Source organism: Eptesicus fuscus, chromosome 10 (assembly GCF_027574615.1).
Source record: "Eptesicus fuscus isolate TK198812 chromosome 10, DD_ASM_mEF_20220401, whole genome shotgun sequence".
NCBI lineage: Eukaryota > Metazoa > Chordata > Mammalia > Chiroptera > Vespertilionidae > Eptesicus > Eptesicus fuscus.
This window is the reverse complement of record NC_072482.1, coordinates 23,038,903-23,163,098: the sequence shown is the minus strand read 5'-3', so window position 1 is coordinate 23,163,098 and position 124,196 is coordinate 23,038,903. Positions and strand designations below refer to the sequence as shown.

Here is a 124,196-nt window from a genome sequence, read left to right as displayed (position 1 = left end):
TGAAATTTTGTAGCCTTAAGCGGAGGCCTGGGCTGGCCAGGGTGTGCGGAAAGCTTGGCTTCCTCCATCACCGGGGAAACCCAAGCCTTCCTCCTACTCTCTCCATGGCCGCAGCCATCTTAGTTTGGAAATTTGCATACTCGCTCCTGATTGGCTTTGTGGGCGTGGCTTGTGGGTGTAGCAGAGTGATGGTTAATTTGCATATTACTCTTTTATTAGATAGGATTACTCTCCTAATTTCACTTCCTTGCCTCCCATCCTGAAGCCTATGGTAAGGAATTTCTTAACATTCTTTATTATCCTAGGATGTCTTCTACTTGTGATCCCTAAATACATTAAATATGCAAATCCAAAAATCAAATGATCTCTGCCTCTGCACTGATGAATCATAATTAAAAAAAATATTTCATTACTGTTTTTTGGCATTATTATTGTTAATTTCTATCCTCAACCAGAGTATTTGACCCTACCAAGCAGTACTCTTTGCTAACTAGTTAAAAATATTCCCATTCTCTGCATTTTTATACTCCAATAATGAACTATCAGAAAGAGAAACTAAGAAAACAATGTCATTTACAATTGCATAAAAAAATACCTAAGAATAAATTCAACCAAGGAGATAAAAGACCTTTACTCAGACAATTATATGACCTTGCAAAAAGTAATTGAATAAAATAAAAATAAAATAGATGCTTATACTGTGCCCATGTATATAAAGAATCAACATCATTAAAATAATGTCCATACTACCCAAAACTATCTATAGATTCAATGCAATTTATATCAAAACTAGGGGCCCAGTGCACGAAGATTCGTGCACAAGGGGTGAGTCCCTCAACCCAACCTGCACCCTTTCCAAACTGGGGGCCGTTAGGGGAGCCCTCCCCAATCCGGGAGTTTCTGTCTGTCTTTGCAATCATATGAGCGAATTGTCTGAGACCCCAACCCAGTTTGGTTTGGTGCTCACAGAATAATAGAGGTCTTTTTTTTTTTTTTTCTTTGCTCCATTGGTGGAGATTTCCTAGAAGTTTCAGGATATCTTCCCTTCAATTTTTCCTCGACACTGTGACTTTACTTATTTCTCTCACCTTTGCTTTCCCTCCATCCCACACGGCAACAGTAACTTGCTCCAGGCTCACTTTGCTCTAGTGTCTAGGACAGTGATGGGCAACCTTTTGAGCTTGGTGTGTCAAACTTCACCAAAAAACTGAGCATAACTTGGGTAGTGTGTCACTTTGAGGAAAAAACATTATTTTGCAAATGTTTCATCCTCAGGAGCAGCAAATGTTTCATCCTCAGCATGCGGCCACCTCAGCGGCCGCGTGTCATCAGAAATGGCTACACGTGTCAGTGCTGACACGTGTGTCATAGGTTCGCCATCACTGGTCTAGGAGATCCTGCAACACGTCTCCCACCAGAACTACAATTCCCAGAATTCCTGGTGCTCCCTGCACTCTAGGCTTCTGCTTCCAGTCCAGGGGCTGCACAAACCAAAAGGACTGTGAACTCCAGCCATCCCTAAGCCGGGCTGACAGGAATAGACACTCCAGTGGTGTCCCTGGGACCCCAGTTGCTCAGTGCCGGCGCGTGCGCGCTGGCCACAGGATCGAAGAGGGCAGGGTCCCAGGGACACCTGCCACATCACCCTGGCTACACAGAGGGCGGGTGGGCATCCCACTCCGCCCCTGGCGGCTCGGCGCCTGCACGGGTGTGCGCTGCCCACAGGCCCGCCATCTTTGTTGGGTTAATTTGCATACTCACTCCTGATTGGCTGTGGGCATCGTGGAAGTATGGTCAATTTACATATTTGTCTATTATTAGTATACTGTAGATACCAATGGCATTTTTACAAAAATTAGAATAATCCAAAAATTCATATGAAACCAAAAAGGTCCTGAGTACCCACCATAATCTTGAGAAAGATGAACATAGTTCATCTCAAAGCCATAGTAAAAACACACACACACACACACAAAAAACAAAACAAAAAAAAACAAAAAAAAAACCATAGCATTGTACTGGCATAAAAATAGACAAATGGAAAAGTAGAGAGCCAAGAAATAAATCCATGCCTTTGTGGTGAATTAATATCTAACAAAGAAGGGAAGAATATACAATGGGGTAAAGACAGTCTGTTCAATAGTGTTGAAAAAATTAGACAGATACTTGCAAAAAAAAAAAAAAAGTAGAGCAGCTTCTTACACCATACACAAGAATAAACTCAAAATGGATTATAGACTTAAATGTGAGACTCAAAACTATAAAATTCCTAAAAGAAAACACATGTAGTAAACTCTGATATTTCTCATAGCAATATTTTTTTCTGATATTATCTTCTCAGGCAAGAAAAGCAAAAGAAAATATAAATAAATAGGACTATATCAAACTAAAATGTTTTTGCACAGCAAAGAAAATCATCAACAACATGAAAGACAGCCTACGGAATGGGGGAAGATATGTGTCAATAATGCATCCCATGACGAGTTAATATCCAAAATTTACAAAGAACTCATGCCCTTCAACACCAAAAAAATAAATAAACAATTCAATTAAAAATTAAAAATGGAACTCCCATTTGACCCAGTGATCCCACTTATAGGAATATATCCTAAGAAATCAGAAACACCAATCAGAAAGAATATATGCGCCCCTATGTTCATAGCAGCGGAATTTACAATAGCTAAGGTTTAGAAACAGCCAAGTGCCCATTAGCAGATGAGTGGATAAAACAGCTGTGGTACATCTACACAATGGAATACTATGCAGCTGTAAAAAAGAAAGTACTCTTACCATTTGCAACAGCATAGATGGGACTGGAGAGCATTATGCTAAGTGAAATAAGCCAGTCAGAGAAAGATAAGCACCACATGATCTCATTCATATGTGGAATCTAATGAACAAAATAAATTGATGAATAAATCGAACCAGAGACATAGAAGCATGTAACAGACTGCTGAATTTCAGAGGAAAGGCAGGGGTGGGTGGGGAGACCAAATAATATAGACAAACAGCTTTGCCAAAAAGTTGCATTTAACATTCTCCAAGCTTATTCCCCACTGATTAATGAGGGAAGGACCTAGACAAAGGCAGTAAGGGTCTGAGTGATGATGTGGGAAAATGTTTACCCATCAATCACACCTGGAAATAGGTAATTGTCCAGGATGGGCATGGCCACTTCAAGCATGCATGCACAATCTAAATATCTAAACTTCTAGACAAAGGAGCCACTCTCTCTTGGCTCCAGGATACCAGCTCCTGGGACTTCTGTGTCAGGGGCATGCTTCCGTGTGGCCGCATGGCTCCTGGCCATGTTGGACTCCACACATGGACTAATGGACTTTAATCTGATCTGAATACTGAACTACACCCAACTGCAGCATGGAAGGGAAAGTCTGGACACTGGCCCTGTTTCTGGCTTTGCTAAACTCCCAACTGCCCCTCTTTCAGGACTGGCTTGGGGAAAATGGGACATTGGAATCCAAGAACTGTAACTCTACGCCAAAAAAAATCTTCCACCTCTAATCCTCCCATGGGGCTTCTGAAAATATTTCTTTGAGAGGTGCCCCAAAGACCCCATTTTAACTCGTGTCTGGGAAATCTGTCTCATTAATTTCTCCAGCATCACTGTGAAAAATAATGAGAACTGGGATGTCCATCAGGATTTGAAACCCATCAAAAATTGGGAAAGCATTTAAATGGATTTGACATTTCAAGAAATCCTTTCTGGGAGATATTTTTTAAATAAAAATGATTCTAAAGTCCTCATGGTATAGAGGATTACCAAATTCCACTGTGGGAGGCCTGAAATATATAAAGCAGAGAAGTTCACTCTTCAGTTGTGACATGGGCAGGATCAACTTATCCAATCAGCTGTGGAATTTTGAGCCAGCACAATCACTTCCACAGAAGCTGCAACCAGGGAGACTGGGACCCAAAATCTGCATTTGTACCTTATTTATATATTGTATAAGTTCAAGTCCTCCCTCTCTGTTACAGATTATTAATTTTTGGTAAAGAAATAGTTTGGTAAAATATATGAAATTATATGTAGTTTTATAGCTAATTTTAGGTTTGCTTAACATTAATATCTTAAAATTTTCTAGGTATGTTTATCTTTTGTGTTCTCAAACACATTTATTTGTTTCAAAAATAATTTAAGTACAGTATAAAAATTAAAATTCCAGGGAATGGAGGCAAACAGGAAGGGAAGTAAAGTGAAGCTACTTGAGGATTAGTCCGTACAATGTTGGCCACACTTGTTAAGGTGTGAGTGGACACGGGACAGATTTGCCTCTAATCCTTCTAGCAGGCAATTTGAAGGTTGTGCAATGATCTTAAGATGAAAGCAAGTATTTCTGGACTAAATATGTATATTTTTATATGTTCCTTGATAAGATACCTTGGAATGCCATGGACAATGTCCTCAACACTGATAACATAGTGACATGTCATTAGTGCTCTATCTTGCAATGCTTCTCAATGAAGGATGTCATCATCATATCAAAATACAATAAGACATGCAATGGCTGTATTATTCTGTGTGTATATGTTTACTGTACTATCCTATATAATAAGAGCCTAATATGCTAAGTGTCCGGTCAACCAATCAAAGCATAATATGCTAATGATATGCTAAGGCCACTAAACTGCTCGCTATGATGTAAACTGACCACCTAGGGGCAGACAGTTGACTGGTCGACCAGTTGCTATGACATGCACTGACCACCAGGGGGAAGATGCTTCAACAGGTAGGTGAGCTTGCTGCTGGGGTCATGCCCATCGGGACTGAGCGAGATGGGCGGGACATGCCCTGGAGCCCTCCTGCGGTCTCTTCCTGGCTGGCTAACCTCCTGTGTCCCTCCTGGGCCCCAGTCGTGCAATGGTGGGGTCCCTTGGCCTGGCCTGTGCCCTCTCACAATCTGGCACCCCTCGGGGGATGTCAGAGAGATGGTTTTGGCCTGATCCCGCAGGCCAGGCAGAGGGAATTCATGCACTGGGCCTCTAGTAAAAGAAATAAAAGGACTTGAGGATATGATGATGAATTTTAAAGTAACTGGAGGGGGGAAAGCTTGCATACCCTACAGAAATTCTCCAAAGGTATAGTTTCCTAGATTAGATTTGGATATGCAAATAACAATAGTGTGTTCTATAAGTTCTAATTATCTCCAGTTAGTTTCTGAAAAGCCATTTGAAAGTCTATTTATAGGTAAGTCCAAAGTGCTACTATCTGGTAGTGGTAAAGTTTTGCTTTGGCTTACACCTTTTTTGGTTATCAAATATTGTTAGTTGAAAATTTGTAACTGGGAGGATACCCATGAATCTTGACAAGAGCCTGGAATACAATTTATATTAACCAGAAAAAAGCAGAGCCATATAATTTAGCTCTCATGAAACTAGTATTTGGTTGAAATTTTCTGAAAATAAGAAACCAACAAGGACAATGTCTTAAATGAAATGCTGCTTATACTGCTCAGAAGTGGGCTGAGAGGTCCATAGACTATAAATATTTTCCTAAAGATATGGTGGAGTTGGCTTTAAAATAGAAAACTGGCTAATTGAAGCCCTAGAGTCCATGGAATATATCAGTAGTCAAGCCCAGACTGGCTAAATCAGAATCCCTGAATTTCACCCTAGACTAACTAAAGTGGGCATTGGAGGTGGTGTCCAGGGGGATCTGCATTTTTAACAAGAATCTCAAGGGGATTCTGAGACAGTGATGGGTTAGTAGTCCCTGTTATGAAAACCTGGCCACAATAATTTGAGTTTGGATATAGAGTATAGTCAAACACTCTGGCCATTTTTAAATGTCCTAGTAAATCACTCACACAATATCAGCTTTAAGCTTCCCTATGCTGACATACCCTCCAAGTTCATCTAATTGAAAATAAATCTATATATATAAAGAGGTAATATGCTAATTGGTCCTAATGGTGTCCCAGTCACAACCAGTCAACAGGTTGTTCGCACACAGGAGCTGGTGGGCGGGGACGGGGGGAGGGACTTCTGCCCCCAGCGGAGGCGCATGCAGGCCTGCCCAGCGCTAACTTCACGCTGCCTCAGAGGCGGAGGCCACTCCCAACAGAGGCACATGCAGGTAGGAGCTGGTGGGCGGGGACACAGACAGGGGACCTGGCCGAGCTGCCACCACATGGCTTGAACAGGTCCAGAGCAGACACAGACAGGGGGACATGCCTGAGCTGCTGCGGTGCAGCTTGAGCAGGCCTGGAGTAGACACATACATTTTTTTGTGGTGAAGGGACTGGAGTCCATGTTCACGAAAACACCTTGGTGACTGTGGCGGCCGACAGTGGCAGCAGCAGCGGGATGATGAGGGTGGCGCCTTTCCCTGATCAGCTCAGTCGCCTCCCGCAGAGGGAGGTAAGCTGTCAATAGGACATCCTCTGAGGACTCTCGCACTGTGAGAGGGGGCAGGCTGGGCTGAGAGACCCCCACCACACCCCAGTGCACAAATTTTGTGCACCGGGCTCCTTGTACAAACATAATTGGATGAGGTGTTTTATTTGGGTGACCATGATTTACACTAGAATTTTAGGTCAAGAGCATCAAATTGTACAACTCTTGGTTGGTGGTGTTATTGGGGCATACATATAAAAAATAATGTTTATTTCAAATATTTTATTTAAGGCTCTTTTATGGTAATAATTAGAAAGCTGTTTCAGTGGTTTGTTTGGGATTCTTCTATAAGCAATGTGATTTTGTCATATATATATATAAAATATTGACTATCATTCTGTACTATGTAACAGAGAGAGGGATCGTGTATCTATGTAGTATTTCTTTCTGCAAATATTTAAAAATTCTATTAAACCAAATTTTTCAAATATCTTAATGTGTAATCCCATTAGAAAACCTTGCAAATCTTGTCAGGGGGACATCTCAATAGCTCCTGACTCTTGAGAAAATACTGTGCTTCAGAACCAGTATGAGCATCACTCTCAGGGCTTACCTGCACTCTTTGAAAAGGCGATAGGGCCTGAACAAGTTGCATTCAGGACTGGCTTTCACCTGCATGTAACTTGTTGATGAGTAATAAGCATGAAAGAATCTCCCACCAAGAATATGTAGAGTGTTATCTACTTTTGAACCATGGATTTCTGCTAATAGAATAAGGGAAATATGTTTGTCTTTCTCAATCTTCTGAACTCCATGATCATACTCCATTCCAGCTATGTGCAAAATAAATCATTATAAGAGCACAATTTAGGGCCAAGAAGATAAAGAGAAGGCCCCTTTCAACATCAGGAGTGTAAAAACCATGGAAAATCATTTAAAGTTAACTATTCAGATTCTATTGATAAAACAAAACAAATGAACAAAAACATGGTTTATAAATGCTTCTTTAAAATAATACATCCTTAAGGTCTAGACTAGGTTTTCATGTTAGGAAAGTGGGCGTTTAAATTGGTAGAATATAGATGCAAGGAGGGATACATACTTTGTGAAGAGAAATATACAATTTTCTAATATTTTAATTAAGTCGATTGTTAAAAGCCAAAATGTTTGTCAAATCACATGGAGACTTCTCCTTTTAGAGTAGGGAAAATGCATTGGTATTAGCTTTATAATCAAATGAACAGAGTTCTACCATTTTTTTGTGATGGCAGAGGACAGGAAGGTCTACTATTACAACAGCTCTCAACAGAAGGAATTAAGGCCACAGGGTGTACAAAGTAAACGAGTACCAGCTGCAGATGGATTTGAAATGGATACTTTACTATTTTAAAAAGATGAATACATAAGAAAATTACTAATAGCTAGTCAAGAAAAAAATGAGATGACTTTCTCCTGCTCCCAAACACACACAGTTAAAAGCCAAGATTCGACAATAAGAAGAGCTGTAGCAGATTTGCAAAATCTAATTAGGCAATTTTTTTTATCTGGTTTTAAAGAGAATTAGCAAATAATGAAATTATTTTCAGACCAGCTTCTGAAGTAGGAGGAAGAATAAGAAGGGCTGATAATAGCGGCAATATAGTAAAGGAAAGGCTGTAATTAATGCCACAGCAGACTTTCCACCTAGAGATGTGAGTCTCTGGAGTGCAATCCCATATAAAAGAAGAGTGGCTGGCCTCGCATCCAACTCAGTAAGGCCTTTACGGCTTGCTCAAAGCATTGATTTTCAACACTATAGGACAGCAGGCTCTTGGTTGTATAAGAACTGCCATGATCTCTTCATCAGGGCAAAAATAAATTTTTTAAGTAAATAATGTATGGGAATGAGTGTAATACTACCTGATGGTCTTATTTTTCTCTGACTGGGGAAGAAGGCAAACCCAGGATGGGACTAGTGAACTGGAATAAAATAAAAGGGGTTAACAGTAATCACATTGGGGATTAGAAGTAAAGTTGTGGGAACATAAGCATGATATTAAGGGATGGGTAAGTGATTGTTGGCTCACAATAGACTAAGAGTTTGCATGTCAGAGGAGGATCTATTGTCATAAGAGATAAAGTATAAGGTGCAGCCTATGAGCTGCTTTATGTAAAACTGCCTTATGAGAGTGGTTTCATGAAGAACAGTGAGTCAAAGTCTTTCACATTAAGAAGAAGGAAATGTAAGGCTGGATTCTGGGTGCATAATCCGCATGGTCCCAGGGCTGGAGAGTCTGCCTTCTAGCCAGGCGTATGTGCGTGAAAGGAAGAGAGATCATAAGGTTGGCAATGCCAGCAACAGAGAGAGGTCAATAATGGTAAAGCCCCATGAAGAGGCCAACTTTCACTTATGAATGGAAGAGTAGTCATCTGGGTTTAGGATTGATGAGAAGGAGAACACTGGTGCAATATCCCAGTTTGATGGTGGTTGGAGAATGGGAATTAGTGTTCTCAACATACAGCTTAATTTTGGTAAAGAAAAATATATGAGTGTTATAGACTCTCAGAATATAGGATGTTTTGCTCTCGGTGGAAAGGAAGTTACAGAGGGGACATGGGAAGAATTTGGGGGGAAAAAGTAACAAAAGAATGATTATTAATTCATTAATTCAAGAAATATGTATCAAGTGACTTCCATCTGCCAGGCACCATTTTAGAAACCAGTGATATAGCAGTAAACAACACACAAAAGGTATGTGGCATCAAGAAAGATTCTTATTGACTGCTTACATGAAATTTTGGAGGACATAGGCAGTTTATAGATTTCTCCTTTTCATTTGTTCCAGATTGTTATAACTATAGGATTGCTAGATAAATAAATAAATAAAATATAAAGGAAGGGAGAAAATTGTTTTCGAGAAAAGGCTGTCCAAAATAGCAGAAATATGGAACCTAGATATTTGGAAACCAAACTAAAATACATAATTTAAGAGAGGAGTAAAGTAGATGAAGAAGGGAAATCTTTAAAAGGTTGGGATATTAACTTAAAATACACTATGGGATATTCTCAGACTAAATAACTGAGTGATATCTATCATCTATCTATCTACCTACCATCTATCATCTCTCTATCTAATCTATCAACCTACCTACAGCAATCACTCAGTTACACACACAAATGTATACACATGTATATGACTTGGTATTTTTCCCATTCTTTAGTGGATTTTTCTGTATGATCTAGACACACCTTTATAAACAAGTTCTCCACTTCATTTACCTAGACCCGTTGTCAGCAAACTCATTAGTCAACAGAGCCAAATATCAACAGTAGAACAATTGAAATTTCTTTTGAGAGCCAAATTTTTTAAACTTAAACTTCTTCTAACGCCACTTCTTCAAAATAGACTCGCCCAGGCCGTGGTATTTTGTGGAAGAGCCACACTCAAGGGGCCAAAGAGCCGCATGTGGGTTGCGAGCCACAGTTTGCTGACCACGACACTAACTAAAATGGAGAATATACTAATATACTACAAGGTATCAAAGTAGATGAAGCCAAGAATCAAATCAGTGATTTGGAAGGTAAGGAAGCAAAAAACACTCAATCAGCTGAGCAAAAGGAAAAAATAATCCAGAAATATGAAGAGCCTCTGGGACAACTTCAGGCATACCAACATTTGTCACATGGGGGTGCTGGAAGGGGAAGAGAAAGCAAGATACTGAAAATTGATTTGAACAAGTAATGACAGAAAACTTCCCTAATCTGGTGAAAGAAATAGACATAGTCCAGGAAGTGCAGAGAGTCCCAAACAAGATGAACCCAAAGAGGCCCACACCAAAACACATCATAATTACAACGCCAAAGGTTAAAGACAAAGAGAATCTTAAAAGCAGAAAGAGAAAAGCAGTTACCTACAAGAGAGCTCCCATAAGACTATCAGCTGGTTTCTCAACAGAAACTGTGCAGGCCAGAAGGGAGTGGCAAGAAATATTCAAAGTGATAAAAAGCAAGGACCTACCACCAATATTACTCTACCCAGCAAAGCTATCATTTAGATCAGCAGTCACCAGCCAGTGGTCCACTGGTGGTCCGTGAGGTCCAAAAGGTTGGCGACCGCTGATTTAGATGAAGCTCAGATAAAGAGCTTCACAGATAAGAAAAAGCTGAAAGAGTTCATCACCACCAAACCAGTATTATATGAAATGTTCAAAGGATTTCTTTAAGAAAAAGGAAAAAACAGATAAAAATATGAACAATAAACTGGCAAGCCGCAGTTTGCCGACAACGGACCTAGACTACCTAAGAAGAGCTTTTATATCAGTGCACCTATGGAAAGGAACATCATTTCTTTCTGGAGACGCACTTGTTAATACATCTGCAATAAATTAAGCTTCATGTTGCCATGCAATGTTAAGGAAACATTTCGCAGTCCCACAAACATGATGTTTGCACCAGTCTCCCTTTGGGAATTATATTAACTCAAATGTTGTGAAATTAATTAGAAATTGCATAATAGCAACACTTTGTATATTTTAAATATTGAGTATTATCTTTCTGTTATTGCCTAGAGGCTGGGTCTCTGGATGGAATAGATGTTTGTTTCCTAAAGTGGCACAAACAGTACTTCTTTAGGCATATGTCCCTAGTGACCTGCTGTGACCTTGGCCTAAGAATCCCAAAATTCAGATCCCTTCCAAGTGGAGGCAACAAACTTAGCTGGAGCTTGGAAAGGGAGCTGACAGATCCAGAGGCCAATGATAAACACAGATATTCTGGGAAGAAAATAAACTGCTTGTGTTTGGATGTAAAATTGTAAACTTTTGAATTTTAAAATGTAGTTTTTTTTTTTCCTTGAGCTCTGCCTCATTTGTTTTCAAATTAGCCACTTGCTATTAGTTTACCACAGGAGATTAACAACTACCTGAGGCAATGACTCATGCCTATTGTCTGGGTTTGGGCCAAGGAAGGTCCAGGAACTGCATAGGGCAAGGCAAGCTGTGGAGGGAGGTTAGACCATGCTTAGCTTGGGGGTAGGACTAGGGGTAACAACTGCAGCTGGAGGGGGAGAAACACTGCCAAGCAGGGCAGGGCCTGAGAGATGCTACAAGAAAGTTTCCTTTAATAGCCTGCTTCCCATTCATGGCACTGGTCTAGATGAAAGTGAAGATGGCTGTCCTCTCTTCAGGGCTGACTAGAAGGCCCAGAGGCAAGTATCTAATCTGTGCTAATGGATTCCTCAAATCAAATATCCTCAACCAGCTGGTGTTGCTCAATGGTTGAACATAGACCCATGAACCAAGAGATCACCGGTTCCATTCCCGGTCAGGGCACATGACTCGGGTGCCAGCTTGATCCCCAGTAGGGGGCGTGCATGAGGCAGTCTATAGATGATGTTTCTCTCTCATGGATGTTTGGATGTTTCTGTCTCTCTATCCCTCTCACTTCCTCTCTCTCTAAAGAGCAATAAAAACATGTTAACAAAACAAAACAACAACAACAACATCCTCACCACTGAGATAGTTAGTCCTTCTTGGGATTTTACTGAGAGCTTCACTTCGTCTTTAGAAACCACCCCACCCTCAAATCATAGTCCCTGTAAGGAGTCAAGTGTTTACCTTGCCGAGTTATTTTAGTTCCATTTTTGATACCAGTTAAAATAAACGTTGCGGAGTAAAAATGAATTTAAATCTAATTCCTTGGTAGTTGATTCTGTCATGTGTCAGAAGCATTTAGGTAAACGAAAAGAAGAAAATATACATGTTTAAACTTTATCATTAAACTTAAAATAATGCTAAAAGGTTTTTATATAATGACCAAGAAAAATAAATTGCTTAATTATGTAAATGCTATACTTACTATTCTAATAATAAATTTAAAATCACAAGGTCATCAGTTTCTCTAAGTCTCTTGACTCAGATAAAAGGTCCAAAATTTAATGTTCTATATACATATGTGGTTTTACATAATTTTTGAAGTATTTATATATTAATCTTAACCATCTTTATTACAGTTCCTGTTCTTAAAATAACATTAAAAACCTTTTATATCATGATTATCCCTGGTTATATAACCTTATTGAGAAAAATATTTGGTTATTAAGTACTGTACCAGAGGGCTTAATTTAATCCTTAACTGCAAAGATTTGACACTAGTTATGATTGAATATCCAACTTATCGAATCAACAACAAGATTTTCATATAATACAGAGGACAGTGTGAATGTGATTATTGAATTCTCAATATGGTTTTTACTTAAAAATTACATAACAAGCATCCTTCACAGTAGTTGGTGTGCTATCACATTGGATTTGATACAAAATTCTTCATGAAGACACAGTAAATCAGGCATAAAGAACTTTAAGTGTATAAGATAATTATTAAACAATGATGTTACACACATGGGATACAACAATTAGAGAATTACATTTCATGAAAAACTTAAAGACACTCTAACTCCAAAGCTTATAAAGAAAATGTAAGATAATAGAAATACGTGGCTTTTTGCCCCCTCTTTAATTGCCGTAGTCTCTAGAAAATAACCCCCTTTGAATTTTGGGAGATGACAGTGTTTTTCATGCCATGGCAGTTCATTTTCTGTAGTACGTAAGGTAATAGAAGAGACTTACTAGTATATAACTAGTATTTCTTTTGTTTACATACTGTCTTTTTAAAAAATCTATTATTTTGCTTCATGCCATTTGAAAACTAATTTTGTGCATGACCTAATTGAATGTACTCTTGACTTGTAACTTATAGGAAGTAGAAAAGTCATCTGTTATAAAATTAACTAGAATTGAAAAGCTTTCTAAATTGTAATGACTATTCAGATTTTTTGAAATGCAAGTGATTACTATTATGATTTATATCAAGTGAAAATTTCTATTATTACACTAGTATGAAAATAATAATAGCCCTCCTCATGATTTGTGACCAATAAGTGTCTTCAGATTTTGTCATTCTGATATTTCAGGTTTATGTATATCCAAATTATGTTTATAGGCATATTTACCTGTATCTTTATTAAAACAATGTACACTGGGAATGAAATTCAATATCATTGTGCGTAACATGTTTACGATTAACCCATCAATGATTTCTAACAGTTATTTAATATGCAAGAAATGCCTCAAGTCCTATTTTGCCAAGAATAAATAAATTCATGTATTAAACTTTTCATGGGTTTGCAGAAATTCAGAAACAATAAAAATCAAATGAATTCATATTAGATAAAATTATTGATAATAAATTTCAGTAACATTAATGACATTTTACATTATATCTTTGAAATATAAAAAAAGATACTTATTTTATGTATACCATAAAACAGTCACAACACATTCTTTTTATAAGACATCTTCTCATTTGTGTTATTAGCACATAATGAGGTAAGGAGTTTACCCTTTGTTCCATAGATTGGCTGGTTTGGGGAACACCAATTTCTTTACTTTGTTCCATTAAGGTAACCATTAAGATAAGAGGATTTAGATCCAGACCTCTTAGAAGGATTCCTATATGAATGTATTGAGAGCAATGTGCACAGTCTATTATTCCACTCCCTCAGTTTCTCATAAAAGTTGGTGTTTGCTTGCTTTTCTTCCCAGGTAATATTTATTCTTAGAAACTACTTCCACAAAAGTAGCCTTAGTAACTTAGTGGGAAAAAAGTTGGAAATTGGACTTTTTTTATTAGAAACTCGCCATCCAGGTAGCCACAAAGCACACATGGGCTGTAAAATCAGTCTTTTTTCACACTGCACTTGTAGCTCAGGGACAATTATTTCATAAACCGTAATCTCTTGAACTGAGATGAAATTGGGTGACATTCAACACTGATACTCAGCCTCTTCTTTCAGACCTCCCCGCAGGCTGACAGTGGGAATGACAGTGGTCCCTATTGTAGACAGCTGTGCAGTAAACACTTTAGATCACATGGATGATAAATAGGTGCCACGTAGTAATATTTGGAGCAGTGATTTGGTTCTCAATTTTGGGATGCTTCAGAATCACCTGTAGGGCTTGTTAACGCACAGATTTCTGATACCACCCTCAAAAGTTTCTGATTCAGCAGATCTAGGATAGGGTGGAAATTTGCATGTCTAATAAAATCTCAGGTGATGCTGATGCTGATGGTTCAGGAACCACACATGGAGAATCACTGATTTAGAACAAAGGAATTCTGACCTCTGAGAATGTCCTTGGCACACATCCACAGAACTGTGAACTAGCTCTCTTCTCTCTCTCTCTCTCTCTCTCTCTCTCTCTCTCTCTCTCTCTCTCTCCTCTCATTCTTAAATGATAAAACACAACAACAAAAAACTTGATATATTAGGGTCTAAAGATTTACCTCTTACTCTGAGATTTTACTTAGCTATTAAGGCATGTTATCAATAGTATCTGAAGTTATCTTCAAACTATTTAAAGTGCTAGCTTCTTTCACAATCTGAACATTACAATTCTCCTTTCATGCAGCATAAATAAGAAAAAAGATCTCAGATGTACAAAGGGGAGAAAGAAGAGTTATGCTACTTTGATTTTATTGATATTGTTTTGATAGCTAGTAATATCATTTCAATAAACCTCATGTGAGAGTTTTGCTTTAAGTAGTAAAAAAAAAAACACAAAGTATTCCCCAATTCTAAAATTTGAAAGTGCCTCTTGTATAATTTGGTTGTATTACTTCTTTCGAAAAGTGATGAGTTGGGTAAAAGCAAGAAAAGAAAAGGATAACTTTTATCTTCTATGGAAATCTTTCTTAAATATGTTTTTGTTTCACTAAATAAGAACACCTGCTCTTATATGAGAAGAGCAAGTTTTTACGAAAAGGTTTTTTACTTTCAATTTAATTTTGAAGTGAACATTTGAATCAGAAAAATTCTGCAGAAAAACAAATTTGAACTATCCAGTGCTTTGAACCCCAGAGCATACATTTGTACAAAACATACTGCTCCTATTCATCTGTGTGTAGGTTAAGAGCAAGCTCCTCCATTAGTCTAATCACCTGGCTTTCAGCCACAGGCCTAGAGGCATTCACTGATATCAACAATGTCGCTGTAATTAAGTAGAAACAAAAAAAGTGCCAACCTTGGTAGGAACCGCATCCTGGGTGTCGCTGCTCTGTCGGTGTGGGAACCTGCCCCCCAGAATGCTTTGCTGCCCTGCGGACCGGATCAGCCTGCTCCCTCAGTAGACCTGAGCTCTTTTAAAGGCACATTTATATCCACCCCCACCTCATTTCCTAGCACACAGCGCAGCTGGTGCTTTCTGGTAGGTGTTTGGTCAATGTTTACGGTATTTAAACAAAGGCAAATGTTTACCATCAAATCTTCATGGTATTAACCTGTGCGATAGGGAAGCCAGCTGGGATTTAGTGGTCCACTACTTTTCTTTGTAAATTGCATTCTTCATGGAATCCACCAAGGCCGACTACATCATTTTCACTGGCTAGAAGAGTACAATGATGTGATTTTACTTAAATTATTCTTAAATGTTGAAGTCTTAGAGATGGAAATTATTATGTATTCATAGTTACTCCGAAATCTTTATGCTAACACTGTGTCTTACTGGCCGTATGTTGAGATGAGAAATGTTAGCAATGGTAAAGTCACAAACCTGAGAAAATTGTGTTACTGAGTGATAGAATTCATGAAAAATAAAGTTTAATAGTGGTTATTTTTATGTGGTTTTGGAAGGTAGCTTTTGAGTTATCTAATATAATATGCTATTCTGTAAATAAATATTCTCTCAGATGTCACATCAGAATGACAGTCCCTTGTGATTTTTTTTTTTTAAACAATGAAGTCAACTAACATGTCTTTAATTCAGCTAGTAATTGCTACTTCTTTTAGTTGCCGAAAGAAAACTACAGGAGAACTTTGGGTAATTTTTAGCAACCAGTTTGAATGTGAAATGGAAATAATTCGAATTGGAAATACTTAAGCATTTAATTCACACAAAGCATAATACAGGAAACTGAAATAGCCTGAAATCAATTCAGTTGAAAGTTAAACGTCTAACATATTTAAATCAATAGTTGAGAAATTAGTTTAAACTGACTTTTATTTCCAAAGAGCAATAGGTTTTTTCTTTTGCAAAAAAAAAAAAAAAATGGGTCCACAAAGTAATTTTAGCTTCAGATGGGTCAGATCATAAGATTTCCGTGAACAGAGATTAAAAAAAAAAAAAAAAAAGAAATAAAAAGAATCATTTTACTCAGGTATCCTTGTAATGTAAATCAATATTCTACCAGTTTTGAAGCAGCCCCGCCCCATTGGCTGCTGGGAGTGTGCTTATACTGGTGAGCACGACTTGCTCTGAGAGTTTTGATATGTTATCAAAGTTGCTGATCTGGGTGGTCAGAGACTTTCTGCTCTCTGTGCTGGTCCGCCCCCTGGCGAGCCGATCCTCCTGGCGATGGTGAACGCCCAGGCAACAGCAGGAAAATGCAGCTTTAAATTCCTCTCGAAATTTTCCTGGCAAACAGGGGAGAATGGAAGGAAAAAGAATTGTGCGTGAATATGTCTTAACAAATCACGAGTAGGGTACAACTGAGTGGCTCCCTTGAGCCAAACTAACAATGAGGTGCCACATTTTGCAAAGATGGGGAAAATAGGAAAAGGAAATTGCGTTATGGGAAGCTTGGTAGACTCTTGAAACAATGAGGTATTTTCATAAAATAATGAGACTGCTTTTCATGCTTGTATTTGGAGTCTGTCTCATTTCTTTTGAGTCAAACCTTATATATTTGTGAGTGTGGGTTACTTTTAAGTAGTTAACTATTATAAAAGTGATCAGTAGAAGAATGTCCAGAAATACTTAATAATTTCAAAAATGATAAAACTTACGTTGCACACAGCCGAAACTATACAGACTTACCCCTTTTACTCAGAAGAAACTTTTCTACTGAAACAATCAATTGAACAAAATATCTAGAAAAATATCTTAAAAGATCTACAAAGCCTAAAGTTTTATAATCTGCATAGGCAGAACAACACTTAAAAACACACACACACCAATTTTGGAAGTTATTCCTTGTCTTTAAAATTACTGACATGGAATTGGAGAGGTAGGAAAATGAAACAATAACCTTTTTAAGGGTAAATGGCAGGGTTGGGAATTATAATTTATTTTTTTCTGAGCCTCAATTACCAAATTGGGTTATTGAGTGATTAAATGTGAAGATGAAGGTTAAGGGATAATACAAGAGCAGGAACATAAGTCCCCAGTGATTATCAGCTCACTCTTAAACACATAATTGCATTTTGACTTGTTCTGTGGCTTCTGTTTCAAACATTTCCCCTTACAACCTCCTAATAGGTTTTACCTGCTTAGTACAAAGCTCAGCGCTTTAGTCATCCCTAACCCCTTGCCAACTGCTTCCTCACTGCTTTCTAAGTCACAGTTCCACATGCCCCTCTCCCTTCAAACAGCACTGCTTTCTAAGTCACAGTTCCACATGCCCCTCTCCCTTCAAGACTGCAGTCCGTTGTCTCCGACGTAATGCAGTCTTTGTTTTGGAAACTGGAATTGGGTGTGGCAGGGAAGGCAATGAAAAGGGGCACCTGGACACAAAACAAGCCTCACACACATACCACCTGATTTTCTGAAAGCTGAACTAAAGCAGATAATACATATAGGGTATGTGCAATGTTTGAATAAAAAGTTATTTTTAAAAAATCAATTATTGACTAATTTTTATAACCCAGAAGGCCAAATATGAAGTTACAAAATGCACATACTTTATTAAGTGTGCAATGAAGTAAATTGCTTATCACTCCATATATAATTATCAGATATTTGGAAGTAGAAATGAAAAAGAAAGAGCCAACCAGTTATAGAATAAGACAATGTAAAGACATAGCTAATTAAAACACAGTTTTAAAAGTCAATCAGACAAAAATGTTTGTAAATAAAACAATAATTAGCTAAATAATTTTAATCATGGTATGGATTCATAAACAGGTTAAATAATTTACAGATGTGTGTGTGGTGTGCCACTTAGCTTAGGTGTTATTTAGGAGGAATATCATTTTTTGTGGTCAGTGAGGAATCTTGAGGAAAAACCCAAGAGATGTTACACACAAGATTAATGTGAATAGAAAAGTTCCTAAAAGTAGAAGGGTTCCAGTTCAATCTCAATTAGACTACAAATGTTGGCCAAGAAAATAATGTAGCATGGCTGTTTTATTTCAGACAAACTTATTTTACATTTTTAGAAATTAATCTTTAATGTAGGACAAGCAAGATTATGTGGTATTCAGTTCTCACAATTTTCACTTTCTTCCTATTGCAACATTTCTTCTAAATTTTATGGGTTGGGGGGAGGGGGGATCCCTTAGATAATTTTCTCTGTTAACCTAGGTAGTGTGTTCCTGCTCATAAGGGGAAAACCTCAAGACAAATCACATCAGTAAAAAAAAAAATTCTCACTGTATAGCACCTAAGCTCTTCATCTAGTTCAAGAGTGATCAACACCTCTGGTCATTGGTCCCTCACCCTTGGTTAGAACTATGGCTTATATAGAAGAAACAGTTGCAAACTTACCACTGAGAAAATTATAAATAATTGGGTTTGCAGCACTATTGGCATATACAAGCCAGTGTGAAAATGTAAACCAGGCATATACAGTCTCTCTGTCTTCTGTGTGGTTAAACATCCCAAATACTCTGTAAGCAAAGAAAGGACAACAGGAAATCTAGTGTGATTCCGGTGAATGAATATCTTTTCAATAATTATATTATGCAAGAGCAAACCAAGAGATACACATTTGAAGAAAATGTTTTGTGTGGTAAAGAGAAAATGATTTTTGAGGTTATTTATTTTGTGGAAAAGAGCAGAATGCTCAAAAAATTGAAAATATTCTAAATTAAACATGGACTTTCTCCTTAGAAAGCAATTTCCTTTCCTTGAAAAGGAAGGTATTTAAGTTGGAAGAATAAGAGAAATATTGTGGACGTGTAGGTATTTGGAAGTAGCTTAAGGAAAGTACAAGTGCTGAGATGCAGGAAATCCAAATGAGCATTCCAGAGAGCAGTAAATCTAATTTTCATTGAATTTAGACTGACTAAAAGAAAAGAACAAAAAGAAAGAAAGAAGAAAGGAAAAAAGCGAGGAGAAAACCCATCCATTTTCACAGCATATTTACAAAGTTCTTAGGGGCAGAAAACGTCATTTGGCAAAAGATCACAATAACTGTGTATAGGATTGCCATGGGCAAGAAAAAGTAAGAAGGAAATTATGGAAAGATATGGAGAGTCAAGTCGCTCATTTATTTGTGAGCCAGTATATGTCTCAAGGACCCTGGCTGGTGAAATCTTTTACATTTAAAACTGTGCCTGCAGTAAATAATGTTACTAAACAAAAGTGCATTTCCCACTTTTTCGCCATTGAAAAAGCCATGAAGCAATCAATAAAAGGGCCGAAGAGAATGAGAAATCTTTGCAGCTGATTCTACCACCTTTTGTCTGCGAGACTCCAGCCAAAGCTCTCTCCAGAGTCCCCAGCTGCGAGGAACATGATATTGACCCTGAATCAGGGAAAAGTGAGAGCAGCAAAACCTAGTTGTAGTTCTAAGTCTATTATAAACAGAATTAGAATTACTTTGGGACCAGTCGACGTGCAACAGTTCTGATGATTCCCAATAAAGTTGGCTGGCCATGAAGTTCAAGTGTACCCTTCATTGCTCTTGCATCGGCTGTGTTTGCGTTGATCAATTGTGTTAACAGTGTGTCTGCAATGTAACACATGACAGGCTTTCTCTGGCTGAAAAATTTTGAACTGATTTTTTTTTTAATTAATATTCACCCTGAGTTTGATTCAATGACTTTAGGAAATAGATTTTCTTTCTCTCTGTTTAAACATTCAAACACAGTATGTGTCATGAATTCATTTTTGTGTGCATGTGCTCAAAAATATACATTTAAGCATAATCAGAATGCTAACAAAATATTCTTATCTCTTTTTTAGCCTTTAGATGGAATTCTGTCACAGTTCCCCATGTCTTTGAAAACTTTGGAAAACCCATTTGTTCTGATCAAAAGAGAACTCCAAGCTGTAAATGAGTGTGTTTTTTTTTTTTGCATTAGAACTTTTTTTTTTCCTGCAATTAGATTGAAGAGATCAGGGAACATCTGCTTTGTGTCTGCCATTCAACAGCGAATTTGCATGGACAAGAGCATTTACAGTCTGAGCACTCCAAAAGGATGTTTGCCTTACCTGCTGGTAACAACACCGTTATCAAGCCTGCCAAGCTATCTAGACAGAGGGCTTCAGTTTTTCTCTGGCTTAAAAACGTTCTTAAGAAGCAAGAAATGGCAGGTCACTTCATTTTCAAATAATAGGTAAACTGTACCTCTTTAGCACGTTGAGGATGCTAATTGGTAGATAGCAAATTGCAAACACCAAAAGCACCACCATCAGCATCCGGGCTGTTTTTCGTCTGGCTCGGATCTGCTTTATTTCAGCAGCCACGGCGCTAATCCTGGACTTGGTCTGCTGTCCTGACCCTCGAGGCTGTGAAACAGGCTGCAGGGGCTTCCATTTCCTCTGAACCACAGATGATGTTCCAGGGATCTGAAAGAAGCGGAGACCCTCTATTGCTATCTGACTTTGGAAAGTTCCACTTTGGAGAAGTAATTATACGACACAGTAAGGAGCGTGTCCCAGACACCCACGGTCTGAGAGGTTCAAGAGCCTGTTTCCCTAGAATGTTTGAATGGAGCATGTTCTTGAATAATGCATTCAAGTGCCAAATAGGAGTTTGAATGGAAAAAAAAAAGTGGAAACACTACACATTTGTCAAAGTCTAAAGAGAGCTACAAATGGAAAAGATATCTCTTTATTAAAAGAGAAGTCATATATCCAGACAATGGAATATTATTCAGTGCTATAAAGAAATCAGCTATCGCCCTAGCTGGTTTGGCTCAGTGGATAGAGCGTCTGCCTGCAGACTGAAGGATCCCAGGTTCAATTCAGGCCAGGGGCACATGCTCAGGTTGCAGGCTTGATCCGCCCCCCTGCCCCAAGTAGGGGGCATGCAGGAGGCTGTGGATCAGTGATTCTCTCTCATCATTGATGTTTCTATCTCTCCCTTCCTCTCTGAAATCAATAAAAATATATTTTTTAAAAAGGAAATTTGCTATCAAGCTATAAAAAAAGAGAAACTTTAAATGCATATTACTGAAAGGAGCTAATCTAAAAATGCTACATATTATATAATTCAATTATGATACACCTTGGAAAAGATAAAACTATGAATACACTAAAAAGGTCAGTGATTGGCTAAAGGGAAGAGGGATGAATAGGCAAGTACAGAGGATTTTTAAGACAGTGAAAATATTCTGTATGTTGTCATAATAATGGATACATGACATGATATATTACACAATGTATTTGGATACAGTGTCCAAACCCATAGAATGTACTGCATCAAGAGAAAACCCTAAGGTAAATTATAGACTTCGGGTGGTTATGATGTGCCAGTGCAGGTTCATCAGTTGTAACCATTCCTCTGGGGGATGTTGATAATGGGGAAGCTGTGCCTAAGTGGAACTGGGACAAGTAGGAATTCCCAGTACCTTCTAGTCAACTTTGCGGTGAGCCAAAATTGCTCTAAACAAAACAAAAACAAAATAAAAACAAGCAGTTAATTTTTTAAAAAAAGAGGAAAATGAAAACTGGGTAAAACAGTAAAGGGATGACAACCCCATTATCTTCTTAGGAATCCTGGTTCAGCTCAGATACCTAAGTGTAAAGAGAAGGAAAAACGCAGGTAACTGCATTCAAGCCACCTGAATGGATTTTCCATGTATCACTACTGCCATCTGCTGCCAGCTGGAGAGATAGGACTTAACTACCTTTTGCTTTTCATGAGGTTTTTCAGCTTCTCAAGTTTGGCCAATGCAAACCTTTGAATGAAGGGAATAAAAAAAAAAATTCTTTGTTGCTTACTATGTATTGTTAACCAGTTTTATGGTCTGGCACTTTAACATGCACACAAAAACACTGAGAATCCCTTGTGGTCTTACATTAACATTTCAAATACCTGGGATTTGTAAAGACAGTTATACAACTTGTACTTTTCCATTTCTTTTCAAAGTTACTTGATAAAAGCAGGGAGTCCCTCCAAGTATAATATTTTCTTAATTATAAGCTCATGGAGATTGATAGGGTTTAGTGAGCAAAACAATAAAATTCAGCATGTGTAATTTTTTAAAAAGGAAAATGTGCCAGCAAGCACACCATACGGCCATCTTAGTTCTATTAAGATCACTCAGCTGTTGCTTTTATGTCTGTGCTGCAAACCCTGACAGATCAATGTGTCCCTGTGGCCTCTGCGAATGGATGTTGGATGGGTTTTGTTGCTTTATACATCACAAGATCCAAGCATGTTAGATAATTTCTAATTTGAGAAGAGACTTTTACTTTGAGGCTCACACAGATGAATGAACATGATGCTCCTTTTGGCCATAACTATTCTCTCTCAAAAGGAAGCAAAAGAAGTTAATAGAAACCTGCCCTCAATTAGAAAGAAAAAAAAAAAAGATAGTGATTTATCTTCTGATTCTACCTATCCTGTCATGAAGACTGACCTTTTCATATAGGCCCCCTCAAAATTCTTACCAGTGGCTGGCAGGAGGCAGGAGCTGAGACTCTTTCCTAGTCTGTGAGTCTCTTTTTAAATAGGCATTTAAAAAATATAATTGAGGAGAAGCTGCAATGGAAAGTTCCAGAAGACTTTTAGTATGAATAACTCTATAAATGTCTGCTAAATGGCCTTGCACTGTTTTCCAAATGATCTCTGAGAGATCATTTGAACCTTAGCAGTTGTATTATTGAGTGCTCCCCTGAAGGAGAGGTTCAACAGTCTGCATCTGATGACTTCTGCAACCATCAGAAACAGTCCCCGTGAAGGGGATCTGTCCCTTTAAGCATGGCTCTGGTCCCTGTCACCAGGAAAAACTACAAAAAGATGTGATAACATCTTCTCTTGTTTCTTGGCTAATTTAGTTAAAGGTTTGTCATTATCTCTGATCTTTTAAAAGAACTTCCAGTTTTATTGAATTTTTTGTTTTTCTTTTTAATAAAGTACACTTATTTATTTAGGTGCAGTTGTTATACAATATTGTATCAGTTTCAGATGCACAGCATAGTGATTGAACATTTATAGACCTTACCATGTGATCACCACAATAAGTCTTGTAACCAGCTGTTACCATATAGTTATCACAGTATTGCTGACTATATTCACCCCCACCTTTTTTCACCCATCCCTCCGTACCACTCTCCTCTGGCAACCATCAGTTTTATTTTTTTTTAAATGTTCATTTTCTTTCTGTTGACTTTATTGTGGCGACATTGGTTAATAAAATTATGTAGGTTTCAGATGTACAATTCTATAATACATCATCTGTATATTGTATGCTCATTACCCCAAGTCAAGTCTCCTTCCATCACAATTTATCCCTATAACCCTCCACCACCTCCCCGCCCCCTCAACAATCACCACTAATCTTCTGACTAGTGTTTCTACCTACTGCTGAAAAGGGGGAATTAAAATTTTTAACTATTACTGTTGTCTGTGCCACTTTGAAAGTTTTATTGCTTTTATTATACTTTATTTGCACTTAATCTTTATCATTTACTTCCTACTATTGGCTTTCGTTTTTAATATATTTTTCTATTTATAATTTCTGAAGGTAGAATGTTATGTTCCTGATTTGAGATTTTTTTTTTTTAATACAGCAAATTACAGCTGTAAATTTCCTTCCAAACACTTCTTTGGCTGCATTACATAAATTTTGGTGTATTGTGCTTTCATTTTCGTTCATTTCAAAATATTTTCTAATTTCTCTTGTGATTTCTTCTTTTACTGATTTAAAAGTGTAATGTTTAATTTCTATATATTTGTGAATTTCCTAATTTTATTTATATGGTTTATTTTTTGTATAAATCCATGGTAGTAGAATAATGTACTTATTACTTTACTCATTTCATTAATGTACATTTTTATTATTTCAATCACTTTAAGTGACTTCAGGCTTCCTTTATGGCCTATCATAGTCTGACCTGGAGAGGATTCTATGTGCTCTTGGAATTCCATGTGCTACTGGGATGAATGTGTATTCTGATTTTTGAACAATTTGTTGCAGGTATTTCTAGGTCCATTAGGTTGGTAGTTTTAAGTCTTCTGTTTCCTTATTGTTCTTCTGACTAGTGTTTGTACCTACTGCTGAAAAAGGGGGATTAACATTGTTAACTATTATTGTTGAATTGTCAATTTCTCCCTCCAGTTCTGTAGTGCTTGCTTCATGTGCTGTGGGTTTCAGTTGTTATGTGCAGAGAAGTTTAAAATTTTTATATTTTCCTGATGGACTGATTTGTCATTATGAAATGTCCCTGTTTATCACAATAATTTTTGTTAAAGTCTCTTTTGTCTCATTAATATTATGGCTACTCCAGCTTTCTTTTTGGTTACAATATTTTACATATAACCTATTTGCCTTTGAACATGAGCTGTGTCTCTTATAGATAGCATAGAGTTGATCATGGTTTTTTGCTTGTTTCACATATCCTGCCAATCTCTGGAGTGTTTGATTCATTTATATTTAATGTAATTATTAAGAAGATATACTTTACATCTGCCATTTTGCTATTTGTTCTCTCTATATAGTATGTCTATTTTGGTCCTCTATTTTCCCATTGCTGCTTTATTTGTGTTAAGTAGACATTTTCTAGTATAGCAATTTAATATCTTACTGATTCTTTCTGTTTAGATTAATGCCAACATTTTTTCATCTACTTTTCTTATTGTGGTTAAGCCTACATAACAAAACTTAAAATTTTACCATTTTAAAAATAAGACTTAAAATATTATTCTTCAATTACAGTTGAAATACAACATTATTTTATTTTCAGTGATTGATGTTTATATACCTTTACCAAATGATCATTGCAATAAATAGTTATTATAAGATTACTGACTATATTTCCTGTGCTGTATATCCTCATTTACATTTTTATAACTGGAGATCTGTACTTCCTAATCACTTTCACCATTTTCACTCATCCCCAAAATCGTCCTCCCATCTGGAGACCATCAATTTGTTCTCTGTGTCTATGAGTTTGCTTTTGTTTTATTTATTTTGTTTTTTAGATTCTAGTTAACATTGATCTTAGTAATATTTTGTTGGATATGTCTCCTAGGGCAAACTCAACAGTAGCAAAAATAAACAAGTGGGACTACATCAAACTAAAAAGTGTTTGCACCAAAAAAGAAACTAACAATAAAACACAAAAGCAACCCACTAAATGGGAAAATATATATGTAAATGATATATCTGATAAGGGATTAATATCCAAAATATATAAATAACTCAGACAGCTCAACTTCAAAAAACAAACAAGTGATTTAAAAATGGTCAGAGGACATGAATAGACATATCTCGAGACAGCCAACAGACATGTAAAAAGATGCTCAACATCACTAATCATCAGGAAAATGCAAATAAAAACCACAGTGATATATCACCTCATACCTGTCTGAATGGCTATCACTAATAAATCAGTAAACAAGTGTTAGGGAGGATGTGGTAGAATAAGAACCCTAGTACATTGTTTGTGAGATGGTAAATTGGTGCAGCCACTATGGAAAACAGTATGGAGGTTCCTCAAAAAATTAAAAATGAAACTATCATATGACCCAGAAATTCCACTTTGGTTATTTACCTGAAGAAATCCAAAACACTAATTCAAAAAGATACATTCACCCCTATGTTCATTGAAATATTATTTACAATAGCTAAGATATGGAAGCAATCTAGGTGTTCATCTACAGACAAATGGATAAAGAAGATTGGGTGCATATGGACAATAGAATATTATTTAGTCATAAAAAAGAATGAAATCTTGCCATTTGCAGCAACATAGATGGACCTAGAGTATATAATGCTAAGTGAATTAAGGCAAGGACAAAGATAAATAGCACAGATTAATTCTAACTTTCAATAATTTGCAAAAACTTTTCTCAAATATAGTTTCATTCTCTTTTTTCTTTGAATTACAACTTTTTAAAATACATTTTTATTGATTTCTGAGAAGAAGGGAGAGGGAGGGAGGGAGGGAGGGAGGGAGGGAGGGAGGGAATGAGATATCAATGATGAGAGAGAATCATTGATTGGCTGCCTCCTGCTCCCCCCCAGGCATGTGCCCTGACCTAGAATTGAACCCTGACCTCCTCATAGGTCAAACCACTGAGCAACACCAGCCGGGCTGAATTACATCTTTATATATTGTAAGCTGAATCTTCAGAGTTTTATAATTATTGCTTCATGCTATTGTCTTTTAAAGACAAATAGGAGAAAATAATTACAAAGAAAAATAAATTTATACTTTCTTCTATATTTACACACATAATTACCTTTACTGATGCTCTTTATTTCTATGTGTGGACTTGTATTACTGTCTTTTCATTCTGCCTCTGCAATTAAAATTTTCTGTCTATTTATTCACACTAGATTGACTTGTCATCACCTAATATTAATTATTGGTAAGTTATCTTAGAAGAGTGTTGAAGAATAAAGGGAAGTAGAAGAGACTGATAAAAGTTGAGAAGGAAAGGTCTTTCAAAATTGGAAAGAACTTTAAATGTTGAAATTTAGTGTCAGACTCAGATATTTATCATATTTCATCTCCATTTCCATACAGAGTACCAGACACATAGTAGGTGCTTTTTAAATATTTGCAGAATAAATGAACATGAGTCCACATGTTGATTAAGATCAAAGTATTATAATATGTAAGGGCTAGAACTGGAAAGAATTCTTATATGCACACAGGACCAAGTAAACTAAGATTAAGCAGGTCTTTAAAAAGAGGAATTTTAAAAAAGAGTCTATAGAATTTCAAGACTGAGTGGTTCAACACTGTCAAAGAGAGAATTGAAGTCATTGATTGTAGCAAAGCATTGGATAATTCTTTTAATGATGCTTAAAGGTCTTGAAAAAGTCAGACAAGGGCACACACTTTGGGCGCTAATAATCTTACACTTATTAATTCCAATGTACGTAACGGATTCCATGCATCTTTGTACTATGAGTAAATAGGATAGGCATTCATTAATGTCCCACTTTAGCCTATGGCACTCCATGCCTTGCAACGTTGTTTATAGACATTAACAGTTGGACTTTGAGAGCTGCTCAAGCAGAATTCTATATAATTACTCACTTGGGGTTAATTTACTTTATTTTAGCTGCTAAAGTGAACTCAGCTGGACTTGCCATATTCTATTCCGATATGTTTTGTAAATGTCTTTATTTTCACAACCCAGGAGTTTTACTGTGAATCTTCTGAATCATGTGGCTTGTACTAACCAGGACAAGCCATCAAAAGAGTGTAAGTAGATTACTTCTAAACTTGTAATCCAATTTTGAACTTACTTTTAGAGCTTGAGAAATGGAGAACTATAAACTTAAACAACCAAGAAGTAAATTGGCTGGATTTGGTAGTTATCTAATTATTCAACAGACATTTTTTTAATACTTTCTTTAGGCAAGGTACCATGTTAATTGTTGGGGTTGCAGCTATGAACAACATAGATTCAGGTATCCCCAAGTAGTTTTAAAGTTAGGTCAATCTGTAAGTAAATGAATAAAACATAAGCACCTATTATATGTAATGCACACTAACCAGTAAAAAGATAGAACTAGGAAATGCTCTTAACACTGAATAGCTAAATCTAAGTCTAAATCTAAAATATTTTTATTCTTACATGCTCAATAAAATTTTTCTTCTTTAAGAATATTTTCAAATTCTAATTTTCCTCTGAACCTTTTTTTTTAATGAATAACTGGGCAATGGATTCCCCTTGTTTTCCTGTATCTAACCATTTTTTTTTAGCATTTATTCTTTAACTCACTTTTTTTTCTCACAAACTATTTATTGAGCAACTGATATGGGCTAAGCATGTACTAATGGAAGGATATAAGATGAAGGTGAGAGTGTACTTCACCTTCATCTTGTCTTCAACGTAGTAGAGTAAGGAAGGTTGACAAATAAAAAAGTCATTATAATGTTAGTTAAAAGTGCTACAAAAAGAAATCTAGTGAAGAAAGTAGTCATATAGTACATTAATTCAACCTATGCTTGTTATTTTAGAAATACATACAACATTAGTTAAAAGTCTGTATATACTATTCAATTATTTTATTTATTGAACACTTTCCATATAGTAGGCACTTGAATTAATTAATCTATTAAATGTAACAACACTGTGATGTAGATGCTATATAACCACACTTTAAAGATGGAGAGAGAGAGGCACAGAAGTGGAAGTATGTAATTAACAAAATGCATCTATCGATTAAGTTGTAGAGTCAGGATTGAAACTCATATAGTCTGAACCTTGAGTCCATGTTTATGACTTGTTGATCATTTCCAGTTATTCACTCCCCAGCTTCTAAGAAGATCCCTATTGCCCTTTGTGAGTAAAGGGTACTTCCCCTCTTCATGGTCATGCTTAACCACATGCCTTGTTTTGACTACTGAAAACTGGGGAGACATAACTTATGCCAGTTCAAAGCAGAATTTTAAGAGACATTACATATTTCTTCCAGCTTTCTAGCCCTTTCCCTCAGTCCCAGAATGGCATGTTCCAGGAAGTGATGGTCCTTCAGCTCGTGTGGACAAGTGGAGCATAGTTTCTGCCCATTGGCATGGAACACGAGTGAGACAAACTACTATTACAAGCCACATACTTGGAGTTGTTTTTTTACAGCTGAATAACCTAGCAAACACCAACTAATATACCCTGGCTGGGCTGCTCACTTGGTTAGAGCATCATCTCATATGCCAGGAAGGTTTCGGGTTTGATTCCTGGTCAGGGCACATAGCTAGGTTGTAAGTTCCATACTGGTTGGGGCACACATGGGAGGCAATCAACTGATGTTTCTCACATTGATGCTTCTTTCTCTCTCTTTCTCTTCTCCCCCTCCCACCCCCTCCTTTATCTCTAAAGTCAATGAAAAAATATCGTTGGGTGAGGATTTAAAAAAAAAAAAGAATCCTTATGCTTTGTGGTGATGGATCTCTTAAAAAAATAAATAAAAACTGACTAGTATGATAATAGTTATCAAGAAGTGGGGAATAACAGTAACAAACAGCCTAAAATATGTGGCATTGGCTTTGTGGTCAGTGGAGAGTGTTGAGGAAATCATCATTAGGATTTGGAAAATCACCATCTATGTTTTACAGTGACATGCATTTGTTACTTTAGTTAAAAAGGTCAGGGAACAGAATGATAAAAAGTGTTGGTACTGGTTGCATTTATGAGATCATAAAAGAAAGGACTTCTTTGCAAAAATAGAGGAATATAAAATTTGAAATTATGAGACATACAGGGCTGAAAAATGCAGCTGTTGCTTGTATTCAACCACTAAAAGATGAACTTGAAAATTGCTTTGAATAACAGGGGATGAAGACGATTCAAATTAAGACTCATCCTCAGCCAAAAACCAAATAAAAGGTTTGTGAAATTATTTTAATGAATTGAAGTGGCCCAACAAATTCTTTCAGTTTGGTAAAATGTGTCAGAGCAAACAGACTAAAGGAATGGTTTTTCACAAGCCAGGTAAGCTCAAAGTACTGGCCATAAATTTAGAGACAGAGATATTGTAAGTAATGTCATTTAAATATGCAATTTACAAATAGAAGAGACTGATCTTTATCCTTTGTCTATACTTTTATAAACTACTACATGTGTTATTTGGTGATATTTTACAAATCAAGGTTTAGCTTAAATGCTACCTGCTTTGATTTAGATTCCCCTCCACTAAGCCTTCCTCTGATTCCCTGTGCTTATATTTATTTACGTAATTTTCATTCTGTACCTGACTGTCTCCCTTCTGTAGGCTATGAATTCATCAATGACATAGACATTTAGCTTTTAATCAGATATGCTTACAAAAAAATACAATAAATGTTTGATGAATGAACCACTGAGTGATTTACTACATAAACTGGAAAAAGCAACATTACCTAACAAATTTTAGTATTCCCAAATCAGCACTATCAACAGTTTCTAAAACATTGAATTCTGCTGGAATCTTCTATTGTTCTAAAAAATATATATATTTGAAGTTGGAGATTTAACCCACATAATAAAAATGCATCAGGAAAGTTTAATGGAATTTTAATTTGTTATTTCTCATAAAAAGTAAAATTTATAGTATCAGTCCTAGACAAAAATCAAGTCAATTAATCACAGAGGTTTAAATTTAAAGTCATGAAGGCAGTTCATAAAATACATTCCATAACAATCACTCTAAAGAAATGCCTGGACACATTGCCAGGGCCAGAGAGCCTTAGTGTTTTAGAAAAATGCACAATCCTTTGCTAAGCATCCTCTCTTAAGTTTCATTTTTAAGCACATCCTGAAGAAAGCACAAGGACATTGTTTGAAATACATACCTGTCGGCACCAGAGTTTACGAAATATCTGCAGATAGGCCAACACCATGAGACAAAGAGGTGCCATGTATGTCACCAGAAAGAAACAGATGTGATACATCTTGGGGTAAATTTTCCCTGGAATGAAAGTCAAAATAATAAAATCATATAATTCATAGATATTTTTAAAGGTAACTTTGTTATTGTTGAGATTTACCTTCTATATAATTTCACTGGCACATCTATATACAAAGGGGAAAAATAATTTACATTAACTACTTACATTCATTCAGTGTCTGTATGTACAAAATGTGAAGTCTTAATTTCATTTAATGACCCAGAGAGGAATAACAATTAGCTATTTCTTAATTTGTGCTGTCAGAGTCTATCCAGTCAAGTGTTCATTTATTGAAAGCCCTTATTTGTTTTGATTACATGGGGTTAATTAATAAAAGTTAAATTGGATTTTCCTACACTCACATTTACAAGAGGGGACATGACTCAATCAAAACCTAATTACCAATGCTTTTGTTAAAATAGCAAGAGAATGTAAATTCAGTTGATTTCTTCTTATTAAAATATAAACTGTACCTTCAAATGTGGAAAAAAATGGAAAAAAATACAACAAACATTTGATAAATAGAACACATACAAAATTAATTGTTAAGTATGTTGTGTGTATATGTATGTATGTATGCATCTACTTTTAATAAAAATGAGATTTTTAAGGGATTTTTAAAGTTAGTATTTTTTAGAAGTGTTTTTAAAATATATTTTATTGATTTCAGACAGGAAGGGAGAGGGAGAGACATTGATGATGAGAGAGAATCATCCATAGGCTGCCTCCTGCATGCCCCCCACCAAGTACCCTGGCCATAAATCGAACCATGACCTCCTGGTTCATAGGTCGACACTCAACCCCTGAGCCATGCTGGCCAGGCAAAGTTAGTTTTTAAAATGACATGGGTATTGTCTTTTTTACATCCATCTCACTTATTAGTCACTAGAGGCCAGATGCACGAAATTCGTGCAAGAGTAGGCCTTCCTTCCTATGGCTGCCAGCACCAGCTTAGCCTCTGGCACCCGGGACCCAGGCTTCCCTGTGGTCACCAGCAGGCACCTGGGACCTGGGCTTCCCTTGCAGCTCTGGCTTCATCTGGAAGGTTGTCCGGAAGGACATCTGGTCTAATTAGCATATTATGCTTTTATTATTATAGATTATTATAGATAAGCATCTATAGAAGTATAACTATTTCTTACTTATCATTAATTCTATGAACACAAGTAAATCTTATCGCACATTAGGCATTTATTAAACAGTTAATAAATTAATGAATGGCATTGTGGCTTAACATTATTACTATTACTATTACTATTATTATTATTATTATTATTATTATTATTATTATTACTAGAGGCCCAGTGAATGAAATTCGTGCATGGTTAGGGTCCCTAGCAGCTGCTAGCTGCCAGCTGGGGCCTCCCTTCCGTGACTGCTGGCTGCCGGCTGCTGGCTGGGGCCTTCCTGTTTAACACTGCCCCCTGGTGGTCAGTGCACATTATAGTGAGCGATCAAACTCCTGGTTGGTTAAACTCCTGAGGGGACACTTTGCATATTAGGCTTTTATATATATACTAGAGGCCCAATACACGAAGATTCGTGAAAGAATGGGCCTTCCTTCCCCTGGCTGCCAGCACCGCCTTGGCTCTGGCAGGAGCCGCCTTCCTGCCTTCCCACACTGCCCAGAGGCCCAGAGTGGCTGGGGTGGTGCGGAATGCCTTCATCGTCGCCATGATGACAACGCAAGTGTCCTGCCCTGTCACTGCTGCTTGGAGTCTGCGTATGCAAATTAACCCGCCATCTTTGTTGGGTTAATTTGCATGCTCATTCCTGATTGGCTGGTGGGCATTGTGAAGGTACGGTCAATTAGCATGTTACTCTTTTATTAGTGTAGATTATTTTGCTTTCCTAAAATAAATATATTACTGATTTTTTAAATGCTTTAAAGGATATTTTTCTTACACTAGTACTTGAATATATTACTTTTACTTAAAAGTAAAACAAAAACCAGAAAAATATTCTGCATGGATTCCATAGATATTAAATGCAAAAATTAGAAATAATTCTAACTAAAAGCTAACAAAACAAAGGGTTTTTTAAATTAATTTCTAAAAATTACACAAGTCATTTTAATTTTGATATTTACAATGGGGTTGGTTCCATACTATCATTGAGGGATAACTCTATCACCACCGTGCATTTTATTATTTTCTTACTTCAAAAAGGGCATATTGTATAGAAGCATGAAGACTCAGGTATGCCATCAAATGTGTTAAGGGCAATATATAGTTAGGATCAATGAATAATAATTGTCATGATCACCATCCTAATGATAACATTTAATGAACAATCTTTCAATTCTTACTGAATATATTTTAGACATATCTTTAAGTTGAATACCCTCCATTTGATTTCATAGCCTTATCTTCTAGAGTTGGTTGAGTTTAATATTCGCCTTATTCTTCCTTCTAAAACTCGGTCTTTTTTCTCTGATAGAAATATTTTCCTATCATAATCTTCAGAGGAGACAGCAGGGGGTATGTGCAGTTAAGGGGTCTAAGAGCACAATGAGTCATTTTTAGCTTCTCTGTGTCCCAAGTAGCTTACACCTAGCTCATCAGTTTCCAACTCCCTTTCAAGCTTATCCTGTAAAACAGGCCAGTTACATAAAAAGTGATGGAACCCAAGCAGCCCGACTAGAGGAATAACAAACAGCCATTCCCTTTGAAGTGCCACAGCCCCAGCAGCATTTGGTGAGCCAATTTCCAAGAAGAGTGACTTCAGTGCTTTCCAGGCACCTAAGTGGCTTTGAACTTTTGTTTGTTTTAAAGAAGGTGTCACATGAGCTCCCCACATAAAGATATAGCTTTGAAGCTTGCATACCTGGGAGGCCTTGATGTCTGCATCAGACTAACTGAATTGAGTGAGTGGAGGAAGGTAGATTTTAATAGGCTTTTATTTATTTTTTAACTGTAGCTGTGGTTCCCATCACTGTGATAACAGTCTGAAGTTTTAAACAGATGGGAGAGAAAGCTCATTCAGAGGTCGCTATATTTATATAAATACTTGGGAAAATATGTAATTGGCTGGTAAACACTTATTATGATAATGAACACCCACACAGAAAAGCTGATCAAGCAAAATTATACTTTCAGGCTGGGATAGTAGTTTGTTTTAATAAAGATATTATTATACATAATTGGGGTAACATGATAATCTTAAATTCCTCATTTCATGCTTAGAGTCTAAGCTGATCGGAAACCCAGAAATACCATGGAAATGTTAAATTGTCTGTGTTGAAGTTGTCTTTGTAGCCTCTCTGCACTTGATGAGCAATGTCTTAAATATATTTTAAAACATTTATATACAACCTAGAATGTAGCTACATGAAACTTGTCCCACTAAAGGATAATCTAAGTTAGAAAACAGCATTTTGAAGATTGATAACCATTAAAAATTGGTGTTTCTACTCAACTGATGAATAGGCATATCTGAATAAATCCTTGCATACATATTAAAGCAACAAAAAGGAGCAAATGTGGATATTTATTTCAGCTTTGAAATCAGAGATTAAAGAATAATATCATATATTAGATAAAACTTAATTTTTTTTATAGAGAGAGTAGAAGGGAGGGGGAGAGACAGAAACATCTATTGGTTGCAATCAAGAATTTAACCTGAGACCCTGCAGTCTGGGGGCGGACACTCTATCCACTGAGCCAGACTGGCTAAGGAAAACTTAATTTCCCTCAGATGAGTTAATTTCCATTTGTGAGCCAACATGTTAATCTAATTATCTAAAAACTACAAACATTTTCTACTTCATGGTACTCCTATCAGGGATTTAATGGCAACTAAATTAAAAATAATTTCCCAAATATTTAATTTGAGCCACCTTATCAAAGTTTATGGATCGATTAAAGCTTACCTAAATCTTTAATATATTTTAGTATCTTCCCCTAATAAATATTTTAATAAATGTTCTTATTAACATATATATATGTATATATGTATATGTATATACATATATACATATACATATACATTTATATATGTATATTTATATATACATATATAAATATGTATATATACATATAAATATGTATATATATACATATTTCTAGATTTTCAAAATCTCATAAAGACCAGATGCCATAATGAATTTGACCGTAAAAAAGAGATCCATTATTATGTTTTTTTCAGACCATTAAAGAACAATTTGGCAATAAAATCCAAAAGGAGAGAATTATATATTCCCAGTGTCCAGAACTATGTTTGACAAATAGTGCCTGCTCATTAAACATTGGATGATAGAATAATGAGAAAATTATTTCACTGTTTGAGTGCAAAAAGAAAGTTGCTTTCCTCCCAATAGAATCATCCTGTGAAACGATGCATTTATAAACCAATCAATCAAAAACGTATGGGTATAATTCTGGAAGAATTTTTAAGTTTTAGAAATGTGAATTGATGTGACTGAAGCAAACAATGAACATATACAAATACATATTTTAAGATCATTAAAATAAATATTAACACATTTTGTTTGTTTTTGAGTGTCAAGTGTGCCTACCAAAAGTTCCGGTTTGTGGTCATTTTTTCTTCTTCTCATCAAGCCATAGGCAGTAATGAATATAATGACTTACATAAAATATCACATCTTTCTGGTAATATTTTCAGTATGACAGAGTTCTCAGTTATTTTGCACAATGAATGAGACAGCATTTTCCAAAGGTTATTTGATAGATATGAATCAAGAGACCACATTGTTTATTGTCTCTTTTCACACTGAATATTGGTTGTAAGACAATTATGATATCACTGTCTGCTTTTATAACTACATTACTGATATAACTTAGGATAAAGAGAAAAAAACACAGTTCAAAACACATTTTTAAAAATTGTGCAAAATGGTATTCAGATTTTAAGAATGTTTAAACTTTAGAGAGCTGACAATGTAAACTATAATTCCTATGATGTTTTTAAGGTTGTAAGTATCATACATGTATCTAAGTTATAACATTTTTTAAGTTGAATATGGACTTATAAATAGCCTAAGTTAGCAAAGCTCATGCTATGTAAAAATTATTATAAACTAAATGTCTAATGAGCAAAATAAAAACCTACTTTGGATTCTTTCAGATTCTTCTTGAAAAATTGTGATTAACAATTTCATTTAATATTGTCTCATTCATTGTGCAAAATAACTGAGAACTCTGTCATACTGAAAATATTAATGAATTTGTGGACCAGTCCCTCAGCCTAGCCTGCGGGATTGGGCCGAAACCGGCTCTTCGACATCCCCTGAGGGGTCCTGGATTGTGAGAGGGACCAGGCCAGGCTGAGGGACCCCACTGGTGTATGATCAGGGCCGGAGAGGGACACGGGAGGTTAGCCAGCCAGGGAGGGACTGCAGGAGGGCTCCAGGGTGTGTCTGGCCCATCTCGCTCAGTTCCAATCAGCTGGACCCCAGCAGCTAGCTAACCTACTGGTTGGAAAATCTGCCCCTGGTGGTCAGTGCATGTCATAGCAACTGGTCAACCGGTTGACTGTCTGCCCCCTGGTGGTCAGTGCACATCATACCAAGAGGTTGAGCGACCTTAGCATATCATTAGTGTATTACGCTTTGATTGGTTGAATGGCCAACCAGACAACCAGACAACCAGACACTTAGCATATTAGGATTTTATTATATAGAATTTGAAAAAGACAATTTTTTAGATTTTATTGTTTGATTTTGAGGATGATCAAATTCAATTTGGAGCCACTTAATTTTAGCCTTTATAATAATTTTAAGTAATTATGGGCTAATATAAAATCACTTTTAAGTAATTTTCCTAAATGACTTCTGAAAGCTTAGTTTAGATTTTTAGGTACTCAACAATAATTGCTTTTAAAAAAAATATTTTTGAAAATGTCCCTGCTAGAGCTAAATAATAAAAATTATATACATATATATATTGCTCAAACATAATTAGAAGATGATGTGGCTATTAATTGTAACCACTGTCAAAATTCACTACCTTTTCATACTGTTTGCTAATGGGAATTAACATTACCTGATTATTCATGACAATATAAAAAAGGAAAAGTTTATAAAAACTGCCTATAAACTTACTTATAAATGAAACTCCTAAAATACTTTAGTAAAAATATTATTAAATATTTGAATAGTAAGTGGGTGTTTTATCTAGTTGACATAATGAATAGTAAGTGGGTGTTTTATCTAATTACCATTTCTATAAAATTTTAAAAATCTCAACTTTGAACTGAAAGCTTAGATTTACATTTATCTATTTGCTTCATAATATTGACCAAAGAATTTATGGTTCAATTTCATCATGAATTAATTAAAGAATTCTGACCAAGAGATTTTTAGAATGTTTTCAAATATAACTCATTATAAAGCAATTGCATAAGAGACATATCACAATGGGCCCCAACCCACTTTCTACCCAAATACAATTCATTCATAAATCTACATAGTCCTACATTCCCAAAACTGTCAGTTGGGACCCTCTTCCTTTCTTCTGCCCATTGTGTAGATTTTCTTGCTTCCTGGGACATCCTTTTTCCTCTTCCCTGTCTGAAGAAACCCTGCTCATCTTAAACACATTGTGGAAATGTTAGCCCCTCTGCAAACTTTTTTCCAAATGTTAGAAGAGTAAATCTCAGCAACAAAAATGATATTTAATATTTGGGATAATAAAAAAAGTGAATTGTGAAATATAGCTATCATAGGACTTTAGAAAATGTACATTATCCTTTTAAACTTTATCTTGCTATAGTGAAAGCATATGCCTAATGTCTCAGTTGTTGACTTTTTCTCTTTCCAGTATTCTAATAAAGTACCAAGGTAGGAATTAACATAAATTAATTCAAATACTTGAAAATGTCATATGCATAAGGTATCCCATTGGTGCCCTGCTTGTTTTGGGGTACCTCTTTCTTTCTTTCTTTCTTTCTTTTTTTAAAAATATATCTTATTGATTTTTTACACAGAGGAAGGGAGAGGAATAGATAGTTAGAAACATCGATGGGAGAGAAACATCGATCAGCTGCTGGAGATGTGCCCGCAACCAAGGTACATGCCCTTGACCGGAATCAAACCTGGGACCCTTGAGTCCAAAGGCTGACGCTCTATCCACTGAGCCAAACCAGTCAGGGTGGGGTACATCTTTCTAATAGGCATACATGTATAGCTTTCTAATAAACCAATGTTTTCATAATGTTTAAATTCCGTAATTATGAGCCATTGTTATACACTTATTCAGAAGAGGACAGATTTTTTTTTTCTTCAAATTTTATGCAATAATTTTGGAACTAGTGCATGCTATGCTAAAATGCAGGATTTTAAAAATTTCCAGTCATTCTTTGCTGGGTTCAGATTTGTGTCACCACCCGGCACTGATTGAAGTGTTTCCACTGTTACAGAAAAACCTTAGACTGTCCCTGAGAGTTTGGGACCAAAGGAGCATAAACCTCTAAGCTTCTGCTTATTTAAAATGAACTACCTTACATATCATACAGGAGCGAAAAGGATTCACAATTCATATAATTCCTAAGTTATGTCATAATTATGCCAGACATAAACTTTATTAATTTAACTAGAGGCCTGGTGCACAAAAGTTCGTGCACATAGAGGGGTCCCTCAGCCCGGCCTGCACCCTCTCACAATCCAGGACCCCTCAGGTAGGGTCCCTAGGCCTGGCCTGAGATCAGGGCCTATCAGGGCTTTCCTTCCCCGGGCTGCAGGCAGCTGGCCCCACCCCCGCCGCTGTCACTGCTTGGCATCTGTGCCGCATTGCCCCCTCTCCCCTGCCACTGGTGGCCCCTCTCTGCAGGCGACAGGCTGGGGAGCAATGGCTTGGCTGGCCTGGGCCTCCCTCTTTCTTTGCTGGGGGGCGGGGCCAGCCCTGCGAGGAGCTGTCTGCCTACCTGATCTCCCCTAACCACTTGCTGGCCTACCTGACCACCCCTAACCACTGATCTGCCTACCTGATCCCCTCTAATCACTCTGCCTGCCTGCCTGATTGCCCCTAACTGCTTGCTTGGGGGCGGGGACAGCCCTGAAAGGGGCTGTCTGCCTACCTGATCTCCCCTAACCATTTGCCTGCATATCTGACCACCCCTAACAGCTGGTCTGCCTACCTGATGACCCCTAACCTCTGGTCTGCCTACCTGATCACCCCTAATCACTCTGCCTGCCTGCCTGATTGCCCCTAAGCACTTGCTTAAGGGTACGACCTGATCTCCCCTAACCACTTGCCTGCCTAACTGATCACCCCTAACCGCTGGTCTACCTACCTGATCACCCCTAATGCCTCTTCCTGCCTGCCTGATTGCCCCTTTCCACTTGCTTGGGGGCGGAGCCAGCACTGACTTCTGGTTGGAAAGCCTCCAGTTATTACTGGTCCATACGACCCAGGGTTTTATATATTAGGATATGTTATGAACTGAGAAAGCAAACTTAGATATTTTGACACAGAGAACAGCATTGGTCCACGTACTCAACTCCAGTCGAGTGTCCAGTTAGCACATGGTTTTCAAATGAAAAATTCAGTCATATTTGAAGCCCATTGGGGAACTTGACCCTTGAGCCATCTTATAAAATGTGAATCATTCCAGAATTCATGTTTGAATTCATATAAATGAGTCCTTTTCATTTTAGAGAATTTAAGAAAAGGTAACATAACCAGATCTGAATTGCGGAATAAACTCCTTCCATTTCCTATCTGAAAACTAGATCATAATATATAGCATTTCTAAAGGACCAGGACAGGTGGAGTTATTCTGTGAAACTATTTTAGGTTTCCACTTGGTTTTCATGCTTTTACAAAACTATGAACAAATGGCAATAAAACACACAAGGCCAGCTTTACAGTGGCTATGCAACTGACATTTTCAGTGTGCAGCTGTAACAGAAATGCCAGCTTGTGGGCCATGATGCACTTACCTCCCCATTGCTCGTCGCACACTGTGAAGAGGGTGGTTTTATTGGCCAATCCGGGGATCATGGTGGAGCACTCCATGACGATGGCCTGAGGGATCATTATAATGCAGGAGACAATCCAGATGATGATGATGCTGTTCCGGGCCCGCTTGGCTGTGCTCTTAAACATCAAAGGATGACAGATCGCATACCATCGATCCAGGGCAATGCAGCTCAGTGTGAGGACAGACACAGACACTGATACGGTCTAGAGAAAGAAGGACAGAGTACAAGAGAGGCACCTGGTATTACATGGATCACTCTTAATATTTTTACCTTATTAGAAAGGCAGTCACAACAAATAACCATATTTAAAATTGCCAAAAAAAATGTTCCATGCAGTGCTTTCCAATTAAAAAAAAATCTCTGCCAAAAATAATATTAAACATGTTTTAGGAAAAAAATCATATTTCTTATTGAACATGCAAAAGGTACGATGAAAGCATTGCAAACTTTTTTAATGCAAAATGTTTTAATTTATAATCTGGCAGTCTTTGAGTGATTCCTATCCTTATATTGTCTTGAAACTTTTCCATTGATAGAGAAAATCATATCCTCAACTGGAAGAAATAAAACACATATGATTAATTTGAACTGGAAAACTCTCTAATTTCACTTTATAAGTATAATCTTAAAGGGCTAAGCTCTATCAGTGTAGGCTTAGATTAGTTGATTACGCCTGGGAATTTCTTGGTGTTACTTAGAGTGCATTCAGACCTCTTTCCCAAACCAATCCCTTTCTCTTAACCAACTTCCATTACTTCCCTGCCAATATGTCTAGCACCCAAGGCCCCTCAATACTATTACTAAATTGGGGGTAGAATTGTTATGGTATTGATCTGCACACTTGACCTTTCATAGCTGCTGTGCCATATTTAGCCAATCAAGAAATTAGAAGTGTAAAATGTTCAACAAGGTTTAGTGATTTATTATTCATGAATTCTAATCAATGTGGGTGAAAGAGCTAGACATAGTATGGTTCAAATTACAAAGTCATTTCTAGTGTTTCTCTCTACTTTTAAACAGTAAGAATCTATTCAGAACAGTTCACTGAAAGACTGCCACCCAGTGCCTACAGTTAGCCAAAGCGCAGGGCCTTCTCTGTTAGGGGGCATTGTGTGAGAGACTATGCTGCATGTCTGATCCATCAGTAGAATCCCCTGAATGGACCCTTGACAATCAGTGATTAAATATGTACTGTTTGACGACTATATTTATTGGTGTGTTATACACACTAGCATTCAATTTACTTGATTTTCTTGAGGGGATATAAAATTCCTTCATATCATAAGTGATTATAAATGAAGAGTTTTGTTACTGCTTTTCACTTCAAGGAGTGCTCTTCTGAGTGCCTTTTTCATTTAGATTTTGATATTAGATTAAATCAACCAGACTGTTAATCATTTCAAATATGAACCTAGTGGGGGTTATGGATGTTGAGAATGAAGTGAAGTGAGATTATGTGAATTTCTTCTGTTGTCAGGTGCTTGGTCATTCACTCTTGCTGTGGGCATCCTGTGGTCAGGGTGATGCTGGAGGCTTTCTTTGGTAGAGAATGAGTCTGTTTTATATTTGCACATAGAAATGACAAAAAGACCTCAGAGACACATGCCAGTTAGAAGTGGAAATGTTGCCACATCACAGGTTTGGATGACAGGCACTAATAGATTGGAAGGTGGGAATGTGTGACTGTGAGTGAAGAAGCCTGTCTGACCATCAGGCAACCACAACCCACATCTCTATTGGCTTCTGTTCTTTTCCTGGCATTTCCTGTGCAGAACCATTTCTGTGCTCATAAAAAATAGTCACTTGGACTTGGGGGGATGGAGGGGGAATGAGAGATATCTGTAATACTATCAACAATAAAAAAATATATTAGAAAAATAGTCACTTGGAAAAAAAAGCCAACTACTGCTGTAAGTGAAAGAAAAAAATTAAAAATTAAATTATATATGTATATATAAAATTAAAAAAATTCATAGTAATTATTCAGCAACTAGCCTAATAAATGTTAATGGTCTTATCCTACCTAATAAAAGGGTAATATGCAAATTGACTGCACCTTTGCGATGCCCAAGCCAAGCCCAACAGCCAAGCCATGCCCACCAGCCAATCAGAGGGAGTATGCAAATAAACCCAACCAAGATGGCGGTTAATTTTCATACATAGTTGCCCTGAGCAGACTCCCTGTAATGGATCGCAGGGAGCTGGGTGTCTGCCGGAGGCTTTTGGCCTGGTGCACGAGCAGACCCCCCTGCGATTGATGACAGGGAGCTGGGAGTCTGCTCCAGCCCCAGGCCGAAAGCCTCCAGCGGAGGCTTTTGGCCTGGTGTTGGAGCAGACCCCCCTGCAATCGATAGCAGGGAGCTGGGTGTCTGCTGTGGCACCAGGCCGAAAGCCTCCCCTGAGGGGTCCTGGAATGAAGATGGTGCAGGCTGGGCTGATGGACCCTCCCCCCACCCCGTGCACGAATTTTGTGCACCGGGCCTCTAGTATTTGTATAATTATTAAAGACTAGAGGTCCAGTGCATGAAATTTGTGCACTTGGGGGGTGTCCCTCAGCCCAGCCTGCACCCTCTCCAATCTGGGATCCCTCGGTGAATGTTCGACTGCTGGTTTAGGCCCGATCCCACATCAGGCCCACAGGGATCGGGCCTAAACTGGCAGTCGGACATCCCTCTCACCATCTGGGACTGCTGGCTTCCAACCACTCACCTGCCTGCCAGCCTGATCACCCCCTAACCACTACCCTGCCAGCCTGATCAATACCTAATTGCTCCCCTGCTGGCCCGGTTGCCCCCAACTGCCCTCCCCTTCTTGCTTGGTCACCCCTAACTGCCCTCACCTGCCAGCCTGGTTGCCCCTAACTGCCCTCCCCTGCAAGCCTGGTCCCCCCACAACTGCCCTCCCCTGCTTGCCTGATTACCCACAACTACCCTCCCCTGCTGGCCATCTTGTGGTGGCCATTTTTGACCACATGGGGGCAGCCATCTTGTGCAATGGCATGAGGGTCAATTTGCATATTACCTCTTTATAATATAGGATATTAAAATGTCATTTTAATTATTCAGCTAAGACTTGTTATATTTATAAGATTTTAAAGATTTTTGAGCATTTGCCAAAGTGTTATAGTACAACATTCATAAATCTAAAGGTTGCATAGTATTATATTTAGAAGAAAAAGAACCTATAATTTATAGAGAATTAGCAAATGTCCAAAGAATCTTAAACATAACCAAATAACTGGCTGGGTATTCTGTAATATGTTTTAAAATATTCAGTAGGACAAAAGTATCCTCTTAGGTGCAAAAGCCATCAGTTTCAGAATATTATAATTAAGGAAAAGAAATACTTAAATTTAACCTTTTGCACTCGGATGTCGAGTGTGACTCGACACGGTTAGCATCGGTAGCAGCTCAATGAAAAATGCAAGCGAGTGCAAAGGGTTCAGTTATTGGCTTATTGACCATTGACACTGTTTATTCCACTTGGGAAAATGCTATGGAAAATGAGCAATTAATAATGCGAGAATTTGGAGATACTAGTTTTACCAGTGTGTCAATATTTTTTTTGCATTTGCAACTTTCCATCAACAAGTAATATTGAATGAGGTAATGAATAGATCTGGTCTTTTCCATCTGACTCAGATCTTGTGGATACTCTATAGTTGTCTCCTCGGCCTATGGAGAAGAGGATCAACTGAGGAGTTGATAAGATTGGACATTGTTTAAAGAGAAGCAGAATCTATTAGGAGGTGACTGTTCCTTCAACTGTAGGACTTGGAAAGTTATGCTGTGCAGATGATTATTGTCCCTGACTTTCAGAGAGATGGATATCCTGCATCATTCACTGTTTCCCACTGCTTCCAGTCAGTCCTCGAGTGTTAGCAGTAGAATCTGAAATACCTGGTCTATAACAAAGGGTCATTGTGCATTAGAGCAGACTGCACTATCACCGCATGATCCACACCTCACGCATCACCTCACTCTTAACAAGGGACTATTCTGTTTCATAAAGACAGCTTAAAATCATCTCTCCCAGCAAAGAGAAGATTCTGGGCAACTAAAGCCATCTTGAAACTTAATAGGATTCCCCCAATTTCCCCCCGGATAGTTACTGGAACCAAGAGAAATACAAAGCTTGCTGGAAGTAGCACAGCAATGGTGACATATTAGAATTCTCTGCTAGTATGATTTCCCCTGTGTTTCTATGAAAACACCAAAAGACCCCTTTCTTATGGAATTTTTTTATGTTGTTCAATGTAGTATTTCTCTGGAAGAATTTTGCTGCAGTGTATTTTTGTAACCCATTCATGGTTTTCAGCCAACTGACTCAAACTAATCCTGTTAAACTTAATGCCTGCCATGAAGCTTATAATTTCCACTTACTATTTCCCACTTACTATTCTATCAAGAATCTGACCTAAAAAAATGATCACTTCTCTGTATAAGAGGTCATTGTAAAACTACTGGGCTACAAATATTTTTATAACATTTCAGATCCAAATTAGTATAATTTCTACTAATGAGCTATTTGTAGTCTCCCCCAACTTGTGTTTTTATCAAGACTTTGTGTTTTTGGAATACTTTTAAGATCACATCAAAATTTTGGAGAAGGTACAGAGATTTCCAATATACCTTGGCCACCGCCCCCCCCCATATCCATAGCCTGTCCTGTTATTAACACCCCCACCAGAATGGTACACTTGTTATAATTGATGAAACAACATTGCACATCCTAATCATCCAAAGTTCATAGTTTACGTTATGATTCACTCTTGATGTTGTACAGTCCATGGTTTTAAATAAAGGTATAACAACATGTATCCACCATTATATATTATCATTGCACTGCCTTAAAAATCCTCTGTGTTCTGCCTATTCAACCTTTCCCATTCTGATAACTTCAGATCTTTTGTACTTTCTCCATAATTTTGCCTTTTTTCAGAATGCCATCGTACTGAATATACTTAGTCTCCTTAGACTGTCTTTTTTCATTTAGTAATAAGGACTATCTTTATAATGTCATGGCCTGAAGGGAAGGGCAGTTGGTAGGGGGGACCCAGGCCTGCAGGGGACGGCAGTTAGGGGCATACAGGTTGGCAGGGGAGCAGTTAGGAATCAATCAGGCTGGCAGGGGAGTGGTTAGGGGGTGATCAGGCTGGCAGGCAGAAGTGGTTAGGGGCAGTCAGGAAGGCAGGCAGGCAAGCAGTTGGGAGCCAGCAGTCCTGAATTGTTAGAGGGATGTCCTACTGCCCATTTAAATGGGTCCCAGATTGGAGAGGGTGCAGGCTGGGCTGAGGGACACCCCTCCCCACCCCTGCACAACTTTCATGCACCAGGCCTCTAGTCATAAATAAAGCTGCTATACAAATTTGTGTGCAAGTTTTTGTGTGGGCATACATTTTCAATTCCTTTGGGAAATACCAAGAAATTCAAATGCTGGATGATATAGTGAGACTATATTTAATTGTGCAACAAACCACCAAACCATCTTCCGAAGTGGTTGTACCATTTTGCATTCCCAGCAGTAGCAATGGATAAGGATTAGTATTACTCCACATTGTCACCAGCATTTGGTGTTGCTAGTGTTCCAGAATTTGTCCATTCTAACAGTTGTGTAGTGATATTTCGTTGCTGTTTTAATTTGCATTTTGCTGGTGACATATGAAGATGAGCATCTTTATAGATGCTTCTTTGCCATCTGTATAACTTCTTTGGTGTGGTGTTCATTAAGGTCTTTGGCCTATTTTTAATTGGGGTGTTTATTTCCTTATTAATTAGTTTTAAAAGTTCCCTTAATTTTACATAGCAGTACTTTATTATGTTTATCTTTTTACAAATATTTTCTCTATCTGTAGTTTGTCTTTTCATTGTCTTGATATTGTCTTTTACAGAACAGAATTTTTTAATTGAAAAAGTCAGCTCATCAGTTATTTCTTTCATATATAATGGTTTTGGTGTTGTATCTAAAAAATCATTAACATACTGAAGGTCATCTAAGTTTTATACTATCTTCTAGGAGTTTTATGGTTTTGTATTTTACATTCAGATCTATGATACATCTTGAGCTACTTTTTTCTGAAGAGTGTAAGGTCTGTGTCTAGATCAATATTTTTGCTTGTTCTGCTTATAAGAATTTTTTTTTATAATTAGGAGCACATTTTTGTTTCCTCCAAATACTATGATTAATCTCTGGGAGACTGGATGGAGTAGGAACTGAGATGGTGGAAGATGGATATGGGTATAGAATTTGGGAACACAAACAGGGAATGGCCAGCATTTTATTCACTTAAATTGAAATCATTTTATTTCAGTTGCTAAAGGGCATCCATGTCTTTGAGTATTATGGCTGGGGCCCCTAACTTAGGAATTTTTTTTTTGTTCAAAGATTTTAGAGCTATCAGAATATCATTTAAAAAGTACTCTCTGAAAGTATTTGTTCTTATCTTCTTGTAGGGCAATTAATCATAGGAAAGCTGTTTTTATTACTGAACAATAAATAATCTAATGATGATGATGATGACTGATAGTTACTGAGAACATACTAAGTTTTTATTTATTTTTATTATATATATATATAGTTATTGATTTCTGAGAAGAAAGGAGAAGGAAAGAGAGATAGAAACATCAACGATGAGAGAGAATCATTGATAGGCTGCCTCCTGCTCGCCCCCTTCTGGGGATCGAGCCCACAACCTAGGCATGTGCCCTTGACCAGAATCGAACCTGGGACCCTTCAGTCTGCAGGCTGATGCTCTATCCACTGAGCCAAACCAGCCAAGGCCTAAGTTTTTATAATATCCACCAGAGGGTAATCACTATGCCAAGTGATTTATATAAATTATATAAGTAGACTAACAACAACCATAGACTATAGCTATAATTAAAATTATTATCCTTTTTAAATAGGTGAATCACAAAGAGCTTATGTATTTGGCTTGATAGCATACAGTTGGTGAATGGCAGGACAGATATTCCAAACCTGGTGGTTTTATTCAGAAACTACACTAAAACCTGTGTACTGTACTGCTTTGATCACATGGTTCCTAATTTTTCAGCATGAGATGCAACCACTTGTAAAAACAGATAGCTGTCTATTATTTGGCCTGGGAGAATTTCAATCATTACTTTGTTCATATTCCTTATTTTGTCATCAGAAAATTAGAGGTGAAAGAAGTAAAAAGTTTACGCAGCATCTAATAATGACTTGAGGATTCTGTTGCTTTCTGTTAACCCAGAACTTAACTTGTTTACATAGAAAGTCTCAAGTATTTCTTTCCTTAAGATTTCTGATTCCTGTGTTATCCTTATTTGTCAATTCCTTGGGCAAGTATATTTCTTTCTTAGCTAACTAGTCATTAGAGCACTATGACTACAATTGAAAGTAATTTTTCAGTAGCTCTGTGTTTGAACCAAAATGTATCAAAAACAATTACCTGTAAGTAAGGAATCACTTTGCAGAGGGACTGTCCAAAGAACCAGGTCTCAGTGATGTCCACAACCAGTGTGGCTGGAAGGCAGGTGATGGTCACGAGCACGTCAGCCAGAGAAAGGTTGACTATGAAGTAGTTGGTCACCGTCCTCATGTGGTGGTTCTTCCACACTGCCACACACACTGATATGGAAAGAAAAAGGAATAGTAACTATTATGGACTGAATGATTGTATCCTCCCAGAATTCATGTGTGATGTTATTAGGAGGTGGGCCTTTGGGTGGTGATTACATCATAATCGTGGAGCCCTCGTGAATGGGATTAGTGTCCTTATCTCTGACTACTTGTAAGGACACAGCAAAAAGTCTATTGTCTATAAATTAAGAAGTGGTCATTCACCAGTCTATTGTCTATAAATTAGGAAGTGGTCATTCACCATGCCAACACTTTGATCTTGGACTTTCTGGCCTCCAGAACTGTGAGAAATAAATTTCTATCATTTGTCATTTGTAAACCACCCAGATGATGGTATTCTGTTGTAGTAGCCCAGAGAGACTAAGACAGTAAACTAAACAAAGAAACAAAATAGATACTCATGAGGAAACACTGTCAAGCTAATTAATATTCTTATAAAGTCCAAAATAAATATTGAAAAGGAAAGATAATTTAAGGTTGTGGTGAATTTTCATTGAATTCATCAATCTGTGTGAATGCTGAATATATACTTAAAAATCAGTTCACTTGCCTTGCAAGACATTTCTCAATGGGTCATAAGATTGTGTTAACTTTTACTTCATGTTGAATTGTGATTCCCAGAGGTTATAGAATAACCTTTGACTTTTCTTGATGTTCCCTCAGTGCTCAACATGTAGTAGATATTCAAGAAATATTTCCTGAATTGAGTTGAATTAGGAGCTAATTATTTCCAGTGAAGTGTAATTTGCCTCATCCATGACTTTTACCCTTATCTGATCTCAAACGCTGCATCAGAACCTCAATAGATGAAGAGGCTTCAAAGACAAAAGTCAATAATTATTCAGCTCCTGTTATTGCCAAACACTGAGCGAAATGGTTTGTATGCTGAGGTCATTTAATTTTGATAACAAACCCAAAGGGAGGACATCATGACCAACATGAGGTAATTGAGACACAGGGAATTCATGGAACTTGTCTAAGGACAAATGGCTCATAAAGCAGAAGAACTGGGATTAAACACCAAGCAAAGAGCTAACCTTTCACCACGCTGGTCGCCTTCTTTTGGGAAATGAAGAAGTTATAACAAAGCCCATATAAATTCTAAAAATTCCATCCTTCTTTCTCTTACTCTTCATGGCCTCTAAACATCACCTTAACACAAACATACTTTTCAGTCTTTCACAGCTGAGCCTGCCTCATTGCCTTTCAGTATACACTTATGTTTAAGAGCTGCACTATCTCACCGACTTGCTCTTTATGGAAGAACAACCAGTCCTTGATCCTCTGCCCTCCCTCTGTCTGGTGTATCCAAGAGTTACATAATCATTGACTTCAGAATTATATAGTTGCAAGCACCGCTACCACATTTATTGATGGTTTGCTTCACAGAAAGTAACTGTGAATTTGCCTGGGATGTCATTAACCTGCCAGAGCTGTCTCCCATGCACCCAAATGATGCAGTGATTAGTGACCTTATATAGTGAAGAAACAAAAGCACATTTTGTTAAATTTAAGTCACTGAATGATGATTTTTTTTTGGCAATTATGTATAATTTATTAAGAGTTTCATATACTGAAAAATGCTTTCACTAGCTCCTGAAGCTGAAATTACCCTTCAGTCACCAACAGATGCTAATTGAATGGGGTTAAAATTCCCAGGGTTTAATTTTGCAAAAAAACTTCACATCTTTATCTAACTCCATCAACCTAGGACCCACAAACTCAGGTGAACTTTGTTAGGGTGAACTGTAGTTTGTTAGTATCTGAAAATGATACTGCAGAATTATTTGTTTCTCAGAAACACTTGAATCTCTCTCTCTCTCTCTCTCTCTCTCTCTCTCTCTCTCTCTCTCTCTCTCTCTCTCTCTCTCTCTCTCTCTCTCTCTCTCTTTTCCCCCGGCCCCCATGCACAAACCCATCCTAGCAGGGACTAACACATTATCAAGCCTTGTTATAAGGAAATTGTCAAAAGCATCATACCACTGATACTTGGTCAATAAGTGGTCCAAATAGTATAATTTTGAATCGACAAAAAAAACACACACAAACAAACAAACAAAAAAACATACAAAAAACAAACAAAACTCCACAATATTTAAAAAAAACAGTTCTGGTTTTCTCTTTTTAAATTTTTTTATTGTTTAAAGTATTTCATGTGTCTCCTTTTTCCCCAATTGACCCCCCTCCTCCCCCCCAGTTCTCTTAATTCTGCATATTTTGGAGGTGAGAAATAGCAGTGATGGAAAGAAAGACAATGTTAATGCATTCTGTTTAACCAATATGAAAGCAAGTTTTTTTTCCCAAGCAACACTTTTATACTACTTTCTATTGCCATGCACTCTCCTAATCAGTTTAAGTTACTAACTAGTTTAAACCTCATAGTAACACTATGAAGTGATGAATATTAATATTCATATTTAACAGTTGGGAAACTGAAGCTAGAGAAGTTATGAAACCTACCTAAGGACATATAGCTATAAGTGCCAGAGCTTAGGTTTAACTCGTATCTACCATGCTATGCCATTATGTTATGCCCTCTATTGAAGCAGAAGATGAAAAGGAAGTGGCCAACATCTATCTGACAAGACTTCAACAGAGATCATTCAGTCTCACCTGCCATTTGATGCATAAGTCACCTCAGTTATCTGCCTGATCCATCCAGCTTGAACATTTTTAATAGTAGGAAACTCATGACTTGCTAAAGACCTGGAGTTCATTTTGTGGTGGCTTTAACTACTAGCAATTATGTTGAGTTGATAACTGCTTCCCTTTCCTTTCTGTTCATGGGTTTCAAATTCTTTCCAGGTATGGAAGGACTAAACCTTATCTGTTTTTTCTACATCATAACTCTATTAGTTTCCTAGGGCTGCTACAACAGAGTACAATAAATGGGGTCTCTTAAAACAACAGAAATGTATTGTCTCACAGCTCTGGAGGTTAGAAGTCCAAAATCAAGGAGTCAACGGGGCCTTGCTCCCTCTGAAACTTGTAGGGAAATGCTTTGACTGTCTCCTAGCCTCTGGTTGTTTGCTGGCAATCTTTGGCATTGCTTGGCATGTGGCTGCATAACCCCGATCTCTACCTTCATCATCACATGGCATTCTTCTGTGTCTCCACCTTCACATGGCTGTCTTCTTATCAGGACACCAGCCCTATTGGATTAGGGACCCACTCCACTCCAGTAGGACTTCATCTGAACTAATTTCATCTGCAGGGACTCTGTTTCCAAATAAGGGGTCACTGCTCTAGAGTAAGTTTGCAACTCATCAGGACAGGGCCACTGCCCTGCTGGGCTAGGAGAACAGAGCACCAGGCCTCAGAGAATTATTCCTAAACCTTAAAACTAATGAGTGCATTTACCCATTTCTCTGCTTTAAAGGGAGAGAAAAGCCCACTAGCTGAAGAAAGCATTTATCTTCTTCATTCCTCTTTGAGTAAACTCTGACAGCTGCCATAACGTAGTTGCATGGCAATTATTCTCCTGGCTCACAACTCTCCATACACTACATTCTGATGAGCTTTGGTAGGTCCCAAGACATGAACTTGGCATTACTTTTAAAACCAGTTTTCTGAATGATCATGATCCATCAATATTCAAGTCCATTTGTAGTGAGTTTGAACTGAAAAGCCTGCCCTCATTAACCACAAACAAGGGAGGAATAGTTGAGAACACAGGGATGAAAGGCCATCACTGAAGGCAAGAATGCAGTCAATGACACTCCAGCTCTAGCACAGACTTTATTAAAGTAGAGGTTTTTTGAGATGCAGAGGTGCCGAGAAGATAAAAATCTGTTTATTCCCTCCTCTCTTGCCCTTCTGTAAGGTAACCTTCTCTCCATCTGTAAGAATCTGATTGTATATATATCACCCATCTTTTCTCCACAGGACTGACAGAGGGAAAGGTGGCTCAAGATGTATGGGAACATCCGCAGCTTGTGATGCAAAGATGGATTTTAAAAATAATATATAGATGCAGTCATTAGATACAACCTTAATCAGTGTATGGGTCAAAGGTTTAACTGACTTGCAAATAGTAAAAGGAAATATTAGTTTAAAAACACCTTTGCCATTTTATTCTGCACTTATAATAAACTGTTTCCTTTTAGTTTAATATCTATCAGGCCCAGATATGGAAAATGTTTCTCTCTCAAATTGACACTTGTACTTGGAAAAATTTAAACTAACACTACATAAGGTGACATACTGTCAATCTGTTGGTGATACGACAATTAAAAACATGTAAACTTCAGAGGTGAGATTGCAACTCTTATTAAACATACACTTATGTCTTCAAATGTCAAGTAATAATCAATTTTGTGATATCAAGAGGTAATTAAGCATGATATAGTGTGTGTTACTGCGCATCTTGAAAATATTTGTATTAAGTATATCAATTTTATTTTACGCATTTTCAAATTATTTAATTTTGTAACATTAAAACAAGGTTTAGATGTTATACTAAGCGAAATAAGCCAGACACAAAAGGATAATGATTGTATAGTTCTACTTATGTTATGTACTGAGTCAAATTCATTACTATAGAAAGAAGAATGGTGGTTGCCAGGGGCTGGGAGGAGGAGAGGTTAAGGTATTATTGTTTAAGGTGACCAAAGGTTCAGTTTTACAAGATGAAAAAAGTTCTGGAAATGTATAGTGAGGATGGTTGACCAACAATGTCAATGTACTTAGTGTCATGGAACTGTACCATTAGAAATAAAATGGCAAATTTTCAGTTATGTATATCTTACCAAAATTTAAAAATAAACTTCAATTAAAAAGGATGCTATAAAATTGAAAATAAAATTTTGAACTATAATGATGTCTCTCAATAATCCTAAACACAGAATGGAATTGCCAAGGAGCAATCTTAATTACTCATTTTATGAATTTTTAAAATTCACAAACAGCTAAAAGAGTTCATGAAAACACAATGTTTCAAAAATACTGTAGTTCCACAATATTAATGGCAGTGTTAAAAAGAAGTAACTGCAAAAAAAGTAACTGCATGATTTTTATATATAATTTTAATTATTTGTACGTTATGATATAATTTAGATATGCTAATAAAAGATTGTCCAGTTTCTAGGGTTTTTAAAATTTAACCTATAAATACATGCACATAGATATGTAAGATAATTCCTTGATGGTTATTTGTTGTATTACATACATATAAAATGATCAATAGACATGTCAGGAAATATCTTTAGAAACATACTGTAGTTCCACCCTTTGCCACATCGTGTCAGTGAAAGCCTTTGAAACTGCTTACTTTGTCACTTCAGGGATGAATTCTAAACATCAAGTAAATTGTAATATTCTTTATAATGAGGAAATGAATACATTTTTCCAAGTGAGATTTTTTAGACCAAAAATAACTTTTACAAAGGATAAAATAGGCACCATCTTCTCAATTAAATACAAATGAATGAAGTAAGGTGAAATGAAACCGTTTTTCTTACTGAAAAACAACAAATAAAGCAATTGAATACACATGGAAAATACTAGTAGCCTAAACTTAACTCCCATAAGAAAGCAAATAGACATAAAGTCATCCAGAAACACTACAGAATGTAGACTTTGGAAACAGGGAAGTTGACTTGGAGTCCTAAAAAGGTATTACGAACTCTGCATGAAATCCTAAGACACCCGCCTCCCCTTTTCTCACTCTCTTTGCACCCCACACTCTGGCATTGGCCCTCCTTCCTAATTTTAGTATTGTGTCCTTCTCTTCCTGGGCCAATATGCCAAGCTCAATCTCCCATTCTCCACCTCCACACCTTGGCAAGGCTGTCTATAAATCTCTCTGTCTGCACCCAGAAGAACAGCAGGCAAATGTGCCACTTTTTTTTTGTTTTGTTTTTTACAAGTCTGACAGATGGGCTACTGCCAAGAATCACATCTGTAGTGTGAAATATGCCACCCAAAAGGTTATCTAATAGCAACAGAAAGCAAACTTTTGAAAAAGTGATTACATATGCATACACAATAATATGTCTAAAATACATTTCAGTTTTTGTTTCCCCGAGAAAATATAAAAGTCTATCATTTGACAAATATGTTTTCATCGGCACCTGCTCATTATGTTAATGTGGGCGGGAAATCGCATGGAGACTAGCTGATGTCACTGTGGTGTTGATATCAGCGAGGCAGTGTGGGGAATAATTAAGACACCACAATTAACAATTCATCTGGAAAGGGATTTAGGAAAACAGTCTCTTCACACACACAGATGGGCAGGGAGACACTGTGCATAGAAGAATGTTATAAAACGGAAACAGAGAGAAGATAATTTATGGAAATCAAATCCAAAATAAAAATCTTCAGAGAGGAAAAACACAGTGGGGAAAGTGGAAAACTAGGGGTGACTCTTCACCTGTCTGTGAGTGGCATGATTCCTCTCAGGGAGGGGCTCAGCCTCCTTGGTACCGAGGCTTCTGTACAGGAAGGAGCTGTCAAAGACCAAAACGGTGCTGTTATTAATAGGTATTCCTAGTTAAGGCTGCTCTGCGGAGAAGTTTAGGGGAGCGGAAGGCCCTGGGGTCTTAGAATCTGCAGTTCTATTGATGGCTACATCTAGTAGCTGTAATTTCACTTCAGTAGGATTTGTTTACAGAGGAATTTCCTGTTGCCCTTGACTTTTTCTTCTTTACAGGTAAGTCACTGCAAGTACTCATTCCCAGTGCAGCCTCTCAGAGTTGCATCTGCGTCTCTCCCTGTCCTCAGAGCCGCTGAGAGGCATATGGTCCGTCCTCATCCTTGGCCCTTTTGTACCAATTAACAAAATGCAGCCTATCCTATGACATTTGACTTCTGTTTTTCTTCCTGTTTGATTGCTGCCTGCACACATCCTGACCTGGGCTGAGGATCAAACCTCCTTGGTACGTGCCCTTGACTAGGAATCGAACCTGCGACCCTTCGGTGTGTGGGGCCCACATTCTAACCACTGAGCAACACTGGTCAGGACACAATGAACTTATTTTTGTTCTTCCTTAAGGAAATGCATTACCTCTCTCACCTCTTACCTTTTTTCTTCTATGTTCTCTTTTCTTTATTATTCACTCTCACAACTTCAATTCTCATCTCTAGGAGACTAATTTCCAAAATGATAAGTCTGTATTGTGTTCTCTTTTTCTTTCCATACCAAAATTTCTAACTACATTTTTTTTTTTTTTACCTTATAGAGGTTCAATCTTTATTTCACATTCAACTCATGAATAATCAACTGAATTTATACCACGTTAAACCACTTGGGTATTGTCCTACAGGTTATGAAGAATCACTGAAGGCTTTTATTAGTAAGCAAGGGAGTCGCAAGATACTAATTTTAATTTTCAAAGATGACTTAGGGGGAATGTGTATATTATATATACTCCTGAACTGGAAACGGGGTGGAGGGGGGCAATTTTTAGAGTGTTTTCTAATTCCAAGGAAACAAAGTACTGACAAAAGAAGTGGGAAAATAAATGAATTCAAGAAATAATAATGAGGTTGAAATATGAGGCCTCAGTGAGGAATTACATATGAGGGTAAGGGGACATGAAGAACTGAGGGTGGTTACTAGGTATATTGCTTGGCATTATGGGAGAAGATCGTGTTGCTCACCCACCTATGGAGCAAAGGAGAATGAGGTGGCTTCATTTGTAAATAGGAGTAGATGATGAGGAACTCCATTTTGTATATACTAGAGGCCCGGTGCTCGAAATTCGTGCATGGAGGGGGGTTGTCCCTCAGCCCAGCCTGTACCCTCTCCAATCTGGGACTCCTCAAGGGATGTCCGACTGCCCTCTCACAATCCAGGACTGCTGACTCCCAACTGCTTGCCTGCCTGCCTTCCTGATTGCCCCTAACCGCTTCTGCCTGCCAGCCTGATTGTCCCCAACTTCCCTCCTCTGCCGGCCTGGTCACTCCTAACTGCCCTCTCCTTCAGGGTTGATCACCTCCAACTGCCCCCCCTTGCAGGCCTGGTCCCTCTCAACTGCCCTCCCTTGCAGGCCTGGTCCCTCTCAACTGCCCTCCCTTGCAAGCCGGGTGCCTCCCAACTGCCCTCTCCTGCTGGCCATCTGTGGTGGCCATCTTGTGTCCACATGGGGGCAGGATCTTTGACCACATGGGGGCAGCTATATTGTGTGTTGCAGTGATGATCAATCTGCATATTACTCTTATTAGATAGGATAGAGGCCTGGTACAGGGGTGGGGGCCAGCTGGTTTGCCCTGAAGGGCGTCCCGGATCAGGTGGGGGTTCCCTTGGGGTGTGGGGCGGCCTGTGCGAGGGGCCTGTGGTGGTTTGCAGGTGGGCCACGGCCCCTGGCAACGAAAGCGGAGGCCCTGGTATCTGGAATTTATTTTCCTTCTATAATTGAAACTTTGTAGCCTGGGGCTCCCTCCGAGGCCGGCAGCCATTTCTGTTGGTGTTATAATTGAAACTTTGTTGCCTTAAGCGGGTGAGCCTGGCCAGGGTGTGCAGAAAGCTTTGCTTCCCCTGTTGCCGGCGGCAACCCTGGCCTGCTCTCTCAAGCTCCATTCTGCCGCCATTTGTTTGAATTTGTTTACCTTCTATAATTGAAACTTTGTAGCTTGAGTGGAGGCTTAGGCCTGGCAAGGGCAGGCGGAAAGCTTGGCTTCCTCTGTTACCTAGGAAACCTTGCTCTCTGTGGCTGTAGCCATCTTGGTTTGGGTTAATTTGCATACTTGCTCTGATTGGATGGTGGGCGTGGCTTGTGGGTGTGTCAGAGGTATGGTCAATTTGCATATTTGTCTATTATTAGATAGGATGAGTTTGAAACACTTGTGAGTTATCCTACTGTCAGTATCAATTTGGCATTTGGATTTATGGATCTATATTTCAGATATAGATAAATATTGGGGGTTCATCAGAATAGAGATAGTAATTAAAGCCAGTTTAGTGGATAAGATCAACCAGGGTAGAGTTTCAGTAAGAAGAGAAAAACTTATCTATAGAACTCTGCAATTTTAGGCACATATATTCTTACTTGGTAAATATTCAAGAAGGGCTAATTTTTCTATGAAGTACTAAATATTATAGTACTGAAGGGTACATTGGTTTTATGATTACAAAGTGTTTGTATTTTTTGTAATGGCAGATAAGCTTGCTGCAGAGCAAATCTCCCACCTAAAACAACCAGAAGTGTCACACATCTCTTCAGGACATTGGAAAGCTGCCAAGGCAGTGAGGACTTAAGGGTCAATATCCTGGAGAAAATGACAGCCAGCACCCTTTCTCTTCTCAAAGCTGTTGGCAATTTGCAAGCACCAGCTAAGAACTGAGAAGGAAAAGCAACAGGAACGGAGAAGCTGAGTAGGAACTTGAGTAGTCTTGTTGAACAGAGGTAACACTGGAGATAAGTCAGCAACCTTGGCCTTCTGCTAACTAGTAGGAATAAACCTGAAGGAGACAAGGTGTCCTAAAGAATGAAACCTGGATTCAAATGCCTTCATTTACTGACTGGATTGAGGGTTTTTTTTTTGTCCCAAAACTGTCTGCCAAAGCAAAGGCAAATTGTCTATGGAAGAAGATAACTATCAAGAGCATGAAATGATTTCTACAAATTTTCATACAAAATGTCACTCATTCAATAAAAAATCATCAGGCATACAAGATGGCAATAGCACATGACAAAAAGTCTCTATAAAAAAAAAGAATAAAGCTTTCTGAAATTTTTTAAATAATTGGACTAAGTTCAAGTATTTGCATAATATTATGTAAAATATTAATAAAGAATTGGAAAAATGTTCAAAGGGAAATTATAGAACCTAAAAATATTTTAACTAGAAACACAGCAGACAGATTTAATAGGCGGTAAAGCTGCCTAATAAAATTAACCAATCAAAAATATTTAAAATAAAAATACATGCCACAGAGTGAGAGAAGCTATTTCCAATGTATTTATTTTAAAAAGGTCAATTTGTATAATTGTCTCTTGTAGTTAATTGACTCTTGCTACTACTGTTCTTGTTTCTTTTAATATACTTTTTATTAAAGTATCACATGTAGAAAAGTATACTAGTAAAAACCATAAATATATCACTAGACAAATTATACAGACACTTGTTTGTAGACCAAGAAATAAAATATTATTAGAATACTCACCATTATGTTTGTGAGATCATCCATGTTGTATGTGTAGATATAGTTCTACTAGAGGCACGGTGCACGGAATTCATGAACTGGGGAGGGTGTCCCTCAGCCCAGCCTGCACCCTCTCCAATCTGGGGCCCCTCAGGGGATGTCCGACTGCAGGTTTAGGCCCAATCCATAGGATTGCTGCACCCTCTCACAATCCGGGACTGCTGGCTCCCAACCGCTCAATCACCTGCCTGCCAGCCTGATCACCCCCTAACCACTCCCCTGACAGCCTGATTGAAGCCTAACAGCTCCCCTACCGACCCAATTGCCCTCAACTGCCTTCCCCTGCTGGCCCAGTAACCCCCAACTGCCTTCCCCTGCTGGCCTGGTTGCCCCCAACTGCCCTCCCCTGCAGGTCTAGTCCCCCCCAACTGCCCTTCCCTGCCAGCCTGGTTGTCCCTAACTGCTCTCCCCTGCAGGCCTGATCCCCCCCAACTGCCCTCCCCTGCTGGCCTGATTGCCCACAACTACCATCTTCTGCTGGCCATCTTGTGGCAGCCATCTTTGACCACAAGGGGGCGGCCATCTTGTGCAAGGGTTTGAGGGTCAATTTGCATATTACCTCTTTATTATATAGGATAATTTTCATTGCTGTACAGTATTTCAATATGAATTAGATTACCATTTATGTACTATTGATGGACATTTTGGTTGGTTCTAATTCATGACTAAGCAAGGCTGTTATTCTTCTATATGCCTTTGACAGATATATGTGTAGGTCTCTGTTAGTTATATATCTTAGACTGAAATTGCTATCATAGACTGTGTATATGACCACCATTATGACATAATTGCCAAAGAGTTCCAAAACACTGTTGCAGTGCCAGTTTGTACTCTCACAAACAAAGGTGAGTGTCTCAGTCACTCTATATCAGTGATGGCGAACCTCTGACACGCGTCAGTGCCATTTCTGATGACACATGGCCGCTGAGGTGGCCGCATGCCGAGGATGAAACATTTATGTTATTTAAACTATAAATATAGTGAAATAATGTTTTTTCCTCAAAGTGACACACTACCCGAGTTATGCTCAGTTTTTTGGCGAAGTTTGACATACCAAGCTCAACAGGTTGCCCATCACTGCTCTATATGTTTGCCAACACTGGGTACTGCCAGTCTCTTTTCATGTTAGATTCAAGTTTAACATTCTTATTTTTATTGGCTATTTGGAAATGGAAGAGCCCGTTACTCTCCAGGGCTTTGTTGTTTTAAAGAATTTTTATTCAAATTTTTATAGGGCAATTTGATGGCTACAGTAGATACAATTTATTTTAAAATTAACATGATGGATCCTTGATTTAAATCTGGACTTGTTTTAAAACTTGGTATTAAATCTAGACTTGTTTTAAAACTTTATATCCCTCAAATTGTTCTAGCCATTTCTCTCCCTTCTTACTCTAGTAGTTTGTCAACTTTTATATTTTTACCATCTAATATAGTTTATCTTTCCTAAAATTGTGTCATCTTAAAGAACCTATATTTTACTTTTTATTTTCTAAAGGCAGGGCCTCTATTCTGAATATAGTAAGTGTCCAATAAATGGTTGCTGAGTGATTTCTTGATTGCATAAAATTTGCATGATTCAGATTTTGTTTTTTACTTTAGAGAATTTATCATGACTATTTAATCCTGGAGAGGAAAAAATAATTCAATATATGTAAATCAGAGTATTTCCTTTCACTGTGGTACTTCATGTCATTCTGCTCATCCCTGATAGAGTTAGTGTCTGAGAGTGTCTTGAATGAAGACTGAAAACAACCAAATGACCTTTTAGATAATAGAATGGACCACATTAAATGTGTCTGCACCTCAGTTAGAGACTGAAGGAAAACCTTTCTGCTGGGGCATAAGTACATTATAATTAGGAAAACTCCAATCTCTGCTACAAACCATATTGATTTTTATTTTATAGCAATTTATATTTAACTAGAGGCCTGGTGCATGAATTTGTGCATGAGTGGGGTCTGGCCACTGACACCTGCCCCAATGGGGGGGGGGCTGATCGGGTTAGGGTCAGCAGGGGTGGGTCATGGAAGGTTGGCCAGCAGGCCCCACCCCCGATTGGGGGCGGGGCTGATCAGGGTGGGCTGGCTGGGAGCGAAGGGCCACAGGAGGTTGGAGGGGCCAACTGGGGCCCCGATCAGGCCAGTTGGCCACCGCAGTGCATGTCATAGCGACCGGTTGTTCCAGTCACTTGGCTTTTATATCTATAGATGAACATAAGTGAATCTGCTACATGCTTAACTTTACTAAAAAATGTTAAATCATATTTCACTTATTAGCTCTGACTATAATTGCAATAACTGAATAAGTGGAAAGGAAGACTATTTGTATTTTCCCCCACTGTTACTAATTTTAGGCTTGTCCAGGATTATGACTTTCAAATAAATTTTGATAATACTGTTTAATAACCCTTTATTTAAAAACTAGCTAATTAATTTTTTAAAATGCACCTTTGTCTATAAAATGTATCTCACTTTTCTTAGAACACAAAACATTAAATTCTTTAACTCACTGCTAAAAGTATGGAATGGTATAAAATATTGTTTCCTGAAAGGAATATAAAAGAAAGCCTGGTTCTTAAATGATCAAGCTATTTGTATTATAAATTTCTCTTCAAACAAAAATAGATTTTATGGAGGTAAAAATCATATATTTTGGAGTTTAAAAACCTAACTGAAATTCCAGCTTCAATATCGTTTAACCTTGGGAAAGTTACTTAACCTCTCTCTGCTTCAGATTTGACATGTATCAGATTGAGATACCTGTCTGTACCTATCTCATAGAACTGTCTTAATGACCATAATAGTACTTGGTATAGAGTTTACAACATGAATCAGCTAAAAAAAAATTATACTTTTAACAGTAAAACTTAATAAAATTCTCTATCATCCAACAACAAAACTATAACACTGGCTATTTTAAAAATTTCACTGAAGATTCTGATCTTTATTCCATACTTACAATTTGACTCACAATCAGTGATGGATAAACATACAGTTTTTGAGCCCCCATTGAGTAAGGTAAGATAACATCCTTTTAGACAGCATATCAGAGAAAGTGAGATTTTTTAAATTTCAACTCAAGGCTAAGAGAGAAAACAAAAAATGAACGTCCACCTGGCTCTTCTGTGCAACAAGAGCAAAGGCATAAATGGCTGCAGCTGTTCAAAATCCACATCCCACGGCTTCAGTGAGAACTCCCAAGGAAATAGGAATTGCGCAGTGCATTTTAATAAGTGAATATGTAAAGATTGTATTAATTAATTGCCCAGTTGACTAAGTAATATTCATACCCCAGTGAATGGGTATGAAAGTGAATTGCATGCAAATGAATGTAAATAGCTGCACATTGACAAAGAGGGGATGTTTTTTGAAGCAACTATTAGTGTTGTTAAGCTTTTAATTATATGCTGAGGCCAAATGTTTCTGTTAGAATAGATCTTGGAAATGAAAAAGGAATAATTTGATATACCAAATTGTGTTCAGGAAAATGGGCTGGGACACATCTGTTCTGTGGAAGATGTTGGACAATTAACAGAGATGAAGAAATGAATCACAGCAGGAGGGGCAGGGTGGAGGTGAGACGATTATGAGTTTCATTGTGGACATTTAAATTTGATGTGCCTAAGCAACTTATATCAGGAAATGTTCTGTGGTGTACTGAAATGTAGAGCAACAACAAAATGTATGATTAAAGATAGATACATGCCTAGAATGATGGAGCATTTATTAAAGGGATGGCTTGTCAATATAGACTATGTTGGCTCGTTTTTAGGTTGGCATTTCACCAGCTAATAATTTTGCAAGACTTGACAATCTTTTTCCTTTAAATAGCCAAGTTCCTTGCTTTTTCTTCTTTTCCTTTCATATTTTTTGGTTAAATAATACTTTTTAATAACTGAGCCTGCCATACTAGAGTCATGCATTTCTACTTTGAAAATACACAAAATAGACTATTGTTTTTACAAATCTTTGCTTCTTTTCCTTAAAAAAATGCAAATATCATAGTTTAAATTAGAAATCAACAACCCTGGCACTTTTAGTTGTTAAAGTGGGTGTTTCCTTTTTATTCTGTTCTCCATTATAACACAAAATATGATCCATTGTATAATGTTATATAGATATTTCATTTTTGGTTCTCTTCTTTAAAGAGAGTATGTTGAACATGTCCATGCATGTCTAACTTTGCTCCACCAACTTAAAAATTAATATAAATGAATATTAAAATTTTTGCTGGTCAAAGATTAAAAAGTATCCCTAATGGAATATCCAAGTCTATGTCTATTATTAAAAAACTAGAGGCCCAGTGCACAGACGCATGCGCTGGTGGGGTCCCTCAGCCTGGCCTGCACCCTCTCACAATCTGGGGCTCCTTGGGAGATGTTTGACTGCCAGTTTCAGCCCTATCCCCTCAGGCCAGGCTGAGGGATCCCACTGGTGCACAAATCCATGCACTGGGCCTCTAGTATGCATATAAGATCTTTGGTTAATCTCTTCCCATCCTCCCCTATCCCCCCCATCCCTCTGAGGTTAATCAGTCTGTTCCATGTTTCCATGCCTGTGCATTGAGCGTCTGCCTCCTGGTGGTCAGTGCACGTCATAGCTACCAGTTGAGGGTGGAATAGTTGAAAGGTCACTTAGGCTTATATAGATCTATTCTAGAGGCCCAGTGCACGAAATTCATGCACGGGGGTGGATCCCCTCAGCCCAGCCTGCAACCTCTCCAATCTGGGACACCTCAGGGAATGTCCAACTGCTGGTTTAGGCCCGATCCTAGGGATCGGGCCTAAACCGGCAGTCAGACATCCCTCTCACAATCCGGGACCGCTGGCTCCTAACCACTCACCTGCCTGCCTGCCTGATTGCCCCTAACTGCCCCCTCTGCCAGCCTGGCCACCCCTTACTGCCCCCCCACCAGCCTGGTCACCCCCAACTGCTCCTCCCTACCAGCCTGGTTGCCCCTCACTGCCCCCCCCCTGCTGGCCTGGTAGCCCCCAACTGCCCCCCTGCCAGCCTGGTCACCCCCAACTGCTCCCCCCCTCCGCCAGCCTTGTCACTCCACACAGCCTGCTGTTCAGTCATTTGGTCGTCCCCTAATAACCCCCCTGCTGACCCTGTCACCCCATCTTGCTGATTGGTTGTTACTGTTACTGTGACGGTGTCCTGGACAATTTGCATATTCCTCTATTATTAGATAGATAAGAAATTGTTATCTATAAATTTTATGCACTTTTGCTTAGTTACTGATATGTGTGTAAATGAGTAGTATAATTAGGATGTTGATTGGAATATGATTTTTAGGGGGAAATAAGTGTCTTTTTCCTGGAGCTTACTCATACATCTCTGAATGACACTTTAGTCTGAGAGTGGTATGGGAAAGAGCCTAGGAACACAGAGGTTATGGGAAGCAGTGATTACCTGGGCTAATTCTGGAAAACATTAAATGACCTAATTTTTCTCACAGCTCTCAATAAGGGATTTTATACAGAGGTGAAGTAAATTCTCTGTCACTCCAGGCATATGTGCAGAATTTAGAGAAAAGGGTGAATGGATGGTTCTGAAGACAGGAAAGTACTATACATGTTTCAACATATGAGTGTTCATTTTGTGCAAAACAAAACTATATACTGTGGTTTGGATTTAAAAAATCTGCTTTCAAGTATTCATGTATTCATTCATATAAAGTTGGAATTTATATAGTAACTAAAATATGCTATTATGCTGTGCACCACCATGCTAGGTGATGGTGAAAATGTGCTGATGCTATCTTTTCAATAATTCTGCCTCCACATCATTGGATATATATTCAGGAAAAAAAAATAATGTCATTTCTATAACTCACTATTTTGTTAATTCATATCATACATTTTAAAATTTACTTTCATTCATTTAAATTCATGCATAAATTCAACTTTTCTTTAACCCGTATTATACATTTTGAAAAAATTCTCAAAGTTTCTGGATCAGGGAATTACTGTTATTGATCTATAAACTATATATTCTGAATAAGGTGGCTCTCAGGACCCTGTCATCTCAAACTCTTTCTTGTTGCTTTATTAGTATTACTAGAGATATTAGTGTAAATAGCACCCATAAAAACAAACCATTTATTAAATTTATGGACACTGGTCAAATAATTATAGTTTATTATATCTAGACTAGAGGTACACAAAATTCGTGCACAGGTAGGGTCCCTAGGCCTGGCCTGCTATCAGGGCCGATTTTTACTGGCTGCCGGCAGCTGGACCTGCTCCCCACCCCCACTATCACCAGTCACCCTCTGTGTGTGGGATGACTGGCAGGGTGATCAGGGCTATCAGGGCCCTGGCACCGCTCATGTCAGCGACCACCCACCCCCAGTTCCCAGTTCCCCACTGGGCTATAGAGCCTGCCAGCAGGGGGAAACGGACTAAGAAGTTGGCTGGCAGGCCCCAATTGGGCGATTTGCATATTACACTTTAATATAGAGAGATGTATACTACAGAATTTATAAAGGAAATGGAGAGCCCTTAGAAATGTTTCAGTTGTTATGATATTAAAGAAAGTCATTTTAGAAAAACGATAAAGACATTGAATTAAACAATCTACAAAGGTTTAAGAATATAAATAAACTTATTGTTTTAGAAAGTTGCTTCCACTTGATCCAGCAAGTTGAATGAGACCTCAACAGACAAATGGAATGTAGACGAGATTTCAGGAGTTATCTGTTTGATTGCTGCAAATGATTGGGACCTGTTATTGGGAAAAAATTTTGATACACTTAGAATGTCTATCAACATTACAACTAGTAGTTTCCTGAAGAAATTATGTGGTTCCAAAGAGAAAAAATGAATATTTTGGCCCTTACTTCTCAATAGTCACAAGCTGTAAGATACAGAAAGCCTTATATTTCAATGTACATTTCAAGTAAAGATGCTATGAAACAGTGTCATAAACTGTTGCAGGCCAGGCCTAGGGACCCTACCCATGCACGAATTTTGTGTACCTCTAGTCTAGATATAATAAACTACATAAATTCATGTGCTCAGGGTGTCCAAATCCTACAATGTCACATATCAAACTTTTACATTTTGATTTTGCTTACTAAACTTTCTTCTTTCCAAATTGGAAGTTAACATTATTTGTTCTCCAGGTTTTAACTTTCTTTTTTGAATTTCTACATACAAGTTGCAAACCTTTTCCTTTCCATTCTGCTTGACTTATTTTCCCCTGGTCCTATCATTATTCATGTTATGATATAAGTCCACATATTCTTTCTGCTGTGATTCTGTTATTCATCACTGTCCTGGTAATCCTCTTACTACTTCATCCATGACTTCTGCATTTGTTCTGAGTCTTAACTGTCTCCTCCCTTACTGTCTGTTTTCACCAAAGTGCCTTCGGCCCAAACAAACTCACCTACCAAATCATCTTTCAGACTCTAACCAGTGCCTAAGTAATATCCTGTCTGCCAACTGTCAAGTTACTACTTATTTGGATTAATAATAATTGTTATGATCACCTTTATATATCTTCTTTGTACTCTCTGACCAGGATTTTGATATCTTCATTATATAGATTTATCTATACTTCTAAATCACAATTTTACTTTTAGTTCATTTCCATTTATCTTTCCTTTTTCTCCTTTTGTTGTTTACAATGGAAATTGACTCATTTTTTATACCACCACCACCATTTTCCTCACCAAGTGTAAACAAGACCATCTACTTTAAAAAAAAAATGAATTTATTGGGGTGACATCGGTTAATAAAATCTTATACATTTCAGGTCTACAAGTCTATAACATATCATCTGTATATTATATTGTGTGTTCACTGCACCAAGTCAAGTCTCTTATATCACCATTTATCCCCCCTTTTATCCTCTGGTAATCAATATATGGTTGTGTGTGTCTATGAGGGGTTTTTTTGTTTTGTTTTGTTTGTTTGTATTGCTTAATCCCTTCACATTTTTTTTTTTTTACCCAGTCCTGCAACCTCCTCCCCTAAGAGCATCTACTTAGAATCATGTACTGTGCACCATGGGGAAACTAGAGATGATGACATACCTGTCCTCAGAATAGTGTGGTTTTCATGGGAATAGGAAAGTACTGTAGAAACACAGGGATAGTCAATAGTCAAATAATAGTTCCGTGTGATTGGCTAGGTATATTGTTCAAGATAGCTTTTTACACGGTACCAAATTCCCCACTCAAACACATATCTGAAAACATTAATGCTTTTTGTGTTGGAATGGTTTTTTTATGTTGTATGCACACACACACACACACACACACACACACACACACACACAAACACATGCACACACACGCGCACACACATTTAAGAAATGGGGGAGAGAAAATGCAGTCAGACAGAACTGGATTCTAATTCAGGTTCCAATATGTAATAGCTCTGTGACTTTAGCAAACCTATTTTAATGGCCTAAAACCAATGGAGACACTACTTTCTACCCCCACGGAATTAATGTAAAAATTAATTGAAATAACACATGTTGATATCTCCATGCCTGACTCCCAGTAAACAATCAATAAATACTTGCCAACTGGGTGGGTATCAAGGACATTATTAGAGTGTCATCACCTTGGCTAGTCACTTAAACCTCTCTATGCCCGATCTGTAACACCTGGATAAAAATAGTACTGACCTCATAGAATGCTCTAAGGGCTAAGTAATGAAATCCAAGTATCAGAACAATCCCTGGCATCTAATGAAATACTCAGTAAACATCAATTATAATTATTACTGGATTTTTTTGTTTTTCCCTTGTTTTATATTACCCAAATTTTAACATTTAAATTCTATCCCCTTTGTAAAATAGACACATTAAATTCGAACTAGAAAAAATTACATTTTTAATGTGAAAAAAGTTTCAATAATCTACATCCTGTTTTTATGAGCTCTTTATATTGCACAAAATCCTCTGGGATTTGATATCAGTCCACAACTCATATAGCTCAGACATTGAACATAACTACAGTGAGTTTAGGTATCCTTATACTTTAATAATGCCATAAGACTTATTGTTGTTTTTTTTTTTTGAGTCCATCCTGAACAAATAGAAAGTACTTTAGGGTACTTGAATTCATCTTACATTGTAATATGGATTTAATGAGGCCCATAAAGCCACAGAGGGAAAAAGAAGAAGGAGGAGAATCAGAAATGAGGAAATCAAGAAATTAGCCAAAGAACATATATGTACAACCCATAGACACAGACAGTAATGTGGTGATGACCAGAGCCTGGGACGGGGAGCACAGAGCAGGGATTGGATGGAGGTGGACAAGGAGGGGGAAATGAAGACATCTGTAATGGTGCCAATAATAAAAATAAAGTTTAAAAATAAAATAAATGGGTGTTTAAAAAAAGAATAATGGAGAAGGCATGAGGATCAGCACATTCTATATATGCATTGGTAACATTTGATAACTATTGCTCTTATAAATCTCCCAAGGATTCCATAACCCAATGTCCCTGACCCTAAAACCATCTTATTTACCCTCTCCCATTACGCATTGATGCTCAATTAGGGAAGAAGCACAAAACAGCCTAGCGAGACTCTCTCTCAGTGTCATCATGGGGACCATATAAAACTAATTTTTTTTCAATGATAAGCATATGAAATAGGACTTACCAAACATTTCAAGTACATAGACCCTTCTATAAGGCAAAGAATGTCAAAGGAATTTAATAAAAGCTATACTTAAAAGAAGTTATACTTAACAGACATTATACTTTTAGTTATTTCTGTTGATAAAAGACTATTATAATTTGATTATAGTGAAACCTTTAAATACATTTACAACATCATTCTTTGTACATCTAAAAAATATAAGTATATTATATGGAATTAAAATACACCTCACTGGCATTTCCAGGTACTGGAACATGGTGAATGAAGAAATAGGAGTGACTGTTCACATTTTTATTCTCTGTGCTTGTGCAGCTTTTGGAACATATCATAGTAGAATCTTTCAAGAAGCATTTGCTGAGTTATTTATTTTGCCTACAGAGACCATGCTTACAACAACTCATGCCTTTGGCTCACCATTTATAGTGGAGCACTATACCACTACTCTGGATTATGGTCAATAATTCATCTCATAGGAGGTTGGAAGCGAAAATCAGAACATGTTTTATTTAAGTTAAAAAAAAAAAGGATTCAAGATAAAAAATAATAACTGTGGTGATAAGTGACCAAAGGCCCCATTTTATAAAGTTATGTTTCTGTTTGCATCCTATTCTGTACAATAAAAGGCTAATATGCAAATTGTCCCCTTGGGAGTTCGACCAACCGGGAGTTCAACCGTTCATTATGGCATGCGCTGACCATCAGGGGGCGGCGTGGAACGAAGGAAGGCCCCAGCCAGGAGCCAGAAGGCTGTAGAGACACTTATGTGAACATAGACTAATAGCATACAATACATAATTTTCACATTCTAATTTCTAACTTTTTCATTTATCAATTTTAGTGTTTAGAAATCAAAATTATGTAAGAAAAATAGAACATTACAAATTAACTTTAAATTAAGACTAAAGAATACGAGATAACATGAAATCTGAATAAAAACCTCATCATCTAAATAGATAAGATTATACATCTGAAAAGGTGTCAACAACTGTCTCTAAAATGTGAGTTACAGAAAATGCATCCACTTATATTTGTTCAACTATTACTTATGCTCAGCAGGTAGAGATCTGGCTTACAAGCTTTATTGCTTATTGATGAAGCTAAATGAGCAATTTCTTCCTTATTCATAATGAACAAAATTATTCTAAAATGATCAATTAAGTAAAAGTGAATGGGTGATGTATATGAATTAAGTATGATTACATTTTATGCAAGGTGAACTGTCAGATTTTTTTCTTCAACTCTCTTAATGAGAAGTAGAATTTTAATTGAATCTGCAGTTTACCTAAATCTGAAGAAGTTGCACACCATATAGAAATTTGACAAACTATAGCATGAAAAGTATATTGAAGTGATAAAAGATCAATAGCTAACAAACCTAAGCTAAGTATAAAACTCATTGTTAACATAAATAACAAAAGTAATGACAAATACATAGTCAGAAAAAGAACCCTCCTGAACCCAGTCAGCTAATAGTGATTTTGCAAACATACTTTGGTTCTAAAAGTTAATTTGGATCAAAGAACACCAGACTGAGGGGATTTATCTCATTTGCTGATGTAAAAGTCCCTTCAGGAGGTTTCATAATGATGCTGTATTTTTAACTCATGCTCACAGGATAATCAGGATTCTGGGAAGGCACAAAAGAGAATTGAGTAAGGACCTATTCACCAAAGTAACCAGATGGACTGTCACAAATTAACCAAATCTACTAGCTGCTTGGCATCACATAGATGTAGCTGAAAGGGTTCCAGCTGCTAACCGAGAATTTAACAAAATGTTAAATATGGTGTCAATAATTTAGGAAAATTAGCCGTTCAAAAAAAAAAAAAAAAAGAGAGAGAGAAATAAACTAGAAAAAAATGAGTCATTTCAATGAAAAGATACTTTATATATTCTGCTTCACTAAAAATCCCTTAAAATAACAATATATATATTGATAAAGTAAGTAGACTCTACTATTTACTTTTCCTTTTGTTTTTTAGCAGCATCTTATGTAAACTCAAATTAGTGCAAGTACATTTAGCAACTTCTTTAGCAACTGGTTCTTTTTTAAATTATAGTAAAAACACACACAGCATAAAATCCATCATCTTAATAAAAATTTAATGTAGAGTCTGAGACATTGGACGCACACTCTAACTCATTCCTTTCTCAGGAAGAAACTGGGTGTTGGGGTTTTTCTCAAGTTCCCTGGGGAGGGACTACAGTGAGTGACAAAGGGATACTCCAAACACTGCCACTGTTCTCAGAGGCCTCCACCCGTGCCCTTCCCCATCAGTGCTTACATTCAGGCCAGACAGAAACAATTCCCGTACACAGCCCCCTGAAATGTGAATGCCATGTGCATGTTTCAGCCTTCTCTTTTTTTTTCCCAGAGAGCAATCAAAATTGGGGAATTTCCTTCCAATTGCTCTGTGGTGTACCAACAGGGTGAACTATGGTGAGTAAATACCACAAACGTTCCCACCAGTTCCAATATGGCTCACTTCATGTTTGCCTGGGATGCAGGAGCCTCTTAATTGGTTTCTAAAGTTCTCTCAAAAGGGATTGGTCCGCCAAAACCGGTTTGGCTCAGTGGATAGAGCTTCGGTCTGCGGACTGGGAGGTCCCAGGTTTGATACCGGTCAAGGGCATGTACATTACTTGCCGGCACATCCCCAGGAGGGGGTGTGCAAGAGGCAGCTGGCTGGTCGATGTTTCTAGCTCTCTATCCCTCTCCCTTCCTCTCTGTAAAAAAATCAATAAAATATATTAAAAAAAGGGATTGGTCCATGTACTGTGGTTGAGTTGGTGCAGAAGAGTCTGAGGCTTCCTTCCTATTCTGCTTCCTAGCTGATGGCACCATCTGGTTGCTGGTTCATTTTTAATTCTTCCCCCAAATTTCACTAGGTGGCAAGACCCACTAAAACTCATGTAAATAATTGTTGTTTGCTTTACATGTTGAGAACTTTAAGATGTCACAAGATTGATCGTCACCTTATTGAAACCTGGCATTTACTAAACCGCCCACCGCCTTCTGCACTGCACAGGGCTCCACTTGCTGCTGTTTCACGCTCTTTTCTCTCATCCCAAGTCCCCCAACACCCCAGGCCTTTACAGTCCACACTGGCTTTTGTCTTCCCTCTCTCCTCCTGCCTCTCTTCCCTTTCATGTATTTTAATTTTCTACCCTCCCCCACTCCCGAAAGTAATGTAGCCACAATCTGATTCACACCGAATGGAAACTAAGACTTATGGTCACAACACCAGTGACATTTCGTAGGAAGATATCCCCTAGAACACATGAGCACCTTGGTAGTATCTTTTCTGAGGTTTTAAAACAAGGTGGCACCTTGTCAGGTACATTTTGGTTGGACCAAAGGATTGCATCACTTATGATGTGTTGAATTGTAGAGAACAACTTAAACTACATGGACACATTATTCAATAAGAATCGCAATAAATTCTGTCTCAGGTTCAGGTCAGCAGTTCATGAAGTAAAAAGAACCCAATTTCTTGCTTTTCTTCACTCTGACATTTCAGCATATGATTCTTTTTTTCAAGTTAGTCATCAGATAATTTAAATATATCTGCCTCAAATCTCGGTATCAGATTTGCTTCACACATGGACGCCAGGAAGAGGAAAATGGTCTTAAGAAAGGATCTTTTCCTGATGCTGCTTTTGTTTTTCATTAAAGAGCAAAGTATTTTATTTATTGATTGGTTTTAGAGAATGAAGGAGGGAGAGAGAGAAACATTGATTTATTCTTACACATATTGATACATTCATTGGTTGATTGTGCCCTGACCAGAGATCAAACCTGCAAGCTTAGCATATCAGGATGACCTCTAACCATAGAGCTATCTGGCCAGAATGAGGAGAGCAAATTCTTTATCCAAATGTCCAAAACTGAACTCCTGTTAAATGCCATTGGCTAGAAGTTATTGGTATACCCAACTCCATACCATTCTTTGGGAAAAGGAAAGAGGACTCATATGGTTGCTTTGGAAAAATCATGATTCATCCCTGAAGCTGCTCACATTGCCACTTGAACAAAGTTGAGATGCCTATGATAAGGAAAAAGATGAGATGACATGGGAAGGTATCGAACCATGTCCACCTCAGTGTCATTTCCAAATATGTGTAGTCTTGAGGGATCAAAATTCCTCCAATTGCACTAGAAGCAAACCTCAGACTCAGGATAGAACTTCAGCCATGATGAGGTTCCAGGGAGATGTCATTTTCATCTTTCATCCTCAGTACTGGCCTAGGGATATATGAACAAATGCAGGGCATTCAGCATATTCATGGGATGTCACTAAAGACAGGTGTTTATTCTGTCCGTTAATGTTAATTAATTTAGCATGTGTTGTTTTGTTGTTGAGCACTTCCTTATAGAGAGACCTTGTGCTAAACAGGGCACAGGACAGTGTCATTCTGCTCTAACAGTACTCATGGCCTAGCTGGAAGACATCATTGAGTCAATAATAACAATAAAACACGGTGGTATTGTGACACACAGCCCAGCACACTGTGGGAGTACATATCCCAGCACCTTGGAAATCACAGAAAGCTTCCCAGGCGCAGTGATATTTAAACTGTGCCCTGAAGGAATAGGAATTGGCCAAGAAGCTCTACATCAGGAATGTTATATGTGCAAAGGCTCGAAGTTTAGGGAGACATGTTGTATTAAACAATCTGAGAGATACCCGTAGGGTGGAGAACAGAGTTGGAAAGGGAAGTCATAAAAGATAGACTAGACCATGAAAGGCTTTTACACATACCAAGACATTGGGAATGTGTCTCTACTCAAGAGCAGATAGGGACAGGCAACACATAGCCCCTACACTAAATGAAGTACTGAGCAAAATGAAGGGATAGGGGGGAAAGCTCCAGCTTCTTCTATAAACATTTAGGCAACATGCCTTTTCCAGAACCAAGCAGAGTATCAATTGCAGGTATTTTAGCAGGAATATGAAGTATAAACATTTTATGCTTTGCAAAATACACGTGAGATTGATGGTCCAGGTCATTCACTGTGAAAATTTACTGTAAGTTTCAAAATTGTATTTATTTTCAATGACCTCATGATCAAATGAAATGCTGTAAAATAAAAGACTTCATAATACTCTTAAGAAGTGAAAACAATGCCTTGGCAACAGTACCCATATTCGGGCCTTGAGTTAGGGCCAGAGACATGATTTAAGTGACAATGTAATTCAAGATTGTTCTAAGTACTCTTCTTAGCTCCATGTGAACTTCAGTAAGTAATACTCTTGCATGAATGTCAACTTAACAACTTTCATTTACATAGTTTATCTAAGACTAATGTTAGTTGAAACATAGCTCATCACTGAGTCCATCTATATACAGCTATAAATATTTTTATTGCCGGATTCTATTACAGATTTAATTTGGAGGTCCTGAAATGCACATATCACACACACACACACACACACACACACACACACACACACACGGGAAGAATGACACCAGCTCCAAGTGTGAGGTGCAGATTTATCCATATGTATCAGAGCAGAAATCAATAGCTGGAAATCAATAACAAATAGAAAAACAACATCAAATAACTTTCCTGCTCCCATCAAAATGATAAGGGTTAGCTAGCTAGCTTAATCAGGAAGATAGAAGGGAGGGGGTCCAGAGAGGACAGAGGCATCTTGGCCTGAGCAATTAAAGAAGCCATAAGTTAGATCAAAGCAGCCCTGACCTGAGCAGCTGGGAGAGCCATAAGGGCAGTAAAACATCTCAGACCAGGACAACTGGCCAGCCGTAAGGTAGATCAAAAGCAACTCCATCCTGAACAGATAAGATGGATATATGAAGGATAAGGGGGGAAGAAGACATACATTCATAGAGGATAAAGAAAAGTCAAAGGATATAGGGAAGAAGGAAACATATTTTCACAGAGGATAGAGGAATGTTGCAAGATAAGGGAGACAAAAAGGGGGGGCACCATGTGGGCTTTGAGCTTTGAAACTATGTAGCAGAATGACCAATGAGGAAAGCACAGGGTCCCAAATTAAGGAAAGGGACCAGTTAGAAAAGGTCATGTTCATACGAAGAACTACAGCCTTTATAAACCAAAGACAAAGAGACTCAGTAGACTCAGATTATTTAGATACTAGTGGCCCGGTGCACAAAATTCATGCACGGGGCGGAGGGGTTCCCTCAGCTCAGCCTGCACCCTCTCCAATCTGGCACCCCCCCTGTGGGATTGGGCCTAAACTGGCAGTCAGACATCCCTCTCGCAATCTGTCTGGGACCACAGGCTCCTAACTGCTCACCTGCCTGCCTGCCTGATCACCCTAACTGCCTCTGCCTGATTGCCTCTAACCCCTCTACCTGCCTGCCTGCCTGATCACCCCTAACTGCCCTCCCCTGCCAGCCTAATCTCACCCCCAACTGCCTCTGCCTGCCTGATCACCCCCAACTGCCCTCCCCTGCTGGACTGATCTTGCCCTCAACTGCCCTCCCCTGCTGGCCTGGTTGCTCCCAACTGCCCTCCCCTGCTGGCCTGATCTCGCCCAGTCTCTGTCTCTCTTTGTTTTTCTCAGTATTCCTCCAGGCCTCCCTGCCTCCCTGTCTCCCTCTTCTTCTTTCCAGGCTGGGAGGGGGCGGGGCCAGTGGGGGCCACTCCACTCTCTGCCCAAGAGTGAGCCACTGGGGATGTGCCTGAAACCAAGGTACATGCCCTTGACAGGAATCGAACCTGGAACCCTTGAGTCCGCAGGCCGACGCTCTTCCACTGAGCCAAACCGGTTAGGACAAAATGTGTTTATTTATTGATTAATATAAATTTTCATACCTAAATAAAAGGGTTTTTTGAGTTATAATTTGGACATTTTCCTGAGTCCTCCCACTTTATAGAAAACAAACCAAGGCCAAGAAGGTTAGCATACTTTATATGGTCATACATCAATTAGTTTTAAAGACAGGAATATAATGAAACTCCTGTCTTCTGGATTATTTTTCACTGCATGATAAATCCTGAACTTGGAATTTGACCCTATGTTGATAACACTCACAAAAGACTATCCCACTCTAATCATTCAATTATTTTTCCCTTTTCTGATGTGATCTTTACAAGAGGAACAAGTAATGTTAAATTTTTTTTGAAATTAATTAAATGATAAAATCTTTCTGATATGTAATAATGCATATAAAACCTTTCTTATTTTCAATCAGTGTCACATATCTTATTATTGCAGCCATTATTTTGATCTAGTTAGAATGAGCCAAGGACATGAACCTGAATTCTTGGTAGTTGACATTTTCAGAAGTAATGCTGCCTTTGCAAATTCTGATAGGTAGATATCATTTTCACCATATTCCTTGTAGTCACTTTTCAAATAAACCAAATGCTTATTAATTCTTATTAACCTCACATAGTTTCCATTTCTCCCAGTTTCTGTTTCTCATACTTTATCTTAGTTTAATGTTTAAACACATAAATAGTTCCATAAAAGAAATACAAATAGGAGATTAAGTATTGTTCTTTTAAAGAAGGTGAAGAAAATCCCCAGGTGTAATCTCAGTCATGAGATCATTTCTTGTTTATAAGTATCTTACAATATTACATTTTTATAATTGTAGCTAGAAGTTCTCTAATTTTCAAATTGTTTCAATTATTATACATTCAAATAAATATTTTAATTTTTATAAAAATTAATTGATAATTTGTATAACTATTCCCACACACTTTTATTTAAACAGGTTGAGCCATAACTTAGTCCTTTCTACTATTAAAATACCTGAAATTTTCTTCAATCAATACTTGGCCTTCTTTTAGTCTTACTAAATGTTTCTCAGAGCCATATTAAATACTTATCTAGGCCTCAGTCTTCCCCTAAAAGGAGAATGGTTTCAATAAGTGATAAAGTTAATAGATATGATTAACAAACATAAAAATATTACAAAAAGTTTTATAAAGACAGTGCAAACATAATAAGTGCATGAGAAAATCTAGAATAGGTAAACTGTAAAAGATTAACAAATAAATATGGATGTGCTATAGCAAGCAGCCAGAACAAGAATAAAAGTATGGATATAAATACGAATGATGATATTTCTCCCACCTAAAAAGCAAAGATATGAACCAACCAACAAAAAATCTCCAGAAATCATTCGAGACTATTCTGCTATTTAAGCACTTGCAATTTCTTGTTTCTTACTTTAATTGTAAATCTCATTGAAGTTATTGCCTATGTCAGCAATTTTCAACCTTTTTTTATCTCATGGCACAAATAAACTAATTACTAAAGTTCTGTAGTACACCAAAAATATATATATATATTTTTGCCTGACAAAAAATTGTTATAATTTTGATTCATTCACATTGGATCATTATTGTTGTGCTGGCTGTTACTATTTTATATTCGACAAGCTAAGAGAAAAGAGGTCAGTACCTTTGACTAAATAGTCAATAATTGTATGACTTAAAATTCTTGTAACCTGGCCATTGAGGCTCAGTTGGTTGGCTTTGTCCTGTTCACTAAAAGATTGTCAGTTCAATTCCTGGTGAGGGTACATGCCTGGGTTGTGGGCTTGATCCCTGTTACAGGTATGTATGAGGCAGCAACTGATGTTTCACTCTCACATCAAAGTTTCTCTCTTCCCTGCTCCCCTCCTCTTTCTCTAAGCATCAATTAAAAAAAAATTTATTGAGGTACACAGGTTGAAAATCACTGATCTATATCAATGTCTCTAATTCATCTCTTTCTATTTTCTCTTGAATCCCCTCTACTTATTGTTCCCCTATCCCCTTACTACCCCTTACAATTATTAATTCTCCTTACGATTATTAATGATCCTCACAGTGCCAAACCTCATGATCCATTCTCATTCCACATCTCACTCACTTAGTAACATGTGATACAGCTAAATACCTTGGCTCTTAAAACAGTTAAATACCTTGGCCCCCTTAGATTTCTTCTCCACTGGTTATTCTTTTCAGTCTCATGTTTTTTTGTTTTCCTAACATTTATTAAAATACTCTACATCTCAGTCCTTGGATGTTTTCTCTTCTTTATCTACTAGAGGCCCGGTGCATGAAATTCATGCACGGGGTTGGGGTATGTGTCCCTCAACCCAGAATGCAACCTCTCTAATCTGGGACCCACCGGGATCAGGCCTAAACAGGCAGTCGGACTTCCCTCTCACAATCCAGGACTGCTGGCTCCCAATAACTTGCCTGCCTGCCTGATTGCCTCTAACCGCTTCTGCCTGCCAGCCTGATCACCCCCTAACCATTCCACTGCCAGCCTGATCAATACCTAACTGCTCCCCTACTGGCCCAATTGCCTCCAACTGCCCTCCCCTGCTGGTCTGGTTGCCCCCAACTGCCCTCCCCTGCAGGCCTGGTTCCCCCCCCAACTGCTCTCCCCTTCACGCCTGTCCCCCCAATTATCCTCCTCTGCAGGCCTGGTCCCCCCCAACTGCCCTCCCTGCTGGCCATCTTGTAGCAGCCATTTTTGACCACATGGGGGTGGCCATCTTGTGTGTTGGAATAATGGTCAATTTGCATATTACCCTTTTATTAGATAGGATACTCATTTACTTAGTGATCTCATCTGGGCTCTTCACTAAATATCAAGTAGTTGCTGACACTTTCCAAATATATAACTTTCCAAATATATAACTTCAACCTGGACTTCTCTACCAACTTCTACTCTCATAAGTACCTACTTGGCCTCTATACTTGATATCTAACAGACATCTCATAATCAAATAGCTGAAAGTAAAATTTTGGTATTCTTGAATTTGAACATTTGAATCTCCAAATTCAGGCTTCCACTTGCAACAACTTTAATGATGTTATTTCTCTCTCTCTCTCTCTCCCTGCCTGGCTCCAGTCTCAGCTCAGGTTCCCCAAGAAAAAAAAAATCTAAAAAAAGGATTCAAGCAAATGTAATTTATTTGGAAAGTGTTCCCCAGAAATACTGTTGAGAAATAGAGAAGTGAGGTTGGGAGGACAGAAAAATAATAAAAATAATGTCATGGGGCAAGATACTGATGTCAGTAAGTTGAGCTTAATTAAGAGGGAGGCCTCATGGTGATGCTGTAGAACACACATCTCACATTTTTCTCACCCAGGAGGGAGAGAAAGTTGAGGTGTTTATCCACCAACTACTCTGAGTCATATGTTGAGAGTGCTCTGGCGTATGGTCCATGGTACTTCCACTCTACTGGGAATTGAGAGACAATGAACAAAAGCAGTAAGAAAAATATGAACAACCCTTAAGAGAAAGCACAGAAAAAGCATTTTTGCAAAATGTCACACAAATTGGAAGTCAAACTGGAGAGCTAGACATTCAGATATAGTTGAGGACTCTATGGAACATCTGATAAGAACTTGTAAGCAATCGTAAGAACTTGTTTCCTTCTCAACGAGCACTTCTCTATCCAATTTTAATGTAAAACTATATCCACCAGGCATTCCCTAACTCCTCTCCCATTTTTTTCATAGCACTTAATTTCATCTAAAAATGTAATGTATAGGTTTATTTACTGCTTTTGTTCATTGTGTCTGCTTGTTCATGTCTCTGCCCCATGTACTTCTAACACAAGCAGACACAGGTTAGGCCCACAAGAGAAAAGCAAAAAACAGAAAACTCAAACCATGACCACAGTATAGAATACCAGTGTTTAATTAGAGATAGCAAGTAATAAAAGAAATAGCACACTATTTCTCAAGCTTTGAGCTATGCATGTTGTTTGTCAAATGAGTTTTTATATATAGACAAAGGACAAATTTCTATCCTGAGAGGAATTTTATTTTATACACTCATCCATACGGAGAATGTAAAGTTTACGGCACAGTTTCTCTCTTTATAGAGTCAATTTTTGAGAGGGAGTTTTTAGGGTATCTTGATCTAATAATGTTGGTGCTTCCAATTCTAATTTTGACATATCAATAATACTTGGAGAACTCTGAATAGTGGAAGGTGACTTTTTTCTTCTAAACCACTTGTTTTTACTTTATAAAAGGAATAGAAATATATTTAAAACAACTTTGATGTTGAACCAAATATTACATTAATAAACTAAACTTTGAGCCTCTGAAGTTTAAATTTGGTGTGTATAAGGGATTTTGCTCCTCATATCATTTGTTCCTGTCATACTTTTGCCAGAGTTTTATCCAGAGAAAGGTCAATTCATGAAATCAGCTCTTGAAGTCAGACATGTATGTTAAGGTCAAGATGATGAAGGCTAGGATTTAGATGGACTCTTCCTTTAATGGAGATATCACCTCCACAAATACTATATTCAATAAATACTATCCAATGACATTAAATTTTGTGAATGGGCAAAAAAGGAGTTAGCAAGAATTGGTGGTGGAAAGAAAAGAAACAGATCTATGTAGCTAGAAAGTATCATTTTCTGCTGTAATATCAATAAATAGAAATGAAAGAAATCTTATTTCATTCAGATTATCAAAGCTTTGCTTTAAAATTTAATTACCATATTATTTTATTTGAAATATTTTCTCTACCCTTATTCCCAAATCTGAGAGGCTATGGGCTCTCATATAGCCTTTATCTTACCTTCTGTTTAATTTTTTTTTAAATTTTATTTATTTTTTTAAATATATTTTATTGATTTTTTTACAGAGAGGAAGGGAGAGGGATAGAGAGCTAGAAACATCGATGAGAGAGAATCATCGACCAGCTGCCTCCTGCACACCCCCTACCAGGGATGTGCCCACAGCAAATGTACATGCCCTTGACCGGAATCGAACCTGGGACCTTTCAGTCCGCAGACCGACGCTCTATCCATTGAGCCAAACCGGTTTTGGCACCTTCTGTTTAATTTTTAATATTGTTTTATCTCTAGTTCTTTTCTTATATCAGCTTAAGATAGTTTCTGAAATAAATTTAGTATTTAGGCCTATGGTCAAAATTATTTCAAAAAAAGTAATCATATAAATCGGAGCAATATAAGTAGATGTGAATAGATGTTTCTGGCTTAATTTTCTAGATACTTACTATAAAATTTCAGTTTGTGTATCTAAATAATCTGGTAAAACTAAATCTGTCACAAATTTTCTTGAAGTATAGAATATCACATTAACCTTCAGGTAGGTAGGAGGTGAAATATAACTCTCAAATTTATGTGAAGTTCTCCTAAGCATTCTATATACAATTAATGGGTTCATATATACCCATGACAAATTATTTTTGCTTGGGATTTTGTTTTACTACTAATAGATCAATGCTACTAAGAAAGAAAAATAATAATTTACGTATGAATTCTACTATTTCATAAGATATTTATAAATGCACACAAATCATCTAATTTTCCTCATTATAAATTAGAATTGTGTCATTAAAATTTACTTTTAGAATTTCACACGTGTTTTTGAAGTGAACACATGTATTTTTATGCATTTCTCTAAGCTTTCTGTTCATGATTGTCTGAATAGTTAGCATGACCTAAACACAGAGAAAAGAGAACAGCAAAGTTCTAAGTCCGAATGGAATTTTACTAACTGCATCACTGATGCAGCTGGATGGAAGTTCCTGGGCTACATATGCTTCTCTGCCTAAAGCACAACAGGACAAATGGCACTAAGGAAGAAAGACAGAGTCTGATACATCTGCTCTGTCTGCACCCAATTCCAAGATATAAAATACTTCAATCACCAAGAAAAGAAGATGATCATCCTCTAAAATTTTAGCAAACTTACCAAATATGTCTCCCTTCATTGCTAGAAATTTTTGTGAAGTATAGAACTCTCATCAGTTCCACTCTTTCTGTACCTATAAAGCACGCAACATGGAGACAAACAGGAGGGAATGACAAGAAATGCTTATTTATCCAAGTAAAAAAATACAAATGGTACTCAAGAAAGTGAGAGTGAGGTGGGGTCAATGTTTGCTGAATGATTCAGTCCTCTAGACTCAACTTTATATTAAGAATTAAAAACCACATCTAACTCTAGTTGAGTTAGAGTATCATGTAATTTGTAGAGAAAACACTTCAATACTAGCCCAGAAAGCCCACCTTATGAATTTCATACATTTAGGTAGGTTCTGTACTCATAAACTTGACATTGTGGATTGAATCTGAGAAGGAAAAGTTGCCAGCACTCAAGTGGACAGGAAGGAAAGGTAAAACTCCCTGGAAAAAAAATAATTAGGGGGGCCTATATCTCAGTATGTAAATATAAAAGTGAATTGTGAGATGAGGGAAGAAAGATATACAACTAAAACCCAAACATTACACAGACGACTCACAAACAAGGCAGAGTTAAATATTATTCTAAGAAACATTTAGGGAAACATTTTGGTGAAAATTTTGGAAAACATTTTGTTTTTTTTCCAAAAATGAAGGAATATGGTGACTCCTCTGGAAGAAGAGTAAGGATTCATGAATGAGCTAAGATGAAAACAGAGAACAAAAGGTAGATGAATTAAAAATAGTACAATGAGATGAAGTTCAAGGGAAGGATTTAAACACACTATAGGCGCTATAACCTAGAATCAACATTGTGAAGAGAAACATCCCAGAATTCAGTAGAAAAAGAGAATGAGATAAAACTATGTAAGAGGAGATAATAGAACAGACTCTGATACAGTTTAAGAATTACATGCACTATTACAAAAATAAAGAACTAAGAAAAGAATAGAAATATTTCCTAAACATGAGACTCAGATCAGATGGCATATATTCATACAATTTCATATAACATGAATGATTACTAGGGAGGAAGAAAAACATGTTACTTCTCAGAGAGAAAAATGAGCAGGTTTGACTAAAATTATTTCTTTACAGCACTAAAGTGCAAAGACATCTGGGCAAATGTGTATAGAATCAGACATTAAAACTATTACTAAAGAATTTCATGTCTAATCAATCTTATGTTCACTCACAAAGCTAATAATATTATACTGTCTGCCAGGAAAGAGGAATTTGGATCCACAAAACCAATAAGTATATCAAAATCGAGACACCAACCCTGAAAAAACAAAGTCTGAATAACTATAGTTGAATAGTGTAACCAATTATAGTATACTAGTGGCCCAGGCACGAAATTCGTGCCGCAGGGGGAGGGGAGGGGTGTCGTCCCTCAGCCAAGCTGCACCCTCTCCAATCTGGAACCCCTCGGGGGATGTCCGACTGCCAGTTTAGACCCTAAAACAGCAGTTGGACATCCCTCTCACAATCCGGGACCGCTGGCTCCTAACTGCTTACCTGCTTGCCTGCATGATCGTCCCTAACCATTCTGCCTGCTGGCCTGCTCGCCCCTAATTGCCCCCCTGCCAGCCTGCTTGCCCCCAACCCCCTAACCACCTCTGCCTCAGCCCCACCACCATGGATTTGTCCGGAAGGACATCTGGAAGGTCTCCTGGTCTAATTAGCATATTATCCTTTTATTAGTATAGATTATTAAAAACAAGTAATTTGTCAATATGCATTCAGAAGTCAAAGGAAATGCTGAAAGCTATTATACAGAATAAGATTTATAGAATATATAATATTACATAAAATATATTGAGCCTGTAATTGTAGATAAGAAGAGCCAAAATTACACTAAATGTCTTCTCATGAATGGCAAAAAAATAAAAATTACTCCATAGATTTTAATTTTGAGAACAGAATCAGGAAAATTAGAAATAGATACAAGAATAAATGGAAAATTATAAGCAGGACAGAATGGATGCCTTTACTAAACAATTGATATATTTTAAAACAACCATTGTAGAATTAAGCTTGCAACTTCCACTTTGAAAAATCGCTAATAAAGATTTTAGGAAACAAGAAAACAAACAGGCACAAAAAATATAGGACAATTGAATGTTTTAAAAAAGAACATTATAGCCCTAACTGGTTTGGCTCAGTGGATAGAGCGTTGCCCTGCGGACTCAAGGGTCCCAGGTTCAATTCTGGTCAACGGCATGTACCTTGGTTGTGGGCACATCCCCAGTAGGGGGTGTGCAGGAGGCAGCTGATCGATGTTTCTCTCTCATCCATGCTTCTAACTCTCTATCCCTCTCCCTTTCTCTCTGTAAAACATTAATAAAATATATTTTTTAAAAAGAACATTATAAGGATAGAGAATACATGTAGTAAAAGAGCATCTAGATTCACCTAAAATTTTTTACAACAGGATCATAAATGATAAACATTTTCCTCTTGATTGCTGCAATCAGAGTGGATCTTCCAGGTGGAGAAAGCAGATGGATGGGAATGTTCACCTGGGGCAGCGAGTGGCAGAGCCCAGGTTCCTCAGGCACCAAAGAACAATCATTAACCACTGCTGTTATTCATGTTCATAGCGCAGTGTAGATTTTTAAAATGCATTCATTCAAGTCCGGAACACATTGAGAGTGTGCAGTGAATGAATAATGTTGAGATGGATTTAGATTGTTGACAGACTGATTAGATCCTTCTCTTATGAATTTTTCATTTCATTCACAGAAACAGAGGAGAAACCTGGAATTTTAATGTAATATTCTTCTCACATCATCAATTATAGTGAATGTTTTTTTTCACTAGCTTTAAGTTATCCCCCAATTACATCTTCTTGTTAATTTTTTTTTTTCAAAATAAAACAAAGGTAAATTTTTCAAGTGCATAAAGGAGACATTGAAAACTATTATCCTTAAATTCATGATTTTATTTTTTATAGACCTTCCCATTGCTTTTTAAAATAATCTTCTTACCAGGAAAGTCAATCTAACGCATAAATTTGGATCTGTATACTTGGGATAGATAAATTAGCAAAAGAAATGAAATAAATTTATACACAAAAAAATAGTGTTCAGATTTAGAAAGAGGCTGACCAGTGTGTCTCAGTGGTTAAGCATCCACCTATAAACCAGGAGGTCACGGTAGATTCTCAGTGAGGCACATACCTGTCAGTGATTTTCTTCTCATCATTGATGTTTCTATCTCTCCCTCTCCATTCTTCTCTGAAATCAATAAAAATCTTTTAAAATCTTAGAAAGAAAATTAAGTCATGAGTCAGCTTTTCCTAGCAAACACTTATATTCCCCAAGATAGGACACTGTTTACATTCCTGAAACTATTCAATCCTTTCCTGTCTAAGCATCTTTAGTTAAGTAGTCTCCAAATTTTCAAGATACTGATCCATCCCCAGATTTGTGAAATGTTGCATTAAAATAATGGTCAAATCTACAATATCCTCATAAAATGACAAAGTTGGGCAAGACATAATGAAGAAAAATTCTTCCTCAAAATTTGTAGTGGACATTAGTGGGCTTTGCCATCCAGCATCTGTTTATCTTTCTCCTATTAGCAGTATCTTTCTTTCTGTTTTGGGGAACCCCCCAAGCCTCCCACTTTTCATATAAATACCTCCAATGCCATTACTCCCCTCGATTCCTGTCTCTGAGAGTGGGCATTATTTATTTATTCATTTATTTATTTATATTAAATTTATTGGGGTGACATTGGTCAACATGAACATATAGGTTTCAGGTGTGGGTTTCTATGTTGCAAGATCTGTCTATTGCACCCTGTGTCCACCACCCAAAATCAAATCTTCTCCTGTCACCATATATTAGGACCCCGTTCTCCCCCCACCCCCTTCCCTCTGGCAACCACCACACTGCTATTTGTGGTCATGAGTTTCAGTCTTATATCCCATATATGAGTGAAATCATATGGTTCTTAGTTTTTACTATTTCAGTTAGCATAATGTTCTCAAGGTCCATCCATATTGTTGCAAATGGCGCTTTCATCCTTTTCTATGGCTAAGTAGTATACCATTGTGTACATGCACCACATCTTCTTTATTCAGTCCTCTTATCATAGGACACTTTAGTTGTTTCCATGCCTTAGTACCGTGAATAATGCTGCAATGAACATAGGGGTGCATATATTTTGTTGTGAATATATGATTTTGAGTTCTTTGGGTATAAACCCAGGATTGGAATTGCTGGGTCTTATGGTAGGTTTATTCTTAATTTTTTGAGAAATCACCATACTGCTTTCCATAGTGGTTGCACCAGTCTGCATTCCCACCAGCAGTGCATGAGGGTTTCCTTTTCTCCACAACCTCTCCAACACTTGTTATTGCTTGTCTTGCCGATAATGGCCACTCTAACAGGTGTGAGGTGGTATCTCATTGTAGTTTTGATTTGCATTTCCCTAATTGCCAGTGAGGTTGAGCTTCTTTTCATATATCTATTGCCTGTTTATATGTCTTCTTGGAAGAAGTATATTTTCAAGTCTTCTGTCCATTTTTTATTGTTTTTGTTGTTGTTTGTTTGGTGTTTGTTTGGTGTTGAGTTTAATGAGTTGTTCATATATTTTGGAAATTAAACCTTGTCTGTTTTCAAATATCATCTCCCATCTGTTGGCTGCCATAGAAAACATTTTATGAACTTGACTCCAAAGGCAAGGAAAGTAAAGGTAGAAATAAAGAAATGGGACTATATCAAACTAAAAAGCTTCTGTACAACAAAATAAACTGACAACAAAACAAAAAGTTGGTATCACTTGCAGCTGGCCAAGCAGATCATAATTTCAATGTAGTCATGATTAGTTATGAATGGCAATTTGACCCAAGCAAAATCAACTAGGTTCAGTCTAAACTTATACTGGGATTCACATTTGAACAACCAGAAAAAAAGGAGGACTCTTTAAAAAAAATTTTTGATTTGAGAGAGAGGGACAGACAGACAGACATCAATTTATGGTTCCACTTATTCATGCATTCACTGGTCGATTCTTGTACGGTGATCTAACCCGAGGCCTAAGTGTGCAGGGGACAAGGGATGGCGCTCTAACCAATTGAGCAACCCAGCCAGGGCCAAAGGGAGTATTCTTAACCAATGGAGTTGGTCCAGGTAAGTCATAGTCCCAGAGTTGTTGGCAGCCATATTGTCACAGGAAATTTGAAAATGAAGCCAACAACCAGAAGAGTCTGGAGTTGGAGACAGACCAAAGCCTGATGGCAAGTATTGGGACCTTCAAATCCAGGTATCTGTGAATCCAGGCTACCAGGATGTTTCAGTTCCTTGAGCCAGTTACCCTGCCCCTTGCCCTACCTCAAAACATGCACATTTACTTACTTTTGTTAGGCTAGTTTTTGTGTTTTCTCACTTGCAGCAAAACAAATCCTGGATAATGCAGTAGTTCTACGACCCTGACACCATAGTTCTATTTTTTGATTCATTATCAAATTAAAGTGAGAAAAGTTGGAAGAGAATAAAACAAAGCAGTGATTCCCAGAACACTAGTGGATGCTAAGATAAATTATGGGTCAAGTTTGGAATTATGGTTGGGATTAGGGCAGGATTTGGGTTCATTAGAGGTAGGTTTGAGGTTAATGTTAGGATTAGAGTTAGAAGTAATGTTGGGGTAAATTTTAAGGTTAGGATAAGAATTAAGTTTGGGCTTTGTTTTAGAGTCAGACATAGAGCTAAAAATAGGGGTTAATGTCAGGGTTAGGATTAGAGATAGGTTTGGAGTTACTTTGAAATTTAAGGTTAGTATAAAAAACAGGGTTGTGAATAGAGATTAGAGTTGGGGTTAGTTTTAGGGTTAGATTTATTGGTAGATATGGAATTAGGTTAATAGGTAGGATTTGGGTCATGGTTAAAGCTACATTTTGAGGTAAATTCTGTATTGGATGTGCAGTTAACGTGGGACTGGAGGTAGGCCTGAGTTTTTTGAAAGGGTTAAAGATAGATAGATCCTGGGTTAGTCATGGGGATAGGTTTATAATTAGAATTAGATTTAGTGTTAGCATTAGCATAAAAAAGGTTAGGATTACTTTTAGGGCTGTAGTTTGAGGAAGAATTGGATTATAATTAAAATTAGAGTTATGTTTGAGATTAGAGTTAGGGTTATAGATGGTGTTAGAGATATGTTTGGTGCCAATATTTGAGTTAAGATTACAGGTAGAATTGAGGTTAGTATAAGAGTTGGAGCTAAAGATAGGGCTGTGTTTAGTTTTAGATTATCAATTACAGATATATTTGGACTATCAATTAGATATACAAGTAGTGTCAGAGTTAGGGTTAGGAGTAGGATTGAAATTTATATTATGGTTGGGGTCTGAGGTAGGTTTGGGTGTAACAGTTAGTGTTGGGGCAGATTGGAGTTTAGTTATAACTGAAGTAGAGGTAAGTTTGAGATTAGGATCATAATTCGGTTAGTTAGTGAGAAATAGGTTTTGGGTAAATGTTTGGGTTATGGTTAGAGGCAGGATTAGAGACAGGTTTGGGGTTAGTGTTAAGGTTTGAGTTAGAGCTATGGCTGGGGTTAGTTTTATGATTAGATATAGAGATAAGATTGTGGTTAGTTTTAGGATTAAGTTTTAAAGGTAAGATTGGCTTAGCTTTACAGTTGATTTTCAGGTCAAAGTTGGGGGACAATGAGGTAATGGCTATAATCAGAATCAGAGTTAGTTTTGGGGTTAGCTTAGGGTTAGTTATGATTTTTAGTGTTAGGGTGCAGTTAGTGTTATAGGAAGGATCAGGTTTCTTTTTAGTGTTCAGTAAGGTTAGACTTAAAGGTAGATCCTGAGGAAACAATGTACTCAATCAGCCATGGCTCTCTGGAGGACCACGCAGGCTATAAGCATATGTACCATCTTCATCCTTTTGTATTACCCTCGCTGAGGAGTGTAAACTATGTCAAAGAATAAAGTTGGTCAGAGTTTCTCACTTTCCTTCTCCATGCTTCCCTTCATTTTATTCTTTCACTCTCATTTTCTGACTTCTTCCTTCTCACTACTTGTCTTACACAGGTTGGTTCCTGTTTTAGTCAGTACTTTGCAGAAATACCATCCAAAGCTAATGAAAGTAAACAAAGAAAGCTCATGTACCTGGAAAGGGGTGGTCTAACTAGATCTAGGGATTCCAATAATATCATGAGGGTTCTCTCCATCTCTTGGTCTATGTCTCTGGAAGCTGGTTTAATTCTCCTACAAGAGATGATTTTCTTCTCTGTGGCAAAGGGGAAGATCTTAGGCATCTCTAGGTCTAATCATCCCAAGTAGCAAAAAATAAACAAGCTAGTTATTTCTATTTGGATCAGATTATCATCCCTTTGCCAAGCACTGTGGTTGGGGAGTGGGTAATGCTGTAATAGATATTTTCTTTCCTCTCTCCACCACATTTACATGGAATAGCAAAGGGGCAGTTTCCTAAAGGAAGAGGTAATGCTGATATGTGAAGAAGGGGAGATGTGGTAGTTGGGAAGACAAAAAGCAACTGGTATCTATAACAGATCCCTATGCTATTGATATTTAGGCATTTTGGGGATATACAGAAATGTGTTCCTTTTTATTTTCTGTACTCTTTCTATGCCTGTTTTAGCTATTATAGTTCTCTCTGATTTTAATTTAAGCCATTTCCTCTTTTTTTAATCTTGAGTCTGTGCCCAGAGCACCTTGATACAACATTTTCCTCATGAAACTTTTACCTTTTAGAAGTTTTAAGTCAGGCCCTGGCCAGTCTGGCTGTGGATAGAGCGTTGGCTTATGGACTGTCCAGGTTCGATTCCGGTCAAGGACACGTACCCGGGTTTCAGTGTCTCTCTCACATAAATGTTTCTCTCTCTTCCCCTCCCTTCCACTCTCTCTAAAAATTAATGGGAAAATATCATCAGGTGAGGATTAACAACAACAAAAAAGTTTTAAATCAGTGTTCAGGTCATTTTGGCATGCTTTTCCTCTTGTTTTATTATTCTGGGGCTGTGTGTGTGTGTGTGTGTGTGTGTGTGTGTGTGTGTGTGTGTGTGTGTGTGTAATGTCCCCCCCCCCCCCGAGGTGTTTTATATTGTGATGTTTTTGTCTTTTAAAAACGTTACTATCCTATTGATTTTGTATTTTATCTTCATTTATGCTTTTGTTCTATATTATTACTGGGTACCTTCTTCATTTATTCTTTTCTATCCCTGCCCTTTATTCTGAAAGTTAATGACTTCATCATTATTATTTTCACAGTGTTTTTGGTGATACATTTACTGGAAAACATGACTAGAGGAAACAATGTGTCTCTGTCTGAATTATTAGATTTTAAATATTTTATGACTCATTTCACGTTTGTTTGTAATCTAATCTTTTCTTCTCATATGATTATATTTTAATTAAAAGCCACAATTTCTTCATAGAAATTCAAGAGGCCAATAGCTCTTTCATTGATAAAGCATCAGATTTAAAGATAAAGAATTGTCAATATCTCATTGATTTGGTGTTTCAATGGTCATACATACCAAATTTATTGAATTAAATATTATGATGCTGACCAGGACAGAATTTCCCAAAGTGAATCTCAAGTTTATTTCTGACTTTGTTCATCAGGTTTATTTTAAAATTAGACCCTAATATTAATATTTTAAGACCTATCTTGTTAATGAAGTGGAAATAACACATAATTTTGCAATTGGTTAGCATCCCGATATATTTTCTAATTTGAAAATAAACATCCATGTTTAATAATATATTGTTATTTTCTAAATTTCACTAAGTGATCAGTGTTTCCAGATGACATACTTGTTATTTTTAAAAAGAGAATGGGTTATAATAGGAAGAACATGTTTATAATGAATTCTACTTCATTTACTATTGTTGTTAAAAAATAAAGCACTATTCTCTTTTAAAGGAAAGTCACATAGATAATTAACATAAATCAGGCTTGGGCAACAGTAGGTCTACAGTTGTTCTTATGGTAAAAGACATGCAGGTTATGATTATAATAACACAAGAATAAACTCTGTGTTTCGCATACTCACAACTGTAAACTTACTTTTGCCTACCCCTGTATGTTCTCCTATTAGAATTTTGAGTAAATGAACTTGCAAATAACCAATGGTTCCAATAATATTATATTCATCCAAAGCTAAGCAAAACCTAAGCCTTTACCCTAGCAATAGGAACCACATTCTAAGTTTTATAACTTTCTATTACCTTTCCTAATAATGATAAGTTAGTAATAGAAATTAGGAGACACTGTCCTTGTAACTCAACTATCTATGACCACGGAAAATAAAGGGAATTTAGACAAAGGAAACAAAACATTTTTAGGTCACTATTTTTAAACCTGTTTTGAAAAATAGATAAAACTTTGCCTAATGTTATTGGGGCAGACAACCAACTTAAGATTTTTACCCATTTATGTCCCATTGCTGAGGAGGTAAAAGTTGAGAACCAGTCTTCAGGCAGCAGCAGCAGAAGAAAAGATATGCACAAGTCAGAAAGCAAAGGATATAAGCATTCATTCATGGAACTAACTCTGTAGTATTGTAGTCCTACATTGATAAAATTAATGACGCTAACTCTAAATGACTTATTTTTTTAAAAATCACTTAAAAGAAAGTAATAATAAAACAACCAAACCATTACATTTGATGAGAAATTTGGAGATAATGACACTTTCATCAAGTCTCACAGGTAGCCCTAGCTGTTTTGCTCAGTGGTTAGAGCACCAGCCCAAGGACTGAAGAGTCCTGGGTTTGATTCTGGACAAGGGCATGTACCTCGGTGGCAGGCTCAATCCGGCACCAGTCTGGGCGCATGCAGGAGGTAACCAGTCTTTGTGTCTCACATAGATGTCTCTCTCTCTCTGTCTCTCCCCCTCCCTTCCACCTTCTCTGAAAATCAATGGAAAAAAGATTAAAAGATTATCCTCTGGTGAGGATTAACAACAAAACGTATCACAGATAAACTGGAGTTTGGGATGAAGACAGTGGGAATTCCCCCATAAATTGTGGTTTGCCAGAGAGGTGAATAAACTCCAAGGTTTTCTGCATGGAGAGAAAGGGGAAAACAATTCTCAAGGACACAGACTTTTTTTGTGTATGTGTCTTTCTGAGAATACTAAAAGCTGGAGGTAGCAAATGTTTGGCTTGCTTGTACCCTGCCCCAGTAGCATTTTTTTTGCTTCATCTTTTGTCCCTCCTGCCATTTATTTCCTTGATGCTCAGGACTCCAGGGTTAATGTTTTCTTCTCATTCATTAAGTTAATTTTATACATTAGATAATGTATAAAATTATACTACACTATTCATATCTATTTAACAGTAGATATAACATTTTTTTTTAATATGTTGCATTTCTGTCCTTTCCAGGACACTGCTAACTCCTTGAAGAAAATGGTATCTTTCTTATATTTCTTCATTCTGGTGTCAAGGAGAGTGCCTGGCAATAAATAGATGCCTAATAATTGTTTCAATGAATGAATGAATGAATGAATATTTTTCATTTCTCATATTTAATTTATACCTACTCAACAGCAGCAGACCACCCACATCAGCTCTCTGGAGAACATCAGGATTCAGGCAGCATGGGCTGACATTTTCCCTCAAGAAAATGGCAGTCCATGACCTTCCGAATGAATCAGTCCCTATGACCTTGTATCATTATTCAGAAACCCTCAGTAAATTTTCTTTACTTTTTAAATCTGAGCACAGATCATGTTTTCTTATGCTCATACAATGCTAAAAATAGAACTTTATGCATTTAATTAGAATGTTGAATAGAAAGATGCTCATAAAACTGCAACATGTATCCTGTTCAGAAGATATATTGAGGGCATTCAGATTAACATATAATACTTAGAGATTGCTTGCAATGAGGAAGACAATTAAATTTAGTCAAGATTAAGTTTAATATCTTTTATCAATCAATACTTAATCAGTACTCTAAGTAAGTAACAACTAATTATAACCTGGGATCCAGTTGCAGGAGAGTTGAAGATAATGGCTTTCTTCATAAAAGCCAAGATAGATCCTAAATATTTTTCTTAAAATGTAAATGAAAATTTTAAATTTGAATAGCTTCAACTGAATATAAAGGAGAATTAAATTATCTATAACTAATGCCATAACTCCTTAAAATACATAGGAGTATACCCAAGTTTTTATGTTTATATGCAACATAATGTAATGTATAGGCAAAAATTTAGACTTACATATTCCAAATCTGAACTGTTATTGTCCATAATAAAAATGTCCCTTCTCTAACTAACTGTAACCAAATATATCTCAAGTCTTACAAATTTTCCCAATATTTTTGTAACACCTACTTTTTTGGATGCGGAATATTTGCAAACTTCAATGTATTGAAGAAAAGGGTTAGGTAACCATCTGTCTGCAGTGGATTTAGATGGAGCTTCCCAGTGGCTTATGTTTTCTCCTTGTTTATATCTGGAGGATTAAGCCTATTTCAGTGAAAAGCTGAATTTCTCACACCTTAGTGTGGACAATCACTTGGAGGAAAGTTTTTATTCCTTGTCTTCACCTGTATCCATCCAGTATTTCCATATCTTCAATATTATGGTCAAAATGTTGTTGATGTTCTTAGAATTTCACATCATCCTAGTTTCTATTCTGTGACTAACAACTCCTCACATTTAAAATTTAATAAATCAGAATCATTAGATCTAAATGAAAGCCAGTCTTTCATGTGCTTTTGTGTTGTCAAACACCTTTTCATAGCAAACCTCAGATTCCTTCCATGATATAACTGATTAACTACATTTATTAGGCATAAAAATATATGTGTAGATTTTATTTAATGGTTCCAGGGACACAGGAATAGGAAGTAAATTTCATTTCAAATCTGAAAGAATGACTTCAGATAGAAATTCATAAATTAAAAAATGCAAAACAAAGAAAGAAAAACCTTTGCAGTACTAATTCTATTTTTCTCTGGAATTTTTCTAAATCATTACATTACTAATTCTGTTTACAGTGAATTCTGCTTATCATGCCAGACTTCTGAAATGTCCTTTTTTGTTAAAGTTTGGTAACAAACAATGTGTACTGACTACAACAATGATAAATTGAGCCAATGTGCCCACTGCTACCTCTGCTCAAAATGTTAAGTAACGATTACTTCAAAGTTATCACTGGACTTTTGTGACTCCCACACTCTTAATGCTTCATTTTTTTCTCATTTAACACCGCCTTGCTGCATTTTCTGTCTAATCCCATTTTAAGTCAAGTCTTTTAATCTTCTCTCTTCTGATAGCTCTTTATAGGCACTCTTTAATTTGTGTCAAATATAAAATTACCTGGCTTTCAAGCTCACCTCTAAATATAGGAGACCTCATATAACAGGTTGCTTACTTTACCTTTTCCTATGGCAGGAATTCTCATGGGCTCTTTTGAAAATGTCGATTCTAGCCCTAGCTGGTTTGGATCAGTGGATAGAATGTCAGCCTGTGGACTGAAGGGTCCCAGGTTCAATTCTGGTCAAGGACACATGCCCTGAATGCAGGCTCAATCCCCAGGAGGGGGAGTGTAGGAGGCAGCCAATCAATAATACTCTCTCATCATTGAAGTTTCTATCTCTCTCTCCCTCTCCATTCCTCTCTAAAATCAATAAAAATATATTTAAAAAAGAAAGAAAATGTCGATTCTAGAGTTACCACCCCATAAACCTGACCCAATAAGTCTGGCATGGGCCCTGAAACAAAATTTTTAATATGCACCCTAATTTTTTGTTTCTTCATACATGTCTCAAGGTGATCCTTTTCCCAATTTAAGGAAACATATCTGTGATAATATCATACAGGAGAAAACCAAGAATAAAATAACATGTAGGAAAAATGTATTCACTACCCAGTTCCTTCTATAGTCTTTGATTTCTATGGGGGATATGTAAAAGACATGGACATAAAAGATGACTGATTATAAATCACAGGTTTACTTCATCTAACTTAATGCTTAAACTCCTGATTTTATATTCAAACTAGAGGCCCAGTGCACAAAAATTCATGTGCTTGCAGGGGGCGGTGGTTTGTCCCTCAGCCCGGCCTGCATCCTCTCACAATCCAGGACTCCTCGGGTAGGGTCCCTAGGCCTGGCCTTAGATCAGGGCCTATCAGGGCTTCCCTTCCCCCAGCTGCAGGCAAGGCAACTAGCCCCACCCCCACTGCTGCCACTGTTTACCATCTGTGCAGCGCTGCCCCCCCCCCCCAGTCCCCTGCCACTGGTGGTCTCCCTCTGCAGGTGACAGGCTGGGGTTCAATGGCTTGACTGGCCTGGGCCTCCCTCTTTCTTTGTTTGGGGGGCAGGGCCAGCCCTGCGAGGGGCCATCTGCCTACCTGATTGCCTCTAACTGCTGGCCTGCCTACCTGATTGCCCCTAACCACTCTGCCTGCCTGCCTGATCATCCCAAACCACTTGCTTGGGGGCAGGGCCAGCCCAGTGAGGGGCTGTCTGCCTACCTGATCACCCCTAACCACTGGTCTGCTTACCTGATCACCCCTAACTATTCTACCTGCCTGCCTGATTGCCCCTAACCGCTTGCGTGGGGGTGGGGCCAGCCTGGTGAGGGGCCATGGTGGCCTGGTCTCTGGTCATTCTGGTCATGATTCTTATGGCCTCTGGCCTTTTATTATATAGGATGCTCACCGTACACCTCCCTGAACTATCTCAAAATGTATAGTTCTTTCGATTTTCTCCCCTTCCCTACTTCAAACCTGCTCCTCCCCAGCATCCCACTTCTCAATAAATTGCACCAACATCCATTTACTTGTCATGATAATGTTGACTTCTCTCTTTTTCTCACACCCATATGCAATCCATTAGCAAATCCTATTGGCCTTACTGTCAAAATATATCTTAAATGACACTACTAGAATATAAATTTCCTAAGGGAAGGAGTTTTGCCTATTTCATTTAGCTGCTAAGGATACAGAATAGCTACTTTTTGAGCCAATAAATTTTAATATTGCAAAAAAGAACTTGCCACTTGATTCACCTATTAACAAATTTATACTTTCTTGAATGTTTTTAATTATCCCAGAAGACATTGCCTAAGTAATTCTCATATAAACTGTGTAGATTACTTGCTTATCAAAAAGAAAAAAAAAATCTCTGAGCAGAAAACTAATTGTGAGTGGCATGTGGCAAAGAAAGTCCTACTTCCTATTGAACAGTTACACATATATATTCCTCTAGTAATTCTAACTCAGCCTGCCTTAGCCAAATTCATGATTACCCCTCTCCTCACAACACTTGCTTTTCTTTCTATTGTTTCTATGTTAAGAAAAAGACAAATGAGATGATCAATATTCTTTCTTTTGGCAAAAATATCTATTACTCAGAAGATTATTTTCTGTTCCCATCAAATCCTTACATTTGATGGGTTGCCAATATCTATCCCCAGAGTGTCCTGTATATTTGCTTCATTGTTTTTCCTATCCAATGCCACTGCTTTGGTTTTACCCTTATAATCACTTTCGTGAAAAGTCTCAACAGGCTCTGAACTGACTTCCCAATAAGTGGTCTCGCATAACTTTCCATTGCCCTAGACCAGTGGTCAGCAAACTCACTAGTCAACAGAGCCAAATATCAATAGTACAACGATTGAAATTTCTTTTGAGAGCCAAACTTTTTAAACTTAAACTTCTTCTAACGCCACTTCTTCAAAATAGACTTGCCCAGGCCGTGGTATTTTGTGGAAGAGCCACACTCAAGGGGCCAGAAAAGCAATACAAACATCAGAGGAGATTGCTTGAAGTCTCTGTTACTTGAAATTACCCAGAAACATTCATGAAAGCCTGTGTTTTACTGGAATTCCCTGAATGACATTTTCAGCGTAATTATTTCTATATTTGCAAGCAACCATAAATTTACTCTGGTGACTTCATCAAATTAGTATAATTTCTTTTCATCCTTTGGAACTTTTCAAAACTATACTCACATGCCAACAATACCTCAAATGCTACCTACTAAGCAAAAGAGTACTTCCTACCACAAGTCAGATCCAATTTTTATGTTTCCATGTTCTAACACTTAGCATAAATGCCTCTTCAGTAACCCTCCTACTGTCGTCTATTGTTTACCTGCTAGTCTCTCCCACAGATTAGAGATTCCTTATAGGTAAGCAGCATGTCTCATTCACTTCTGTGCTTCCTCCACAGAATGTAATAGAACAGATTACATGTTGCGGGTGTTCAATAAATATTTGCTGAATGAAATAAAAAAAGGAAATAGCTCCAAATTAGATAAGCCCTAGAAAACCTGTGTGTTGATTCAGGTTGCTTTATTTTTGTGTGTGCACATTTTGCTGCTACCGTTGGACTGAATCCTTTGCTTTTCTATGTTGCTTTTACCTCCTTTTGGATGATAAAGATCTATTTTCATGATTTCAAACCAACAATCTGTAGATGCTGCCATTGTTGCTGATAGTGACTGGGCACTCAGAGAAGTCTTATGCACTCCCATTTGCCAGGAGAGAAAATCTATGCCAGGCTTGACTTTTGCTGCCACTCCTCTTCCCCTTGCTGTGGCCAGTTACCTACAATGAGTTGCAGATCCCTGGGGGCAGTGGTGATTAGTCCCTGAAACTCCAGACCCTTTCAGCTGAGTTTACAAAAATGCACATGAATATTTGTGGGTTTTTTAACTACCCACTTTATATTTTTATTACGCACACTAGAGTAGTTTCACTATCCAAGGAGAAATGGAAATGGGGAACAAACACAGTATTTATTTAGTGTTCTCATCCTTTGGGGAAGCAAAGTGATAATATGGGAGACTGTTCCAAGAGCACAATAGCAGTTCTATAATATTAAATGGGAATATTTAATATTACTTACTACCTGGGAAAAAGAGTGACTAATAGCCAAATCACATAGGTTGTTGTAGGATTGACTAAAACGTTAAAGAGTTATGTAATTAGAGCAATATAACAGCTCCAAAAAGCTTAATGTGTAAATTCTATTGGAATTTATTTGATTTACAATAATGAGAAAGATTGATAAAAATTGGTTTGATTGGTTAAGTGTTTGCCAAAATTAGCAATGCCTCCATTCTCCAGGCAAGACAGCACTTTGATTTTTAAAATTTTATAAATTGACTAATATTTCAGGAAACAGGTCCAGAGTTAGTAAAAATTGTTTATTTATTTTTTACTCCTCATTAAATACAGTGTCTAGAACTATTTAGCTATTCCCAACATTGCTCTGTGCTCCATCTCAAAGTAACCAGAATCGTTATGTCACTGGCAATGGGCAGAATGACAAAGGATTCCTAATGCTGAGGCTCTGTGGGCATTCCTGAAACCTCCTGGGATAAGGATATGTTTGGCCCTTTTTATTGCAGAAAGTGTGGGCTCCTGGTAACTTTCAGTCTCAGCTCTCTTACTGCATCTGGGTTAGGGATGTTTCCTTAGACTTTCAAAAAAACAACAACAAAAAACAACAACAAATAAGAATTATTTTGAAACAAAGAGCAAAGACGGCTTAAGTAAGAATTCTGTACATTACATATTCTCCTCAGTTATTACAGAGATATATCATGTTATTTGGAAGGATCTTGGTATAACTTTCTGGAGGGGGGAAAGAAAAACCTGCACGGTTGGTAAATCCCACTTGTTTTTCATGACAAGAGCGAAACAGTTTCGTGTTAATGTCCAGGGGATTTCTGTGCTGGCGAGAGATTTTCAAATGTTCTCCGGAATCATTACTTTAGTCATTATATAATATTCATTTTATGTGTGTGTTCCTTAAGATATTGACCAAAATGATCACAAACACAATTCAAATTACTGAATTTTTATTTTAAATGTTTATATCAAAGACATTTAAAGCCCGCAATGCCTTTTTTAAAAAAATGTACTCATCACTAAAGTATTTCTCCTGGTGGAAGTCTAATTTATTTGGTAGCTAACAATTGCTGCATGCCTAGCAATGTTCTAGACACTGAGGATGCACCTGCCAGAAAGACAAATAAAGGATCTCTCCTCATGGGACTTACATGATACTTAAGGGACACACAGAAAAATGAACAAGTAAATCAAGAGTATAATTGCAAATAGTAATACATTCAATGCCAAATATAAAATGTGATGGTACCATAGTACAAGGGAGGAGGTGATGATTCTGACTGGGCCTTCATAGAGACCTTGTCTGAATGTGTGACATGTGACCTGAGAAGGAGCCAGCCATGAGAGGGTCAGAGGGGTTAGAGATTGTGAGCAGGAATATATTGAGTCTGTCCAAGGGAATTATGCTACAATGATCAAGAGATCGAGATGCTCCTTCTTGTGTGAATGCTAATTCGAGGACTTACTCATCCATACTGTACTAATCTTTTTTGCTTCCCTAAAAGCTAGTTCTTTTACTCAGAGAATAATTGAAAATATATTTTGACTTTGGAAAAGTCAAGGCCAGTTTTGGCATTTTTAAAGTTCAGAGGGTAGCTTCTTACATCTGCATGAACAAAACTAAGGTGTGTTAAAATGCTATTAGCTATATAATGTAATCCCCCAAATGTGTCTCTGTGTATGTGTGTGCATGCATTTTTATTTATGATTTAAGTTAATAAATTATTTCTCTTTTCCACTGAGATAGTTTGGCTTCCTTTCACTGATTAGTTGCAAAGTCCATTATGCCCAGGAAAAATAAACCATATAAGTCTATGAAGTAGGGTTACTGACTTTCAGGAATCTATGAGTCACCATCACCATCTCTGATGACTTTAAAAAAGAAGGTCATTCTAGGCTTCTGTTGTCTGAAATATATATCAAGACCAAGCATGTAACTGTCCCAATAATTATGAAGTCCTTTCTTATACCAGCTAGTGAGATTTGTTAATGTATTTTCTTAAAGCTTTCTAAAATTGGAAAACTTTTACATGAAGTATTCTCATTAAAGAGATTAAGTTTTATGATATTTTATCATAATGAAAAGTTAACTCAGTTTCACCCAGTGTCAAAATGGTTTCATAAGCACTTAACCATATCTTTGTACTTCTATCCAGAAAGGTTAGCACAATCTGCACATTTGAAAAAAAGATGAATTGGCTTTAAAATGGTATTTATAAGCAATGTAGTTCTCTACAAAAGTGGATGACTCATCAAATTTACTCTAAACTGATGAAATGAATTCTTATAGACAGTGCCCTTTTTACTCCATTTCTAGCAATGTACTGATAAAATCAAGGCCACACATGGTTATAAACCATGTCCTTTATAAGTTCATTTTAGAGTCACTCGGTAGGAATAAAAAAACTTACTAAAAATCTAGAAAAGAACATTGCAGCCTGCTCAGTGGTTAGAGCATTGGACTGTACACCACAAGGTTTGCAGATTCAATCCCTGGCCCTGGTTGGGGCTCCTGAGGAGGTAACCAATCAATGTGTGTCTCTCACATTGATGTTTCTCTCTCTCTCTCTCTTTTATTTTTTTCTCTCTCTCCCTCTCATCCTCCCTCTACACTCTCTAAAAATCAATGGAAAACATATCCTTGGTTGAGGATTAACAAAGCAAACAAAAAAGTGTATCACAATATTTAATCCCACCACTGTATTCCCAATGTGAACTAGAAATAGCAAATAAAAGTGTTTTTTAAATATATTTGTTTGTTTCCAGTTTTAAAATTTTGTATATATATTTTAATTTAATTTTTAAAAATAAATTTATTGGGTTTAACATCGGTTAATAACATTATATAAATTTCAGGTGTTAACTTTATAAAAAACAACATCTCTATACTCTATTGTATAAAATTTTTAAACTAACTATAGTTTTAGAAATTTTGAAGTGTTACCATGTCAACTTGTAGAGAAATGTTCCCTGTAATTCCCTTAGGAATGACCTGGGGTCAATGTGATATCTCCTTTGATTGTTTGAATGATAAAAATGCCATTTAGAATAAATTTTCAAGTGAGCATTAGAAAATTGCAATTGAGTTGGAGCAAAAATTGGGGATTGCATTCGAATATATAAAAAAATGTTTATTAGATCTCAAATTTTTCATCTTTTGGGTCTCAGTATGAGGCTAGAAAAAGATCTAAAGGCCAAGGTGGCTAGGAGTCTAGTAACTTTTTGAAACCCCAACAATAAGTTACTATAAAAATGATTTTAGTGAAAACTGTATAGAATATTGGAAAATATTAATAAAGCCATGACATGTAATATTCATACATACATCTTTCAGGAAAATAATATGAAAAATTATGTAAACATAAATTTCTCAAATTTAAATATTCAGCAAAGCAAAACTAGCAACAGTTTTTCCTATATTTTAGTCTTCCTTTTCCCTTCCTTTATTTTGTTCTCTATTTTCTCCCTTTCTTCTTTTCTCCTTTCCTTCCTCATACTAGTACAGCATGTAGAAAACGTCATAGAAATAATTACTTAGGTAATTTTGATTGTCTTTTATTATCAATTTTTTTCATTGAAGTAGACTTGATTTAATGAGCCCCAAATAGGACTTAAACTCCAGTGTAAAACCTTCACAAGTCTTCCTCCTTTTGGGTTTATTCTTTACATTAAGCCCAGGATGCTCTCATGAAAAAATGCAAACCAATGGCAGCACTCTCCTTACAAACTTTTAAGGCTCCCTTTAAATTACAGTGTCAAAGCCAGCCAAGATCCTCAGTGTGGTACACAAGGCCTTTCAAAACCCAACCCTTATCTAATGCTCCAGCCTTACCTCTAGACTCTCCTCATCTGCAGTTACACTTGAGTTACCCAACTGCTTAACACTCTCTTCATAGCCCATGCTATTTCACGCATCTTTGATTTTGCTCATGTTGTTTCCTCTGCTTAGAACATCCTTACCCAATTTTCTTCACCTGTATAACTTGTATTTATGCATTAGAACTCAGTGTAGGTGTCATCTCCTCCTGGGTCTTTCTCTAATCCCCCAATTGGAATGAAATGCCCTTTTTATAGGCTTTCATTATATCCTATAACTTTTTGTCTGAACACTTGCCACATTATATTGAAATAATCTTTTGATATGTTTCTTTCACCAACTGGAGTGTAGGTTTCTTGGCTTCTAATATCTTTGTACCCTAGATTTTTAGCATAGTAATTAATTTAGCAAAGTTTCCCAATATTTTAAGTTAATTTTATTGGCAGAGATTCAAAATGTGAAGTAGATATATTTATCAGCTTATTTTAGCCGTATGCCATTAAGTACAATTCCTCTAAATTTCCTTGTTCTGAATCTATTCAAGTTAAAAATTATTTTAACTATTGTATGGTTTCCATGACAGATTTAAGGTTCCTTTACACTTTTCAGCTGCTCTTGCAATTAGGGTTATAGAATGTGTTTGGTTTGGGCCAAGTGATCATGGGTAAAATTGATATGTGTAGCTTCTGGGCAAAAGTAGTTAGAAGCCAGTATATTTTTTTCTAGTTCACACTTCTCCTACCATGACAACTTAAGACACTATATGACAACGTATCTCCAAATTTAAAAATCCTATGTAATAAAAGGCTAATATGGAAATTGTCCCCTCAGGAGTTTGACCAACTGGGAGTTCGACTGCTCTCTATGACGTGCGCTGACCACCAGGGGGCAGCATGGAATGAAGGAAGGCCCTGGCCAGCAGCTGGAAGGCCCTAATCGGCCCTGATCGCTGGCTAGGCCTAGGGACCCTACCCGTGCACAAATTTTGTGAACCTGGCCTCTAGTAATAATAAAATAACATGTATTATCTTAACCTTCTAAAGGGTCAGGAAACTGCAAAAAACTTAGCCAGTCTGTTCTGTCTCAGAGCCTGTTAAGTTTCAGTCAAGGTACAATCACAGTCATTTCAAGAACTCAATCTGGCTGAAGGATTTGCTTTCAAGATCATACGTATGGTTGTTAGAGGCCATATTTCCTCTATGGATATTGGATGGATATTTTAATTTCTTATTATATAGGTAACTCTCAATGAGGCATTTTACTTCCAAGAGCAAGAGAGAGAGTGGGAACTCAAAGCAGAAGCTGTGATCTCTTATAAAAGTTCTAATCTTGAAAGATACATACTATCACTTGTGCTGTATGTTGTCGGTCACCCAGAGCAATCCTGGAACAATGTGGAAAAGGACTACACAAGGATGAGGAGACCAGAAAATGAAGGAATTTCAGGAGCTATCTTGGAGGCTGGTTACCAAGGAGGCCACCTGTTAAGGTGGTATATAAAACACGAGGGCACCTGGACTACCAGTTATTGGGTGGAACAGACTCTCCAACCCACATTTGATATTAAATAAGCAAGACATAAACTTTTGTGATGCTAAGCCAATGAGAATTCAGGGTCTAGTATGGCATTGCCCAGCTATTCAGACCAATAAAGCTCTCATAAAGATTCCTTTACAGAAAGAGGCTGTAATGATTAAAAAAACTTCAAGTATTCTAGGACTTGCAAGAGTGACTTCTTATTGTATATTTAAACATTGGAACTCTATTTTCTTTTCTTTTTGCCAAGTGTGTGAATTTGGTTAATAAACATCTGAACACAGAATGTTGCCAAAATCAGGTATCAAAGATATCACAGCTGAAGGCCAGGCAAAGGTAGTTAGCATCCCTCATCCTGTTATCTTCTAATACAGGAAAATGGCAAACTTTCCCAAGGTAACACAAAACCCCTTGATATTTCCATGTACTCAAACTTTTCTTTTAAGGTGATTTTAAATCACTTCAAGTACTTAATTTCTTCCCCCCACTAAATAAGACCTACTCAATACGATTGTTGTGAAGAATAAATGAGATAAGTAACAATATCTTCTAAAGAGTGAAATTCTATCTAATAAAAGAGTAATATGCAAATTAACCATCACTCTGCTACACCCAAGCGACGCACACCAGTCATGCCCACCAGCCAATCAGAGCGAGTATGCAAATTAACCCCAACCAAGATGGCTGCAGCCACAGAGAGCAGGAGGGAGGCTTGGGTTTCCCAGGCAATGGAGGAAGCCAAGTTTCCACCTGCCCTTGCCGGCCTAGGCCTCCACTCAAGGCTACAAAGTTTCAATTATAGAAGGTAAACAAATCCAAACAGAAATGGCGGCAACCACGTAGTTGGAGTGTGAGGCTAGTGTTGCCCCTGGCAATGGAGGAAGCCAAGCTTTCAGCACACCCTAGCCAGCCCAGGCCTCCACTTAAGGCTACAAAGTTTCAATTATAGAAGATACATAAACCCCAAATGGCTGCTGCAACAGAGCAAGCAGAAGTCTTGGCTCCGCTCCAGGCTACAAAGTTTCAATTGTAGAAGATAAATAAACCACAGATACCAGGGCCTCAGTTTGGGTCGCCGGGGGGTATGGCTTGCCTGCAAACCACCACAGGCCCCTCGCCCAGGCCACCCCACACCCCAAGGGAACCCCCACCCTGATTTGGGACACCCTTCATGGCAAACCAGCTGGCCCCACCCATGCACCAGGCCTCTATCCTATTTAATAAAAGAGTAATATGCAGATTCACTATCACTCCAACACACAGATGGCTGCCCCCATGTGGTCAAAGATCCTGCCCCCATGTGGACACAGGATGGCCACCACAAGATGGCCAGCAGGGGAAGGCAATTGGGAGGGACCAGGCCTGCAAGGGAGGGCAGTTGTGGGCAAACAGGCAAACAGGGGAGGGCAGTTGGGAGGCACCAGGCCTGCAAGGGAGGGCAGTTGAGAGGGACCAAGCCTGCAAGGGAGGGCAGTTGGGGGCGATCAACCCTGCAGGGGAGGGAAGTTAGGGGTGACCACGCCAGCAGAAGAGGGAAGTTGGCAAACAGGCTGGCAGGGGAGCAGTTAAACATCAATCAGGCTGGTATGGGAGTGGTTAGGGGGTGATCAGGCTGGCAGGCAGAAGCAGTTAGGGGCAATCAGGAAGCCAGGCAGGCGATCAGTTGGGAGCCAGCAGTCCTGGATTGTGAGAGGGATGTCCGAATCAGGCATCCCTCAAGGGGTCCCAGATTGGAGAGGGTGCAGGCTGGGCTGAGGGACACCTCCCACCCCCCGTGCACGAATTTCGTGCACCGGGGCCTCTAGTACTATATAAATATCAAACATTGTTTATATGTGTTTAATATTGAAAGCAAATTACTGGAAAATACGTAATGTTAATAATCCCAAATATTTTAAAGAATAAAGTACATATTTATTCTGAACAGTTTTTTGTTGTTGTTTATTAGAAAACAGTTCTACTGGCAATAAAGTTAACACTATTTTAAATATGTATGAAATCCATTTACTTGGTTAAGAGATCATCTCTCTTTGAGAACAAAGGTAAAATTAACAAATTCAGTCCTATGAATCATCTATTCAAATACTGTCCATATATGTCATGTATTTCATCTCAAAATGTTCTATTGTTAATGTCTAATGGTCATTTCATACCTGGTGTGATGGGTTATGCCTCTGGACATACCTAACACCATTATGCTCTAGGAACAATATTGTGTGATATAAAGATTGACCTAGCCAAAACCGGTTTGGCTCAGTGGATAGAGCGTCGGCCTGCGGACTGAAAGGTCCCAGGTTCGATTCCGGTCAAGGGCATGTACCTTGGTTTCTGGCGCATCTCCAGTGGGGGGTGTGCAGGAGGCAGCTGATCGATATTTCTCTCTCATCGATGTTTCTAACTCTCTATCTCTCTCCCTTCCTCTCTGTAAAAAATCAATAAAATATATTTTAAAAAAAGATTGACCTATTCAGTTAAATCAAAATAAATTAATAATTTTTAAAAGTTAACATCCTATCTAATAAAGAGGGAATATGCTAATTGACCCACATGCCATTGCAAAGATGGTGATGCCCACAGCCAATAAGGAGGGAATATGCTAATTGAATTCCCCACCCTCAAAGATGGTGGCACCCACAGCTAATAAGGAGGGACTATACTAATTGACTGCCCTACTCTCAAAGATGGTGGCACCCACAGCCAATAAGGAGGAAACATGCTAATTGACTGCCATGCCCTCAAAGATGGCAGCGCCCACAGCCATAAGATGGTGGTGCCCAGTCCCCTCAGTCCAGCCCAGGTGGCAGGCATGCAGCAAGGCCGGGCCCACTCCCAGGAGGGCTTGGCCACTCCGTGCACCTGCCTCTGGAGTCCCCCAGTCCCCTCAGCCCCCCAACTGCCCAGGGCCGGCCCGAGGTGCAGGCAAGCCTTGGATGGCTGCTACCCAGCCACCCAGGGCAGGCCCAAGGCACAGGCAAGCCTCGGATGGCAGCAGCCCAGCTGATGCCTGAGGCACAGGCAAGCTTCAGATGGCAGCTTCGCAGCTGCCCAGTGCCACCCAAGGCTCAGGTAACCAGGGCTGGCCGAGGCTTGCACTTCTGGCAGTGCAGCAGCAGAGATGTGATGGGGCATCACCTTCCCCTGATTGCTGGGTTACCTCCCACCCCTGAGGGCTCCTGGACTGTGAGAGGGGGCAGGCCGGGCTGAGGGACCCCCCCTCCAGTGCATTAATTTTCATGCACCGGGCCTCTAGTTAATTATAACATAGGATGAAAAAAAATAAAATGCATGTGTAGGTTTGAAAACTTAAAAAGAAAAAAAGCTTTAGGTCATGTAAGATATTGAATGATAGAACCTCAGTCTTAACTTATTCCTAAACCCAGCACCTTCAATAACAAAATAATACTTGGCCACAATTACCTAACCTGTATCCAATGAATCACCCCCTGACCAGGCAAAAGTATTTTTGGCAGTGCCTATAAAACCTTGAATTTTTCTCTTGTGAAGTAACTGTAGCCTGACCTTGATTAGCTTATCAGATGAGCTCACAGCTATAGTCTGTCAGAGAAATGCCATGGCAACATGCCAGAACAACTCTGTAAATTGTCTAGAGGGCACACCTAAGTATCATTTCTGCTTTCCTTTCTTTTGTGTTTCTTAATCAGAATTAGAAGCAAAGGAGAGAGACAGGATGAAGTAATGGAACACAAGTGAGCCATGGAACCCTATAGGTTTTTATTTGCAACCTAATGCTGCTACTTACTGTAGGACTAAACTTTGGAACACATTAAAATAGCTTCTTGCATTTATCTCATTTATGAAACAAAGCCATTAAATTCCTCAGTAAAAGCTTGTTATGAGGCATCAATGAAATACATTCATTGCGGAGCCTGGCATATAGTACGCGATAAATATTCTTCCTTTCTCTTTGCAGTGAGGAAAGGAACTAGAAATGAATACCCCCAGCTTCGTCCATCACATGACATTGACTGAACCTTACTAGTGAGCCATTACTTAATGGAGCCAACAGCACTAAGGCTGTGGGATATGTCAGGATGCTATAGGAAGAAAGATGGAAACATCTTCTTTCATCAGTGAAATAATAACAGCAGTACCTATTCCTGAAATTTGAGTAGCTCAGTGAGAATTCAGGGACTTTGGAATGCTAAAATAGCTGCAGTACATGAGGATTTGAAAATATATTCTAAAATATGAAATAATATAAATCACATCTATACTAATAAAAGGATAATATGCTAATTAGACAAGGAGACCTTCCGGATGTCCTTCCGGACAAAGACATGGTGGTGGGGCCAAGGCACAGGCAGTTAGGGTTGATCAGACCAGCAGGGGAGGGCAGTTGGGGGCGTGCAGGCTGGCAGGGTGGGTGCAGTTGGGGGTGAACAGGTCAGCGGGGAGGCAGTTGGGAGCGAGCAGGCTGGCGGAGGGGGGCAATTGTGGGCAAGCAGGCTGGCGGGGACGGGCAGTTAGGGGTATCAGGCCAGAAGGGGGGGGGGCAGTTGGGTTGATCAGGCTGGCAGGCAGGTGAGCGGTTAGGAGCCAGCAGTCCCAGATTGCGAGAGGGATGTCCGGCTGCTGGTTTAGGCCCGATCCCAGGTATTGGGCCTAAACTGGCAGTCAGACATCCTCCAAGGGGTCCCAGATTGGAGAGGGTGCAGGCCAGGCTGAGGGACACCTCCCCCCACCCATCCCCCCATGCACGAATTTCATGCACTGGGCCACTAGTAAATATATAAAATGCATATGTATGCCCTAATACATATCAAGAAAAAAATTTAAAACTGGAATATTCATTTATAAAACAAATTTGTATTCAAGTGTCAGATTGGTCATTTTTTGCAAATTGGTATTATTTTGATATTTCACTTTACTCATATATGTTTTTAATGTAGGAAGAATCCATTACATGCAAATTATCAGTACCAATTGTTATTTCATTAGTGCCTGTTTATGATAAATGTTGCTGTTATCTATGAAATGGACATTTAAAAAAGCATCACTAAGATTTTGTTCAAGTAAAAAACATGATTTATTTTACCCAGTAAAACTAACTAGTTATAATTTTAATAAAAAAGGTGGAGGCACACTTTAACTCCTATTCAAATAAGTCTGTTTTGCATTCTGTAACTAATAACATACACATTCAAAGCTTAATGACGATATTAATGTTACCTTTTACAGTCACTATTCATGATTCTATGGAGTCCTGGAGGAGATGAGTAAGGTATTATCTCCAACCTCTTTCTGCTTCCTGTGTAGGAAAGGCTGGGTTTACACACACCCAGAGAGGTGAAGTGGGCATCAGAAGAAGCATCAAAGAAGTGTCTCTTAGTTTTAGGAATAGTGAGAACTTGGAACTCTGCTATTTCCACATCTGGGACATAAGATTGGCTTTGTAAGAAGCAACCCTATTACAGATATTCTTCCCATCCCACCAACCCAACTTAGCTTAACTGCTGCTGGGTAAACCTTTAATGAGCAGTGTGCTTTAACTCAGTTAAATCAACATATGATTGCCATTTTTTGTGTCTGTGTGTACATGGGTTCTATTTAAAACATTAACAGTGATAGACCAACCAAATATCAATGTAAAAATTCTGTGAATGGACCCAGTGCAGGCAAATTGAAACCATGAAAGAGAGAAAAAAATTATCATGATAGGAATGACTTGCACAGAGTGGTGGGAAGGCAATGCAAATCACTCAGTATAAAGGCACTAAGCACCTGTTAGGGGATGGGTGGGTGGAGCTGGGATGGAAAAGAAGAGTAACATGTGCCAACTCCATTTTATGAATAGCTGATAGCAAAATCCTCAATTGAGAAAAAGGGCAGATCCATTTTACTAATACCTTTCAGTTAAATACTCGATTCATAAGAAGGCTAGAGCAGAGGCCATAAAGAGCTACCGAACTACAGACTGGCCATGGAGGCAGAAGACAGCTGCAAACCACATTGGGGAGATACTTCAACAATGGGAATGAAGGGAGTGCAATTGGCATTTAGTGTTTACTATGTGTTGGTGAATATATATAAGTATATATATTCTATATCTATATATTACATCCTCATCAGATTTCTATAAGGCAGGCATTACCACCCTTAATTTTCAATGGGAAAAACCAGACTTGGAGAGCTTCATAACTTGTTAATGGTCACACAAGAAGCAAGAAGCACAACTGGACTCATGTCATTTGTTGAATGTTCTCCCTATTTTTCATATGGCAACACCAACAGGAAAATAGAAGCATTCCAGGTTAAAAAAAAAAAATAAGGTATCTTTAAATGCAGAAGGAAGGCAGAGAATTGCTCACTTCCTCCAAATGTTGAATGTTTAAACTGACTAGAACCCATCTCTCAGTTTCAACTACAAAAATAACATGTAGGAATTACATTAAAAGGTTTCCTTTGAGTTGTCCTCAAGAGCCCTCTCCCCCAAAATATATAATTTAAAAAAAAACATAATATTGCTCAAAATGTACTAGTCAAATAATTGGCTAGAGTATAAGATATACACAGGAATAGGTTTTATGGGGAATAATTTAATGCTGGCAAACACTGCTTTCAAAAAGAACACTGTCCCACCTTCACCCCTAGGACTTAAATTACGTAATGAAATGTGTGTGCCTTATATGAGAATGATTATACTTATGAAACTCCATGTAGAGTAATATTTGACTTATTTTTTATGACTTTTGTCACTTTTTTTCCCCAGGAAACTGCTTTCCATCTCTGGGAAGTATCACCTGAGAGTGGAGAGGGCATGTAATGAGAGAGGAACTGTGGACTAAAGAAAATAAGGTGGGGATGATCAAGACTTTATCATCCTGGTACATCACTTCACAAAAGGTCACTGTGGTAGAAATGCCTTCTAACTGGTACGTTATATTTGTAAGTTCAACAAGGTTGATATTTTCCAAGTAGTCAGTTACATGCAAGTGCAAATGGTGAATGGACTTAAAGGGTCAGTGATTACATCTGCTACTTACATTGTGGTATTTCACCTTCAAACCTAAGGTTGCCTCTTTATCTTGAAGAATAATATGATTTTTTTTTCCTGCCAATCTCTGAATAAAATTACTGATACCAGAGGGGCAAAAAAGCAGTTCTCAATCTCATCTGTTTTGCAAATTTGACAGTGACATCAAAGAGCAGGAAGTTGTCTGTGAGTAATGACACTGCTCATTTGTTTAAATGTCAAACGTAACCTCATCAACTTTCAGAATATGTCAGTAAAGAATGAATTTCAGTTCAGCCAGAGAGGATTTCAGTATCATTTAGTGCTGAACAAAATAGCTGTCAGTATCTTAAAAGCAGAGGGCTTTGATTAAAGCTTTCTTTGTAAGCTAAATGGAAATGGCCATTTCAGCACTTGGAGCTATGGACAGTACTCTCTTCCTTAGGTAATGAAACAAGTTGTCTTACTTCTTGAGATTAAAACATTCCCCAGATTAGCAAGCATGTGCCCCTAAACTATTCAATTAGGATATAAAGACTATGCATCACAGGTCTGTGCAAAGCCAGAATGAAATAACAGCAAAGAGGAGCAAATTGTATCACAGAGATTAAGCCTGAAATAAAATTAGAGAAGGGAAATATGATTTGTAGCTATCCCTTCAAGACATATCAAAATTTTACTGCAATGCAATAACATTTCCCTAAAGAAAGTTTTCTTGTTGGAGAGAATAATAGAGCCATTAACCCCTTGTGGTAATTTACTAGCATTGGACATAGGTGCAGAAGAGAACAGGAAGTATATTTAATAGACTTGCAGACAATCAGGTGTAAGGAATTCATTCTCTATATGTTTTAGAGCTCTAGAGTAGAAAATTCTTAAAGAATTCTTGATATGAGGTCAGAAAAAAAATGGAATTGAATCTGAAGCATGTTCCTTAATGAGTAATTTCATTTGTCTAAGTCTTGCTTCTTCTGTCAAATGTAGGCTACTTTGAGATTTAAGTGAGAGACTGTATGTGAAGGGATCTGGCACACATTAGGTTCTCAACAGATTTTCAATTGGGATTATTAACTTATTATTAAGTGTTGGCATAATGCAGTGCACTGTTCCTATAGTGGTGGCCATGTGTCTGAATAGTTGTAACACTAAGGATGGATGACAAGAAGAAGGAAAACAAGAAAGGCATTGTTATGAACAGATGTGTCCTTATAACAAAGGGCCCTAATCATGTGTATTTGCACCTTCATCCACCTTGTTGGCATCCCCAAAATATTCCCTTACGTTTATATTTTAAAAAACCAACAAAAGAAAAAAAGTCTAAAATAATACAGGAAAGAGCAAACAAAAGTTCTCAGAGGAGTCTTATTTCTCTTATCAAATACTAAGTCTACCAACTTTCTCCAGAACACCTCTCCATCATATACTGCCAACTACTCTCTCTACCTGCTAAACGGATGAGAGACAACTTTGAGTGCCTCCTGCCCAGACTGGCACACCTGGAGAGAGAAGGTAAGAATGAGATGAATGCTGAAAGCCTGATAAGTTCCTTATCATCCTCCATTGAAGCTACAGATTATTTGCTTTGGACTTCAAAGCCTCCCAGACTATTCCATATCGCTCCTCTTCTTCCCTTTTCATAACCATAACCGAGAGAGCGCCTTCTCCTAGCCTCCCCCCTCTCCTCCTGTTCTTTTCAACAGAGATTCCCTCCACACTGCCCTCTGCATGTGAACTGCCTCCCACTCTCCATTCATCAAGGCACATGCCCGGTCCATTCACAATTCATGTTAAGTCCTCAAGGCCCTCCTAAAGCTCTTTTAAAGTGGATTCCCCAGCTGCTCTAATAAACTCCACCACCACAGCCATCATATCACCATTACACCCACTCCCCAACCCTCAGAAATTGTGCAGAGGTGGGGAATGGGCTGGTTTTGCATGCAAATCTAGACAGGGACAAATAGAGATAAGCCTGGCATTAAAATTGGTCTTGTTTGGGACACACACACACACACACACACACACACACACACACCAATCAGTTGCAAATATTTCTGAAGCATGACAACAGCATGTTCTGGGGCGAAAATATTGGTTGGGTGTATGAATGAATGAATGATGAATGAATGGATGGATGATCGGGATCTCTTTGGCACTTTTCTCAGATGCCCCTCCTTCTCCATTGCTCCCAGCATGGTTCCTCTATAATTAAGCCTCAGTGCGTGAGTGCACCTCGCGGCTTCGCCTCGGTCTCCACTCCCTGCCCTTTTATGCCCACCTCCAGACAGAGCCTAAACCTCCTCGCCAAAGGGCACTCCACCTCGCCCACAAATCCTCAGTGACTTCAAAAGCCGAAGCAAGCTTTTCATTCTGCCAGCTTTACTTCTCCCCAAAGCCCCTGAAACCGCCAGCCACGCTGCACAAAAGGATGGATCATTTCCCCTCGCTGGAAATCCACCTGGCGATAGCCCTCGCTGCCCCTCTCCTGGCACTTGTAACCCAGGTGCTCGTAAGAGAAACGCGGTTCCCCGTTTCTCTCTGCAGAAAAAAAAAAAAAAAAAACCAAAAAAAGGAATCACCATTCCAAGGCTCGGTCCTGGTTCCTAAAATCAGAAAACTTTTTTTTTTTATTGTTATTTTAATAAAAACCCCACCCGGAGAGCAGGGACCTCTTTGTTTGCATCCCAGGGGGAGGGAGGGGTCTCAGAGCTTTTGCAGCCTGGGGCGAAGGGTACCTAAGTTGACAGCCCTCTGGAGGGCTGCCGGGGACAGGACTCACCCAGGATGTTCCCGATGAGAGCCACCACGAACACGATGATGTACCCGGCGATCAGGACCCACTCATATTCTTTCGGGTGTAGGTATTCCCTCCACAGGTACCGCAGGAATTCCTCGTCGTCATAATCGGTGGGGCTTAAAAAGGGCTCTTGAGTTTCATTAAGCTCCGAAGCGGATGACCAGTTGCAACAAGGGGGTGAGTCCTCCAATTTGGTGCCGGACATCACGGGCTCCAGTCCGGTTCGGCTCAGTGCTGCAAGCGGCTCTTCCCCTGCCCCATGAGCTATGGGATTCGCGGTGGGAAGGGCTGCGCGCGGAGAGGCGAGAAGGGGCTCCGAGCAGAAAATGACGTGAAAAGTTAAGGAGCCAATGCCTCCGGAGTCCTGTGCCCCGCAACTTCTGCGGCGCCCGGCGCCCGGGGGCTGTCTTTGCAGGGCGCTCCTGCACCGGGGAGCGAGGAGGCTGAGGACTTAGGGACCCGGCGCTGGAGCTGCAGCAGTGACACCGGGAGGAGACGCTACCTCGGCTGGGCTCAAGCTCAATTACTCCTCATTCCAGCACTGAGTCCGCAGCCCACAGCCTCCTCCCGCGCTGATGGGAGAGCTGGAGTGGGAGGGGGAAAAGTAATGAAAATGATTTTAACCTGTTTCTCTGGGGGTCCAAATCTCCGTCTTTCCTACTTTCTGTTTCCTTCTCCATGTCTCACCTGCAGTTTCTCTAAACCATACATGTGTAGGTCTGTGCACACGGCAGCATGTCAACGCACGGTTAACGCGGGATGTATCCACGCCTTTGTCTCTGTGATGCCAATAGAAAGGGGATGAGGAGGGGTCGCTGTGTTCCTCCAGCAGGACTCTGCACAAGTCATTCCAGGCAAATAGCTGAACATTTGTTTGGCTTTTCCGATTTAGCACTTGCTGAATCTTGCAGGCATCTCTCCCTCGAAACTGGGAAATGAGACCCTTTGTAAGACATATTGAGTTAGAATGTGTGTTTGCAACAGCCAGTGTCGTGTGAAACAGCAGCAGGTTCTTAAAGGACACCGAGGGTCATAAGTGCGCTCACAGTTAAATGTGCTCAAGCGAAGGAGCCACGCCAACCAGCATGAACGGGGTTCCCAGCTGGATGGAGTGGTTGAAGCAGCAGAGCTCTCTCTGGTGATGGCCACACCCGCTGGTCTTTCTTCTCATGGACTCACGGCTGATATCACCTGTCATTCTCTCATTAATTGATTTGGTCTCTAAGAAAAGTATTTGGGGATGTGTCTGAGTTTGAGTTCAAGATCCTTTCGTTCTCAGTTAGCCTGATAGGAATATTGCATCTGATTGATTATAATCTTGGACTTGGGAAGGACCTTGGGATCACCTAGGCTAGACTCCAGCGTGGTATTAGAAGCCTCCTGATAACAACATTGCTGATGTGTCCCTGGTTTGGACGTGACACGGTAATTTATTACATCCACCATTATGGGACTGCTCTAAAGTTTAGAAAACTGTGCCACACATTGAAACAAGGTCTTTAACCAACATTTGTCTTTCTCAGTCTTTTATATCTAATTCCTAGTTGGCATCTTAGTGCCTCCTGGATTAAGTCTTCCACGTGACAATTCTTCACATATTCAAAATAAGAACCACAACCAAAGGACTTGTATGCGAGCATATAAGCCTAACCAATGGACACAGACACCAGGGGGTGAGGGCATGAGTGGGGGGAGGTAATGGGGGGAAAGGACACAGATGTAATACCATAATCAATAAAGAAAAAGTACAGAATATTGAAAAAAAATAAGCACCACAGTCCCCTCCCCTTCCCATACTCCCTAAGGTCACTTTTCCCCCAATTATTTCCATTGTTTTACAAATGACTTTATCTCTACAACCTATATTTGCTTGGTCTTCCTTTAGACATTTGTCAATAGCTTGAATAACATGCAGGTAAGAGGAAATACAATTAATCTGGATTGGGTCTTGCCAGTACAAAATGTATACTATTATTTCCAATGTTTGTATCTCATTATTTTTTCAAAACTCACAAGACACTGAGGGTTCATATTGAGCATTTATTCAACCCCGTACCTGGACCCCCAATCATAATCCTTCACATTTGTTTTGTACATTATAGTTTATAAAGTTATTTTATACACATTATTATAAAACCTCCGAGGAGCTATTATCAGCCTTGTTCACAGATGAGTATACTCTTTCTGAAGAAATTACAGAAGGTCAAATGACTACTCAGTGGCAAAACCATCCAGTACTTTTGATCCCACCTTAGTGCTTCTATTATTCTACAGGTGCCCTATTTCTTAAGACATACTGTTGTTGGATTTACCCATTCTTCCCTTGTCAAATTTCTTTTTAAGAGAAGAGAAAAAAATGGGCATTTTATTTTTTGACATATGTTTACTTAGTGCTCCTGTTTCACTCTCAGTGATACAAGTTAATCAAGGTTACTACTGCATGCATTTTACTTTCCAGTGAAGTTAGAAAGAAAACAAACTAATAAGTACATAAGAAAAGTATTAGGAAAGGATATGTGCTATGTTGAAAACTAAATAGAGTGAAGTAATGGTGAGTGGAGAATACCAAAGGCCATATTAGAAATATATGGTCAAAAGAGGCCTGTGTTAAAAGGTGACGTTTATATATATAAAAGCCTAAGCAACCAGTCGACCAGGTAGCTATGATGCGCACTGACTACCAGGGGACAGACTCTCATTGCAGGAGCTGCCCCCGTGGTGGTCAGTGCGCTCCCACAGCGGGAGCACCACTCAGTCAGAGGCCAGGCTCACGGCCAGCATGAGCCCCTCCTGCCTCCACAGCAGCGCTAATGGGCAGCGGTGGCAGGCTCAGCAGAGCCCAGATGTGCTGCACCCAGCCTGGCTTGGAATCCGCCCTGGCTGCCTGCCGTTTTGTGCACTACTACATCCCCCGGATGTCCCAGATTGTGAGAGGGCACAGGCCAGGCTGAGGGACCCCACCAGTGCACGAATCTGTGCACCAGGCCTCTAGTACTAGTATAAGTAGGATATCCAAATGATATACACATGTGTTAATTTGATTTTGTTAATTTGAGGTTTAACCAGATTTTCTTAAATGCTGATCCTATTATCTAAAGCATTAGTCATTTCTCTAGACCTCTTGTTATCAGTAAATTTGCCAAGCAGGCCTTCTGTAGCTTCATTCAAGTTCATTGATACAACTCTGCTAACTTTATCCAGTGGTATATGTGTCCCTCTGATTTATTAATATCTGTGTTTTCCTTCTCCATTGTACTATTCTTTTCAAAATGGGAAAGGTTGTTGCAACTTTAGTACCAATCTATATTCATTAATGTGTGCAAATTCCTTGTCATTGACAGTTGGTTCATAAATATGGACCAGTATGCTATTTGCTAAGGACTCAGTGCCCTTAGCTTTCATTTTGTAGCACTTCAACTTGTCTATACTTCAATCTGCTCTCTTTAAGTCTTCTATCTGCAATTAATCACTCTTGACTAAAAGTGTAAATAAGGAGAAGACTATTTTCAAGATTTTGTTCTGTTATCTGCTTTATGTTGTGACAAGCCTGGATTTATCTTGATCCTACGAGTATTCTATTGCCTTCTGTCCATTATATATCAGGTGATTTATTTTAAATATGTGGTGCTCCAAGGTCATACAAAAATTCCACTCAAAACTCCAATTTATTATTTGTTTTCCCTTTTGAAAGTACATTAGAGATGATAATTATTGCAGTACTCATTTTGATGTGATCTTCCTTAGATCTTTTGATACCTTTTAGGACATTTGAAAAGAATTTTTAGTTCTGTAGATACTATTATTCTCTCCAATATAAAATCTTTCTGCTGGAGGTTGGGGAAAGGAGTCAGCTTATTATCACAAGTCAGTAAAGAAAGTCCCAAATTGGTCCTGTGATGACATCTTAAGGCTGTTATAAGAATTAAATGAATTGATATTTTTAGAACAGTGTCTGTGATATAGAACGTGATCTGAAAAACGTTTGTTGAAAAAAAAATGTAAAACTATATGCTCTCACGGTATGAATATTATTTGCTACACATATCAATTACTCTAAGTGTTAAAATATTTTTAAATGTAGCTCACAATAGTCTGAGTACTTCTGTTTGTCTGCCACTTTTAGCTCTCCCACTAACCTGAATATATTAAAAATGGTAAGGAAAATAATACTCAACACCGATTTTTTTTTTCTCTTGCACTGGTTGGAGTTAGGTTGCTTAGAGATCTCAGATTAAATGGGCTGTCCTAGATTTTACATTCTTAACCCAGGTGTGAGAGCACATTTTTTTTGCCGCTCTATAATCATTTTATAGATTCATTTCAATAAATATTTTGGAGTATGTTCATGTGCCCAGGAGTTTCTTTCACTAAGAGCTGGGGGCATGAAGCTCAATAAAATATAATCCAGCCTCAGTTATATCACAGTCCACTGATGAATCATATGAGAGAATCACTGTGAATTTCTAGGGTAGAGGGATGCAGTGTCATGAGAACATGAAAAACAAACACCTAATTCAGCCTGGAGAATACAAAAAATTGATGGCTCCCCTACAGGGAAAGTCACTCTTGAGCTTACGTCCTTGAAGCAAAGGAGGCGATTACTAAGTGGTTAAGGCTGGCAGATGTTAAAGCAGAGGAAGCAGCATTTTCTGAAGACTGGGAAGCAGGAGAAAACATGTAGTGGAGGGACAAAAGCAAGGTAAGTGAGCAAGGTCAGGCTATTGCAACAACCTCACGCAATGATGTAGAGACTAGATTAGAGAAGGGCGAGACAAAAGATAAGGATTCTGGGTAGTAGGTTAATATAATGATCCTGTCAGAAGGAAGGTAGTGGTGTGGGAGTTAAGGGATTTGGGTATTATTAAAAAATGTAACAGTTTGAATGGACATCATTCAGTATGCAGGCATCTTGTGACAGTCTGCAATTTAGGACTGCAATGAAACATCTTTTTCTACTCTCTATTATTATTTTTCCCATTTTAACCACTTGCCATTATAAAAAATAACATTTATGGAAAGAACATAGGGCTATCTCAATGCACCCAAGCCCAAATGGTAAAGTAAGATCTCATGGGGCCAGCCACTGATGTAGGGAAAGGCAGGTATTGCACTTGCACTCTCCTTCTTGGGAGACCATCCTTCAAGGTGGCTGAGGATAATGGATAGATCTCAGAGTGGCTTCTTTCACTTAGGAATATGGCCTTAAGGTTCCTCCCTGTCTTTTCATGGTTGATAGTTCATTTCCCTTGTTAGCACTAGATGATATTCTATTATTTGGGTGTATCACAGTTTATTTAGCCATTTGCTTTATGAAGGACATCTTAGTTACTTCCAAGTTTGGGCAATTTTGAAAAAGAAAAAAAAAAGCTGATAGAGACATCCATATGCAGTTGTTTGTGTGGACATAAATTTTCAACTCCTTTGAGAAAATGCCAAGCATCAGGGTTGCTGGATCATATAGTGGGAGTATGTTGAGTTTTAGAAGAAATCACAATACTGTCTTCCAAAGTGTCTGTACCATTTAGTATCCCCACCAGTAGTGAATGAGAGTTTCTGTTGTTCCACATCCTTGCATTAGATGTTAGCAGTGCTCCAAAATTTAGCCATTCTATTAAGTGTATAATTTCACTGATAACTTAAGATGTAGAGCATCTTTGCATGTGCTTCTTTACCATCTGTATATCTTCTTTGGTATGGTGTCTGTTAAAGTCTTTGGCCCTTTTGGTGTATGTTGTCTTATTATAGAGTTTTAAGAAGTTTATCTGTGTATGTTTTGAATAACATTTCTTTATCAGAAGTGTCTTTTGCAAATATTTAACCACAGTCTGTTGTCTTCTCTTGAAATTGCCTTTCACAGAGCTGAAATAATTAATTTTAATAATGTCCAGTCTATCAATTACTTCGTTCATAAATCATGCGTTTGGTATTGTACCTAAGAAGTCATAGACATACCTAGGGTCATCTAGATTTTCTGCTATGTTGTCTTCTAGAAGTTTTATGGTTCTGCATTTTATATTTAGGTCTGTGAAATATTTGAGTTAATTTTTGTGAAGGTTGTAAGGCCTTGCCTAGATTCATGGTTTTTGCATACGAATGTCCAGTTGTTCCAGCATCATTTGTTAAAGAGACCCTCTTTGCACAACTGTATTCTTTTTTCTCCCCATTATGCAAAGATCAGTTGACTATATTTATGGGGTTCTATTTCTGAGTTTCTAGTCTGTCCCATGGATTTTTTTTGTCTACTCTTTTACCAACACCACACTTACTTTATTACTGTAGTTTTTAGTAAGTTTATAACCATTTAAAAACCCTTCTTTTCCCATTAAATGATCTTAGCACCCTTGTTGAAAATAAGTTAGCCATAGATACATGGGTTAATTTTGAAGCTCCCAATTCTTTTTAGTTATCTATATTTCTCTTCTTATTTCAGTATAACAATGTTTGATTATTGTAGCTTTGTGGCATATTTTAAAATTAAGAAGTGTGAGTCCATACATTTTGTTCTTATTTTTAAATATTATTTTTGGCTACTCAGGGTTTCTTGAAGTTCCATGTGAATTTTAGAGTCTATTTGTCCATTTCTGAAAAAAAGTGGGGGGAGGTGGTTGGAATTTTGTAAAAGATTGCATTGAATTTGTAGATCAATTTGCACTGTATTGCAATATTGAGAGTACTAAGTCTTCCAATCCCAAAATATGAACTGTCTTTCAATTTATTTAGGTCTTCTTTAATTACTTTGAACAATATTTTACATTTTTGCATCTGTAAAATGTATATGTCCTTGGCTAAATTTATTACTAAGCATTTTATTATCTCAGATGATATTGTAAATGGGATTTTTTGATAATTCCATTTCCAGATTTTTCATTGCTAGTGTATAGAAACACAACTAATTTTTTCATATTGATCTTATAGCCAGCAACTTTGCAGAACTCATTATTAGCTGTAGTACTTTTCTCTGTGTGGAATCTTCGGTGTGTTTTGTTGTTGTTTTGTTTTTGTTTTTACCTGTGAAATAGGTACTTTGTATTTTTTGCTTTATAGAATGGAGTTTTCTATATTTAAGTTTATGTCACCTGCCTGAGATAGACTTACTTCTGCTTTTCCAACCCTGATGCCTTTTATTTCCTTTTCTTGCCTAATTTGATAGAACTTCTGTACAATATTGAATAGAATAAGTAGACCCCCACTTCTTCTTCCTGATATTGGGGGAAAAGTTTTCAGCCTTTCACCCTTAAGTACTATGTTAGCTGTGGATTTTCATAGATTCTCTTTGTGAAATTGAGGAAGAACCTTTCTATTTCTAGTTTGTTGTGAATTTTCATAATGAAAACATTTTGGATTTTTTCAACTATTTTTCTACATCTGTTGAGATGATAATGGGTGGTCCCCCCTTTTGTGCTATCACTATGGTGTGTTATAATGGTCAAGTTTAACCAATGTTGAATTCTGGGGATAAATCCCATTTGTGCATGGTATATACTCCCTTTAATATATTGCTGGACTCAGTTTGATAATACTTTGTTGAAAATTTTTTGCACCTACATTCTTAAGAGACATGGGTCTGTCATTTTCTTTCTTATTATATCTTTGTATGGCTTTAATATCCAAGTAATACCAGACTCGTAGAGGGACTCTTGGTTTGATTTCAGTTTTATTACTCACCAGCTCTTTGAAACAAAGGTAAAAACTCAATAACAATGCTTTAGACTCACCTCTGAATAATAACTCCATACACACTTTTGGGAGGAGATTATTATGTGTGATTTGTAAACTGCCAATCACAATATTTATATCAAATAATAAGTATCAGTGTCAGTGTTAAGAATGATGGCTGCCAGTAGAGGGATAGAATGACTAACATATGTACCTCAACAGGGCTTATGACACTTTATTCCTCTTGATCTTCATCACAGCATGTATAAAATGAGTCACAATCATTCTAGTTGTGTTACAATAACCACATTAATAAACAATAACATAGCTACAAGGTGGGGCAAAAGTAGGTTTCTAGTCTTTCGTATAGAAAATAAGAATAAACTCTGTTTTATATACTCACAATGATAAACCTCCTTTTGTCCCACCCTGTAGACCCAAGACCTTGACATATATTATTTCATCCTCATAATACAATAATGAAGCTGCTGTTATCTTACCTCATTTTCTGAGATGGTACTTGAAGTTTGGATAAATTTTCCAAGATCATACAGATAAGAAGTCATGGAAAATCAGTTAAATCTGTTTCAGAGTACTACCCATAACATTTGTCATTTTTCACTCTCATCCAGGAGTTGCTCTCATGTTTATGTAAATAAGAATAAAATGTTATTTAAATATTATTTCAAAACTTTATGGATTTCCTGAAATGCCTGGGCTGAAATTAAAATAAGAATGAGTCCATTTAATTTTTCTATCACTTTGAAAACTAACTTTTTTAAAAACTGTTTTCTATACAGCTGGAATGAATTAACATTATGCAGGTTAAAAATGTCTAACTACACCCTCACACACCTCTTCAATGAATAGTTCTTAGGCCTTGGCAATTCAAACAAGTGTTTCTGAAATAAAACACTATGCATGTATAGAAAACATTTAATACCAATGGTTGAATATCTTCCCTAAAAACAACAAAGCCATTATTTAAATTTTATTTTATTTTTTTTAGATTTCTAGTCATGATGTGAATTGGGGTTGATTTAGACATCCTTGACTGGTTTTTGTCCTAACATGTAAGACATTACTTAAATATAAATTTGACAACTGAAAGAGACTCAATTCTAAGATATTTATGTTTTTAACTGTTTTTTTTTATTATTTAGTGTTTCATATAAAATTAGGGACCAGACTTCTAAATTTAATAAAGGCAAATCATTAAAATAAAACACAACATGTATGACAGTAAAACCACAGATTAGTTTAATCCCTTTAAATATATGGCATTAAACGTAGGTGGTCAATATGTTCTCAGTGCAATACAGGTGAGTTTACTCATTTTTTTTACAAAAGTATGTTTTGGGGTTGCACCCTGCGCATTGACATTGACTTGAGTGAGACATCATCACTGGTAATGTTCCTTGGTGCCTCTATCAAAGGCAGGGTCCTTAATAAATTACAATCACTATTTTTTATTAAAAACGATGCTTAGAATTAAGAAATTAAAGTTTAGCAAAGTACAGCATTGAAGTGCTCCAATCTTATCAAGTGTTCTAAATGACTTTCAATTAGAAGTCCTGAGAGCCAAGTGCATTTACTTTGCTTAAATAATGTATTCCAAACAATTTCTGAAAATATGCATATTTTATATAGGTATAATTAAAGATTGATAGGGATCCAGGACAGGTAAATACTTTCCTCTCTTAGAACATACTGTAAATCTTTTAAATGCCTTTTCATCCTTTTTTAAATTGCTTATATAGTTGAGACATTGATATCAACGATATCAAAGTATGAGTGATGGTTGGCACATTTTATTTGAAACTTGTGTTTAAAGAGTTTATGTTTAATTTCTAATTTTTTGTTCATTTAATTATGGCTTGTTTGGCTTTGTCAAGATGTTTTGATGTCCTCACTTGACCTTTCTTGTATTTATGAAAAAGAGCATAAGCACAGTTAAAATTAATCATAATAGCAATTTCCCCGCCTCCCTTCCTACTCTCAGTTGTGTCCACTTACATTTGTTGGTAAGATGCTGAAAAAATAGTGGCCACATCTGCACTATATCAGAGAAAAGCCCTTCTGTGTAATATGAAAGCCTGTTGGGTACCCACACTAGTCTAAATATTAGGTGCATTGATGATCTCTTTTGAAATAAAATATAAATTATGAGCAATCAGATTTGGACTCTTAACATTAAAGTATATTTTCCTACAAAATAAACTTAGTATTTGATTGAAAGAAAATAAATCAGAATTTTAGAAGAATTACAAACATAAGAAATGACAGGGAACAAAAAGATTTGAAGGTCTATAAGACAGGAAAGGTTTCTTTTTATAAGGTCCCCTAGTTATGTTCACACCAGAGTAATCAATTAGATAGTTGTCCTTAGGTGTCAAGTACTCATGCAAATATTTTTGAATAAAAATATTAACTTTCCACACTCCTGACAATATCTAAATTTACAAATAAAAAAATAAAGTATGTAAAAAATGTTTCTACCAGAAACGGGCATTTTGTTTTCTTATACTTCAAGTTTCCTGTTTATAAAATGGCATTTGAATGAAGTTATTTCTCTAAGTTCTTCAAAGTGGTGATTCCCATACACATTAAGTCTTTAATGAAATCCAGTGGATCCTATTTCCATTGAAATGTTCATGTAAACATACACACAGACTACCTGAAATCCATCTATGAACTTTCAAATCCAGAACCTAGCCCTGTAAAGTCTTTGCAATTGGAAGCATTTCCGAGACATACCATTTTTTGCCATAAATTAAGGAACATACATAAACTAAAATTACACAGGAGTAAGGAAGTGGCTTCCCATCGCAACTCAGAGTTACGTTTCCCTAGCACCCATCCTGGGGGCTACTTTAGCCCCCTGCTTCTGAAACAATTGCTTCACTCAAGTTTTACGTAAACACCCGGAGAAGAAGATGGTAGGTGGTAAGAAGGTAAACTGTCAATGCCTGAAAGTTACTTGATATAAGAAGAAATAATTCCTTTTCATATAATTTCCAATCAACAACTATTTGTGTGTGCATGTGTATGTGCAGACTTAATGTAATATTTTTAGTAAGCCAACAACCTTCATTATTAGTCAAATGAACATATATTTCCCCACATACTCACTATAAGAGAACCATGACATCATATTTATTTTAATCAGTTATGTAGATTTGGGGGGAAATGTCATGAATCAATTCATATTTTATACTTTAGTCACAATATTGGTTCATAGGTATACTACAAATATAATAAATGAAAATAACCAAAATAACTTATTTTGTGAGAAAATAAGTATGCAATAGTTTTTTTTTTCTTTTAATATATTTTTATTGATTTCAGAGAAGAAGGGAGAGAGAGATGGAAACATCAATGATGAGAGAGAATCACCGATCAGGTGCCTCCTGCATGCCCCTTACTGGGGATCAAGCCTGCAAACCGGGCATGTGCCTTGACCGGAATCGAACCCGGGACCCTTCAGTCTGCAGGCTGACGCTCCATCCACTGAGCCAAACCAGCCAGGGCAAGTATGCAATAGTTTTAAATATCTTCCAAACTGGTGGTTTCACAAATTTACTGCCTATTAGAAACCTGGGAATTTAAAAAATCACAATGACCAGGTAAATCCCATGTAAATAAAATGTCTTACAATTAAAGCCAGACTCTAGTATTTTTTTAAATTAGTAAATATTTTATTTAGGATCTGTATATGTTTACAATTGAATGAATCCATCTTTTTGTTGAATACATTTGATTCCAGTTATGTGATATAATCTAGTACTATCATTCTCTGACTTACCTCACTTAACCTAATGCACACAAGGTCTATTTGTGTTCTTGCAAATGGCAGGATATCCTCCTTTCTCGTGGCTAAATAATATTCCATCATATCTTTTTTATCCACTCATCTGTTGATGGGCATTTAGGTTGTTTCCATATCTTGGCTATTGTGAATAATGTTGTAATCAACATGAGAGCCCATATATATTTTCAAAATCCAGTTTTCATTTCCTTTGAGTCTATACCCAGAAGTGGGATTACTGGACCGTATGGTAGATCTATTTTTAATTTTTTGAGAAATCTTTATATTGTTTTTCATAGTGGCTGGACCAATTTTCATTCCCACCAACAATGTATGTGTGTTTCCTTTTGACTACATTCTCAACAGCAACTGTTATCTTTTGTCTTCTTAATGATAGCCATTCTTATAGGTGTGAGGTGATATCTCATTATGGTTTTGATTTGCATTTTCCAATGATTAGTAATGTTGAATGTTTTTTCATGTGTCTGTTGGCCATCTGCAGTCCTCTTTGAAAAAATGTCAATTTAGTTCTTCTGCCCATTTTTAACTGGATTGTTTCTTTTCTTGCTATTGACTTGTATGAGTTCCTTACATATTTTGTCTCTTAATCCTTTCTCAGATATGTGGTTTACAAATATTTTCTCCATATTAAGTTACTTTTAATTTAATTGTTTCTCTTGCTGTGCTGAAGCTTTTGAATTTGATGTAGTCCCAATCTGTTGATTTTTGCTTTTGTAGTTTGGCACCAGTAATTTTTAAAGATTCTCTAGTTACGCCAATGTGCAACAAAAGCTAGAACCACAGTCCTAAATCCTCTCCATTGAAACTGTCTTCAGACCAGCAGCGTTGGCATCACCTGGCAGCTGAAACATGGGCCCTACCCTAGACCTACTAAATCAGAGTCTATATTATTAGCAATATCTCCATGTGATTAATATACATGCTGAAGTTTAAAAAGCACTGACAGAAATTTGAAAGATAAACTAACCAAAATTCCTAAGTAGAATAACAGAAAATAGTTTGAGAAAAATATTGGCCTCAAAAGTGTCTGTAACAGTAATCTTAAAGAGAAAAGAAATATTTAATTCTTTTTTTCACTAACCTTTACCCTAAACTGATATTCTGATTTTATTAATCCGTCAGGTACTTTATCTGGAAGATTAATTATTCCAACTTCTTTTCAATAAGGCATCTTGCATTTGCCCAAGATTCAATTAGCATATCTGACCTTAAAATGTCAGTTTTGTTATAGATCTGTATTGTGAAAATTAATGTCTGCAAGTCTTTTCAGCGTAGTAATAAGAATTTTATAACAATGTAGAGTTCTTTGCTATTATGTGAATAAATTATTGCCTTTGCATTGATGCAAGTGTCCTTTTCTCAGGTTTTATGATATCCAAAACTAGATATCTTATATTGTATTTTGTTGCTTTCTGAGAGAAATATTAAATATATGACAACTTCATGCAAATCATAATTATTATCTACTATTCAATCATTTTTATCTTGGTAATATTTGCTGCTTGTCTACTATGTACTGAAAAATAATTTTACAGGGAAGTTTTCACAAAGTCTGTACCATATACTCTTTATCTTAAAACTTAGTTATATATAAAGCAAGCATTAAAGACCAAAAGGAAGAAACAGACAGAAATATAATAATGGTAGAGCATTTAAATTCTGTACTTTCATAAAATGGATAGTTCTTCCAGACAGAAAATCAGTAAGAAAATATAGGACTTAAACAACATGTTAGACCATAGATTTAGCGGACATTCCATCCCAAAACAGCAGAATTCATGTACTTTTGAAGTGTATAGGGAACTTTCCCCAGGAGAGATCAT

General features: G+C 37.7%; 1 protein-coding gene across 1 annotated transcript; it reads right to left on the bottom strand.

Annotated features, from left to right (window-relative positions):
• Positions 1–16,509: 16,509 nt before the first annotated feature.
• HCRTR2 (hypocretin receptor 2) lies at positions 16,510–111,479 on the bottom strand. The gene is made up of 7 exons (XM_008151558.3): positions 110,871–111,479; positions 47,262–47,440; positions 39,788–40,031; positions 30,793–30,908; positions 20,681–20,901; positions 18,874–18,995; positions 16,510–16,802 (listed from the first exon to the last, which is right to left on the bottom strand). The coding sequence occupies exons 1-7, from the start codon at positions 111,091–111,093 to the stop codon at positions 16,573–16,575; spliced, it is 1,335 nt and encodes a 444-aa protein (XP_008149780.1). The 5' UTR covers positions 111,094–111,479; the 3' UTR covers positions 16,510–16,572.
• Between the last annotated feature and the right edge of the window lie 12,717 nt (positions 111,480–124,196).

Coding starts and splice junctions, on each gene's coding strand:
- HCRTR2 (XM_008151558.3), bottom strand. CDS start 111,093: ATGTCCGGCACCAAATTGGAGGACTCACCCCCTTGTTGCAACTGGTCA. Junction 40,032..47,261: donor AAGTGATTCCTTACTTACAG/GTAATTGTTTTT, acceptor TTCTTTCTCTAG/ACCGTATCAGTGTCTGTGTC. Junction 30,909..39,787: donor GTGCGACGAGCAATGGGGAG/GTAAGTGCATCA, acceptor CTTTCATTCCAG/GGAAAATTTACCCCAAGATG.